Raw genomic sequence first — 135,053 nt, 5'->3', positions numbered from 1 at the left:
GAATTAACAAGCTAACTAGCTGAAAGTTGGCTAGTTAGCTAGCTTGCTAATTCCACCATGCTTTAATGCTACACTGGTTACACTTGTGGGCAGCACTGGGTCTAACGGTCCCTTCGCCACTCTTCCCACCAAGAACAAGCTACATAGCTAACTAGCCAGCCATCTGCTTCCCCGAAGCTGCATCTGCTTACTTTACAACACTTTACAGCCCCACTGACGTGTGTTGTTTTTGGGTTCCTCCACAAGGTCCATTTAGTAACTGTTCTGGAGCTTTTTTTTTCATTCACTCATAGTTAAGGGGCTTTCCACTGAGTTTGTATTTTGTGTATCCTGCAAATCACAGAATGCTTAATGTCTCAATTCACAGTATCGTGGCAGGATTATATAAATGTACATGTTGTAATGCTCGCTGCTGTTTCTTCTCTAAGAAAGCTGTATCTGTGCAATTTACAATAAAATATGATGAACAAACAAATGAATATAGTATGTTCAAAACAAGTATGTGAACAGCTGTGAACTGAGCTTTCATGTCATATGTCGTTCATCTCGTCTTCCTACTTAGACAGATGCTGGGAACTGCAACGAGATCCCATGTTGTCTTCCCGAGAGAAGAGAGACTTAGTGAGAGCTGGCTTATAAAACCTTCTGACAGTTTCTGTACGTTTAATATAAATTATAAATGCTGGTGGAGCTGGTGGTTTAGGATTAATCTGATTCCTTTTCTCATTATAGCCCCGAAAATGATCAAATAGAAAACACAGGTTTGAAATACTTGGAGTTTTATTTAAAGCCTTCCACGTGAGCATTTCAGGATCAAGTAATAAAGACAACGGACACGCGCACATACCGCTGTACGCCTTTTAAAAATTCACAAGCACAGAATATGATTTTAAAAAAAGCAACATGCAATTTCTAGTAAGTGTACATCATTCCAGTACCAACGATAAAACACATGTAAACACCACGTAGTAATGGAGTGAACTGTTTCTGACATGCTAGTTCATTATGAAAAACAAGGCTGTTGAGACAGGCAGAAAGGAAAGCATGACGCCGTCTTCTGAAGTGAAAGAGAGCAGAGAGAAACAGAGGATATCTCCAGCTGTCTAAAATGGCTTCCTTTCCTATTTTCTTCCTTTCTATTCATATAGGCGGCTTAGATAAAGACGTGCTGCTGGATGCAACAGATCAACAAATCACTATCAATTAAAGATATTGTTGCGACAGGAAGTCATTTGACTACCGATGTGATGCATTCCTGTTTATGAAGTCCGATGTGCTGCACCGTGACCAAGGCATAGAGGCAGCCATTCAACCTGATAACAGTGATAACATTGGTTTTGGCACTTAGGGATTGGAGGTAAGATAAATGAAGTTGCATTAAGAGATGCTGGACAGCCAAGGAGTCAGACTGGTAGAAAGAGCCTTTCGTTTTATTACTGGAAACGGGCACGGATTCTGTCCAGTGGATCAGTCTCCCACATCTTGGTATCCCAGGCCTGGAACCAGCCAGTGAAAGTTGGAGGCTCTGCTCCCTGTTTGATGGTGGTGATGGGCAGTCCTCTGCGACCAGACGGGTCTGAGTCCACATAGTCTTTTGCTGCATGATAAGAAGTAGACAGAGGGATTGATAGATGGAAATACAGTCTTAGTGACAGAAAGTGAGAATATGTAATAGTCTCACAGACAACAGACTTTGAAAACAGGAAATTATCCCAAAGATGCTAAAAAGCTCCCTAGAGCTGAGGGGAACTGCAGAGTCGGGTGATCATTTTCTGTGTCACCTCTCACATTACACATTGTTGATATAAAAATATTGATCAGTGCAGCTTTAAGATGTTGTAGCTGAATATTACATAGCAGGCAAAAATATAATCATGCATGTATGTACAATAGACCTTACAAGCTCAATATTATGCTTTTTTAAAATTGTCCTCATTAATACAATGTTATATATTGTCACGGTTTCATAACTTGTGGTGGACACCAAGAAAAATGTGCCCAGGAACACAAAAAAACAGGTCGCTAACTGCCCTGTAAGTCTCTGGGATTAGTGAACATATAACATGTTTTAATGAAGATGCCTACTATCCAGGTTTGACAGACATAATACAGTAGCACACTTTTTTGTGACACCCTGAAAGGATGATTTAAGAAGGGCATGGGAAATTTTCACAACAGACTTTAAAAATTCTTGAAATACTGTAACTAAATACTATGACTCTATAGTGCTTTCTAGCAACAAGTATCTGAAACGAGACAGTATGATCTGTGTGGACGATATGTTTCTTTCTTTAGGGTTCAAGCAACAAACCTATTTTGGGAGCTCCTGTCGTTTCTTCTGTATTAGCCTCTTTGCCAACCCACAGGAAGATCTGCAGGGAAAAGAAACACATTCAACCATTCAAATAGTGCCCAGCTATGCAGAGTTTTAAGAGTATCTATGCCTTTGTGGAGTCTGTGGAGTCTGAACTCCATAAAGGCATTCCACACATTAAACATGTTTCTGCAAGCTCTAATGATGAAGACAGAGGGCTCATGTTACCTGGTCCCAGGTATCCAGGAGCATGACATCATCAATGGCCAGATCTGACTGATTGAAGTCCCCTGGTACTTCTTCAACCTGATAGACGGAGCAGAAGAAAATTCAGTCTAAATGCGTTGATAGGCTAAACCAAAATAAAGTGTTCCACATCTGGAGCATACGAGCCTCGATAACAACAACAAATTGTGCTCGTCACTCGTTTCACTCACACTAAGTCTTCCAGTTTTGTTGGAGCAGCCAAACAGACGCGGGGCGTTCACCATGTTCTGCAGACTCTTGGAGGTCTGATAATCCTTCTTGCCGCCAAGAGCAGCCCAGAAATCACCTGAGAGAGAAGACAATACAACATTTGGTGCTTTTGTTTGTTTAATCAGGAAGTGAATAACGACCTCCTTCAAAGAGTGATGCTGCTGCTCTTTGGGCCAGTCAGCTCTCAAATGCATCATCAGACCAGGACAATCAGTGACGTTTGTTTTGCAACAAAACAGAGTTGAGCTACTTTTAATCTTCAAAGTTATGTCAAAATGTGTCCAAATACTTTGATAAAGTACAACTGATTTTGATATAACTTTTGGCTTTAGTACTGCACAGCCATTAGACTAATGAGTATGATGACGCATCCTCCCTCTTTAATCATCCCAGGGCAGACAAACAAAGCAAAACACATCCCTACTAATCGTTCCAGTTTATTTTCAGGGGAGGTAAATATTACTATTTTGCAACCGGGTGAGAATAGTCACACGGCATCTATTCGGCTATTTACACCCAGCCAAGTTGAATATGTAACTTAACTTAACTTAAGCATTAGTTAGCTAGCCTTTCGAAAGATTAGTAGAATTATTATTAGTAGTAACAGAAATATTAGTATAAACATTGACAAAGTATTCATAGGGAGTAGGTTGTGGTGGATGAATGGGTGAAAATCAGGAGTTTCATCCAGGAGACCTAAGTTCATGTCATTTGAGAAGTCTAGTTTTACATTTACTTATTATTTTCAGTTTTTTAAAATAATTATTATTTTCAGTTTTCAGTCGCAGTTTGGTTAAGTTTAGACAACAACGTTTTTTGGTTGGGTTCAGGAGAAATATGCCTACAATAGTCTATGTATACACATACAGTATCTAACGTGTGTGCTTGTCTCTGCCATGCTATATACACTCAGGTGATAATAGCCACATTGGCTGTTCCGCCTGGGTGCAAATAGAATTGTTGGCCTCTGACACCTGGGTGCTAATAGCATCAGCCGAAGTAAAAACCTATTATTACACACAATAGTCTATATTGGTCTTCAGAGGACACCCACCTGGCTCACTGCCCTCGGACACATGTTTGGGACTGCCACCCAGGAAGCCCTCCACATGCTTGGCAGCCGCCATCTCCTCATCACTGGCCCCCACTCCTTTCCACACATACAAGGCACTCGGGGACTTCAGCACAAACACATCGTTGGTGTTCAGGTTGGAAGCACAGACCTCGACCTGAGAGAACACATGGAGACAGGTAAGAGGTGGAAATCGAGGATGTGACAACACGAGTCTGTGTGCTGGCAGACGGCTCACCTCCACAGCCCGGGTAGCGCGGGAAGAGCTCTGGCGGATGTTGAAGAGGCGAGTGCTGTCGGATTGTGACTGTCCACCTTTGCGTGATGTTCCTCCCAAGTGGATGATCATGGGTTTGCCCTGGAACAGACTCATCAAGTGTGGAGGCTCCTGACCCTGGGTCACTCTCACCTATGATGGGGACATTTAAAAAAAACGTCACCATGAAGAATAGTGGCTCTCATGACTATTCTAGTTCAGCCTATAGGTGATAAAGTGAAGAAAACAAATATTGTATGTCAGCATATACAGTAATCTCAACAGTCTGAATGTCTAAAGGACAATGCCCATATATTTACAAAATTAATCATTGAAAGCATTCAATACATTTTTAGTTTCTTTAATGTATGTTGACATTCATTTCTGTATGATCTGAAAATCAATTATCAGATTTGAAATTCCCATCTGCATTACTTTTTGTTGATGTACATCACAGCAAGCTAATGCAGTTAAAGTAAATACTTATTTGGAAAGTCACAACAGACTTTATGTTTACTGTGATGGATTGCACAACTTTTCATACAGAGTAATACTTAAAGAAATGCAAAAATCAATGGATCCCTGGAGTGGAATCAGGGAATAAGTACATTCAAGTTTCTCAAACACAGCAGCATGGATTACAAACGCTACCTCAGATTAAACTACATTTACTTTGAAGTAAATGGGCTAAAACATACAAAAAAAACCTGTACACTGTTATAAGGGGTCATGGGGTATATGTCGTCATAGTTGGTGAGGGATTGCCTTTCAATAATCACAAGTTTTACCTGTGTTTTGATGCCTTTAACAATCAAATAAATGAAATTATTTTTGAAGTAACTGATCCAATTTGGAGTTTAACCTTCATATCTTAGTTGGTGATGAGGCATCACTTGTTATGGCAATGAAGATGTTGTAAATACTGAAAATATTATGTGGTTAAGTATGAGAGTGCAGTAGAGTGGTATCAAAATATGAACATTACAGTGACACTGCCCTCTGCTGGTTGTTTGACTGAGATTGTTTGTCTTGATCTGCTGTAATTAATCCTCTGTAATAATTTGGTTTAATAGATTTGAGAAGCTGAACCCTTATAATCACTAAAAGTCTGTTTTTCCACAGTGCTGCTATTGTGAGGTAGCCAGACATTATGCTCTTCTGTTATAACTCATCTTTTATAGCACCCAAGAAAACAACTAAAAACAAGTTCTGCCAAGTTCCTAATTAAAAATAATTGCATTATTTATATTATTCCTTTAATACCCTTAAGTCACAGCCAAGTCTGGTATCAAGTCTTTTGTCAATTACTGGGGGTTACCATGGGACTGTACAGAATCTGAACTTGTTTTTACATGTGATGTCAAGGTGAGCGGTGGATCAGCGCACAAGCTCTCACCTGAACTGGGGATCCTCCCATTGAGTCATCGAGCTTCACTGTGAGGAACGCCGAACCTGCCAGTTCATCCTGTGTGCACTTCAGCCCCTGCCTGACACAGTAACACACACACACACACACACACACACACACACACACACACACACACACACACACACAGTCTGAATGATTTTCCTAGAGTCAGGGCAGGTCTTAGACTAGGCGTGGTGGGGAACTGTGTGTACATGCTCAACAGCAGCCTGTAGTTCCCACTGTATTACACCACATACGTGTTTGTATGGATCTTTGTTTTTACCCACCAGGTGTAAATGATGTGTTGCTCGCGGCCACTCAGTCTGTAGCTGTAGAGGATGAGGTAACAGTCTCCACCATAGAAGTGACCGTAGGAGGAGGGATCCACAGGCACCTTTTCACCCTCAACACGCCAAATCTGAAAGCCAAACCACAACCATTTTTTTCCCTACCTCACCACGCCGTTTTATCTGGGTCTTTTTTTAAGCTTTCAAACCCATTCGTACCTGGACCTTGCCCTTTCCATCATCCACCATGCCGTGCTGGGCTGCCATGGCCTTGTTGGAGTGCAGGGAGGAGGCATCGAAGGGCACCTGGTCCACTTTGGCTATGCGTCCGATGGAGTAGGCCTTAGTGGGGCCCGTGGTCTCGTCTTTGTCCTTCCAGTCGCTGAAGAACTGCTTGAACAAAGTCGTCTCAGCTCCTGCAGGAAGTACCTGGATCTGTAAGGGAAAGAGGGATTTTTAATTACCTGCATCTTTGACATGGCATTAAAAGTGTGACATTTCTTTAATAATAGAAGTTCAAAACAGTCAAATTGAAATTTATTATGTGAAAACAAGACGCTGCTTTTCTGCAAGACACATGTCAGCTTTACCTGTGTCTTATTGGAGTATCCCTTGTCTTTGATGAACTGCTGCCCCGCGGACATGGCTGCTTTACGCTCTGCCATGTTGGCCTTGGGACCTGGTTGGAGATAGATAAGACATGACATAATGAGAAGGCCATCATTTGGAAAAACATTCAACTCTTATGCTACTTCGAGAGCCAATCATGAACTACCTAATGAGTATTATTTTTCAAGTAGCATGCTTAGAAATTCTGCAGAATAATGCTCAGTTATTGAGTCTGTAAAGCTGTATAGGCACCTTTCCAAACAAAGATGTTCTTGTCCACCCCGTTGTCCAGGATGTAGCACTCCTCAGGAGACAACATGGCCTGTTTGAAGGGACTGGACGGAGCCACGGCCGACACCTTCATCGACCCAGAGGCGTCAGAGATCTACGAAGCAGAGAGACAGTGTCAGCTACCAGCTCTGCTCTCAAAGTGTACCGATAAGTGAGGACGTGTTTCCTCAACAACAGCTTCAAAACATCTTCATTTGTTCCAATATTAAAACGTAATTTTGGGAAAAAGCATATTCTTTAGGTGTAATTTGTAATTATCGAATGTAGAAGTGTAGACTCTATCATATGAGCTACAAACATATTTATTTAAGATTTACTGTCTGATGTTCAGTAACTCAAAGATCCATGGATAAATAAAGTATGCGGGCATCTTTGTAATTCAATTGGACATAATATTCAAGTTTTGATTTTCAAATTCAAATCAGTAGCACAAGATTGCAGCACAATTATTAGGCTACATTTCAAATCCTACTTTAGTTAAAGATCCCTCCGTAGTGTGGGTTATGAAATCTTATTTCCCAACCAGAAATTAAAGTCACATATATATCGAACATACACATATATAACATATATATATACACAGTACAGGGAAAAAAAGGTTTAATAATGGGCTATCACTTACATCACTCACCATGTAGAGGGCAGCCTTCTTCCTGTTGGAGGTGTCCACCTTCTCGTCATCGGCAGTACCGGGTGCAATGGTGGGTTTGGGCCCCAGAGCCTACACAACCAGAGGGATTATTATTGTTCTCCTCTTGTTCTCATAAGTATCACTTGTGCCTCAAGTTACAATTGTGGTTTTTTTTACACAGATAAAGACACGATAACCTTGACAGTGACTTTTTACATAGACTACATTCTACAGCTTTTTATCAGATTAAAAACAATTTTGATGAATTTAAAAAATGTTAAACCACCCCCCTTCTCTCTCTTTTATTAGGCCTCTCTGGAGTTTACCCTCCTCACTTGTTGTAAAGGAAGTGTTTACAATACCGCCTTGGCACAGAGTTGGCACAAGAGCAGCACATTACAAAGGACAGCATTGTGTCCACTCGTTCCCACGGTGACTAATCACTGGCCGGCCGTGAAAGCATCAATAACACTAATAGCTTCTGCTCACAAGTAATCAGCTTTGGAGGGAAATCTTCAATGTGGGGCTGAGATATACCAGGAGAGGAGAGTGTGTGTGTGTGTGTGTGTGTGTGTGTGTGTGTGTGTGTGTGTGTGTGTGTGTGTGTGTGTGTGTGTCACCTCTATGATTGCTGCCGGCTCTTCCCCCTCCTCCACCATGTGCAGTTTGGCTCTGCCATTTCTCTCATTATCTCTGATGCCGATGCCGACCTCAGCGGCCTTCAGCCTCTCGAATCGGTTACAGTCACTGCCACACCACTGATAGATGTCCTGCAGGAGAGCGACAGACAGGAAATGGACATTAAAGTTAGGAACCTTATTACACTTAGATTTCAGTGCTGATTGATTTGGTGACAACCAGGGACACAATAAGTATTAGTAATATACACCGTATATAATGTTCACCCATATATACTTACATACATACACACTTACACACACACACACACACACATACACACACTAAAACAGATCAAACCCAGCTCACCTTGCCCAGGTCAACAATGAAGCAGTCTCCCTTGTTGAAGCTGGCCCAGGACATGTCCACCTCTGTTGCTCTGATGGCCCTCCGACCCTTGATATGCAGCAGGCGCTTCACGTTCGTATCGTTGGTCACCACGTGTTGAAAACCTGAGGCCACGCCCCCTCTCTGTGACAACAAATAATAATTTAAGTGAGGTTATGTAAAGGGGAAATTTTCCTTAAAAAAAAGCCGCTTCATTTGAAACATGTACATGAACACAGTTAAAGGAAGAAAACAGCACAAATCTTACATCATGTGCACAGTTTTTAAGTTTATAACCACCAGACAAACAGTCACAAATGCCCTATTGAGAGGTCCGAGGCAGGATGTATGGACACAGATGATTTCATGAGACACTGAGATTAACGTTGAGGGGGAAATTAGTTTAACACAACACAGTAAAAACTTCTAAAGACAAAAGGCTGTAAATGATGCTGCCAAATAATGAGATTAGCGTGTACTATGAATCAAAGCTAACAAAGCCAATAAGTCTTATCAAATGGCAAAAATGAAACTGACATGATGCCTGCTTTTGCAAAGGAGGACCATGTCTGTTCTGTGCAACAGTGGTGTACCTGAAAGGCAGGATTGTCTCGTAATGTGCCATCCTTAGTGAAGCCATTAAACAAAACAGGTATTTACAAGGGATGCAAATGATTCACTGCAGATGAGCAACAGAAACTACAACAGAAAAAGCAATGGGACTGCTTTGATACGCTACACTTTTATCATGTAACACTTTAGATCTACCATTGTCACTGAATGGGAACAGATACAAGGAGGGAAGTTCTTGTTTTTAAAATGTCTGTTGAGGGCTCAGCATTTACCCACAAAGGCACAGATTCTTGTTCGCATCTGAAAAACCACAGTCACGCTGTTCATCTTTCTCAAGAGAGACACAGTAAAAAAAATGTCCCTGGTAACAATGCAGTCTCTGTTTATTTTAATGACAGGATTGTTTCCTAACAGTGGAGTTACCAAAAAGCATGAAGAGATAATGAGGTTTCATTCTGTCTGTCGCTCTTTTTCTGAAGAACACTGTGTGTCTGAACTGTGTTTCTGTACATGTGCAGAGCAGAGTTTCCATCCTCCAACTTTGCAAAAGCAGTAAACAAGACTTTGGGCTAATTATATCCAACTAGAGCCAGAAGGAGGTTCGGATGGTTTTCATGGCAATGTGAAACAGATGGCTGGTTAATTAAAAAGTGGGCCGCTTGTGTTTTTCAAAATGTCCTCCTTTAAACAGGGTGGTTGCCTCCGTTACAGTCAGTCAGTTGGGCAGGCCCACCCTGGCAGTATAGCGAACGGGAAATGTTGTGTTCCCTCTGAACTTCAGACTCATCAGCTTCACTGTTTGGCAAAGTTCACGAAATGCCGACAATCATTAAGCCCTGTAGATATAATTAGTCCTGAGACAGATTGTTTTGTCATCATAACTTTCACTGTTCATGCTGTAAGAATCTTCATTGCTCACTTTATATTTTAATAGTGAAGTTTACTGCGGACGGACAACACAAAAGAAACATTGTTTTATAGTTGACTCATTTATGCAGTCGTTAACCTAGAGCAATGGCCCCAACCCTCTTTTCTTGTAAATCTTTAATACACAGCAATGTCTATTTGTGGCCACTCGTCACGTGGTGCATATGTATTAATTGTAAGCAGTTAATTTGAATTTTACCTTCTAAAACACTTTCATTTGAGTAATTTCTAGAGGCCTAAAGAGGTTAATATGTGCAGTATTTCAAAAGAAACAAGACTTGAGACGTGCTAGCAGCTCTGTGAGGCTAAACTCACAATGACAACTCTAACACACTGATGTTTAGCAGGCATAATGTTTACCCGACCCCCCAGGTCCTCGAGAGTATTTTCACTCAGATAGCGAAACCACCAGTCCAAAGTTGTCTTTGCTGAAGCTCACCTGGTACTTGATTCCTGACTTGAAGTATCCCAGAAAGGTGTTGGATTCAGAGTTCTGCAACTCCCTGTACTGCACCGGCCCACCACCCAGGAAGTCATCCAGCTGTGTGGAAAAGATGGCCACTGCTCCACTCTCATCCTGCGAGCACGAGTCCCCTGCAGGAAAGAGACATTTATAGTCAAATCGTCTTTTACCCAGCTATTTTCATTCTCTAATTGCATCACACGGATGCTCGAGAGTCGAGTTTGTCATAAGAGCATTCGGTAAATTTTACATTAGCAGAGCAAACTGCAGCCCATACGTTTCTGCAGTGACCTTATGGGACCTCTGAGTCAGGACTTGAGGCTTTGAATCAACCACATCTGCAGCAGAGCCACTTTGTATCCTGCTATTACTGACAGATGGCCCATAACACACCTATTCCATGACTCTTCATGACTAACATTGATCCCAGACAGAGGGATTAATTATGTTCTCATGTTATTTCTACTTCAACGTCTTGCAGGCAGTAGCAATGGCGGAAGAGAACTAAAAGAGCGGTCTGTGTGCTGGCACTGGAGGAGAATTGGCAGGAAACACTACAAACATGCAGGGGCCGGTCTCTTGTGGCATACAGGGTATTCCAGAAGTGAGCAGCGTCTTTATTGAAGTCCCTGTTATTGTTATTTAACTGAAAATGTACAGAGCATTAAAAGACTTTGCCTCCAATTTAGGATTTAACGTTGTTGGTGTCTTTGTTTGCTCTGTAAAGGCCTGAACTGAACCTTCAATGAGAGCAGACGGCACAGCGAGGGAGCTGTGTGGCAGGGTAGAATTTCTCAAACTGGTGTGACTTCGAGAGAAGAAATTTTCAGCGACTCATGCAGCAGAGGATGTTTCAGTGCTGAGGTCACATGACTATTATTTTCTATAACCACTTCAAAACCACAGCTATAGTGTTGCAAGGACATGAGGAACTATGTGCTATGTGCAGGCACTGTTCGTGTATCAGCTTTTCTTTTTAAATTGTTAATGTTTTACTTTAGTTTGTGACTGACTTCAACAAGGAAGTGGTTACAGTGCTGTACTTTTACCCACTTTAAGATTCAACACTGTATTGCCATTTAAACAATAGGATTTTGAGGAAACCCTCAGCACATCATATAACAGAGAAGTGATGAAACCATAAAATTACAATTATCAAAACATAACTGGGGAGGCCAAGCAATAGCATTTTGAGAACACATTGCAGTAAAATGAGTTCTGCTACCAAATGTGTTGGTGATTATTTCTCAAAAATGCAACGCAAGACTGTTTCCTGTTTTGAAAACAGCATGACAACACCATTTTTATAAAGCAAGATAAACAGAAAGATATTAATTTCTAGTGGTTAAAGATAGGAATTATTAACATGCTGCACCATAGTCTGGTGCACACTATGTGTCCACGTCTTACCCAGCCACATGTGTATGTTGTATGAAGGGGCTGAGGTGGTGAAGAGCAGCAGGTAGGCGTCCCCGGTGAAGAAGCTGCCATGCAGGGCCTTAGGCACCGGCTTCAGGTCCAAGTTCTCGATACGCCACACCTGCAGCCCCGGCTGCTTCCCTGCAGCCACAAACTCCTTATGGGAAACCATGATGGCTCTGAGAGAAAGGTGGACATGAAGAAAGAAGGAGGAAGAGAGTAAATATGGAGATGCAAGAGGCCAGAGGGTGACGGAGAAAGACGGTGAGAGATTTTAATATTTTTGCATTGCAAAACTTGTTGCAAATGGAATTTTGTAAATCCAGACCCAACCTAAGGACACAAAGGAAGACAGAGAGATGCAGCAAACAATGAAAAGAACATACCAACAAAATGTGTGGAAGTTATCATTTTGGCATCATTGTGTGTTTCAGGAACTATATGAATCTGTAAAGATGTGGAAAACAGCTGGGAGAGACAACCCTACAGTGGTTATAAATACATGTGTTATGTTGACAGTTCGGCCTCTCACTTTGTTTGGGCGTTTGAAGGTATAGACTAAACCAAACAAACTGGTTCTTAAACCGGTTTTTAGTCATGTATTGCTGCTGCTGTCACATCAGTTATGACAGCAGCAGTTACTCACGCATTTGACGCATTACTATTACTCTTCTTCTTTAGTTTGGACATAATTTGGAGGATTAAATTGCTTTTCTACGGGTTTGGAAAATTCTCCTACTAATTGTGTCAGTAAAACCCTTGAAGTATTTTTTTTAAATACATAGCCGCAAAACATATAACAAGGTTAATTTTCATTAAAAGTCTCGTGGATCCTGTTAATTTAAAAGTATCAGAGAGAGAAGTCATAATATCTTCAATTCTGAAAATAAAGCTTATTAACACCATCAACTTGTCTGAACTGTTTTCTTTAAATAATGGAAACCAGATTGATGCAGGGACTTTGAACCATCATTAATCTGTTAATCATACATCTCATATGAGAGAGATAACCACTGCACATATCTTGTGTGTTTATAGCGGAGTAACAACTAATTGGGTAACTGCATGACAGCAGACTGCTTCAATAAAGTAATCTTGTATCACTGAACCTGGCTTTTGGAGTCGATGGACGTTTTAATTTAGCAGACATAAACTTCAGATTATGATGAGAGTGAGAGATTAAGCAGATTTACGTTTTCCCCGATTACACAAGAGCTAGATTACAAATGGGGTTGGCAGCAGCAGGATTATCAACTGTAATGACAAAACACTTGCGTCGTCCACTTCTGTAAGACTCAGATCTTACACTCCATAGGCCGCTTCATCCTATGATCCACATACTGCACTGTAACGCTACACCTGCTCATTGTGCATGGTGGGTTATTTACAGATAGATATTAAAACATCAAACCAACCACAGATAATCCAAACAGCCACGCATCATCATTATCACCTAAAGGAGTAATATTACTGTTGAGTTTGTTCAGCTGTGTGTTTAATGAGCGGCTCAGGTTTCAGGGCAGAGAGAAAACACCCAGTGGACATCCTGGAAGAGGCTGATCAGTAAATGCTGCATCATGAACAGACCTTCAGATCACTTCCATGGATGTTTACTGATGCACCATTAATGACACTGCTGTAACTAATTACTAACAACTCATTTCTCTTATTTAGGTAGGAGAAGTGCATCTTTCAAAGAATAAAAAAAAAGAACAGAAGCAATGTTGCTTTAATTTGATGTAACATTTGCTATTCGCACAATTTCTTCTTTTTTTCCCTTCTTTTTTTGTATTACATAACATCCAAACAACTGCTTCCTGCACTCCTTTCGCATTTTTGCATAAAAAGCAGGAAATAACAGAGTATTTGCCCCATAATAAGCAATGCAATAACCAGCCTGTGTTTCCATAACATATGGAATCCTTCTGATTAATCTCCCGTTTTCGCGCAGCTTTCGCTGTCTGCTGTGACTCAGAGGGGAGAAACGAACGGAGACTTTCCACATCTGGAAAATCTCTTCTGAAAATCTGCACTGAACTTGACACACACACACGAGCAAAATAAACATCATCATTGAATCATTGAGCAACGCGAGCTGTGCCGCCTCGATCTGAGGAATTCTGCACGATTCAAAAGGCTTGTCACATAAATCAAAATCAAAGTCCACAAAGTCACAAAAAAGGTGCATTCTTACGCGAACTCACAGTTTGCAAGATGAATCGCAGAGGAGAGAGGAACAGAACCGCTGGAAGAGGCTGTAGATATGGGAGTGGGCTGAGAGTGGAGCGTCTTTATGTTTTAATGGCTAGTAGAGTAGGAGGAGGAGGAGGAGGAGGAGGAGGAGGAGGAGGGAGTGCTCAGTTTGTTCATGGGTCTGTCTGGAGAGAGAACACTGATTGGTCGACAGGAGCAGCAATGATAGAGATGCTAGTGTGCACTTTCCCCCTGAAAAGTGGTATAAATTGTGTTGGCATAATCCAGGAGCACACTTAGCTTTTTTAATTTTTAGTGTTTGTGTGAACTTGGCTCTGCGCGCATTGTTGTATTTACTGTGCCGATTGTAAAGTGTTCCGATTAGGAGGGACAAAGTCCATGAAGTCATATTTCTTCATGAAACAGCAGTTGAATCAACAGTGTGTCTGTTTGTCTTCAGCTCAAAGGAAAGTGTGACTGAAACAATATTAAAAAAAACACTGCAGAAAAGGTGCCTCCCCTCATTGTCCTGGAATGCTGAAGCAACAGGATTTATATGGAAAAAATATTGGACACCACAAATACCACTAAGAGAGGACGCTAAATATTGACTCTGACGAGCAGTCCTATTGCACACAGACCAAACACGTATTTACTAGAGCTCAGCCACGTGACACCACTCTACACAGAACCTGCTGTGAAGCAAATCCCTGTTCAACCCTGAAGACACACTCACACCAGTCACACCCAGAATCCACCTACTGTAGTCTCCCTGCAGACGGTGTGTTTATTTGTACAGATTCCTTAGCTTGAGAGGTGGTGAGAAACATGGCTGTTTAAACATAAATATTATGTACAAGGATGACACACATCCTACAGAAACCAAACCATATACAGGCAGGAGCTTAATGCCACAACAGGTAATAACATGTCCAAACACAACAACTACGTTTTGTTAATGCTGATCAAAGTTTTAGTACATTTTGCAGAATTAAAAGGAAGTGGGTTTGGATAATGGACTGTTCCCACACACCATTTCAGTTTTGTGAAGCTGTAAAAAAAGATGTGACATTTCCTCATTTGTACAAAAACCATCAGGAAAGAGCTCAATGCCACAACTGTTAATAACATGTCCCAACGCAACAATTGTGGTTCAGCTATCAGCGAATTTTTCAACTAAACAGGGCAAGTTTTGTTCACAGTGGGGTAACAACGTTTGACTTGAATCCAACATGGATGAAGAACTGTTACCACACACCATTTCATCATGACAGTTTCGTGAAACTGTAAAAAAAAAAAAAGAATCTTTTCCTCATTCGTCCGATGTTTGTGTTGATGTGTGTGCGTCGCACAGCAACCAAAATATTCAAATAACATTTGGCTGAAGGAGCTGAATGGATCAGTGAAAAGAGGAACCATCTAGCTTTCTCGTTTCTATCTCGAAGCTCATTGTTGTCTTCAAACACAGAATTGTTTTAGACCGCTTCGTTTCCTCCAACCATTTCTGCATGTAAACAAGTTTATTTCTTATAAAACAGATCTTTGTTTCACAGAGGTATAGAAGCTACACCAACACTGTGAACTCATTTGGTTATCTGACAACACTGGTGCCAGACCGGGGTCGGGTGAGTCTCAACATCAAACAGGATGTGACATGTACTGTAGGCCCCGAGTGGCCGGGCTGCCGGAGCCCCATTGTGCCACACGCCGACAGCTGACTGATGCATATCCTCAGTGACAATACAAGCAAACCAAAACGGATTAGACTCTTATAGTCAGAGGCTTACGCTGCTAGAAGTGATGCTAGTTCACTGAAGCAGAAATGTTCTCCCACTTTTCCAGTGAATTATCGGGATACCAAGTTAAACTTAAATGACCAAACAATATGGTGTTGTTGTTTTCTGCTACACCCCAATGTGTTAGAATGTGTAAAACAAAGTTAAAGGAATAGCTCAACATTTTAGAAAAATAATCTTAGCCGACTGAATTTAGTCCCAATACTTTCATATTTGTCCGTTCCAAATGTCAGTTAGCTTATAGCTTAGCATTAACGCTGGACGCAGGGGGAAACGGCTAGCTTGTCTCAGTCCAAACTAAAGTGATGAAAAGACTCCAGGAGGTTACTGTGGCTGAAGCACTGAGTATTGAAAACAGTCAAGTACCAAAAAGCTTGCATCAAATATCTGGTACGATTTGTAATCTTGTTCTTATAGTTCTTGGTTTTAAATGAAATTAAAACTATTTCGTTAAGACAAAGTTCCTGAACGACTGCTTGGTGTTAGACTTTGAATTGGAGATTTTTGTTTATTTTGGAAAAGCATGTTGGAATTCCTCAAAGTTTTGTATCAGCACTGATACTCGGGGACGGACACCCGGCCTTAGCCTTTCTGTGGGACACAAATGTGATGTCCAGAGGTTTGTCCACACTTGCTGTTATCTTGCCACTTGTTACAGAAAGTGTGCCCAGTAAAGTACGTGATTAACTGTGTTGGACACAGAAGGTCAACAGAGTCACAAAAACGCAAATGTCTCTAACCTTGGGTTGTCGTAAAAAACGGTAACTAGGATACCCACTCCCACCCTTTCTGTATACAGGTTCAGTTTAATGAGGGAAAGGTTAAAGCCGGTGAGCTGCACCCTGGTGATTGTGGAGTGCTGTGAGAGGAGATAGCAGTGACCTTTCATCAATGTCAACCACTAATGGTTGTTTTCCACCGTGCTGATTTAAACTGCCAACCAACGCTGAACCTCAACTTCATCAAGTCCATGAAAACTCTACTGAAAGAGAGTTTGACTGATTTGTGCTATTATGGATCTCTGTTTCTCCTCTGGATTGTGGAGCATCATGAAATCATCCTACTGTACGGTACTGTAAAAGACAAGCAAGGACTTAGCAATCTTTGACTGGGAAGTCCATCTCCACGTTATCATGATTCATGAATCTTCCTGGGTGAGTACGCAGGCAGATAAGGACTGCACAGCTCCTTGGTGACTATAAAGGCATTTGAACGCTAAGATGGAAGCTCTCAGGGGCATAAACACAGATAACCTGTATTGTCCACCAGTCTGACCCTCAGGATGACGACATCCGAGACGGTTAAACATTCATTTTAAACCAAAATAGATGATATTTTGTTGGAATTACTGGAGTATATGGGGCACGATGAGTTAGGTCGTTCAGCACCAAGGCACAGAATAAACAGGGAATCAAACTCTATTGTGCCTGAATGTGTTTCTGCTCTGTTGAATTAACTCGGCGAGGCAGCATAACCCACTGTGCCAACATCCTGATGTTACCAAACAGCAAACAAGGATGTTGTTGCTTTGATTGTACCGCTATTGCTTTATTGGACAGTACATCGCCCATGGGCAATAAACACTCCCGCCCATGCATTGACAGCTGTGGTTAACTCGAGTGCCAGATAACCCTTTACACCCCACACCCCCACAGCTCTGGTGTGTGTGTGCACCAGTGTGGTTAACATTTATCTGAAATAACCCTGGCACACACGCCTGGCTCTAGCTTCTAGAACAGCAACTAGTGTGCTGTTTTTTTGCAAGCCATGCAATTAACCTCTACGCTCAAACTCACTCAAGTGAAAGTTATTGTAAATCAACTGACAGTCTTTAGTGTTGGAAGATGTATTCAGATTCTTCTCTTAAGAAAAAGTAGTATTATCACACAATGGGGAAAAGCATTCTATTAGAAAAGTCCCGCAGTACAATCGTTTTATTTAAGGAATATCTCTGGTGGAAAGATGAGAAGATTGAGATCACTCTTTAATGAGACAACAACCAGCAGCTGTTTTGCTTAGCTTAGCACAAAGACTGGAGACAGGGGGGAGTAATTAAAAGTAATTAAATCATCCCACCACCACCTCTAAAGCTAATAAACAATGACTTTATATTACTTTTGTTTAATCTGTTGTGCAAAGTGTAAAACACATCGCGTGTTCTTGGCCGGGAGCAGTGACTTCCTGGTGTCGCTGTCATCCATATTTTTACAATAATATATCAAATGACAATGTGAAAACACTGTGAAAGGAGTTGCTAGTAGCAATGAACCGCAGAGTGTTTGCCTCTCAACTGAATCTGCAGCTCCACTCGAGTTCCAGATGGTTGTTCAGCTGTCTGGCCCACAACGTCACCATTTCGGTTCACTCTCACCGCTCTCATACTGTCGTTTTCGGCTGCAGCAGACTTCTGTTTTCAGTGGAAAAGTTCTAAAAACCCACTGCACGCTACCTGCTCAGCAGCAAATAGCAGTCAGACACAGTTAGCGACCAGCAAGTGGAGCATTTAGCAGCTGAAGAGCTAGAATTTTCCCTCAGGAGATGGTGGAAATCAAAAGAAGAGAGGAGGAGAGGAGATAAAAGAACATTTATTAGAAATATTGTTGATAATGTTACCACAGTGAGCGCAGGGTACATTGAGGTATGACACAGAGGCAGGTCAGGTAACGAGAAGTGACACAGAGACTCACATTATCATCAATGCAGCATTGGCTGTTTCTGGATGGAGACCGACACCGAGTGTCTTATTGGAAACTAGCTCAGCTTTCTAAGATGCATCATTTAATTGATTCTTAGAAACCTGTGACTTCACAGTGTGCATGTGTTTGCACCTGGACTGAAGCTCGACCAGTTAATGTACAGATAAATTATATTATTTTCATTGGAATATTTATACAAACATTAGAATATAAGTCTCCTAAATGTGAATGTGGGCTTTTTGTTTTATTAGAAAAAAGCCAATTCAGTTATTTTTTCACTCTTTTTCTACATTTACTTTTGCACTTTGCTGAGTCTATATTATTTTGAACACTGCTAAGTCTATGTATCTGTTGTACTCTTATTCTAAAGTTATCTGTGCATTATCTTGTATAGAGTATAGGGTGCATCTTCCACTGTTTTAAGATTGTATCCACAAAAACACAAAGCCAGACGGGGAAGTCTGTTGAACACAGTCATGATTTGTGTGAAACATCATCAGCTGCTTCGGCACAAACGTGAGAACTGACATTTTGTCTTGCGCAAAAAAACATGTCGACATTGTGCAGCTACGGCTGTGTAGCTGCACAATGTCAGTGTACTTAAGGAAGTTCCATAGAGGAACTAGAGCTCAGCTACTTGGCATGCGATATACCACAAAGACAACCACATCCCCTCAAGTAAAATGGTTGACACATAAAAAGTCAGCTGAAGAGAAGGAAAGCAGAAAGACAGAGAGGCTCCAAAATGGAAAAGGTCTAAAAACTAAAATGACCAGTCACAGCAGCTTGGGGGGGGGGGATCTGTTAATGCATGTAAGATGTCGTTTTAGAGACCCCACCCCCACTACATTAGAGGACAGGCAGGTTGGTCTGACAGAAATAAATTGCCGTCTTTGTCTCCAGTGGCAATACACACACACACACACACACACACACACACACAGTCATAAACCTTCTATCTCAGACAAATACAGAAAAAAAACCTCCGATAGCTGCTGAAGCTTCTGGTGAGGAAATGTAAATATGAACAGCAGCCCTCGTATGTAGGCAGGAAATCACCGAGTCATTTATAGCATTAAAGAAACCTGCAGGTCCGCATGCCAAACCAAACACTACATTATGATCTGCAGCAAGCGATTAAAGCTCAGGGCTCGACTGGTGACTGGCATATGTAACCATTATTTTGGTTATTTTGCTATTGTCCTGTGTGATCTCTCAGTAGTCTTGAGAGACTCATTGTAAGACAAGGTGTGTCTGGGCAAAGATACAGAAAAGCCCTCACCCCTCCTATTTGGCAGCAAGGATGGAGGATGACTCCCAGCACCTCTAGCTCTCTAATTAACACATTATATCTCGTTTATTTAATCTGCACATAAACAAAAAAACATCAATTTATGGTACTACTGTTTGTTTCCCCCACTTCCTGTAGTCATGTCTCCTTGCTGCAGCAGTTATTAAACCAATAGAACAGTCTCATGATCAACTCTTGGCAAGAAAGCAGAACACACAAAAGCACATTTCCCAAAATGTCAAACTGTTCCCTTTAGAAAGGACCCAGATATAGATCAGGTGCAACAAACACGATCGGAACATCCCTGCTTTTGACTGAAGTGGACGTTGGAACGTGGTTGTCAGAATCAGAATTAGCAATAGAAAGCGATGGTTTACTTTCTTGTTCTGTAATAACATACAGTGTCCCGCTTTTTAAATAAAACTATTTTGATTCCGTACATCTTTAAAGCTTTGTTAACTCGTACAAATAGTCTTACCGGGAGATAATCTGATGGCTAAAGCCTAAAAGGAGTAAAACTCATTCTAAAACTCTCCAGAGCCCAAACATGTCTGATGTCGTTCTTATATAAACTACACGAGAGTGCCAAATCCACCATTGCCAGCTTGAGTCTTTATTAGATTCTGCAAGACTGAGCCACAAATTCTTCTCCTGGACAGGAAGCTGGCAGTTGTTCTGGTAACACGACCCCACAGTCAGCAGCAGCATGGGAACATCCAAACAGATGTTAGTGAACGCAGGGCTTCACGGTTCTCTGGAGAATAACTAACAAACACAGTGGCAGACAAGAATACTTCTATAAAAACATCTTTTATTCACTTAACTTATTTAAAATGGTGCAGAATATATATATATATAAATATTAGGTTAGGGCAAGATTCAACATGAAATGTTACATTTCTACAGCATGAAACAACATCACCGTCGATGACTTACAGAGTAGTGGTGATCTAAACTCATCATTTATCTTTTCCCCTGACACACAGTATTGCAGCTTGATTTCAATAATACACACCAACGGGACAGACTGAATGACGAGATGTTAAGGAATGCATATTGCATGAACCCTGACAAACGCATGACACCAATGTAAACAGCTCCTCTCTTCTCCGACGCCTCCTTGGCCACACAGCTTCATGTCTCCTTCACGTCCCTCTGAAAAGTGAAAAGGAAACATTCTTCACTGACACGCCAACGCTATGATCTATGGAAGCTGTAAATATCTGTTCCATGCTGATTTCAAGATTAAGGAACATGAAATCTGTTTTCTCGATCTGCGGTGAGTACTTCCCCTTTTCTTGTTGCTTATTCTTCAGTGTGCAAAGACCTTTAAACTCTTAACAAATAACAACTAAGTATGTTATTTTCTGATTAACTACTAATGCAGTGGCATCTAGTAAATGATTAGCGACTGTTGTCCTGAGCCAATACTAAGGATCAGTATCGGGGCCGATCAGGGCATTTAATGGATCTGTATTGGCTAAAATAAAGCGGATTAAAATGTGATCTTTTCTTTTCTGTACTCTGCTGTGTTTTGTCAGCATCGGTCTGATATTGCTGCAGCGCTCTTCTTCTGTATCACAGCTGTTCTCTACACTGCAAACATTTCACTGCTTATGCGAGTAAAAAATTATAAAATTGATGAAGTCAATTATTCTCTTGATTCATCGTTTAGTCTCAGATAAAAGTGATAAATACCCATAATAAAGTCCCAGAGCACAGGGTGTCATTGACTTTGAGACGAGGGAACCGAAGGGGGTAAAAATGCTGACTCATTTACAGGTTTTAAGACTCATTCCTGCAGCACTCTTTTGATTAATGGACTAATCATTGTACCTCAGACAGGTGCGGGGTTGTTACCTGGAGTGTGAGCATGCGTCCGGTCTGTGACAGCCCTGTGGAGCTCCATAAAGAAGGATCCTCCTGCATGGCTAACGTCTGGTTAACAAACCTCAGCATCCCCGTGAGTGAACTCATGTCCTCGTCCTCCTCCTCCTCCTCCTCCTCCTCCTGACCCACCAGAGTGCACACAGACTCCCTCCTCGACTCGCTCGTCTGCTCATCGTCTCTCTCCTGCATGGAGGTGGCTTCCGTGTTGAGGTTTACGCCATCCCGCCTGTCCACCATGTATGTGAGGGGGTTGAAGGAGAGGTCAGAGGTCACCGTGGCATCCGTGTCGCTGAGGCCCTGCCAGCTGTGGTCCGCTGTGTCCGGGAAGGAGGTGACGGAGGGGGAGGTGGACTCCCACGGATGCTTGCCCAAAGCCTCCCTGAGCGTGGCCTTCAGACTCAGAGGGAGATCCAGAGAGGAGTCGATGCTGCTTCTCTGCAGCCAGTCACATGTTTGGTGGCTCTCAGCTTGGCTGGACCGATGAGGGGAAGAGACGGGCTGAAGGTATGTGTGAGCAGGGGGCGATGAGCCAGTTCGTGCGTGTGTTGGGGAGAGGAGGCGACTCGACTGAGCGTGTTGAGAAGAAGGGAGAGTCGTTTGAAGCTTTTGTGGGGAGGCGGGAGGGAAGTGGGCAGAGGAGGAGTTCTCTGGGGGGTGTGTGAGTGCGTGCAGAGCGGGCAGGGAGACTGTGTCATGGTACAGATGCGTACGGTCAGCAGCTCGCTCCAGACAGGAGATCCTGGCTTGGAGACGGGTCGATTCAGAATCCTGAAGAAGGACAAAGAAAATGTAAAGATACACTTCCACAATGCAACTTTCAACTCACACGTCTAAGAACTCTACCTTGATGAGCAGGGACTCGTTGGACGTCTCCATGGACTTCTTGGAGGCCTTCTGGAGCTGACCGACCTGGACTTTGGCTTGATTTAACTGGGTGCTGAGCTGCTCCAGCTGGGCGTGGAGGTGACTATTCTGGGTTCTGGTCTGCTCATACAGAATCCTGCTTTGCTCCAGCTGGGTTTTACTCTGAAGGAGCTGCGTCTGAGTCTGGTCTCTCTGTGTTTGAAAGTGACCGACTTGGTTGCGGGTGCGATCCAACTGCGTCTTGGTTTGCTCCAGTTCGGTTTTGGCTTCCTCCAGTTGGTTCTGGCTCTGCTGAAGTTTAGCTGCCAGCTGCTCCTGGGAGGAGAGCATGGTGCAGGAGATTTGCTCGGAGACTTTGAGGAGCTGGCCGCGAGTCTGCTGCAGGGAATCCAGCTGGAGGGAAGCAGACAAGACGAGACGGGTTTGGTTTTAATGATGTGCAGCTTGATATGCTGCTCCGATAAAAATATGATCCACCACCTTTTTAAGTAACCAGGTCAAGTAATCCCAGAGGTTATTACAGAACAAGAAAGTAAACAATTAGCAGGAATTAAGATGTTATCAGCTGTGTCATGTGTGGGAGAAATTAGGTCATAAGAAGAGAAACTGAAGATGGAAAAAAATAAGGAACTCACACGGTGGGGTTGACGTTTCTAAAGAAAGAAAGAGGAACGCAAAATAGACAAGAAAAGACAGTGACGACCAGAGAGACCGCTATCACGTAGATGGAAGGACACAAATAGAAAGCCTGCTGAGAGACGACGCACTGTCAGCGATGCTTCTGACCGAGTGAAGTCAGGTTCTTGTGATAGCAGGATCATTTTTACAATGTCAAACCACAAGCTTATCACAAATTATTATCATTAATTGGATCTAATGCTCAGCCAAGACCCAAGTCTTGCAGAACTGCACTACAGCGTCAAGGTTTCCCTCTCACCAGTCGCTTTACATTTTCTATCCCAAAATAGAACTTCTCAACTGAACCTTGACTTGTCTAGTTGTCTCCATTTTAATAGACTGATTTGATGCATTACGTGGAGGAAGACAACACCAGGCTTGAAGCCTCAGTAGGTACTGTACCTCCTTGCCGTGCTGCTCCCTCTCCAAGTCCAGCTCCAGCTCTAAAGAGCTGACCATGCTCTGCAGCTCGGCCTCCAACTGCAGCCAGCGGGCCTCCTTCAGAGCCAGCTCCTCCTCCACAGCGCCCAGCCTGACCTCCTGCAAACACACACACACACACACACAGACCACTGGTAGTAGAAGCACAGCCCATGAAGGGAGGAGAACAGTCTGTCTCAAAAACTCATTCCTTCTTTTATTTGAACTTGAACACCAAAGAATGAATAACAATTGATTGTGCTCTACCTTCTCTTTGGTCTGCAGCTTGGTGGCGTCCAACTCTCTGGTCAAAGCCTCACAGTGACGTTGACTTTCCTCAAGTTCCTGCAGTAAAGTGTGAAGTTTTTGCTGACAAACACGCAGCTCCTGGGCCTCCTAACACACACACACACACACACACACACAAACACAAACATTATAACACACCTAATTTTAAGTAAGTGTCTGACTTCATTTATTAATTCACTTTTTGCGGCGCTGGTTCTGAAAGAGAATTTTTAAAACTGCTTATAGAAGTAAGAAAATAGGTTCAGACTATTTTGTCACAAAAAGTAAATTATTTGAAGTTTTATGAAGTTAAAACACACAATAAATACAACAAAAATGTGTACAGTCTTTGTATAATCAGGGATCAGTGTTTCATTATCAATTTCATATTGTACGCTGCTCAGAGCTCATATTACAGCTGATGGTAACCAGAGGCCATATTCATTTCTCATTTTTGGGATCTTTAAATTAAGTTTATTTCTTGGCCAATCGGTGGATTACCTGTAAAGTATGCGCTACATTTAGAATTACTCCCATCAAAGGATAAAGACATGTCAATATTTGTCTTTGTTTCATATATGAAATGTGAGACACAATGTGAAGGAGATCCATCGGTTTAATTTTTCCATAATAATTTGAATTCATCATGAAATTAAAATCTATTTTTATTTTATTTTATCTATTTCAGTGAAATTCAATTTCAATTTAAAATTAGACTGTTAATTTAATTCACTTATTTACATTTTGAATTAATTAAATCAAAATTATACTTAAATTAAACAAGTAATATAATCAAATAAATTATTTTATTTAATTACATTTAGGTTTTAGGGTAATCCGATTTATTTTGTTAATCTAATGGGTTTGTTAATAAACATGTTTTACTTTCTATTTATAAAAATATATATATATTTTGTTTATCATCCATTTACTTAACACAAATCATTATAATCCATTTTGCAGCACAACACCTGGTGCGATTCAAATGGTGTGAACGTTTATGATGGAACTTTGTCTTTGTGTCGTTTTCTCAGTGTTTCCTCTTAATGTTTCGTTTATAGCTTCACACACACTGACTGCACTGTTGATGTGAACCAAAGGTCACATATCACAAACCAAGTACAGCACAGATAACACACTTGCTGCTGGCCGTCCATCAACCGATGGAGATCTCTCGTCCTCCTCTCCTCTAAAGACATCGAGTTATGCTTCTGCTCTAAACATTCAGTTCGTCAAAACGTTTCTCTCCAAATGTCTTTGAAGGCCGAGTTGGTTTAACATTTCCTGTTACTCCGTGTGTGCTCCTGACCTTCATGTTTCTGTCCGTGAGCTCCCTCTGTGCGTCGCTCAGCTCTCTCTCTCTGGCCTGCAGGCTCTGCTGCAAAGACTCCACCTTCCTCTCCATCTCCTGCTTGTGCTCTCTGATGACCACTTCCAGCTGAGCCAGCTGACGATGACGGAATAAAAATAAAACAAAACACACACAAAATAAAACACACGAGTAGAGAGATGGCAGCAAAACATATCCTGCAAATAAAATGAAATAAACTGAAAAAGGTGTGTGCGTGTGTTGTACCAGCTGTGCTCTCTGTTGGAGCTCCCCCTGTCTCTCCTTCAGTGCATTGTCCATGTCTAAGACCTCGTGAGTTCTGTCCTCCAACTCCCTCTGGGTATCACTGTGAAGCCACACAGCCACACCCACACACACACACACATTCAATAGTTTATCAGAAACTAACACACATTTCCAAAAAAAACAGTAACTGAGTAACTGGGCGTGTCCTCTGAAAGTCAGATAAAACCGGATGTGATTGTTGCAGGGCCAAATGGAGGGAACATGATTTGAGGACTTTCTATTGTTTATTGTTGAATATTTTTAGGTTGACCTTTGGTTCGAGTACTTACAATGTGACTGAAGGTTGACTTGAAGCCATTTAGTGCCTCTTTGTGTGACTGTAATCTTGATCATGACAACAGTTATGATCTTCTTTAAAGGGCTGTTTCTGCATCAAGCATCTTCATGCGTCTGCTAACAAAACGATTCAATCGTTCATGAGTGAGCATCTGAGTGCTTGATGTACAATAGCTGCACACAGTGTGTTACACAGCCTATGACACAAACCAGAGCATATGTGTAAATCCATCACAGCAAATGACGCATTGTACAAGTTCAACCGAGAGTAACTTCAAAATAATAATCAGAAATTTCATATTGTTAAACAGCAAAGGATTTCCTCAGTAAACACAAAGCCATGACATTGTTCAGAAGACATACGATCAAAGTGTGAGACTGTAAATGGGACACTGGGACAATAAGCTCCATGCCTGTGTGCGTCTGTCGGTGAGCTTGTGATACACATGTGGATATTGTTTCAAACACAGACGAGCCGGACCCAGTGGAGGATCTTATCTGAGCAACAGCACATGGACGTCATCTCCATCCGAGGCTTGTCCCCTCGTCCCTGTGTGCAGGATATTTCACATGAGGGCGTAACCTCACCTAAGTCGGACAGTCAGTTTTTCCACCGAGGCTTGCCGCTCATCTGCGACGGTTTGGGTTCTTTGTAGAACATCTCTGAGTTCCCGTAGTTGCTCCAGAGTCTCGGCCAACTCTCCCTGCACCGCCTGAAGCTGCCCCTCCAGGATCTGGGCCCGCTGGACACAGTTGAGCCTGTCGGCCTCACGGCGATGTAGCTTCTCCTCCAGATCCATCACTGGGAGGGAAAAGAAGGAAAAGACAGAAATGTTAAGAGACAGAGATTCAGATTTTGAAACTGGAGCAGCTCTGGCTTCAATTGTCTCTTCTCTGCAAAATCTAGTCAAATAAAAAAAGGGACCGAAATCTCCTGCACTGCACTGAAACTGTGCAACATACCCGTGTCACTCTTGCAGTCGAGCTGCCTCTTCATGTGCTGCAGGCTTTCGTCCATTCGGCTGATCTGAGAAATCTTGTCGTTGACATCTTTCCTCAACCGCTGCAGCTCCGAATCTCTAGACACCAGCTCCCCTCGACACTTTGTCATCTCTGATGTCAGGTGGCTGCAGGAAGAACAAAGAGAAAAACACATGAAACAATAATCACTACATTCGCAAAGTGATTAAAAGTCTTACATGAAACAAATACGCTTTCAGAAAAGGCGTTGCAATAAAGGGAAGGCATGCGACAGAAAGAAATACACATAAAGCTTTAAGCAGAATACACATTGCATTGTTGTTGCAGCATCACGTCCATTTCCTCACCTCAATGTTAGCACGGCTCCCATCGTAGAGTTAGAGAGAAGGAAACCCCTCCAGAACTGTTAGAGTAGCTTAACTGAGCTGAGTAAACATGCCTTATGAGGGCACCTATCAACAAGCTTTTAAAATGGCCCAAAAATGAAACTAACCAGCAGCACTGCAGAATGCAGAATCAGGCTTATATCAACAAGTAAGATCCCCATTCATATACACACATGTATGGGTTGTAGGGGGGAGGAGGGGAGGGCTGCTTCATGCCTACAGACAAATAGGATGTGGTGTAATCATAAGGCTGTCTCACAGACCGAGGCGTTTGATGCAGGTCAAGAAGAACAGCATGCTTATAAAAATGTTATGTTAGAAATTAGACTCTAACAAAAGCCCCATACAAAGTACAAGTGTGGGGGAAATATTGAAGTACAAATAAACAAAAAACTACTGAAGTGTGAACCAAAGTAATCTCAACATATTTGGCATTGACTGTAATATTCTAAATCATTCTTTTACAGCACTGGTGACATAGTTTATGTCTTTAAAATAGTGATAAGTCAACAATAATGGTCCTTATACGTAAACACTTCCATTAACTCCGATTAAAAAGACTCCAGTTTCCTGAGAGTGGACCGTCAGAGTCCCCGTGTGTACAGGTTTTCTTACCTGACAGACTCAGACAGATGGTTCATCTCCTGCAGGTCCTTGTCTTTCTCCTGGTTGTCCCGCTCTCTGTTCCTCACCTCAGCCTGCAGAGCGGCCCGAGCTCGTTCCAGCTGCTGCTCCAGACTGGACACCTGCGGACACACACACACACACACACACACACACACACACACACACACACACACAACATGAGCGTCCATCATTGTTTTCCTACAAACAGAACATCCAGTTCATGCACATTTTTCTGGACACTGGAAAGATCACAGAGACTGAAATTTAGGAAGACACTAAAGAAACTCTGGTCCCAGAAATTCTAACTTTTTGGAGAGCAACATTGTTTTGTAGTGCAGACCTGACCTGCTACTCAAAACAAAAACAAGTACAAGTACACAGACGTCTCTGCAGGCAAACAGATTTCTTGTAATTTGCTCAGATCAGAACTTTGTGTACAGAGAGGCGCCATGTTACTGTCCCTGTACAGCTCTGCTCGCTGAATGGAGACCATTGTCTGAGACTAATTTTGGGAGAATAAAATGGTTTAAGAGAAGATGGACTGTGACCTCTACAAAGAAATTAAAATCCTTGTGCTCCGGTTCTCCCGTCACCCTCTAAAGAGGCCTTACTGGAAGCCGTGGACACGTCACAAAAATATGTTAGATGTGGGCTCCGACTGCAAACCAAAATAAAACTAAATAGTGGTGTGTATTATCCGTCTGGTCAGAATCAAGCAATTCTAAAAACAAAACGTAAAGTTTCTATTGCTCACTAATACATAAGCAATTAACTGAAAGTGGGATAAACAGTCATCAACAGTGGCCCACGGTCCTTGAGTCCTTGAAAGAAAACGTTGTACTTCCCAAACACTTCCGCCACTAGCGTCTCACGCACGGACTCACGGTGCACATGAGCAAGCACGAGGCGACGGTGGAGGAAGTGTTTTAAATAGTAAAGTTTCAGCGAAAATGTGTTTGGTAAATACTGAGCGTACGACTGGATGAATGAGACTTGGATTATAGAGTTGTGCGAGAGGTTGCAAAGCTGTTTTGATAAAGTTTTTCTGTTGTTGAACCTGGCCTCCATTTACTTTAATTCAACAAGGATTTACGAATGGAGCTCATTTGAATTGAGTTGGTGCAAGGTCAATGTCTTGATTTGTTTTCGTGCACTAAAATAGCTCAGCCTGTGAAGTTTTTAATGACATTAGAAGTGAAATACAAACACAACATTCCTGTCTCCAACTTACCTGTTTCTGCAGCTGGCTCTGACTTTCCTCCAGTTCAGAGATGTGAGCAGTGCTCTCGGTCAGCATGGTCTGCTGCTGCTGGAGAGAAAGCTGCAGCTGCAGGTTCTGCTCATTGGAGCTCTGACAAACCAGAGTGGCCCCGTGGAGCTTCTCCTGCAGAGAGGACACCTGAGGAGGGAGGAAGAGGATAAGCCGGATGGGGGGGGGGGGAGGAGAGGTAAGATCAAAGGTATGAGTGTGTGCAAATCCTCTTGCAAACAGACGATCTCCAAGCTTGAATGACTGTCTCATTGAATGCAACACTTGTACCCTGTGTTTGTTCTTCTGCAGCTCACTCTCATAGCTCTTCTTCATCTCGTCCATCTGCTGCAGGTACAAGTTCAGCTCCTCTCTACACGCCGACAGAGACGACTGTAGTTCGCACACCTGATGCACAAACAGAGGTCATGGATGGTGCTTGGTTATGGTGGAATTCTGCCAGATGTTTTCACACAGTTCAATGGACGTAATTTGTGTTTTATCTACGGTAACCAAACATGTGTACAGACCTTGGTAGCAGACTGAGCCGCCTGCTCTGTGAAACTCTGCAGCAACTCCTCGTTGAGTCTTACTTCAACCTGCCGCTGCTGAAATTAAATCAAAATACAAACAAAGCATGCACATGGGTTGAATTATAGTTGTTGTGCCTTTAACTTAAGTCTGAAAATCCTGTTCCTGTGCTTTAACCAGTGAAGGTAGTAGCATGCACTGATAGGATCCTACATACTGGTAGAAGTGTCCCGACCTGTGTGAGTTGGTCCACGGAGCTCTGCAGCAGAAGACCTGCGTCCTGAGCATCGTCCCGCTGCCTCTGGAGCGAGCTCAGCTCCTGCTCCATCACCAACATCCGGGAATGAGCCTCCTCCACAGACTGCTGCAACTGCAGAAGAGAGAATATACTCTTACTTACTTACTCCAGGTAATGGTCACAGCCAGTGTTTCTCGGTGCAAATTAACTCAAATAATACCTTAACGTGCATTCATTTGTAGCTAATGAAATTAAGTTTGGTTGAACTGAATTGAAATGAACTAAAGAGCAACAGAGGGAGCTGGAGGTTCAGTTGAGGGAAAGTGAGCGAGACAAAGATGTAGCTGTAGATCACCAGTTCTATTCTGTGCTGTTGCTCCGTGAGTTGTTGAGATTGTGATTTCTGACACTTGTCCAAAGACTGCTGGTACTCTCTTTGCTTTTTGGTCATCAGTGACTGGTAATGCTGAACGGTGCTGGTTCTCTCCTGTTAAAGAGTATAAACGGTGGATTTAGAGAACACACTCACATTATAACACATGACTCACGTCACAAATGGTTGTGAATCAGGACTAAAACCCGTAGCCTTATGCAGATGTTCAGTTATGTTCAAAGGCAGCCTGACGGTGGCTTAATGATGTTATCAGGGAATAAAAACACAAGACGGCAAAAACATGAAAGAAAAAACAATGTTTGGGTGTGTGGGAAGGAGTGTAGCGATATACCCGTGTTAAAATAACATGATATTAAAAAAATGAAATACTGATATCAAGTTCAGAATACTCATATGATAATATTGTGTAAACAATCCAGTGCCTCTTCAATTTCTCTCCGTTCTCGCTTTGTCTCCCCCGTTTCCGTAAAAAAGGGTGTTGGGTGTTATTAGACAGCCGAGTCTGCAGGATGCCGACTGTTCTTTTTGTGCGTTTTGAACAGTTATAGTTACAGACTCTCTCTCCCTACACTCGTATTTTGAGTGCAATTTATTTGCCAGGAAAGAGACAAAACACACTCTTTTGGCCACGATAATCATGTAGCGAAAACCTAATACAATGATAGCTCAAGTGTGGGTGTTGTACCAGTAGCTGATTCTCCAGCTCAGTGTTGGTCAGTGCAGCTTGACTGTAGGCCGAGGTTTTCTCCTGTAACTGTTTCTCCAGCGAAGCCACGCGAGCACTTTTTCTTTTCAACTGAAGTGAAACAGAGACAAACAAACAACAATCTGTAAGAACCAATAATTAGCTCTCAAGCTCAGTAAAATTGTAAAGAATATTTATAAAAATGATAATAAATACATTATATGATAAATACATTATATATTGTCACTTTTATTGGCTGAGAAGGTTTTTGTAAAAAAACTTGAAAATGAAAAATTATAATTTCTCTGAAAAAAACAGTAATACAGTCGAGCACATAGAAGGAATGTTAATCTACTTCAAGCAGGAAATCAGGTTGTGCTTAAGTAAAAAAAAAAAAGATAGATGAGATTATGAAAGGGGGTGAAACATCACCTCTTTCTCTGTGTCAGTGGCCTGGCTGACTTTGTCCAGCAGCTCCGTGTGGAGGCTCTGGTAGTGGGAGGCTCTCTGGCTCATGGAGCTCTGCAGCGAGGAGATCTCCTCCTGGGTTCTGCTCAAACGCTCCTGAAGCCGCTCCACCAGGCTGCTCTGTTTGGTCCGCTCAGCCTCCATCGACTGCAGCACTCGCAGCAGCTGCTGGTAGCCTTCACCTGCATGGATGGAGCGACGTGGAAAGAAAGGACAGGAATGCTTCGATTATTTACATCATAGATTAGTGAAAAGTATACAGTATGTGGTACCTGCATTCAAACACAATTTTCTACTTGTGTGTAAATAAATAAATCACCATGTTGCATAAAGTTTCTTTTAAGATATAAGATTTCTGGTATTTTTTTTTTATTAAAGTGATTATTGATGTGTATATGTGATAAACATTTAATTAATTATTCAAGTACCAGAAAGGGGTGGAACCATACAAGTGTACTTCTGTCTACTCCTTTCCAAACATGGAATATTTATTTAGTGAATTGAGAATTTGCTGTATATGTTTCTGTTTATTTTATTGGTTATTCTTGTTTTGTTTTGTTATTATCTATCTATCTACCTATTATCTAATCCATTAATCCATCTATAAATTATTTTGTTTACCTAAAGCACAAAACAGGATGAGTCTCTCATTTTAACTATATTACATTCTAATAATCCAAAAATTATTTCACTCTAAGAACAAAAGAAAGATGTGCAGAAAACTGGTGTATACAATATAATCAAAAAAAGAACTCCATGAGGGGTAGAATTGTATATAGGTATAGATAACACAGAACGCAATCAAGTACACAAGAGGTCTGTCAGCATACCTGGCTTTAGCTTCAGTAGGTGTGCTGTTCCTAAATAGTTCACTGGGGGAAACATGCAGGGCCTGACGCACAGTGTCTCCACAGCACCCTGAAATAAAAAACAACAATAATCATATCATCGCCTGTGCAAGATCAGTGATATATTATGGAAACTTGTTTTGGACAGTTCCTGCTACGACACCAAAAACAGGTTTGGGCAAATGAAAAAACTGATGACGTAACAATCCCTTAGGTCAAACATTACGGGAGAATTAACACACATCTTGTGACACGAGACCACAAACAACAATGCGAGTGTGTGTTCATATTCCTCTCCACCTCTCGTAGATGCAGCAGGGACAGTATGGCCTCCAGGCCGGCCAGCTCCGCCTGGCTCTGCTGAGCCTCTCTGTGGCTCTGGGCATCCCTCTGCTCCTGGCTCTGGGTCAGAGTGCGCAGCTTCTCCAGCTCCTTTCGCAGAGAGGCCAGCTCCCTGAACTCTGCGCCCCGCTCTATAAGCTGTCGTTCAAGATGTAGGACCTTTTGTCCGGCTTCCTCCAGTTGAGTCTGGAGGCCAGCAGCCGCAGACTTGACCTGCCTCCCCTCCTCCTTCAGCTGGCTGGAAGGCAGACGTGGGGGAAGATCAGTGATAAAAAAAGAAAAGGTGTTACCCAGCAAATCAAAGCTATTTCTTCTGAAAAAATGTGATTGATAATGAGAAACATCAGAAATCCTCCAATTTACAAACAAAGAAAACAATGTACACCACAAACAATGAAGTGAACAATAATCTCACATACCTAATTGTTTGGCTCTGTTCTACCTTTCTTTTCTCCAACACTGTGCACTTCATTTCGAATTCCTCTTTTTCTCTGTCACACTCAACAAGACTCTCCTTTAGTTTGCTCTCACTCTCCATCACCTTAAAAAAAACATTCAAAAACACTTTTATGGCATCAAAGTGCAACACAAAAGGAGTTATTATAAAATGTATATACCTAAATAATGAACTCCTTCAAATAAATCAAATATACCCTCTTAAGTTTAATAGAAATGGAAGCCTTATAGTCTTTGAAGGCTTCTTTGAGTTTCTCTGCATTTTGAAGTGCTTGGTTCCTTTGTTGCTCAGCCCTGTAAGGGATGAGGTAGAAATTAAGTACTAAAGCAATATTAATAATTAGACATAAAAGATCTGATTATGTTTTTCAACGCGAGGTCAGAGTCGATCACTTCATATAGTTAAATAAAAATATGGATGTACAGGTACCAAATGCAATTATGAGACAAAAGACATTGTAGCAGATCAATTTCATATGATAGACATGCTGTTTCCAAAAATGTTAGAACTGCAATCTGTAGTCTAATGAAATGAAATTGTGTGCAGAAGCCAAGCCCAGATAAAAGCATCACCGTTTGCCCAGCGCTGCGTTGTTCTCCAGCTCTTCTCTGAGCGCGCTCAGCTCGTCAGTGAGAGTCGCCACCAAAATGTCCCCGTGAGCTGCTGCTTCCTGGCTACAGTCTGCCCTCAGCTCTGCAGCCCTGGGAAACAAAGACGAGGACAGTTAGTCAGGGTATTAATGCTCGGTTCAATCACAGGTTAACAGTTTCAAGAAAAAGAAGAAAAAATAAAAATCATTAGAAGCAATAATCACGCATGCTCCAGTATTAACAGGAATAGTGTCAAAGGTCTAAAGACAATTCTAGTATTCTGAACGACTGACTATGCCTCATAGCACATTACATAACCTTAACACCAATTCAGTATCCAGTGTATATAAATAGGCACGCAATTGCCACATTAAAATGACATGAATGAATGAACTAAATCTAGAGTAGTCTATGCTGGTTACTTTAGTTCTGTGGCTTGAGTCTCCAGCTTTGCTTCAAGACAACGAATCTGCTCACTCATGACTGCCACACCGTTTTTAACCCCTATCCTGGGGCCTCTGAGGCGGACCTAAGAAACAAAACACATACAGCATATTTATCCACAACAGCTTCTGTTTATTAATATCACAGATGTCTTTTGCCAATGTCTCAACAAAACACTGAAAAATAATAACTGACTTCACGCTACTTGCAGCACACAAGATGAAACACAAGATACACTGGTTAAAGATTACACCTTTATCCACCCAAATCATCTGCGTAGGGATGATCGTCGTACCTGAGACTTGGAGGTGGCCAATTCATACTGCATAGCATCGAGGTCACTGATGAGCTGCTCATCCTGCATGGTCAGACAGGCGTTCTCCTGACGCACACAGCCCCCTTTCTTCCTCGAAGAATAAGACTCCATCCCTAATGACCTGGCCTTGAATGAGGCAGGCTGAATAGGGAGGGAGAACACGGATGTGGATGAGAGGTGTGTGAGTTTATGGCAAGGGGTGTGAAGTGGTTTGTTTATTTATGTTTTGGTTATGAGATACAGTTTTTACAGATAACCTACATACATACCCAATGTAAATACACAACAACCTGCAGATGTGGTTTAAGTTATCTACCCTCCAATGTTTTCTGTCGCGGGAACAATTACCAGTTTTAAACTATTGCACACATACAGTATGTAACACGAGACAATGTGATAGGTGATGTAAAGTACATCTGGATGGTTGTTTCTTATTATTTAACTCACAAATATCCTCTTTCTCACCTTAGAGTTAGAGAAGGGTGGGCTGAGACTACCAGTGATGGAGGAACATCAGGTGTCTGCAGGTCTTGTACGCTCAGGCAATCAGGACTCTTCTGCTCACCCTCACCTCTGTAATCACGTCCAACTGCCTGACAATAGATTGTGTTCATAGACAAATCAGTGAAGAAGGAATCGAGAGAGGACGATAAAGGGTCAAATACAGCATCATGCAAACTCTTTGTAATGTCCTTAACTGATGTCTGTAGGTTTACTCTGTGGAACAAGAAGTGGTGTTGTAACTGTTGGCTACCAACAGCTGGTTCACTGTGTGAATGTGAGTTATAATGGCATGCAGTTAACGTTAGCTCACCTCAATTTCTGTCCCCCACTTTGCAGACTGAGCTCCGTCAGTCGAAGCAGATTCCTCAAACATTAGCGTAATGAGTACATGTTGACCTCAGTTTATCAACAACTTGTCTTGGCTTGTTGAGGTTAGCTTCCAGTTGTTCAATCAACACGTCCAACGTGTGTGTATGTTGGGGAAAGAGCAGCTAGCCTAGCTATGCTAAACGTAAACAAAGATGCTCTATATCAACAAGTGGGTAGCTAGTTCACATTATCGTTCTAATAAAAGCCAAATAAGCTACCAAACCACCGGACAGACAACGTTTACGTTAGGAAGAAGTATTAACATGTTGTCGTCGTGGTTCTATGAAAGCATATAATTATGTATTTGAAACTTAAAGTTGAACAAAACTTTCGCGGAGACCCGTGTTGGAAGGCAAAGTCCTCGGAACGTTTGTATTTTTAGTCCCCGCCCTACATCCCAACATCGCGTTTCGTGATTGGATAAACTGACGCTGTGTGTTATACGATTGGTGGACAAGGTTGTCAATGACAGAGGCCGCGAACACTGGCGCGTGCACTAACTGTCACATTTACAACGGTAGCTTTGGCTGAGGAGACTCTTGTGTTAAAACATCAACTACAGGCAGCAATTAAACATCTAATAAGCAACACAACAGTCCAAAATATCGGCTTTTATTCATCCTTTAACTAAACAGGTTCAGAAGTATCACGTCAACCTACATAACGATGTATAAAAACGTAATCGGAATCTCAAAAGACAAAGCAGACGTAACATGTATGTTCTTTGGCTACAGAAGCCTGCTGGTAGCCAGTGGTAACAACATGGAGGCTGACTGGCTGAACAGAGGAGACGAGCTTCACATACACCGACTACATCCGTACAATGAAGAGGTATCAATGTCAAAAAGCTCTGTCCATTTAAACAAAAAATAGAAAACATCTGTAAAAAGAGACAGCCGAACTAGATGAATATTTACCTCATGCAACGACATACAGCATATTCGTTTTCCAGTGACTTGTTCTGACTCAGATTAAACCAGCAAGTGTAGCTGTAGAAAAAAAACCTTACATACATATGGTCCAAAGTAAAATGGAGGACCGAATATAAAAATACTGACCATTAAACACTGAGTGAATAACTTGTATCTAAACCTGCCAAGCTGCAAATGCAGGCCTATGCAATACAGTGAAGTTTTTGGATATATCCTGAGTGTGTACACTACAAGGTGAACTCGACTGGAAAAGTAAAGATTGAAATGCATTTTTGCACCGGTCACACAAACAATTTAAAGTCAAATGGTCATAATGCTGAAGCGCCCCTTTATCAAGCCGCATATGGTCCTTAATCTGACTGAACACGATTATCAAGGACCAACTTGCATAGGCAGCAAAAGAAAACAAAAAACTTCTGAACTCTAAGTATGGAAACTGGGTAAACAACATTCATCTTATGCAGCACTTTATTTTTTCATAACTATCAGCCAAAGTAAAAACAAAATAGGTCCTTAAAGACTTCAGTCAACAGTTAAGTCATTTTAATTGATATCAAATAAAAATGTTTTCAGAGGATAATAAATTTTGACGATGGCAGTTGATACTCGAAACAAATCTTTACTATGAAAACAAAATGTATGTATTTCTTTTTAGAATGGACACAATTTACTGTAAGTCCTTCTGAACATTTAAACACATCATTTGGAGGTTATTTTTCAGAATCTCGCATTTAAAACATAGAAAGGGGCTTAAAGAACATTACCATGAAAATGCTGCTGGAGCTAAAAAGCTCGAATTATCTGATCAAAAGGGTATAATTTGATACGTGCAAGAGATAATAAAAAAAGAAAAAATGCTGAAGAGAAAAAAAGACTTATGAGAAAGGACTAGTGGAAAAGGTAATAATAAGATGTAGTATAATTCTATGTAAAACTAAATATTTGCAGCAGCACATCTCTTCTGTTTTGAGTTGAAGGATATCTCTGCCCAAGGCAACAAGATGGACTCGTAGCTGGGACTGGAGGAGGGGACACTGTTGTAAATAAAGACATATTTAAGAAGAAAATAAATCATAAACAAAACATAACTATGTAATTGTCTTTGCAGTAGTGAAATTAATGAATTTCTTTTGAATGGGTCTCTCTTATCCTCCAAGATTTACCATTTAATGCCCGACCAATCACATTCTGTCAAAGAACACGTACAGTTTCATACTTAACTGGTCTGGGAATAAAAAGCATATAACTGGATTAAAAATGAAGTACAATAATGAGTCACTGCAAGCCTACAGATGCAGTGCACGGATCAATTATGTGCCTCTAAATAAACAGGGCTGCTGTAAACATTCAAAGCAAATAATGAAAGTTAAAAGCAGAAAGAACAACACAAATATGTTGTGGTATAATGACAATGCCTTGATCAAAGAACTGTAATCTTTGTAACACATGAGGAACAGACATGTTTAAATGTGCACTGAACCAGTAGACTTCACAGTAACAGGAAAACCTCGCTCCTGTCTAAACTAAACAAAAGGCATATATCAATTAATGATCTGAATACAGGCTGTGAACACGTCCTTAGCATAGACCTCTTGCAGGCGCTGGTTCAAAGTTAGAAGTGACGACGACAGTGACAAGTCTAGGAGGGAGTGTCTAGGAGGCAGTGACTCCCTCCCACTCCACCAGGTACTGCACCTTGCCGTCGAGGGTGACACGTCGTGCCAGGACTTTGTACTTTTCCCCGCAAGCCAGTCGCCCTGCTGCTCCGAAATAGCTGCTGATGGAGCTCTTGAGGTGGGAGAGTTGGCTGTTGGGGTCCATGCCGTGAACTATATCTGTGGAGTGGAGCCCTGGCAGCGGGCTTATCATCTCCGTAGCTGAGGGGTTTGGGTCTGCATGGCTAGGAGGGGGGATCTCTGGGTTGGGGGGCTGCAGGGCCCGTCGTGGCCGGCCACGTTTCCTCTTTAAGGGTGGAGCGGAAACGGGCACGATGCAGGCCGTCGTTCGCATCTTGCTGGAACTACAGCTAGAGTGGGTTTGATAGGAAAAGAGGAAGTCAAAAAAACGGAGGGCAATAACAAAAACAAGACTAAGAGAGACTACAACGTCTGTACTAGAGCACAGAAGTGCTTTGTGATAAACCAACGTTTACATACTCACAGAGACAATAGCAACATCCTGATGTCAAGCAGGTAATGTTCACCATGTTAGCATGCACAACACTAAACACAAACTGCAGCTGAGGCTGATGGGAAAATAGCTCTGAAGGTATGTAGTCGTAAATTCTTGGACAAATTGAAATCATGACTTGATGGTGGTGGAACAGAAACTTCTACCAAAGTTTATGTTAATTTCTCCAATATTTTTTGACATTTCACTCTAAACCACAAATGTCAACATAGTGGTGCTAGAGTAAAAGTCAGGTAATCCATAAAGTCATTAGGGTTCTTCATCTGGAGACCATGAATGTCTGTACAAAATGTCAGCCATTTATCCGCAAATAGCTGTTGAGATTTCAGTCTGGACCAAAGTGGCAGATCAACCGACAGGCAAACAAACCAACAGAGCCCTCCATAGCGCCATCGAGGTCAAAGTGAGGTGCGAGTGTTGAATGTTGCCGTTGACTAGCAGGCATACCTGGACTGTCTTGAAATGCTAGTTGAGGTAGTTTCTGTGGTGCTCGGGGCTCCAATGGATTCCACATCTGAAGACAGCAGAGACCTCTCAGTCCTGGTGTTATGGGGACGGATAAAGAACAAATATTATACAAAGAAATGCTGCTGAAAGTTACTTACAGCTAGTTAGTTAATCAGTCATTCAAGGAAAAATCTTCAATGTGAGGATTTGATTCTTTTCTCTTCATTACATCAAAGTAGATTAAACAACCAGCACTTTGAAGACGTCACCATGGACTCGTGGGGGGAATCGTAAATGAAAACAGTTGGTTGCAGCTCTCAGAGTACTGTAGCTTCACCACGACACAAGTGAACCGTCATAATTGTTTAGGAATACAAGTTCTACACTACAATTGCTCACTTACTTGATGGAGGTCAAGTGATCCAATGTGTTGGGCTCTAGTGGCAGAGGCTTTCTTATATCCTGTCAAAGACAAGAAAACTATTGTTATCATCTCTCACTGGGTTTCCTAATAACCTTACCTTTACAGAGCAATGCAAAAAACACCCACACCCAGCTTGCGCCCTCTAAGACAATGCACGCACACACACACACACACACACACACACACACACACACACACACACACACACACACACCTGGGATAAGAGTTCACTGCGTTGTGGTTTAGCCAGAGTCTCCAGAGAACGGGCTCCTTGCTTCCTCTTCCTCTTCTTCTCTGTGCCATTGGTTAAAGTCCTGCAAGCACCAGAGCAACAACATTTCACAACAGTAATGACAGGTGTGCATTAATAACACTATAACTGTTAAGGGGTAGTAACACATTGTGAAACAAATTACAAGGTGCATCAAAACACTGCTTTTTTGCATGCTGTATAACTGTTTCTCATTTTGTGCCATCAGTCCGCCATGAGCAATTCAAATTCAAGAGCTTACAATGAACGAGGGAGATGTCATACCCAACAAATGTAAAAACATTTGACTGCAGAACTTGAGATGTATGTTTCACATCTTACCTCATGCCAGATAGGGTCTTGGTGGTCTTGCATCCCTTGATGGTGATCTCATGTGAAGCCGTCTCCATCCCTCTGCCGGTTTGCTCATCAGAGTTGGGGGGAGACGGAGGGAAACGGATCCTCAGCCCAAACAAGTGCTTCTTTTTCTTAACCTCCTTCCCCGACTTGAAACTGGAAGGAGCATATGAAAAGGTTTTTTAAAAAGTTCTTGCAGGCTATCAACTCAAAGGATAATCCAGTAAAGGAATAGCTTACATGCTACTGTTGTTGTTTAATGCCTCCAGAACATGTCCATATCGCTTTGATCTGGGAGTTTTGGCGAGCTGCAGACGCGGAGGAGGGGAGATCGCCAAACAGGAAATACAGGGTGAAAGACAAAAAGGTTAGGATTCAAAAAATAAATCAACACCATATGGTTTCAAACCCTAATTTGGCACTTTAACTTGAGCTGTATCGACACATTAAGCAGCTTCATAGTATGAAAACCGCTAATGCGTAACAGGTTGCCAAATCATAAACATACACTCTTTGATATTAAATACTAAGCTACACAAATGGGTCTTTATGTTCAGTAGAAAACTCAAAAAGAAACTTTCCATAAAACATTAAAACGTGTGTGGGTCCTGAATTAGCCTTTGTTGCAAATGAAAGTTAGTGAATAGCCACACGTAGCTTGATAAGTTGTGTCCATACCATCCCCAGCTGCAGCAGCTCCCAGTTATCACTGATGTAAGACATCAGGTGCATCTCTGAATCAAAGTACGTCTTCTTGTGAATCACACTCAAGTTGTACAGGCTCAGGTGTGTGACATTCTCCCTGAAACATTTTAGTAACAGTTGTGTGTTATTCACTTAGTCTGGTTCCAAAAGAACCATCGTGAAAAGAGAAATGAGGCACAGTAGCAAAGCTGAAGAGCAAAAACAAGATGCATGCAGTAGGAACTTACTTATACATCTAGAATTTAATGTAAGCACTACTTTGGGAAGACGGCAATCACATCCTTTGTGTATTTTATCAAATAATATACCGTTTTTAAAGAAGACTATCTGAGTCAAAGCTGAACATACATCTTGAGCTTCACTTACCATGTGAGAGGCAGTCGGCTGACGTACTCTGGTCCACCATTGCAAACGGAACAAATAAACAGATAAAACCTAAAGTTACACAAACACAAAAATGCGTCAGCTTATTACACTGCAAAAATGATTTGGTGACCACAGGACAGTCTCATGGCCTGGTGCTTTATGGTTTGCTAAAGGAAATGTGAGGAAATGAAAGGAAATGTTACACAATCAATAATACAAGATAATGTGTCCTGATATATAAAAAGTGGCAGTGAAGAACACAACAACAAGGGTAGTGTGATTTCCAATTAATTCATTTCTTTAGGTAGGACAGCTCAGCGTGAATACAGATATATTTTATTAAGGTTGTTCAGAGTCATTTTAACTTTAATAAGGTTCGTTTCACCAGTAAGAACTGGTAGCATGAAGTATGAAACATAAACATAGTGCTATTTGCACCTGTCTCCGTAGAGCATGGGCATCTGTAAGCAATGGAGACACGTCTCATGGAACCACTGCAGACACCCGTTACACTGCAGCATCTTCAGGTACCAACTTCAAGGACAGAGAAAAGAGAGAGAGTCGTTAGCTGTACCGGGAGAGAGGGAACGAGAGATATGGATAGATAGTTATATAAAAACATGGGCGCGTAGGAAGTTGTTTATCCTGATTCTGTAGCGTGTTCTAACGTATGCAGGGTGTGACTCACTCTCCTGGACCTCCACAGTAGCAGTAGCGGTGCTGCATGTTAGTCTTGTGGCCCTGGTCCCAAACCAGCTCGTCCAGAGCGTATTGGAGAGACAGGTGCTGCCCCGTAACGTCCTCCTCCTCCTCCTCCTGCTTCAGAAAGCCCTGAGCAGACACTCCCCTCATGTGTGCAGTCTCCCTCTGTACACCACAGATAAACAGCATGTTTACCCCAACATACAACTATGTATACACACAAATATATACAGCATTTACTCCATAGATTAAGTTTGCACTCTATAGAGTCTCAGATTTCAATTGTGCTGCAAATAATGCGCCTCACAAAATAGATGTCATGTAAATACATGCTCATTTAATCAAACAACTCACATTCAACTAAAGGCTTAATTTACTCTAAACAAAAGCTGTACCTTCGGTACAGAAGTGAGCTCACAGTCTGAGCAGAGCCACTTGTCATCCGAGTCAATGACAGAGGCGTCGATGATGGGCGAGTGGCACAGCTGATGGTAGCCTAAAACATATTGAACACATTTACTGGATCGCTCTTTGAAAAAGTACAAAATGTGCTTGATGACCACAGATTAGAGTTCAATAGGTAGATGAACAAAGAATGGATAAGTTAGAAAACTTGACAAAAACAACAAACTGCATGCACTGCTTTGTTCAATATAAGAGCTGTAGCGACAATGGACGGTACCTTGTCCACACTTGTCACAAATGACTATTTCATTGGGTTCATCTGACGTTTCATCCTGGCATATAGAGCACACAATGTCGTCGTCCTCATCATCCTCATCATCATCTTCATCCCCTGAAATGGACAAAAGGCTGGTTGTGACAGAGTAAAGGCAACGAGCACCTCGTGGTGTTTTAAGTCTATAGGGACTTCTTGTTTGATTGGAAGTAGGTCCAACTGTAATTTATCCTGATTGATCAGGACACCGTTTCTTTGGAGACGCATTCATTTACATTTTTTAATGGAATTTAAACGCAACCCATTAACCTCCATAGTATTGGGGGTTAATGGGAGACGAAGGTCTCAGAAGAAACCTAATACCGTGCTGTTGTTCTGTCGCCTCTGTAACTACAACCAACAGTGATGTGAGGGCGTAGTGATACACTACAAGTACGTCTCTACATCACTGCAGCAATGTGAGCACCGTAACCACTGGAGGTCAGCAGAAAACAAGGCTTTTAGTTTTAATCAGCACTACTACACAGAGCGCATACAGCTGTGCAGAAACATGGGAATCAGCTCAATTTGGAATTAGTCAAAATAAATAATATACATTCAAATGGTGGATATTTGTCAAAATATGATTTTTTTTTTATCCATCACAAATCATGTTACACTATTATAAAATAATCTCTGTGCCATATTTGCACTTTGACTGACGATGGACTGACTGATGGAGGACAGAGCCCAGTTCTTTACATGTGGGCAAAGAACTCGTGCTGTACTGATGCCAGACACTGGACAGTTAACTGCCAGCCACAAGAGAAGGGAGATAAGTAAGGCAGTAGACGTTCAGACGAGGGTGGGGACAGCACAATACTCATCCAAGAATCTGAGCAAAATCCCGATGAAAACTGTACGGAATATAAAGTGCAGATGCTGCCAGGCAATAAAATGGTATACATGTCTTTTAGATTACCTGGAAATGATAAAGGATCCAAAGATCGAAATATAAATCCATGCAACATGTAAATCTTGAAGTTGAATAATTTACCTGTCTGGATATCCTTCCACAGAACCCAAGACTTTGACCGATCCTCAAAAACCACAAAGCATCGCTGCTTTTCCCGATTTATCTGGAGGAGGAAAAAAAAAAAAAATATATATATATATATATATATATATAGATGTCTTCCTAAACGTTATTAAAACCAAAATATTCTACCCAGGCTCATATGAGATCAAATGTTTTGTGTCACATACGCCTAATTTGGATGATTTTACCAGGTACTTGTGACCAAAACTGATAATTAAAACATACGATTGGAGGTTTGTTAACCTCAGATGTGAATATTTTTTCCATTTAACGGCTGATGTTTTGTAAAATGAGTTGAAATAAAAACAGGCCAAAATGTTTTAAAACTGTTAATACTGGAGTATGTGGTGGTGCTGTGATATAAAAACAATTTCAGTACCAAAAAGGTGTGTTTCCCTCACGCTAACCTTGGTGATTGTCCCCAAGTAGAACAAGCCATCTGACCACCGGGCCAAGACATCCTGTCCTTCTGTGAACCTGTCAGACATGTCGTCCTCTCCATACTCTCCCCGAGCAGAGAGGCTGGTGGGGGACAAGGACACAGCCTGCTGCTGCCTCTGGGGGAGAGCTCTGTGATGGACAGACAGGTGATCTACAACCCCGGAGTCTCTGGAAGAGGAGGGGGGAGATTAACATAAAATGTCAATCTCTGCATATTCATCAGCATGGCTTAATAATACTACAATCAACACTTAGAATCTACTGAAGTACTGCCCTGTATGTGTAATTGTTATGGAGAATACAAGGAGATAAGCCTGAAAATTAAACGCATGGCATTCCCCCTCCAATGGATGCAAACAGGTGATTATACTCTTAATTAGTGCTAATTGGTAATTAACCCAAACCACATGCAGTCAGTAATATGGCTACAGGGCAATGCTGAGTAATTATTTAACCTGTCCAACGTTGAAAACTTAAGTAAACGCAAAGGTTTATTATTTTTAACACGCAAACGTTACATAAAAACACACAATTGAATATTAGTCAAATTTGACAGTTGTATTTGTACAATTAAATACTCGATATCGTTACCGTCTGCTGCAAAACATGATTCATTAATTAAAGTTAACGTTAGAGATTTTGTATTTAATTTTTTCCATTTCCCTTTAGCCACTGTCCAGGATTCCCTTTGTTCGGGTACTGAGTGAACATGATCCACATGAGCCACTAGAGACGACAAAGGACCAGTTTGAGAAACCGTTGCATACTAAATGTCTTGTAATATTAAATAGCTAGCGCCCAGGCTCCATTGTTAGCATGAACAACCCACATGCAAAGCTTCGACTCCGGAGAGGTCGCTGACCGTCGGACCCAGCCCCCCACAGGAAGAAAACATAATGACAACAATACCTCATTGGGTCCCCTCAGCTTCTACAACGACTCGAACAACTACAAAAATAAATATAAAACACCGCTGTTATCACGCTTCTTCTGTTGTTTTGACTTGTTTTAAAAGTGTGTGGCGGAAACTTCTGGGGCTACTGCTTCGTCAGAAAATAACAAACGGTACATTTTCCCCCAGCACGTTCGCCATTTTGGTTTCCCGCTGATGCTCGGGGAGTGCATTGTGGGAAGCGTTCAAACGGCTGCTGCTTGTTACTGGAGGCTGCCGCTGCTACGTTCACCTTTCTTTTTTTTCAAATATTTGAAAATGTAGGCAGGGCATGTAGTAAACAGAGCATATCCGCCCCTTAAAGAAGTATAGTAAAAATATATACTTGTTAGGGGTCGAACACTGCATATTTTCTGCGGAATTTCTTCTGTAGGTTTGGATTAAAATACAAACTAGCACCATATGCATTAATTATAAACGGCCAGACATTTTCACATAAACATAAGTTATTTAAAACGTCCAGTTGGGCATTGTTTGAAAAGCATGTGCCAATTACGGATCATGTGGTATTGACGAGTCATTTATTTTATTTTGGTTATGACCGGAAGTGAGGTTGCTATTTAAGAACGGGCTGTAATTGTGAAATACGTAGCGGAAGTAAAAACAATGATCATGCTTGCTAGCTTGACCCGGTCATATCTCCAGAGTTAAGCAACATAACCGATCCTCATAATGACTCAATTTTAGCGCATCGGTGAATCCATGCTAAAGCATATTTCGCCAATTTGGTTGCCAACCTGAAAAATTAAAATAATAAAACGTTTTGTAGACGAACAGGTTGCGCGTGCGCCGTTGATCCTACGTTTTTTTTGTTTTTTTCCCAAGGCCAGCTTGAGGTATGTTGCTTTGCCTGGAAATCAGCAGCTGCTGCAAAGAGCAGAGGCGCAGGCAAAGTGCAACATCAGAGCGACTCACCAGGACGAGACAACCCGACGGTCCAAGGGCCGTGGATCACAGTGGGGCTCAAATCTGATACAAAATGCGTTAATTTCCGCCTCTTCTGTGAACGAAGTCGTGTTATGTGGAAGACGCTCTCCGCTGTGTTTCGGATGATCTCCCACAGCCGGGTCCACGTATTGAGATGATCTATTTCTGTGATGGCGAAGGGTCTGTTTCCACGGGCCTGGGTGAAAAAGTCTTTCTACTTCCAGGTAATATCACTGTTAATTGTCCTGTTAATCGGATTGTCGTGGTGCACTGCGGGATGTGTTTGATTTGGACCGATGACCCTAGTGTGTGTCGTGGTCGCCGTGGTGACACATCAGACTGACAGCTGGCAGCAGCCCCCGGGCTCTTCTGATGGATATTATGGGCTGTTTCCATCTACCTGAGGAATGAGTCTGCTGATGAAACATTAAGTTGATAGTCTTCTTTTTGCTGATCCAGAACCAGAGCAGAACAGAGCACAGGCTATCCACACTGAGAGTGTGGATAGCCTGTGAGGACTTTTTATTTTACCCAGTCCAGGGAGGGATCTCTGTTTGGATTTCATTTGACGTTTTCTTCTCCTCACATTTGACTGGAAAGATGCCTAGACTCACCTTTATTTCATCACCTCCGATAGTGCCAGAGCAGCAGTAAATCCCTTTGGTTGGATAATAAGGTTGAACCTTCTCATTTGGGTACCAGTGGCTTGTTGCCAGTAACTACTCCCAGCACTAAGGAGCTTACGAAAGAGGACCAGAATACAGGGAAGCTCTTGGGAAGAGTAAACATATTGCTTCATTACATACAGTACAGTCAGCTTAACTTTGGCCATGAGCTACAGTCCGGGGACTACAGTAGAGTTCAGGAGGTTCACATTTAATCTGGCTTCAGACAACACTAGCCAGTGTTTTCCTGCAGCCTCGTGCGCTGGTTAATTCAACCAGATCATCCTCAATTGGGCGACATTTCATCCTGTACTTGTTTGAATAGTTCGTCTGCCAAACACTGTGTGCAGAAAGGGTTTCTTTTGGTCCTGAGGTGATCTCTATACATAGAAAAAGAAAGTAAAGTATACCTACGTTTTTGGCCACACTGGTTGTGTGTTTCTATATTTTGTTCTGTAATTAGTTTGTATTTGTGTATTGTGTGGTTTTGGTGCAGAGTTTGATTGTTCAACGATTGAAACAGTTTTGGTTCAGTACATTCAGTGTTGGTCTGATATTTGAGCAAATTTGTGCATTTTGTTGCCTATTTAGCTTACTTTTAAAAAAATGTACAAATTTGCCTTTGTATTTAGGTAAACACACCAACATAATGCAAACTCTGATACCAAATTTAAAAGGAGTCTTGTTAGAGGACTTGCTGGTTTATGGCGACACACCAACATGTGTTGGCAGAGGCAGGGTATCCAGGTCTGTTACGGGACATGGAGTCTGGTTTGTATCGAGGCTCCAATAAGCAAGTCTACAGGGTTATCTGGATCCCTTTGCAGAGTAAACCCAGAACAATGTTGTTTTTCTTCATCAGTCCATGTTTCAGATTTGAAGGGGTTCTAGGTTTTAGTTGTACTAAAGTTATCTAGTTAACTCAGTAAACCATTTCCCCGACATGTATCACACAACTGCTGTACTGGACTAAACAGTGCAGCCTCATAACCTCTGAACATCGACCATTCAAGTACGACAAATGGCTTTTGAATTTCAAAGCTTTGTCAAAGTACCCGAGTTCAGTTTCGGATGTGAATTTCTTTCTTTCCTGCTGAGTCTCTTTGATACTAACATTGCAGACCTCAAGTGCTGTGAGCTTTGCCCTGTTTTTGGGACTTCATCTGTAAAGGTATTTTTTCATTCTTGGATGGCATCAACCATCTTCTATGCAGTCGTTCTGCTGGGGCAGCGACGCCTCGACTGCAGACAGGAAAAGCTCAGTCCTGAGGAGTTCTGTGGACTCCATAGAGGACGATGGACAATACCTCCCAATCCCTACATGAAACCCTGAGACCAGCTCCAGGCTGCTCCATCCACAGTATATGAAGATGTGACATACTGCAGGTCTTATGTCCCTGCTGTAGTCACGCGACTGTAAGGAGTCAATATTTCATGAGGGTTAACGTGCGGTAACTGAATCTAACTGCTGACAGCTGATCACCCCGACAGTTTTCCATACGGGCTTTGTACTATGGACTTTGCTCATTTCACTGCAACAGTCTTCTTGCCTGCACTACTCATAACCAGCTCTGATTGTCATCAGTATTAACATCAGTATCTTGCATCTGCTGCCACCTTAACTGTGGTACATTTTAAAGATATTTTCCTTTTCATTTAGGAAGAATCTGTTTTTATATTTTACTTTATTCCACTCTTCAAGTGTAATATTTGTATTCCTTTTTGTTATTTACTCAACTTATCTTACTCAGTTCAAACTCTGTCAGTTTACATTTGCAGTTTTACAGTACACTTAGCATACATTTACTACAGAGTATATACTGTATATAGTACCGCTATATTATGCTTTGTACAACACGTAGAATTCAACTGCTTTTTTGACACTTCAGTCCCCTGTGTGGGATCAACTAAGTTTATCTAATGGTGTCTTAGCTCAGACAAACGCCACATATTAGGTTCCAAGGACAAGGAGACGGTGTAAGGACCCAAAGGGAGTAAGTGAAGGATAAAGCTCTTTGTCGCTCGGGTTTCACTTCTTTAACTCGGAGGCTTCAATCATGTGTCTGCACAGACTGAGACACACCGCCACACAGACGACGTGCACACATGGTTTTTTATCCCCCCGTCATATTGTCTGTGTTTCATGCACAAAGATGTTCTACGTACAGGCGTAAGCAAAGGAGTCGGTTCAGATAGTGCTGTGTAGTCGATTTGTACTCCCCAGATAACTCCAGTTCCCTCCCCGGAGGCCCGCTATCTGTTTGTTCATCTCCTCAGGACACCGAGTGTTTAAAAAACTACGCAGCTGGGCAGAGGAGGCTACAGCTCGAATCACAAACTGCTGTTAAAGCTCTAACGGCCTGCTGCTGCCGTTGGGACAATTTGGTGAAATGCACCAAAGGAAATGCGAAGCAGGAATTCTTTTGGTTTTCCTGGAACCCTCCCTGTGCTTTTCTTTGAAGTCTGTAGCTCAATGTGGGGAAGTGCTGCATATTTTGTGCGAACAGATTTCATGAAAACCTCATTTGTGGTTTTTATCAGGTTCGTATTTTTGGGGGGATTTTGAAACTGTTGCGGAGCTGAATTGAGAGGAAAAACAAACATACACAACACAAAGCTGTCCCCACCATGTGATCTGAGTGAGAATCAAAATCTCTTTATCCTCCCAAGTGCAGTTTCAGTCCTCGGAAGAAAAACGCTCTGCAGTTTTGTTTTAGTAGAAGTCTCCTGCTGTGGCTTCCAACCACTGTTCCGGATTTGTTTTACTTGCTCACATTGCAGTAGTCACCTACTGCTCAAATATTGATTTTGATTTGTCAATCGACGTGATATAATATTGATTTTTAAACATAATTGGAAGACTGAGATGTTCAAATATAGCACTTTTACATTGGGCTGGCATTACTTTCGATAGGAATTAGTTTTTTGGACGTTTTTGGACTGTAAACGCCTGTGAAGTTGATTTAAAACACTGAAATAAATCACTGAATGACATGCAGCTCTCATTGATGTACATCCTCTTCTCTTGTCTTTAGACCTTGTTCTGTAAATCTTAGGTTTTTTATTGTCGCCTATACATTTTTTTTCTTTTAGGAGTGAAGAATTCTGTGCTGATATCGTGTAAAAAATAAGTCCCTGACTGCATTAACCTGCACCGTGTCACAGAAACAGAAGCAGCTCTGTCCACACAGACACGGTGGGACATGTGATGTGTGCATCATGTGACACAGGCAGTCATTTTAATTATTTTCATGCCAGAATAGCATGTGACACTGAACCATTTTGATCTGCAGCTCCAAACCAATTTACAGCTTAATTAGCTATTGTTGCACATGGCGACGAATCAGCCACTTCTTTGTTTTTGGGCCACCCCCCATGCTGTCACCATGGTGACATATTATGTGATCAGGTTTGATTAGGGAGTACACGTCTGGCTGGAATCAGCATACTGTGCCTGTATAATGTGGTTATACAGGCAGTACATCGACTTGAACATTTTAACAATGTGTGTGTAAGTTGGACTTTACTTACTTGTTCTTAACTGTGAGCCTGGTATATTTTCAGGCTCTGGATCTATTCATAAGAGTTTCTGTTTCTGCTCGCCCTCCACAGGCTCGGATCTCCTTTGTACGGGTGAAGTACCTGTTCCTTACATGGCTGACTGTGCTGGTGGGGAGCTGGGTGCTCTATGTGCAATACTCCGCCTACACAGAGCTGTGCAGAGGACACGAGTGCAAGAACGCCATTGTGAGTAATGGCTCGGTTTGTTTTGACCCTGTTGTTTTTAATGATTTTTTTTTTGTCATGGTCTTTTATTTTGCAACTACCACGGCATGAGGAACACCGAGCCTAAGGTTGCGTCAACCTCAGTTATTTAGAAGTGGTTGCTGTTCGAAAATTGCACAAGTAAACCTCAAGATATAATCTGATTTCTGTGTGGCGACTAAAACGTGTCGTAAATACCTCTTGTGCTCTTTGTTTAAGATCTAGAATAGTAATATTCCCTCAGATTATCAAACACACAGGGTCTAATATAATGGATGAATATAACTAAAGAGTTCTAAAATTAAATCGCACTTCTCTACATGTTCTGTCTTTCTCCAAGTGTGATGAATACAGGAAGGGAATCATCGATGGTTCAGCCTGCAGCAGTCTGTGTGACAAAGACACGCTCTACATGAGCAGGTGTCTGTCAACGCTGCCAAACAACCAAGTAGGAAACACACTTTTACTTTTGGTTAAAGTTGTGATTCTACCACTGGCTGTTTTCAGCATGTTTGCTGTTTGGCGTTCTGTTCGGCAGGTGTACACGGGAAGCTGGGGAGACCACGATGGGATCATCCGCTGTAAGCTGGGGGAGGTCGTGCACTACGAGCTGGGTGGGGAGCCGGAGCCACGGAGAGAAGCCCCCGTGTTCGACAAGCCCACCAGAGGCACATCGGTGGAGAAGTTCAGAGAGATGGTCTTTAATCACCTCAAGGTAAAGGACTCGGAGAGGTTCATACAGAACCACATATTTTAGTCTGTGGCATGATGGACTAAAGCCTGGAACAGCCCTCTTCAAGTCTCTGTCCCTCTCTCTTTATCCATCAGTCCAAGCTCGGAGAGCAGGCCAATCTCGCCAGCCTCGTCAGCCAGATCCTCTCTGTCGCTGATGGAAACAAAGATGGGCGGGTGTCGCTGCCAGAAGCCCGTTCTACATGGGCCCTACTGCAGATGGATGAGGTATATTAACAAGCCGCTGTTATCTGTGGCACAAAATATGTTGTTTTTGTGTAAGATGTCTCTGTGAAAAAGTGTCAGCAAACATGAAATCACTCGAGCTGTTTGGGGAGACTAAATTGTGCTTTTTTTCTTTTCTTTTGGAGGTGCTGCTGGGCCTGCTGCTCCAGGACCGTGGACACACCCCTCGCCTGCTGGGCTACTGCGGGGACCTGTACATGACGGAGCGAGTCCCCTACGGGCCCCTGTATGGTTTGTCTCTGCCCTGGCCGCTGGTGTCCTGGGTGCCCGGCAGTGTGCAGCGCACTATAGACCAGTGGTTCACCCCCTCGTGGCCTCGCAAAGCAAAGATCTCCATGGGCCTCCTGGAGCTGGTGGAGGACATCTTCCACGGCACCTACGGCAGCTTCCTGATCTGCGACGTCGCCGCGGCGCATTTCGGTTACACCGACCGCCACGAGCTCCGCCTGACCAACACCCAAGCGGTGGTTCCCGAGGACGAGTTCAGACGCACCATGCGGGTGCTGAAGTGCGAGACTGATGCCGACTGCGTGTACGGGGTCGACTGCCAGACGTCGTGTGACACGTCGGAAAAGCGGTGCAGGGAGGAGCCGGTTCAGCCAAACCTGGCAAAGGCGTGCGGCACGCTGAAGGACTACCTCCTGCGTGGGGCGCCGTCAGGGCTGAGAGAGGAGCTCGAGAGGCAGCTGTACGCCTGCATGGCTCTTAAGGGAAATGCTGGACAGATGAACATGGAGCACTCGCTCATTCTCAACAACCTGAAAGCTCTGCTGTGGAAACAGATCTCACACACCAAAGACTCGTGACGAGGAAGTCCTTCGGAAATCTCGGTTTCCACACGTGAAGCTGAGTATTAAAGATGCTGTGATTTTAGGAATTGCAAATTTAATGAAGTAGTTTCTATCCGTTCTTAACACTTATGAATGATCAAGCTGATGGAGACTCTACATCCTCTGTCCCAGTGTCGGAGGTTAAATAAACTGAATGATTGCATGTTCAGAAGAGTTTATGCAGCCACATTTAGTCCTGTATTAGTCACAGTAGTGGGATGTTTTCGTGGGGCACTGCTGATAACAGACTGGTCAACAGATTTACTGTTACTCTCAAGAGCTGAGAGACCACGTTGCTGTTTTTTTTGCCACAAAATCATTCAGATATTTTGGAGATTGAAAAAGCAGAGTTGTACAAAGCTCCAGTTGGCATTATTTTAAGATGGGCCCATATATTTTGTTGTGTTACGGTTGCTCCTGAGCATCATGGCGTAATAAGGGAGTGTACCTTTTAAATGATTCGGCAGTTGATATTCTTGTATTTTTTGTGTCCAGCAAATTCAGTCAAAAGACCAAAACCAGCAGTGCATTATTTTTTTTTTTAAGTGAAGTTTAAGCTGTAGTTTTTAGCAAAAGTTACTCAAACAGGAGTGAATAGTGTAAACGATTCCGCTGCAGATTAGTGCACCAAATGTGAATTAGATTGTTTACAGCAGCAGGAAACTGTTTGTGGCATCGACTCAAAAATAAACTACAGTGCGTGTGTTCATCATAATAAAGGAACATGTCACGCTGTGCAACAATGTGACAAACTATTTTGGGCTTCGGCTACACAGGCTGTACAAAACTAATACATTTTTGATTTGCTCCTTTTTAGGGGTATATATCACCAAACTACACTTTGAACAGGTGACAAATCAAAAGGAAAAAAGGCGTTCCCTTTGATTGTCACTCATCTGCATAATAAAGTGAGGCAGTTCATCAGCTTCAAAGTAGACACCGTGATCATCCTGTATCAGTGTACTTCACTCCGCTGTAACACTAGTGACATCGTCAATGCTGTATCAACGACACAAAGAATATCGATGTATTTAATTTGTGAATGTTATCTTGTATATTTCTCACTGAAAAGAGCATTTGTGGTAATGTGCTGTATCACATTTTTTGGATTTTGTCTCAGTGCCATAGAGATCCAGCTGAAGTCATTTCTGAATGTTCACCACAGTCGACGGTGGAGATTGTGATCGACTCCCGTGGTCACACTCGAATGCTGTATAAAGAGTATTTTCCATGATTCATTCCAGACATTGCCTGTTGTGAAGTTGCTTTGACCGAGTTGACAACCTGACTTGATTTACCACTTTAAATGCATTTCAGAACAGACGTGACCTGTAAAGCATGTCGAGCTCGTGGTCAATGCTGCTGCGTTTGTTTTTACTTTGAAAATGTAAAAAAAAAAGTTTACTTATTGAGGAGACCAGCATGATTTTGCACAATTAAACATCACCAACTCATTAACTCTGCTCAGGTCTGATTTATAATACACCACACTGGGAGCTTTTATCACAGTCATTTAGGTTGAAGATTACTGTAAATATTAGTCATGGCTGAAATATAAACAAAAGCAAATATGCAGATAATGTTCTTTAAATAAGTACATGCAACCACTCAACACACAACTATTGACAGAGACAAAAACTTGAGTTTGAAATAAATTTATTCGTCTGATGCGTGCGTTGTCGCAGCAGAGCGCCTAACCGTCCTCTGCCTCTTGTTCTTGCGCTCGTAAGAAGCTGGCCTTCTTCTGGGCGACGCGGTCCTTCCTCTGTGCCAGAGATAACTTGGCACGATTCCACCTGCCCGGAAAGAAACACAACAGCAGCTCCATTAACATTCAGCACAGAAGGAGAGGTTTGTCCACTCAGCACACTGGGAGCTTCCCAGTGCCGATATTCAATACTTGGACTTTAAACCGTTATTTTCCCAGGGTATCTATAATGTGCAATCAAGGAAATAAGAACCCACCTCTTCTTCTTGACGTCTTTTGTGGGTTTCTGTACGTGGGTGGGGTTCGCTCTAATGCTGGAGTGTGCTTTTTTGTACATTTCTTCAACCTGACAAAGACAAAAACAGCCCACATGTTAATGCACCACGCCTACGGCAGTTCACTGTGCCCAATGGTTCGTCTCGCTTCTCTCAGCCCCGTCTTGAAAGGACAGTAAGCATCAGCTAATGCAAATGAAGGACCAACTACATTTTGCTCAGCGGGATTTGTATCATCATCAAGAAGCAGAGAACCGGCAAACACAGTCGTCAAATATTTGAGAAACAAATCCAGTAACAATTGTGATCAAGATATGTCCGGCAACATTCTACAGTATTAAAACACTTATTACTGCTCTCTGGTGGACAAACTATGTAATGATGCAGTGTTTCTACTCAACTTCAAACATATTGCAAGACTCTCTACTGCAATGTATTACTTATTGGCAAACTATACACCAATAGATACATCTTCAATAAATTAATATCAGTCAGCCCTAAAGGTATTAGCTGGGCTCTAACAATAACTGACATCAAATCAACATATTTTTAATTTAATCAATTACTTCAGGAGCAGTGATGTGCATCAATTGCACTTTTCTTTTAAACACTCGCCCACTTGTAGGCTAATTTATGAAGCTAGAAAATGGGAGGAGTCTCACATGATGGACAAACTTCAGTGCAGCAACTTCATTTATGATATTGGCCCCGACATAAATTAAGAGAATTTCATATTAAGCAAATCTGGCCGACTAGGTTGCACCTGTGAAACTGTGACTAGAGATGCTTCACTGCGTCTATATTGTGAGAGAGGAGCCTTCATCTTACTGCGTCTGGCGTGACTCCGTTCTTGATGAAGCGAGAGAACTGTTTCTTGTAGGCATCCTCGTCCTCCTCCATCAGGTACGACATGTAGTCGGCCACGTTCATGCCCATGATGTGCTTCCGGTGCACGTCTGCGTTGAATTCTTTACTCTCCGGGTCGTAGCCGGGGAAACGTTTTATACTAGAAACAAGGCAGAGCAGAGATACCATCAGGTTTGGTGACAGAGAATTCAGCTTTCTTGTATTAATGTAACCATTTCTTATGAATGTTTCTTTCTTCTAATCATGTTCCTCCTCATACAAAACGATCACACTGTGATACAATGAGGCGCTTGCTTCGGTTCGTCTCGCTTCTCTCAGCCCCGTCTTGAAAGGACAGTAAGCATCAGCTAATGCAAATGAAGGACCAACTACATTTTGCTCAGCGGGATTTGTATCATCATCAAGAAGCAGAGAAGAACCAATAAACCACGACTGGTCATCGACCAACCGCGCAAAAGCTATGATTGGCTTTACGGAAAAAGAAAACTTGCGTCCTCTTTCTCGAAGTGAAACCACATCACTAGTGGAGAGGTGGAGTTGCAAAAGATGTACAATATAACCTAAGATAAACTGGTGCTGTTCACGTTCTCATGCTGACCTGTGGGGAATGGCCAGCCCTCCGTCTACGGCCCCCTTCATCGCTCCGAACACTTTGTTCCCTGTAGTGGTTCTGGCGAGGCCTGCGTCCAAGTAACAGGTGAAGGCGCCCGGCTGTCCGTCAACGCTCTCCACGTTGAACTCATCTCCCGTCACCTCCACCTGGCCCTCGTACACCTGGTCCATGCCAAACTTGTGCAGCAGCTAAGAAGAGGAGAGGAAGAGGATAAGAGAAAACGGTTTAAAAAAAAACATGATCACACTTTCAAAATATGACACAATGAATCTGAACTTTGAAATTGCTGTGTGAGCACAAATCTCACTTTCCTATTCATGTGCTGACATCAGCAGCTTTCTCTGTGTGTGTGTGTGTGTGTGTACACTCTTACCCGGCGAGCCAGCAGCAGCCCGGTGCAGTAGGCCGCAGCGTAGTTAGTAAGGCCCACTGTGATGCCGTATTTGGCCAGCTCGTGAGAGTACGCAGCGCACACAATCTGGTCTCCTTCAATCTTTGCATAGGCAATCTGCACGAGAAGACACATTGTGTTAGTCAGGTCATGTTTAATACGAGACCACGTGAGTTTCAGCCACCGTCTCTAAGTCACTGACCTGGCAGCAGATGTTCCTGTTGGATAACCGGACGATCATTCGGTACTTGGGCGTGTTGTACTTGTTTTTGTCCTGCACAACCAGGCGCTTCCGGGCAAAGAAGTCAGTCTTCCCCTCTGTAGAATTACAATGAGTCAATGATTTACGTTTAGATTGATTTAAACACGAGCATGGCTTCATGGTGCATGGTCACAATCGGTGTGAAGATAATATAGTCTCACCTCTTCTTCTCCTGAATTTGACTTGATATCTCCTGAAGTAGGACTTGTTCTTCACCACTTTGACGAAACCCTGCGAGGAAAAGTAGAAAGATGGTACCGTGCAAATGATAATCTAAAAAAAAGCATCATGCGAACGAAAACAATGTTAACACTTTTAAGCGTCACTGTGTCGTTATAATAGTATTTATCTCGAGCTTGGTGCGAGTGCTCTGCATTGTAAGTCTGAGGTTTCGTCAGCCATGGAGGCGCCACGCTGGAGCATTGATGCTCACCGGTCGAGTTCGACAAAACAGCCGCAAACATCCACAAACATCTGCCCCCTCAGACCACTAAAAACACTTTTCTACCATCCAACACATCTCTACACACCATGACCGCCTACACTGGATGTATATTAAACATTTCAACTCACCATTTTTGAGCAGATTTTGCTGCTCTTCCTCCTTGATTCAGATGGGTCTGATAAGTAGCGGAAGGTTGACTTGGCAACGTAACTTCAGTAGGATGTCTCGTGAGCACACAGCGCCCCCTGCTGCCCCGGAAGACCACACGCAGGAACCGACAGGGGGCAGCAGCGACACACACACACACAGGGTTCACTCACAGTGATTTAGTGATTATCAAGTTATGATAATATAATACAATATAATGCACATTGTTGTATAACTTCTTGAAATGCTCATCGTAAAAAAAAAGATTCAGAAATCTACCAAATAGAGAAAAATGTGCGTTGGCCTTTGGAGTTGTGTATTTCTAGAGCTGAAGTCAGGCTATTACGTTGAGTCAGGTATTTCCAGTTAAGTAATGATAGCAATGCTAATAAACTTATATATAGCACATTTTACACAAGAAATGCCAAGGAAAGTGTTTTACAAAACAGATAAGAGCGGACAATTTAAGTTTTTATTTAAATAAATTATGAACCGTTGAAATAAAGTAACTTCCATGAGCATCGTCTCAACCAGTTTGGGGCGAGTTCATGATGCATGAATAATGAATGAATAATTAAAATGAATTAATGTGAAAGCTAATGCAGGGACTTTAAATCAGATTAAATTAGATTAGAATAAATGGTTTGATGAAAAATGTCCAATTCCAAACATGTCACCTGATCGCACTCAGCGATGATGAGGCCAATTTGCTTTCAGACAACTTGACACTGTGCAGGACAGATCTGCTGATGTATCATCCATCCGTGTTGTGAAATCAAGCTATTCAAAAAAAACGGATGATGATTTGGGCCGGAAAGTGTCTAAATGATGAAATCGCTGAAGCTTGGGTGGATTTTAAATGCAGAGAGAGGTCACAATATTTGACTCTTGAATCAGAATCTGAGGCAGATTTTTGTCTGAGCTATAGCCACCCACCTACGCAAGATGTTATCTCCATATCTATAAAATCACTCAGGATATTTACAGCTCATTTATTGAAACCATGTATGTACGTTTGTAAAATGTACAGATTTACAGTCCAACAGAGTTTATAAAACTCCCTCCAGATTAAAAAAAATTGACTCAAGCTCCTCTGAACTTTGCTGGCACAGTAAAGTCCTCCTGGATGTGAGTGCTTGATTCAGTATCAGTACTTATGAATATTATTCTCTCACTTTGTCCTGATGTTGTATTTGTTGGATTGGAGGTAGACCTACTATACGCCTCATTGTCGTTTAACGGACACTTGACTTCCAAAACCTTGTAGATATGGACGGAAATCTACTAATAAAGGTCCTGATAATTTGGGATCCATTAGAGAATTGCCTTTCAGTATGACAAATTAGATACGACCATTACGTTTCTTCTTCTTCTTCTAAAATGTTTCAGCTATTATTTCAACACGCGGTCAGACATCAATACTTCTATATTACCTTAGCACAACCTGGACAACTGCCATGATATCACACCAGTGTGACTTATCCACTGACGGCACATCCCAACTGAGCTGACATTCAGCAGCAGTTAGTAAGAGTGACACGAGTAATAAAAACAGTAAAGGTAACATGTGTCTCGCACTGCTGGTCCACCTATTTCCAAACACCAGACTGGGGTTGCTGCTGATTCACCCATTGAACTCTGCTGTGATTAATATGAGCGATGAGCATCATGCTGTTGGTGTCATTCAAAGGGCTCAGCATTGCTCCACAGGTCCCTCTGTTCATGGACATGGAATGTACAGATACCAGGAACAGACTCAACACCGGACACCAGGAGCAACATGAAACAAAATAAAAGCATCTGGATTTTCTGCCTTGTTCATTTCTGCTGTAGAGAAAAATGATTAGGCTGCATCTCCGTTATTTTCTGGTCTTGCTGTGTCATTATCTGAGCATGTTTTGTTTTACTTACATTGTAAAACACCCTGTAACTTTGTTCAGAGAAGTACTACATGAATAAAGTTAATAAGATACTCTTTGTTAATACAGTAGTGAATAGCTTGGTGTTATTTTCATTTAAACAGTGGTGGGAAAGTATTGAGATCCTTTAGGCCTACTAAGAGCAATAGTTTGACATTTTGACAAATATGCTTTTTTTGTTGTTCAAGAGTTAGATGAGAAGACTGATACGACTCTTCTGCACTATAAAACTGTGGAACCGGGGAAAACAGATACTCTAAAGCTCACTTATTAATGTTTGTTTAATTTGTACTAAAACCCAAGTTGGATTAAGTGCTGGACAATGTCTTAGCCGAGCACTGTGGCTAAGCTAAGCTAACCGGCTGCTAGCTTCATATTTACCTCACAAACATGAGACTGCTATCAATCTTTCAGCTTAATCTTGGCAAGAAAGGAAATAAGAGTGTTTCTCAAAATGTTCTTTTGAAATAGTGGAGAAGCGGAGCTTTGGACACGTTTGGACAGATTCAGGCTAACTGTCCCCAACTGTTTCAAATCTTTATGCTAAGCTAGGCTAACTGGCTGCTGGATGTAGCTTCCTATTTAACAGACATTGTAGTGCATCAATCTTTTCATCTAACTCTCATTAGAAAAGCAAATAAGTGTATTTTAAAGTAGAAGAAATATGAATTACTCAAGTAAAGAGCAAGGAGGTAAAAATAAAAAGTGCTTGAGTCGAATAAATGTAGGCTTCTTAGCTCATTTTTTCAGGATGACTGGGTTGTAGTGTGTTTTCTTTGTGTAGGACCAACTGAGCAGTAGGTTGAATTTCATTGACACATTACAATTCACTGTCTTAAGTCATATAAAACGGTCAACTGTCCATTTGACCCGTTTGGCCCGTTCACAGGAACAATTACTGTTAAATGATGAACCAGCGTGAGTCTATCTGTTCACTCTATCGACAACTACTGAAAAAAAGGAACCAGAATCTTCTGCTTTTCCGTTCGAGCAGAGCTAGATAATATCCCACACCGTCACTCTCGGTGCAGATGTTCTCAGTGTTAGATAAGAAATGTCAAAGTCACTCTTGTGGACAGCTTTCTTGTAGCCGCTCAAGCTCTGTTTCTGCAGAACTGATTTCACAATGAAGAGAAGAAACTGTCCAGTCATCCGTCTGCAGCAGCGAACAGCGGTTAATAACAAAGATTCACACTGAGGGCAGAGGGTGTGGTGGGCGTACATAAGTGTAATGCTGGTTGTACATTTGTCCACTTTGAATGGTCATTCCACCGATCTCAATTTGATTTTCTCATCCTACATTTTAACATCTTGCTTTCTGCCTCTCGTACTGATGTAATATCAACAAGGGGGATCCATCAGTCCTTGTTTTGTGTGCTGCCGACACAGTGTTATCATCCTAATAAGACACAAAATAATAGAATGACTTGGGCGTTACAGTGGACTAGAAATGACTTGCAGAAAGTCACACGTCAATAAATGTGTTAACAGGCACCCCACCGATAAGAAGACTGCACTTGACAGTTGACAAGCGACACGCTGTTGTCTTTCCTGCCTCTTTCTCACAGCTGATTGCATTTATTTTCATGTGCATGTTGAGACATTGTAAAGATCAGCAGCCATTTTGCCCGAAGTCCATAACAGTAAAGACAAACAGGTGTAATTACATCTGCAGCATGCAGATACCTCATTAACCTGCCCCATGGTTTTCAGCGTTTGAATGATAAGGATAGACAACACTGTTAAAGTTCTTTGTCCTGGATCACATACTGTGGCACACACTGCACACACAGCAAAAACCAAATCAGTTCTGCTTAAATTAAAATTAGTTCTGCTAACTTAAGTTAATAGAATATCTCAGGAACAGCAGAGATGGTGCAAGATGTAGATTCCGTGTAAAGGCCAAGACTTTTTTCTCCACCCACCATGTGACCAGTGTTTTGCACGACATGCAAAAAATAGATAAGAGCAGTGTTTTCTGTGTGAAAATACATCCAAGACAGAGACCACAGACTTAAGAGAATCAGCTAAACGAAATTAACACTTGTAATAGTGCAGAAATGGTGAAGAAATTCGGTTCAAGGTGGGAATATTAAAGCAAAACCTTTATTTAATAGCCAAGATTATACATATCCCCAGTTGAAACTATAACAAGTTATTAAAACATCCAACACAGCACAACAACACATAAATGCTCAGACACACAGATGAACTGGCTGTTGAACTCTGACCTTTCAAACGGCTGCTTCACTCCCCCCCCCCCACAGAGACACAATGACCAGGAAGCACCAAGCAGGTTTCTTCACATCCACACACCAACGTCCCCCGATGAGGTTCTTATTATTTGAGAGGGAAATTTACAACCAGAAACGGGCTGGTTGCAAACAAGGGGAGCTGCTGATCACAGTGATGGATGAGGAAGGTGATTTGTGGAGTGTTTACAGCATAAATCCAAGCATCTGTTTTGAGTAACGTGAGAGTTTCTTTTCACTGCTTCTTCCGGGTGTTTTTTTTTTCACACTTTCAAGATTTTTTTTCTTATATATTGTAGCCATGCTGAACTTTGGGTAAGGTTTAAGGATATTTAATAAGGTATATGATCATACACAGTTAAACCAGAATAATAATCCCAACAAGTAAACTATTAACATAAATCAAATAAAAGTAACACAGACGCAAGTTCCCCGACTGCTGCAGGACAAAAAGATTTGAAGTGAGAGTAGGCGAGAAAAGACATTTGTGGACCTCCTGTGTGAAAGAAGAACTGTCTTGCGGTCAGTAGCGTCCAGTAAATCATTCATTGTGTTCACACTCGGTCCCTATCTGACGGCTGCAGTTGTGGCCAGCTGAGAGCTCATGAGGTTCGGACTGGGCTTGCATGCAGTTGAATCTGAGGAAAAAGGAGTAAAGTCAGATTGTTGCTGGAGGAAAAGGGATGGAGATAGTTGAAAAGAGAGAGGGAGGGGGTTGTTACACTGTGGTTAGAGTTTTGGAGCCAAAGGAACCTGTGAGGGGATGAGATAGCATGATGTGGTTTTCATTGAGGTGCCACAGCAGAGTGGAGGTGCAGAGGTGAACGCTCAGACTGAGAGCCTGCGACTAAACAGAGACATAAACCAGGGAAAGTCAGTTTAGCCACAATAAGATATCACGGCATGCAGTATACTGAGTAAAATCTACTTTTTGTTGTTATGTACGATACAAAAGATCACTGGTTTAAATTATTCTCTTAAGTCTTAATTCGTATATAAAACTGCAGAAAAGTCGACTGAATGTCTTTTTACACACATTTCTATTTTTATCTACAAGAACAAAGTCTGTTTTAGTTTCACTTGTCAACAGTCTGACTTTAAGTGAGACTATGTAACTTTTGAAGGAAGAAATAACTCTTTATGTCTCCTATAAATTAAAAGTTGAATCCATGAGAGTTAAAATACACTTTTGCTCAATTCAACACACTCAGAAGTTTTGTTGCTACAGCGTAACTTTGTCTGGTAGGACCAGTTGCTTACGGAGGCCAACCTTTAACTTGGTATTGTTGTGTAACTGTCACAGTAGCACAAGCAAAGAAAAAGATCAAGTCAGTGAATTTGCTTTTCTTGTGCTACTGTTGGCATCATTATCCTTTAATTGTCACATGTAGCAGCAGCTGTTTAGCAGATATTCTCGCTTTAAACTGGATTGCATTGAGTCAAAATCAAGACAACATTTTGACAAGCTGCTGTGCACTCTGCTCCTCTTGTCAACATTCACATGCATGTGGTATAAAAGCTGCAGCCTCAGGTATATTTAAAACTGCGAGGAGTCCCATCAGTCGATCCTCGCGAGGGCCAAAAGGGGCCAAAGGTTGAGCTTCAGAAAATAACCTAATGTCTCTACAGCCATTCTCAAAAGTCTTTCTTTAACCGCACCTTTGACAAGGTCGACAAGTGCAGCGAAAAGCAAAGCAAAAACACAAGAAACCTCCTCCTCCGCTCCCCTGGTTGTGATCACTGCGATTGGGCTTCTATTTCAATCACATACTTGCTGTAAGACTACAAGAGCGAGAATCAAGGCCTGGGGGAAGAGGTGATTGGGTGAGGGGGGGTTAGAGACCAGAGGCTGTGGCAACAGCGATAGCGTCTTCGCGACTCTGCATTTGGTTTCCTGTTCTGACTCAGTGTGTAACTCTGAGTTTGAACATACTGTCTCTGTGTCTCTCTCACTCATTGTCAATTTCAAACAGGGCTTGTTTATAATATTTGAAGTGACAGCACATACTTGAATATGGTTGAATGTAGTTCATGAGATGTGGCTGAGCAACCATAAGCTATAGGAAAAGTTTTGTATTTGTTATCTGTCCAAAGGCTTGATCAATGTTGCGTTGATGTGCTGTAGAAATGATTTAGGCAAGTCTAAAATCCTGTAAATTCTAAAGGGAAAACTGAGAATTAAAAGTTTAGTTTTGTCTTTGAATTATTTGTTGTCTGCTCATTTGTGGGAGGAGAAGTGAGAATCAGATCTTAAATATTCCAGTGTAGTCCAATGATCTCTCTTTTCGACCATTTTCAGCAATGAAACATTTACAAATCAGACTTTCTAATGCAAGTTAAGTGCTGGCATGATAGGAGTTATCAGAAAAATGCCAATCACAGACATGAAATGTAATCTAAAGTTAAATGAACACAGAAATGTAACATTTTGTATTGATAATTCTACAAAGGAATAGTCATCTTTAAAAAAAAACTGGCTTGTAATAACGAAAGTATATCAATTCTAAAAATCAATTTAACTGATTTATTTTTGTACAATGCAAATATCCAAAGTATAGTTATGAATCAGTGTTTTTGTTTGAATTTCATGGCTGATTAACATGCAAATTATTTTCTAAGGGAGGAAAGGGGAAGAAAGAGAATGCGTGTGTGTCTTCCTATGCGGAGCTGAAGGTTTTGTGGTGCGTCTCTCTGCAGCTTGTGACTGATATTTTAACATTCAGACCAAATGCGGAAAGAGTGCGGGACCGTGTGCGTGTCCTCACAGCTGGATGTACCTGCAGTGTCAGTGCTGTGTGAGTATGCGACATGTGTTTCAGCTTTATGCCTCGGCTATCTGCTTTGCTTGCAGGTCACTAACTTGTTGCAGCTGCATCAAACAAACTCCGTTCCCACATCGGAGAAAAAAATCGATACCGCTTTGCTTTGGTCCAACCTTGAACGGAGCGCAAATCTTCGCTATGATTTGAGCCTGTCAGATTGAAAACCTTTCCCTGTATGTTGGTTCAATTTGTATTATTTTCAATATTCCACTTGGCACTTATGTCTCCTGTATTTCTTTTAGTGGACAGCTTAATTGGGACTGCGTATTGGCCGGGAGGGGGTTTTAATGATGTAAAACAATAAGGCTGGAGTCAGTGCGGGTAAACTGAAGCAGTGTAACTGTAAAGGGATACGGCGGCTCCCCACCAGCAGGCTGTTGTGCAGAGCGGCCGTGCGCGTCTCATTAACAGGATCACATTACAACCAAACAAACAGGTCATTATCCATCACAGCCTGCATGGACCCAAACACACGTTTCTATGTCTGATCACATTCAAATGATATTGTTACCGGTCTGTTTAATCATCTGGCTTCATGAGACCTCAATTTACCAGTTTTTATATTATTTAAAATTAATTTCGAGTTTAGGCATTTATTAAAAATGCAAACCATTGTAACAGACTAGTAAACGCACAAATCCAATCTATGACCTATTTAGGTTATAAAACATCCATGTGAACTTCCTCTTATTCAGCCTCCGTCACATGTAACTATACCATTAAAGACATACGACCTCTACTATCCCATATCTACTGGGATCCTTGGGGAGGGGCGGGGGTAGTCCCGCTGCCCAGTGACACCTGGTAAACGATACGGCCTCTCTGCGCATGCGTAATGGCCTGCCAAAAATCCCAACACCGTCTCGACTGTCAGCCAATAGAGTTCCAATCTGTCCAGAGATAAAGTCAGAGCAGCGTGGAGCGGAGAGAAGTGAGGTGGAGGATTTCAGACTTAAGCAGCACCGAAGCACCAGACAGACATGCCGAGGTCTTTCCTAGTGAAGAGCAAAAGGGCCCACAGCTACCACCAGCCCCGGTACCTGGACGATGGCTACAGCAGACTGGACACTATTCTGGCTAACGTGTGCGCAGGTAGGTTTTCTTGTGCGTAATTACGCACGACAATTGTTAGATAACTCCAGTAAGAGCGTGAATCCTATCCTACCCCATCCTATTTTCCACATCAAAATTGAATTATTGTCCCTCTATCTACAAATAGACACCAGTTGCACATTCGGTCAGTTTAATTGCTGTGTTCTGCTGTCATTAGAGACAAAATCTCAGGCGGAGTTTGAGTCCAACTCGGAGCCGCAGGAGGATGTGAGCGCCGGCGCTGACAGACTGTCCCCCGGTTCCAGGCTGCTGTCCCCGGGGTCGCTCTCCTCCAGCCCCCCGCTGAGCTGCACAGGCAGCGTGTGTGACCGATCCTCCGACTGTGATTTCTGGCGTCCCCCGTCTCCCTCCTCCTCACCAGGTCTTTTTTCATTTATGTTTTTAAAAAGTGTCAGAGCAGTTTTATAAGATACAGCAACACTTAGTATGTTGTGCGTTAGGCCTATTTAAATTATGAAGGCGGTATTAATAAACCAGTGACCTTATACATTTGCATGTTTAGTTTTCAACAGTTGCTATAGATTCATATCAGCTTTGAGTGGGTAAAATATTTGAAACATTCTCAGAGCTGTTACGACCTATATCCTGATGTTAGTTTTGATTATAAGGAAGAAGAACAAAGATGGAGCACATTAATAGTCTCTATTAATAAGGGGTCAAAATAGTGACATCCAGGAATAGGAAATAATCTTCATTGATATGCCTACTTTATGATATTTTGAGTTAATAATTGATTTAATTGAAATCAATTGTAATTGCGGGGACTTGAGGGTTTTAATGGTTTTCTTCTTGTCTAAACTTATTACGCATGTCGCGTATCCATTTACGGCTATTTCAAAACGATCACATTTTAAAACACGCTAAGAGCTGCAGATCGCACATCAATAAGAACATCCACTCACCCTGAATCCAAATCAACTTCCAGATTCAGAGAATTGCTCCACTCCCTCAGCGGAGGACGGCCACTTCAACATCCCGATCTTTCCTTACTCCTGGACGGCGTACTCCGGCTCTGAGCTGAGGCATCTGGTTCAGGGGCCATATCACCGCCACCTCCAGGGCCACAGGGAGCCGCACTCACCCGTCAGCGTATACGCTGCAGAGGACAGTGGCGCCGAGCCGCAATACGCACAGCGGGGCCCGGTGGCCGGATGCTACCAGGACTTTTCTTCAACGGCCCACCAAATCTGCAGGATGCGGGATGTAGACAAGCTGTATGTGGATGTAAATCAGAAGTCCCGCGCTGGGGAGATCAAGTCTGAAAATGATTTGATTTGCTCTAACATCGAGTCAAGTGGATCCTATAAGTGCATTACATGTTGCAAGGTACGTTTACCAATGTTTACTTAAGCGTGACATGGTCGAAACCATGATAGTCATATTGTTCTGATTTAGTTTGAGTTTACTGAGATGTTACAAATGATCGTAATGTGTTTTGGTGATCAGGGTATATATGACATTATGTCCAATGAGCTAAAATTCACTTCAAACATAAACTGTGTGAACAGCAATGAGACCAGTAGGCCTCTACATTTTCCCATTTTAGTTTGACATCGAGGTACAAATGTGTTTTTCCATAGGCGTTCTCCACACCTCATGGTTTGGAGGTTCACGTGCGGCGGTCGCACAGCGGGACGCGGCCGTTTGAGTGTGGGATTTGTGGGAAAACCTTCGGACACGCAGTGAGCCTGGATCAGCACAGAGCGGTTCACTCGCAGGTAGGCCTCTCACTGGAAATAGACAATTCCAACAGTTATTAGGCCCACATCCGCAAAGGCCCCGGTTCGCAGATAGGCTATATTTGCCACCACAACGTCCCAACCCAGTTACTGTTTTCCTGCACTTAAATCTAATGTTAAGGCCTTCCACGCTGACATTTTACATGCTTTACAGGAAAGGAGCTTCAGCTGTAAAATCTGCGGCAAAACCTTCAAGCGCTCCTCCACGCTGTCCACGCACCTGCTCATCCACTCGGACACGCGCCCTTATCCGTGCCAGTACTGCGGGAAGAGGTTCCACCAAAAGTCAGACATGAAAAAACACACTTTCATTCACACAGGTGAGACACTGCGCGAACTAAAAAGTCATCGATAAATGCAAAACAACACGAGCCATTGCTAAATGCCTCACCGTGCGTAATGCGTAAAAATGGCTCTGACATATTGTGTGATCTCGTTACCGCTGCAGGTGAGAAGCCGCACAAGTGTCAGGTGTGCGGGAAGGCCTTCAGTCAGAGCTCCAACCTCATCACGCACAGCAGGAAACACACAGGCTTCAAGCCTTTCGGCTGCGACCTCTGCGGGAAAGGTTTCCAGAGGAAAGTGGACCTGAGGAGACACAAGGAGACGCAGCACGGACTCAAATGAGCAGACTTCGATGCTTTAGCATGAAATCGTGCACTTTTATTGTACTCTGATACTCATATGCTCGTGTTTTATTTTAATTTTATTGTTTGTTGTATTGGCCTACTCTTCCCCTTATTGTTGAATGTTAATTATCTAGCCTGAGATATTTTGGGTGATTTTATGGAAATAAAAGTTTATTTATCAATTGTGTTTTTACATTTTTATTAAAATATAAACGCAAAGCCTTCAGACTGTAAACATTGATTTCAGAAATGAAATGTTTATTAATAATTTGTAAAATGAATTATCAATTTTAAATGACCAAATTCAAGAAATGCTCCCACTCCTTTAAATTTCGTGAATTATATATATTCAGGGATTACACATTAACTTTTGGAGCCCAGTTGTTTTCAGTTAGGAATTGACAAGCCTTCAATTTCAGTCTCTCCACATTTAATTATTTATTTTCTATATTATAACAAAACATTTCTCACAATTTACAATATCTTTTTAGGTTTTAATCCACAATAATACATTCAAAAACATTTAAAAAAATCATTCTCTGCCTCAGTCCACTGATTGTAGTTACGTTGTGAGAAAAGAGAAGCTGTGTTCAGCCGTGCAGGCCATCAATCACGTCCCCAATCTGCATGTCAAAGTTATATCTCCAATATTAAATAGAAAAACGTTTTGCTGCGTGCGCCACCTGGTCAAAACCAAATATTTTCAGACACACGCATTGTTAACATACCCATATAACAAATTACCTTATGGTGCCATAAACCGCCATGTCAAGGACGTCTGCAGAAATAGCATCACTTTTATTACAGCAGCTCCTCCAGAACAGCAATAACAGCGTGTCCACATGGCGTTTTCACTGGGAAAAGCTGGGTGTGATTTATTTAGAGGGTAAACATCCACTGCTCTAAAACTTCAAGGATCTGATTTGCACACATCTCACCACAGATTGTGTACATATACTGTGTAGCCTACAGTAATGCTGCTACACAATAGCGACAGTAAAACAGCCTGCAGACCAGCGGCGGAGGAAGAAGTAGTCCGATTCTTTACTCAAGTAAAAGTATTAATCAAGAAAAAAGGTACTCAATGTAAAAAATGTCCCGTTATATATTATGTCATTAGATTATTACTCATGCACTCATATAAAAGCAGGATTTTATTGTTGTCCAAACCTCAACATTATAACGAGTGAATAAAAACAATTAAAAGGAAACGCAACAAATTGAAACTGTCAAATGATTGTAGTGAAGTAAAGAGTGCAATGTTTCCCTCTGGATTGTTGTGAAGTAGAAAAAGGTATGAGACTCATATTTGTACTTAAGTACAGTACTCGAGTAAAGTACTTTGTTACACTCCCCTACTGCTGCAGACTCCACTCCTCTCTCCTAGATTAGGAGTAAACACATACGATAATAAGACCAGAGCTTTCGTTTCAAAAGTTATTACAACCAACTTTATTTGTGGAAAAACAAACATTATAGAAAATGTCGGATACCCACATATTTATTTCATTCAGTCAGTGATCTTGAGCGTGTATTTATTATTCATATGTCCATGTGTGTGTGTGTGTATGTGTCAGTATGCCGGGGTTCTAAACAGCTGGACTACGTTCGGAAGGTCCTGCTCCTGCAGACCGAGCTCCTCCATCAGTGTGTTCAAATACTCCGCTGATGTTGGCGTCTCCAAAGCTCCTCGTAGCGCCGGAGACACCTCCGACAACCTGAAACACAAAACACACACAATCACACGCTGACCGCAGCCTTTTGTTTTAAAGTTTCAGTTTTACAGATCGACAAAATCACATGAGTGTTAATCAACTACGGATTTCTTTGGTCCAGGACAGCCCCACTTGTGAGTAAAACACAGTTCACATGTTTTATAAATTAGGCCATGCACTAGATTTAAGGGGGTTCTAGCTTTAACTCAGCAAAGAATCTCTGCTCACTGCTAACATCAGTGTGTTTACATGCACATGAGCATCCTGGTTTTGAATCTTCTTCAGGATATGACGTTGTTTACATGGAACATGAGAAACCTGGCTATCGCCCTGCACACGTGATCAGGTGAACAGTATCCAGCTTTCTGATCGTCTGTGTGCAGTTGTGTCTTGATTCCTGAAAATCTGGGCCAATTATTTCTCTCTGCACAGAGAGCAGTGCAAGGTGTTTACAGTATCCTGGTAGTGGCGCACTCCAGCTGTCATATCCAGGTTTCTAGAAACCAGGATCTGAAGTTTACATGAGCAACTCATGACAGATACTCTAAAAACCTGATCAAAACCAGGATACTTGTCACTCCATGATGACCCGACTCTTCCAGTAATGTATAAGTAAACTCATGTACAAACCTGACAGACTTCAGATGAAAGACATTTCAAACTAGGCTAGGTGTACCCAATAAACTGGCATCTGAGTGTCATTATTCCTGCCATAACAAGACATTTCACATGTACAGAAACTGTGCCATCATCTATCAAATCAGCACAGACCAGCAGCCCTACGTAAAGACTTTACCTCCACTGTTTGCAACCTTCCACCTGATCTCCATCACCTCTCTAACCCCCGTCCGTCCCTCCCCCCTCTACCTGTCCTGTCTACCTGTGTGGAGGTGCACTGCTGGTTAATCTCCGGTTCACCCCAGGGTCTAGTGTTGCAGGGGGGGGGCATCCATTATTCAGCCGGCCTGAACAATAGCAGCCAGACCAGCTCCGCAGCTGCCACGCAGCAGACAGATAAGGCAGCACAAGAAATTATTCATGATGGAGGAATGGAAGGAACGGAGAAGCTTGAAGTTAAGTTGGAACTAATGAAATCATAGAGTAGCAGTGGGACATGATGTGACTAAATGTTTCTGGGAGGGTTAGCTCGTCAAAGATGGATAAAATAAAAGTCAACTCAAGAGATGATGAGGCATCTTGTGGCTTGACCAGAAACCATTCACGCTATCTAAACAAGTATTAAACAGGTTATTAAGTGGTTCATCAGTGGTTTTAAACATTTCAAAATCAACATCACACAATTTATCACAACCCCAAAAGATTCCTGAGCATTTGTAAAGGATATTTAGGTTCATTCTAACCAGTGCTATTCCATATAACTAAACTTTTTTTTACAGATTTTTAAAGACAACATAATTCATCTAGAAAACTCCAGTTTGTCCACAGATCCACTCCTAGTGTCTCAGCGTTGCAACTTAATCATTTCTATGTGATGCGTTTCAGGAAAGAGTTTGCAGTCACGAGGCTCCCTTGAGTTAGAGTGATAGATTTTGTGTTACCTCCTGCCCGTCAAGCTGCACAACACTTTTCTTTTGTTACGTTCCAGAGAGCTCACAATGCAAGTATTGTGGTCTTGACTGACCTTATGGCCACTGAGGGAGTCATAAATCAGAGTCAGCCCAGCGTCAGGTGAAAGTTTTCCCAGCCGGGGCAATTTAAAAAGTGCTCATTTTGCTTGGATGTATACAGAGGAACCGTGTGTGTGTGTGTGTGTGTGTGTGTGTGTGTGTGTGTGTGTGTGTGTGTGTGTGTGTTTAACTTGTACAGGGCTGCTTGTGTGTGCCTTCTATCCTGGATCACGGATCTGGAGAGGGGCAATCAGGAGGAGATAAGGCCATGAGGCGTCCGTGTGTGCTTAGGCGGGAGCAGCACGGAACTGTCCCTGAACTGCCAGCAACACATACACACACACACACACACACGTGCACACACACCATATGGCATGGGATAAAACAATGCCACACCATATATTGTCAAAAGCACCATGAAGCTTTGAACCATAAAGTGAAGTCACAGTTTACTTATTTTCTCCTTTGAATGAAGAACAGAAGCAGAACTTGTTGCTTTGATTTGAGCATCAAACTGTTAATGCAAAGGTACATTTTAGCACGACACTAATGTCAGCTTTAGTTCCAATATGTGGATTGTCTTGCTTCTTTAAAAGTTAAAAGAAAATACATATTGCGTAGATATTTGACTGCTGTTCATGTCAGCTTTGATTATATCACTTAGCTCGTTCGTTTATTTCTGTAAAAACACACACTTTGTTCATACACTCACACACAAACAGATGCACGCACACAGGCAGTGAAGAACAGAGGTTTTGGAGTTTGCTGACTGGGTGTATTTTCTGGGAGGCCCTTGATTTCCTCGTCATATATTTTATTGTCTCTCACGTCTCTCCCTCACAACTAACCAGCAGACTGCCCAGCTGTCACGGTGCATCCTCTTCAGATTAAAGTAACACTTTCACACACAGACACACACGCTGTGAACTTACAGATGGAGAAGCACGACTGTTAAGAGGGTCCACTCTGGAGTTCTGTGGATGATGTTTGTGTTGGTGAACCTGTGGTGTTAAGAAAAAAAACACAACAGGTCAGTCACAACAAGGATTATGTCACGTAAGGGCATTTGTCTATGTGTTGCAGATCTATCTAAACACAGAACATACACATAACTCTGTTGGAGCAACCTACTCCAAAGGCAGGTGTCAGAAATCACAAGATTCTGATGATAAGTAAACTAGAGAAACCGAACGTGCACGAGGCCGGAGCGACCACCACAAACACTGCCTGCAATAGAGCGCTGATGTATGTTTCTGTGACAGCGCTGCGTGTATTCTTTGGCTTCAGCCTCTTGTCAGCGGGGCCTCCGACTGCAGAAAAGAGAATTCCTGGAAGCAGGACTCTGGAGGTGTTGCTCACTACACAGTGATTTAATAGACCTCCTGTTGACAACATTCTCACCAGCCAATAGGAACCCAGAGCACTTCTATGGCAGGAAATGTTCAATTCTGGTTCAAGTTTTAAAGATTTCTTAATAAACCGCTATACTGACTACTACTGGGCAAGTCAAAATACTTATTAGATTTCTATTATGTAACGAATGCAATTACGAAAGGCAGCAATCCATCTCAGGACCTTGAAGGCGTGTACAGACTGTGCTGATCTCCCTGTTTGAGTGGGACAACTATTCTTAAAGGCACTTTTCATTGAAGACATTTGAACGTGTACAGGTGTAAATAATAAAATGAATTTAATTTAGCTGCTTCAGTTTCAGCGCCCTGGTATTGTGCATGCTGGTTCACTGTCACGGCGTATTTAAATAGCCTCGTTAACATTATAATTATTACCAGCTGTGCTTTACCTGCTGTGGAAAAAGCACTATTATTGTTTTGTGAAGTTTAGTGATCTCATGTAATTCCTGCATTGCTCCACCGATCTTTAACCAGAGCTCATTTCTAAACAGCCTGAAGGCAGCAACACTTGTGTACTTCACCTTAAACACATGTAATACTGTTTGTAGTCAATGCAACAACAGATTAACACAGAGTGTGTTTTCTACCTGCATCTGCATCCATCTATAACAGTCTCAAGCAGATTGTGTTTTTTTAAACTCTTGACAGGCCAAAAAATGTCACGATGACACTGGAAAATAGTTCCTCAAAACGCTACATGTACAATACACCATTAAATAAACACACATGTGTGAATGTGTGTAGTAAATGTGGTGCAACAATAAGCCTCTTTCACAGCAGACATTTTGACTTCATCATAACAATGAAAATCCTAAATGCTATTAATCACACTAACTATTGACTATGTTACATTTAAATATCCACCGCATGCACAATATGAAGGTACTGGAACAAAAGCCCCTAAACACAATATAGACATAATTCATGTTAATAACTTCAGCTGAGCTTGTTCTGCTGTAACATGTCAAGATGTCTGCTGTGAAAAGAAGTCCATAGACAGCTGATGAAACTCTTGTTGTCATGTTCCATGTCTTCCAGTAGGGGGAAGCAGAGTTCTTCATCAAATCTAACGAGAACGTTGTGGATTTTAAAGAGACAGTTACAGTGAAGAAGAAAAATATGTATTTTTGATTTTGGGGTGAACTGTCCCCTTCAATGAAATCAATGTGTTAACTACAAGTTCTAGTTTCTCTAATTAGTTTACATTACAGATCTCAGGAAGATGAGAGATCGATGTTTTTGTTGCTGGTAGCAGAGAGTTTACTCACTCTAGAGAAATAAACATATCTCAATGAGTTTAAGTAGGCAAAAGGTTGCAATAACTTTATCATTATAACCATTTAAAAACAGAATAAAGCCTACATATGAAATATATTAGAGTATGACAGACAGAAGAACACTCACTGTGAGGATTGTGGGTCACAATCCTCACAGTGAGTGTTCTTCTGTCTTCTCAAGACATTCAAAATTACAGCCAATTTTGTGACACATTTTAGGCTTCTCAGTGTGCTAAAATGATTTGACCAAAAAGAAAGTGTGTGTGTGTGTGTTTTTAACGGTGTGGCCTTATGCAGGCAGACCTGCAGAGCGCGGAGTGTGTATTTGTGTGTGCAGCACTGACCTGAATGTCCTGACCAGGTTGTTCAGGTCGGTGGAGAAGTCACTGATGGTGAGACCCAGAGGACCGACAATGTTTCTGAGACTGCAGCACAACACAGAGACAAAAAGATGAGCGACAAAGAGACACAAATACAACAGAAATGTAACATTTTAACTGTCAGTAAACTTGAGCTTGTAAGGGGAGCCAGAAGGCTTTCATCAGATACAATCAACACTGAATCAGTCAAACTCATCTTCAACTTTGTTTACTGGGAGTTCTCTCTTTTTGGCAAATTAATGTGTATATAATAATAAACACACCAGCTGGTGAGCTTCTCCACTGTGATTCGTTTCTGGATGAGGTGCTGCGAAAGAGAGTCAACAAGCGGCAGAGCCGGGTCCTTTGTGTTCTGGTCCTGGACTGTCACCTGGTGAGGGAACAAACAAGATGTATTTGCCCTCAGTGCGCACGCATGCACGCACGCACGCACGCACGCACGCACGCACGCACGCACGCACACACGCACACGCACACGCACTACTGTTTTACTGATTCTTACAACGAGGCCCTTCATCGACACCCATCCTCTTTTCCCTTCACTCACCTTGCTTCCATGCGGCTCCTCCTCCTCAGGTAGAATCCAGGTCCCCTTATAAAACTCCGTGACTCGTAGCTCCAGCTGCTGGGTCTCTTGCTGCAGCACACGGTAGTCTGGAGCTGCTGCAGACGGTCTCTTCTGCTCCCCGGCACCAACCCCCTCTGCATCCTCATCGGTCACCTCATCCTTGAGGTCGTCTTCATCCAGCTCCTCCTCTTCCTCCCTCACCTCTTCTTCTTCTTCTTCTTTAACATCCGCAAAAGGCGAGCACAGCAAATGCTCAGCCCCGTACAGGAACTTCAGGGTCTCGTCTGTGCTCCAGTCCTTCAACGTTCTTCTCAGGCACTCGAGGCGATTCAGCCGGATGGAGTCGGGTTCGGCTGCAGCAGTGTGGTTCTTGAGGAGTTCTTGTAGCCCTGCTGCCCCCCTCCTGCTCATACCCACCTGGGTGATGTTGAGGCCCGGCTGGCTGGTCAATGCCGCGTCGTGGCCGTCTTGATTCGTGTTGATCAGAGTTGAAGAAGGGAGAGTTTTGCTTTCGGTTAAGCTGTTTGGGTCGTCACCCGGTGGAGAAGTGAGTAGATTTGTGTGTTCTGTTTGTTTGGCTGTTAAGTCAACAGGCGGGGGAGCAGTGTGAGTGACCGTCTCAGATAAATTGTACAAATTCATCTTAGCTGTAGCCTCTTCCACACCGAGTTCGTCAGGCAGGCCTCTCTCCTCTGGCACCTGCTCTCCATTAGGTTTCTCAGCATCAGTTCCAACTTCTGTTTTACAAGAAAATGACTCCTGTCGATCCTCATCTTCTCTCTTTTTTCCCTCCCTGTCTGTTCCCCGACTTCGACGACCCTCAATCTCCTTCTCATCCCTCCTCTGTTTCTTTCGCCTCTCCGTCTTCCCGTGATCAGTTTCCTTGTCTTCATCTGTACGTTTAGGCAGGTTGCCCCAGTGCACCCTGGGTCCCTGCCGCGAGGAAACCACGCTGGAGACAAAGTCCTGCTCCTGTTCAATGTCGCTGCTTTCACTGTGGCCGTGGCCGTCTGCAGCAGAACCCAGCTGAGAGCTGTGAGGGTCGACGGGTTGAGGGTTCTCCACGTCCTCCTCTTGGAGACCCCTCTCCAACAGCATCACAACCTCACCAGAACTCCCGCTGGACACACACATGGATTACACTGGGTTACATTTAGAACATCAAACATTGTAAGATGTATCCATTAGTTAGTTGAATCAGCTCTGATATGTTCGTATTTAAAATATTCACATACAAACACTTAGGCGAATACATACCCATCTCCTTTCTTCATCAATATAATTTCTGGAGGACTGTCAGTGAGACAGAAGGTAAACATGCAGTTTTAATATGCAGAAGATTATAATATTTAATGATCAGTTCATAGTACAGCACACATACCTCTCATGCAGCCTGAGCCAAAGAGGTGTAGTCGAGATTTGGAGCTCAAACTCTTTGGAGGCTTTGTAGCAGAAGTTACTACAAAAACACTTATCACAAGAGAGAGATGCAAACATGCGACTGTTTAATCTAATATAAACGCATGTACTATTTATTGTTTTAAGTCCACACGGTGCACTACTTACCTTGCGCTCTGTGATGTCGTACACCTTGTTGGTCTTAGTAGAAATGTTATATTTTTGAGTTGTGATCTGTAAAATGAACCGCAGCACTGAGTCAGATTAGAAGCATTAGACACAATGACATGTGTTACTTGAATAGCACTGATGTAAAAGGCGCTTACCTTGCCCAGTTTATTCGAACATAAGGGATAACCACACAGTTTAGCAATGGATCTCTCCTCGATAGTATCTTTGTAATTAGCAGGAGTGATGAACCATGCCTGTGAAGAAAGGAGACAATAAGATTCTTAGCTTATCCGTTTCCATGTTATTCGAAAACTTAGTCAATTAAAACAAAGCCAATGTGATAAAGTACTGCTTCCCCCATGTCAAAACAAATGCAAGCCTGGCACTGGGTGCTTAATTGTTAACATCTGATCTGAAAAAAGACGTGATACAATAAATAACACGGGACAAGGTAGGCCTTACTCTAGAGAGATTTTGTGCCACGTTTAGCAGATGTCTCACTCATCATATATGAGCTGAGGCTTCTGTTGTTCTACAAACGTGACCTCAGGTGATACATACACAGTCAACCAGGAAGTCTTCAGCCACCTGGTCCTCCAGGAGACGCTCCACTACCTTCATGGCTCTTCTCTCCAGATCAAACTTCTCCCCTAACGTCTCCCTCACGACCTCCCTCCTGACACGAAGATACATACACACGCACGCACGCGCACACACACGCACATTAAAGGAAGTGTTGGTGTTGTTATTGTTAAACATGCATTATCATCATTTCTATTCAAGTCGAGTAAGCAGAATATTCTAGAACCAAACTACAATCTTTGGTATGATGAAATGATTTCACACCTTCTTGCTTCTTCTTCTTCAGCGGTCTTTGATTGGACGCGTTTCCCACCTGTCACACAAACAACATAATTAAATATACAAATAGGACTGTTAACTGCTTCTCATATAAGATTCAGTACGTCCCTGTACTGTGGAAACCAGTAAACCAACTTCACAATATACCCGTGAATACCACTGAAACGCGTTTTAACTATTTACGGAAGTCAGTTCGGCTGTAAACATTTCCAGAAAGCCTGATATCGATAAGAGAGAACATGTATTTATTATAAACTGACCTCTATTAGAGGTTTTACCGGAGCCTCCGCTCCTTCTTCTCTCCTCGTTCTCCATGTTGTTTCTGTTTGCAGCAGTTTCAACTTTAACCTATGACGTATATCCCTCAACGGCAAGTCCAAAGGGACAATCCAGCCGTTAGCAGCGCTCTGAGTTAGCGTGGTATTTTTCGCCGGGTTGTTTTGGGACATGTAGTACACCTGAGGTGGGTATTTATTTACCTTATTATTGACCTGTTGATCACCTGTATTCAACAACAGTATATACTGTCTGTGACTGTGTTTGAATAGCTAGCATATCACAATAACGAGTTGGTTTTTATCTACTAACGGCTAAGCTAATTCAGAAATATAATCAGTATTCATTGTACTCCGTTTATAGCAGACTGTCCACACAGAGCTTATCTGACCTTAACTTTAACACAACCAAGATGCACGAACACATGAGTAATGAATAAACCATCTGATTATCAAGTAATCTGATGTGCATTATTTTGACATGTGTCCTGTTTATTTTGGAGGACTTCAGTGTGAAGATAAACCCCAACCTGACAAACAGCAGAGATGTCTCTGGAGCAGCTCAGTGATGTGGTCCAGAGATGTGTGAGTCTCTTAAGAACGACTACTCAATCAACTTGCTGCAGTAAAAATGTTTTCTCTCCCTTTTAAATCCCCCTTTGTCCCTCTTCACACAGCAAGCCCTCTCTGATGACAGCTACACCACCGAGGACCATGACGTATTCTCCATATCTGGGCGGACCTGCATTGAGGAGGGAAACAGTGTACAGGTCCTCAGTATTGTCCTGGATGAAAAGAATCAGGTACTCACAGCTGACCATTGCTTCACCACGTAGACTGGGAAGTGTTTTGCACATTGCGCCGCATAAACACGCCTCCATCCCTCTTTCTGCAGGACATTGTGAGATGTATGGGCTGGAATCTGCTGCCTCCCCTGATCCAGGTTCTGCTGAAGAAACAAAATGAGAAGCTTTCTCCATGCCTTGCCATTTTCAAGCACCTGCTACAGGTTTCTTCTTCTGCTCAACAGTTAATATATAGATATAACATGAGTTATGATCCACTGACCTAGCAGTTTGTAGACACTTAGAGTCTTGTTTGTTGGGATGAAATGGTTCTTTTAAGGGTGAGTTGTGGTTCTCCAGACCTGCAGACCCAAAGAGCTGCTGATTGGCTTGTTGGAGCAGCTGGAGCAGGACGACCCTGACACCATAGCAGAGAGCCTCCACCTGCTGTTGAACCCTCTACAGAAAGGTAAAGAACATATCTCTGAATATGTAGTCCAATATAGTTCCATCACGTGTCGACTCAAGTGGAGCCATTTTTCCGTTTCACCTGTGCCTTCCTCTCAGTGTTGCTGTGCCTGGGCAGCCGTAAGGCGTCGTCTTTGGGCATGACCCTGTCGTCTGTGCTGGACCAGGTGGCCAAACTTCCTCTACCTCACACCAAGGAGCAAGAGGAGGATGACGTCTTCTCGCTTTGTCGCTGCTGCACCGATCTGACAGACTTTGTCAAGCCTTTTGTCCACGAGGCCAAGCGTCACCTCCTGAACCGCGAGGCACAAAGTGAGAACACGAAGAAGATGGCGGGTGAGCAGGGCAGGCATGAAGAGGACGAGCTGCGGACAGAACTGCTGAAGTTGTGAGTGAGAAATTGGATATTCACAACTGAGACTTGCATATATAACCCCAAGCACTGATGCCACGGTTGACTCTCTGTGTGTTTATGTTCTGCAGCTCTATGAAGACTCTGAGTCACCCTCTGCTGGAGTTACAACTCAAGGATCCGGACACTCTGGCCGTGTCTCCCCTCAGGAATTTTGCCACAGAGATTTTGGTACGGTAAAATCCATTCTTCATAATATTCTGGGAAGAGCTGGTGCTTCCCTGTAACTTTAGATGTTGTGACCCTGTCAGATATGATATTAATAAGTGAGTGTGTGTGTGTGTTTTGTACAGAACACCCTCAGTGCTATCGGAGAGTCCGTCCCCAGTCTTGTGTTCCAGCCTCTGTTGAAGAGAAAACAGGTTCCGGGCTTTCTAGAGGAGGAGGTGCGATATCCTAAAGAGTCTCTGGCAAGCCTGGCTCACCTGGTGTTTGTCCATCACCTGGCCGCAGATACATTCCCCAGTGTTTTCAGGTAAGATAGACAAAATTCAAACGTTGCTAGATATTAACATCGGACAATACTGATGATGATTCATACTGTTTGAACACTTGTTTCAATATTATTCAGAATGGAAAGTCATCGTTGACGCTCTCTGTGTTTACAGTTCTGTGTTCAGTCTTCGGTGTAATATGGAGCACATTTGCCTCCTCTTGTCCAGGTGAATACACAACAATGTTTTATCTGTTCTGTCTGCAGTGTTGATGTCAGTTGACTTTAATATAACACCTATAATGGCACACATGTTAGTTTGGCAGTTCATCAGTCAAACAGAGCAGCCGCTGATATCTGTAGATGGAGCGTATGTCACTGATGTTGGATGAAACTTCTAAAAACAAACTTTTTTTTACATTTAAAGTTTACATGACATATTGGCAATTGAAACTTTGTATAATTTATTTTAAAAAAAAACCTCACTGACATGAATTGGGGACGAAAGCATTTTTTTCTTACTTCATGAAAAATCAAATTAAGTTTGTTTATGTAGCCACTGCTCACACACCATCTACTCACACATATACACAACTGCCCTACTGAATAAATGCAGACTTGGATCTACCGGTTTGCACGTGTTGTGTATTTGAGCTGAACCCCTCACAACTTACTTTAAAGTATATTTTATTGACAGAACGGAGGAGTCCAGGATTCAGAAAGGACTGGTGAGTCAACCTGAAACATTTAAATAAAGAGTTGCAACATGCTGTAGATTCGTAGTGTGGTTTCCAAATATTCCTCAGGGGATATAAGTGTAAAAAGCACAAATAATAATTTCTTGTAACCTACAAGACTTTTACCTGTTTATTTTAGAGCTTCTGATGTACAGTGTGTGTGTGTGTGTGTGTGTGTTTACCGTAACACAGGAGCTGTATGAGAAGAGTCTGGTGCGCTTGGAGGACGGCAGTCTGTCTGCTGATCTGCTGGAGATCAAAACCTTCCTCACAGTCCCTCAGGTGAGCACAGTGAACCATACGTAGCTCAGCTCTTACTCTGTTGGGATTCTCACAGTGTGGCGCTCTTCTGATGCCAAGTTATTGATTTCACCGTTTTGTTTTTCAGAACTTGGTGAAGGTCATGACGATGTGTCCGCGGCACGATTTGGTAAGTGCTCACATTAGTAGGTAGTTTTTGCACTTAGTAGAAGGTGCAAAAAGTACCATTAGCTTCTACTTTTGTGTTGAAATGAAGTCACATTTTATTAGCATCTAATAATCTCTAAATGACAGCTTTCTGAAAGTAGATACATTAACATATTTGCGTCTTCGTCAACAGAGAACCAGAGGTCTAAAGGTGTTGCAGCTGAGCATCGATAAGTTTGACACTGAAGCAAAGTACAATTTTTTCCAGTGAGTTCCACCTTTCCTCCAGAAAATGTCTCTTTCTCTTCCACCCTCCAGCGTATTGACTTTTACCGGCCGTCTTGTTTCAGGTACATGCTGAACACCAGTCATCACTCAGGAGTTGAAGGCTACGTCATCAAAAACATCAAGATCCAGATAGATAGTGCCCTGCAGGTGAGATGCCTTTTTAAACTTCTTGGGGGCCGTTTGCTCTGTTCGTTTTTTTTATCAGTTTTGATTCATTAATTAAGAGCTTAATGAGTGTCTTGTACAGTAAAGGTCTGCCTGTCTGTCCTCAGCCAGGTAACAGTAACGCCTGGTTTGAGGGATCTCAACTGCTGTCTTTGCTGCGTAAAGTTCTCAGTCTGCCAGACGGCCCAGAGACTGACCTCCTGCAGTACCTGGACCGGTCAGTACACACGTAACACCCCATCCATCGATTTTCTGTTCCCCTTATCTAGCTCACTGGCACCTATCCCAGCATGCATTAGGACAAGCGGCAGGGTGCATGTTACCAGTCTGTCAGTGTACTGACACCTAACACACCAAAGTGAACTTCCTTCTCTTGACAGCATGAACTGGAGTTAATGTGCATTGCTTAAAGGTGCAGTGTGTAGAAAAACACAACTGGCCCTTTTGTGTAGCCAGTGTTTAGTTTGTCCTTTCTGGATGCTGTAGGAACATGGTGGCCTGCTCCATGAAGAGGAGCCGCTTCATGTAGATGTAAACGGTTCATTTTAGGGTAATGGAAACAGGATTCTTATTTTCAGGTGATTTTAAACTAACTAAAGAAAACGTACTTAATATTTTATTCCATTTCTGCCAATCGATCCCCCTAAATGCTTCACACTGTACCTTTAATTAATCACCAAAGTGTGAACTAGTGTAGGCTTAATTAGATAAATAAGCTCAAATATTAACAAAATGGTCGTGTTATGAAGCATTGCTGTGCCTTATTATGAAAACGTGATGAAACTAATAGTAGTTAACTATTAAACTTTACAGGATGAAACTAGTTTTTCATCACATAAATTATTATAAATAACTTTTTCTGTGTTTGACTTAATGAGCCCAACTCAAGGTGCACGTACTATCTTTTTCTGGAGCCTTCAACTGTATTACAAGATCTTATTCAGCAAATGTGAGCAAGTGAACCTTGAGTCAGGACTGTTTAGTCAAAGTACTGTTTTGTGTTGTTTAAAACAGAGTCATGGAGTCTCTGAACCTGCTGCGTTACCTCGTCATCAGAGACAAAGTGACGGAGAACCAGGTGAGTGATCCAGTAAAAGACTAAAATCAGCCACAGTAAAAGATGGTTTAATTCATTTACCTGCCGTTATTTTAAGGGGTCAGAAGGACAACTAAACATCCACCCACGTGTTTCTGATTCCCATAGCGGTCATTTAACTGCACTCATCAGGGGTCTCTGCTGCTGTTTTGATCTTGCAGACGGGGATCTGGACAGAACTGTACAAAATAGAAGACACGTTCCTGAAGCCGCTACGTGTCGGAGTGAACATGTCGAGAGCTCACTACGAGAGGGAGCTCCACGACACCATGCAGACCAAGAGGGGCAAAGTCAAAGGTCAGACCGACACTTGTGTCTATTTCAGTTCCACCTTCATCAAAGGACTCGCATACTCTGGGAATAAAAGCTTTACTACCAAAGCCTGTGAAGAGTCCATGAAAGTTTAAGAATAATACATGAATGTGTGTTTTCAGCAGAGGAGTCTGTGCTGTCTGTGTCTGTTGGCAACGAGAAGCTGCCGAACATGACGTCAGAGTCCCAGATTCAGGTCAGTGACCGTTCTGGTTCACATAACGGTCTCGATTGTGTGTTCGTGCAGCGCTGACCTGATTGATTTTGAATGTGTCCATTCAGGCTCTGCACTCAGCCCTGCACACCTTCGACATGATCGAGAGTGTGTTGGTGCGAATAGAGGAACTCACCGAGGTGAAGGAGAATCTGTAGACCGAGCCCACAACAGTTACTACCGGAGGTCTTCTTCTTCTTCTTCTTCTTCTTCTTCTTCTCAGGGCAGAGCAAACAAAAAAGCCTTCAACTGTTCTGTTGATGTATTTTGTAAAAAACAAAACAAAAAAAAAAAACAGGAAAACATTGAGTCCTGAATATATTATTTTAAACAGTTAAATCATACAGTGCTGGTGTGTTTTTTACTTTTCAAGTTGTTTAGTTTGCTGGTTCGTTTAAAATGTTTCAGTATCTATAAAACATCCAAATAATGGCTGCAAAGTTTGTATTGCTTCTGTAATAAACTTTCAAACTCTTGTACACACGAGTTAAATAAGGTGCTGTTCTATTAAGTGATATCTTCTGTGGTAAAAACAATGAATTTGTGGTCAAGTTAATTATGGATATTGCCTCCGAGGTGCCTGCAGAATAGTTGGACTTAAAATCAGTCTATGAAGCAATTTATGAAATTCACACCTACCTAATAATTACAAAGCTATTAGCAAGAAAAAAAAAGTAATAAGTCAGAACTTAATGCTCCATAAATGTAAGATGTTACATACTGATAATAGCAGCCATGTGCTGTTTTTTCCTCCCCTTTATTAAAACATCCAAACGAGAGAGCGGCAGACTTTACATTTACCATGTTATAAATTATAACTGCTAAAACAGACACTCGTACAGTAGCATTCATACTATTAAAATGCACTTTTAAATCAAAAGCCCGTTCAAACTTCAGAAATAGTCGCTTCATACAGCGGTGATATGGTGTTAAGGCAGCGTTGACAATAGTGAACAACATACGTACTTTCCCCTCTTAACAAGACCCTGTCCAGAACATAAAAAGGCCAAACTTGACCCGCGGCATCACACTAGCCCACAGTAATAACACGTCCATCCTCAAAGTACTCTGCACCATAGCTGCCATGAACTGCTGACGTGTGAACCAGCAAGTCAAACCCGTCTTGAATGAATATTTATATTAAAATCTATAAAGCATTTAATGGGTGGACGAGAGAGAAAATGGTGAACTCTTTCTCGCAAGACCAAAATCTCTCAGAACTCTATTCTCTCACACACTCACACACACACACACACACACTTTCTCTCCACTTTGCAGCATTATTTCTCTTTAGTGGGCAGACTTAGTACTCAGACTTAGTACGTGAACCAGAGACTAGGACGCTGGCAGTTCTGTTCTGTTGATGTGAGACTCCTGGTCCCGTTTCACAGGTCTTTGAACAGCGGGTGCTGCAGGGCCTGAGCAGCTGTGATCCTGGTGGCAGGATTCAGGTCCAGCAGCCGGTCCAGCAGATTGTAGGCCTCATCGGGGACTCTGTCCCAGTCCTGCTCGTCCTCCTTCACCTTGCAGTCTGTCTCCGAGCTCTGCTTAAGGCGAGTGGTTTCCGTGTTCCCCGAGTGTTCCCTCTCAGCACTTTCACCTGCTCCACCTTTGTGCTGCTTTAATGTTCCTTCGGTGGGACGGTGTGTGGGCGTATCCTCTTGGACCCGGTGGTGACGGGTGACAGTGGAGTCTTCGTTGGCTTCGGGAAGCGGTGTGACTTCATCATCCGGTGACGGCCTCCGTCCTCTCAGCGTCTCACACAGCGTTCTGAGGTCCTGCCGAGGCAGCACCCGGCTGCACGCCACTGCTTTACCTGAATGGAGATCAGCCCCAAAAAAACGGGTTCATTATCTACAGAGCCTTCTGTGCATCACAGGGAGGTTGAGTTCAGTTCATTGTTACGCCGACTGTCTGGTGATACACTGTGTTGCTGGATTCATCATAATACAGCAGCAGAGGGGTCAGTTTAAAATGCGAATACACACCAAAGGCCTTGGCAGCCTGGATGGTCTCTCTGGAGCCTCGTATGCTCATGATCTGAGTCAGGGCGATCAGGTCGTCGCTGGCTTTGAAGAACGGGTAGCGGCCACTGAGCAGCGAGAGCAGGATCACACCAGCCGACCACACGTCTATGGCTGCAGCACAGGAGGAGAAGACAGGAAGAGGTGCAACATTAGTAACAACTACAACATGCATTCCCTGCATCGTTTCAATTGTTTGTTTGAACAAAGTCAAAGGACAACATTTAGCATTTGTGATGGTTTACACTGATTTCAGGAGGGTTCAAACTATTTTTCGGGAATGTGGTGAAAGAAGTTATTCTGGTGCCTTGCGGTCAATAATAGTTCTTAGAAAGAATCGACAGGTCAGACCTGAATCAACATTGGCTAATGGGTGCATCGCTGTGAAAAAGACACTCGCAGTTAAAAACAGTGAGGATGAAGTTAACAATGACTGAGAACTGGCAGCCTCCACTTTTGTGTTTTTGCTCAAGACTTTCGGAGGTGAAACAACATTACAGAGGATGAGAGAGAGTGAAGCACTCTTTGTGCTTTGAAGCAGAACATTTCCAAACTGTAAGTCCTTTATCTTAAATGGGCACTTCGTCTGAAATAAGACATCATCATCTATGTTTTAATGTATTCATTGTGTTTGAGAAGTTGTTGAAGTTAGAGTCCAAAACACACGGACGAATTGAAAGTTGAAGAATAAAGATTTGGATCATAATATTGTGAATGTTGAATCAGCATTCACACAATTAGAGGAGAGTCCATGTTTGAGTTTAACAGCAAGCTTTTGCACAGCGGTCATTGCATTTGTGTGATCATTATTCATAATAGTGGTGGTTTGAGGTACACACCTGTTCCTTGGTTGGGACACTTTGTGAGGACTTCTGGAGCTCTGAAGCCCGGGGTTCCAGCTCTGGGAGCCACCTGCGGCTTCCTTTATTAACACAAACAACACAAAGCAGAGGTTTGAACACAGTTCAGTGAGAGAACAGCAAAAACAAAGAAAGTAAATAAGTTGGGTTCACATTTGTGATGAAGAAATATGTTACATATGAGTGGTTTCTCCCTCTTTCTTCCCCTGTTACCTGGCCATGCAGATGTTGCAGACTCGGTCAGTCAGGTAGCAGTTACAGGTGAGGCCCTGCTGTACCGTCCTCTGGGACCTCTGACCGCTGCTCTGGGTCCTCGCAGGCAGCGGGAACCGGCTGACGGAAGAGCACTTTCGACTGGCTGGCTCCTCTGTTTTGCTGGGTTTTACCAACTGAATCAAAAAAAGTACTTCATGACAATGACCTAACTGAGATATAAACACATAATAACATTCAAAAGGGTCTCTCTTTCAAGCAAATGTTTATTCGTCATTTCAATGGTTTTGAGAAACCTTTTATTCTTCCAAAAATGGGCCGTGCCTACCTCTGTCTTTACGGCAGCTTGCTTGGTGGTGGATGGAGCGCGAGTGCAGCTGTTCAGGTTCCTCTCTCCAAACACAGGACGGGGCACTTTGCGGAGTCCTGTCAAATCCTAGAGAAAACAAAAAACATGGAAGGCAAAATTTAGCTAAAGCCAACAGAGTATTTGAGTGAGAAGATAAACACATAGTTTAAAATACCCAAACAGGAGTTATACCCAAATACACTGGAATTACACTAATTTACAATTCAGCTAAAGAAAAGCCCCAGAAACACCAATAAGGGTGAAATGTGATCAGACACCTTGGTGTGCTTTGTGCGAGAGGCGGTGACGGTGGGGGTGACAGAGCGAGCTTTTTTAACCAGTGCTTTCTGAGAGGCTGAGGGGGAGGTGGCGGTGGAGGAAGAAGAGCAGGAAGCTGGTAAGTTCGTGGACTGCTGTGCAGGCAGAGGCAGTGAGGGTGAGGCTGTGGTGGTGGTTCTGGGAAGGAGTCTTGGTGGTGCTTTGCTCCGCTGTGTAGTGTCTGGTTTCCCCGTGGACCCTCCACCTTTTTGCGATGCCCTCTGCCTCACTACCTTCAGCAGCTCAATGTGGGTGTCCGCTGTACCCTGAGCCAGGCCGAAGTCCACCAGCGCGTACCTACACACACATTTAAATAAATTAAGAAATACTTTACACTTTATTCTGGCCCCAGACACCACATCCGCACCCAAACTACACAGCGAGGTGATAAAAGAAAAGGAGGAATGGGACTACTCACGTTGTGCTGTTCCTGTTGTAGAGGAAATTGTTTGGTTTGATGTCTCTGTGAATGATGCCAAACTGGTGGATGTGTCTCAGGGCCGTCAACAGGTGAAAGATGTACAGACGGACTTCTTCAAAGCTTAATGAGCCAATAATGTCCTGATGAATGCATTTTGATTGGATCAGAAGATTTAAATTACATGTCAGCGAACAATAACCACATGAAGAAAGCTACTAAATGATTTACGTTTTGGGGGATTGCATTACAGATTGTATCGCTGCAGAAATCTGTTTTAGCGGGAGCCATATGCTTGAAAGAAACTAATTGTACTTACAACAATAGCTTGATGCTCCATATAGGGCATGACGATCACTACGTGGTCGTCCTTCCTGAAGCAATACGTCACGCCTATCACGTTCTCTCTGCCTCTGAAAAGTGAGAGAAGAAAAGAAAAAAGGACGCAGTGAGAAACTTTAAATGCGTTGAATGTGTGACTCCTCTGTGACGATGTCAATCTTGGTCGGTCACTTCCGACAATCATATTAAAAACACTGATCAAACATAAATGCACATTCATATAATCAAACGAATGTCTTGCCAAACCAGCCATCAATGTATTGAGGTGCGTAGGTTCAGCTGAATCACACAACAAGGAGCCCACACTAATTTACTACAGCATAAAAATAACCTTTAACAAAATAGATTAAACAGTTATGGTGCAACAGTTCTTTGATTCGTTACTTTAGAATTTGTGAGAACACAACTCTCACATATACGATGAGTCAACACTGTAAGAAGTCAATAACAACAGCGTAAACAATGCATGAAGCAAAGTATATATAAACGTAATTAAAGAGTTTGAATTAGCTGTTCAGCTCTTTAAAAAGGGAGTCTGACAGTCTGGGGGTTTTGAATCGCTTCATAAACACACAGCAGTGTTGGACTCACCCAGCAACAGTGAGACACTGAAGCTCAGCAGCGATGCGTGTGGGATGGCTGGTTGGGATGAGGTGCTTCAGGGCGAACATCTCTCTCCTCCCATCCAGCATCTGAGCCTCACCCAGATACACCGAGCTGAACGTACCTTGTTCACAGATACACGTCATGAACACTTCAAGTCGAGTCCCTAGTGTATTCATCTTAAACAAAAAATGTATCTGAAGCATGTACTTGCAAACTCCAAAAGGGTGTGTACAAAGTCAGGCAGAGCAAGTACCTTCTCCAATTTTGTCTGTTATGCGGAAAACCTTGGCCAGCTGAGGGACCGCTTTGGAGAGGATCTCAATGTCTATTTCCACATCCCCTGGAACAAAACAGGAACATAAATATATATATATAAGTCATAGTTAAACAACACACTTTTTGAATCCAGTACCATACTTTCTCACTTTGTGTGTTTCAGGTTGTTGAGCAACAAAAGGTGAAATAATGACAAACCTTTACAGGCATGTTACTATGTGAAGTCATTAAGATGATTACTTTCTTTAGGTCCAACTTACTTGAGACTTTGCTTTTCCTCTGACCTCTGTCTGATTTAATGACACATCCGTCTGTGCTGACGCCTTCAGTGCAGACAGGAAACAGCTCCATCTAAGACCGACACAGACATTGATACAGAGAGTTATGAGAGTGGCAACTTAACTGAAACATGTTAACTGTAAATGTCATTAACTTAGGGAAGTGGCGTTAAGTTGGATACTGTATTGAGAGTCGTATTCACTTGATAAAGTGACTGGTTATTGACAGATATATAAGAAATGTTGTCGTTTGTCATCCACATAACAACAAAACTAGCTGTTCGCTGCTGTCTGTCCAGCTAACGTCAGAACAAAAAGACCCAAAACAAAGAGAAACTCACCGCGTTAGTTGCTGCTGTAAAGTGCAACAGTTTCTTCAAACGACAATTTCATGAGCACAGCATACAGTCCTGAGATAATGTGACATCGACGAAAACTAATATATGTAAATATAACTCGGGCTGCGGCTAAATATAAGAGTTTATTGAGCTTTTTAGACTTTTCCGCCAACAAACTGCGCGCTAAAAGTGACGTCCCTGAAATCTCGCGTTACATCAGCACAAGTCACGCGAGATCAAAGTCTTCAGGAATAAGTGTTCTTCTTCTTCTTCTTCTTTTCAGTTTGTTGGCGGACTACAAACCAACGGTTAAGGCATGCCGCTACCTACTGTACCGGAGTGTGTAACATCATGACTTTATGACATTTAACCACAGTAATATTATTATTATAAATTTAAAAAATATAATAAAATAAAATAAAGTGAGATTCTGGATATTAAACCCGTTCCATTCAAACATTTTAATAAAGTGTGTTGATGAATGAAAGTGATAATCAAGGTGATAATTAAACCAAACTCTGAGACCTTGTCAGGTTTAGTAACAACAGTGTAAAGACTGTCATCCAAACCTGCTTAAAATATACAAAAAACTGCCACATTTGTTTGACAGATCACTAAATGCACATTAAATAATCACCAAAGGAAATAAATAAAGCTGATTTCATGGTCAACAAACTACTTATAAAATATGTGCTAAATGTTGAACTTCCCCATCAAAGGATGAAGATTTGTTCACTCATCAATTTACACACATAAAATACTTCACAAAGCTATATCTCATTAAACTACAAGCTGATACTTCTCCCCAAAGACCGCACTGAAGCATTCAATAAACACAGACTTTATTAAATAAATAAATACATAAATTACATTAGTAACAATTAGAACTAACATTAGAAATCATCTGTTTCATTTACAATATGAACGTATAATAACATGACTTTAAAACAGTCTACAACTCTTCATGTAAAGCTCACTGGTTAACAAAATATGAACAATGACATAAAACACTTTATGTTAATGACATATTCATAGACAAGCAGTACTTCTAAAATATACCATCAAATATCCCAAGGAAAGCTTCCTCTTCTTTGCATTTAGTGCTGCTACAGTGTGTAAAAAAGAGGGAAAGGGTTAATCAGGAGAAAGCATGTAGTTTAAAGTATATTCAATATATATATGATTATTTGCACTACGTACTTAAGGAAATAATATGGTAATGAGTCAAAAACGAAAGCATTGCCATTATAATTGTTTCTACCTTCTGTTGACAGATGAGCTGGTGTTGGATGGGACGCTCATTGTTGAGAAGAAATCAAACCTTCTGGTGAGGGGGGCCACGTGGGTCTCCGTCTGCTTTTGGAGGCATTCTGGTGTTTTGACTGTGAGTTCCTCTCTGAAAGTGCTTGAACTCTGCAAGAGGAAGAAGGGAAGCAGATGTCAGATAAGCCAAGTTAAGTTGTTTAAAAGCACCTTTGATTTAGCTTAACCTGGGAGTCACTAACCATTTTGATATTAATACATTAACAGAATATTCCTTGCTGCTGCCATGTTTTTATCGACATCTAAATGACTCTCTGGAGATGAAAGATGCATTTTAAACTCAATAGGCCCTTTTCACAGCAGCCATTTTAAAATGTCATTGCAAGGTAATCACCGGTGTAACTAAATTAATAACATTAATTACAGCCCTGTTTCATTTAGGTTGGCCACGGCCCTGGCATCATGCATGCTGGCATTTGAAAACAATGAAAAGAGTAAGATGTTCAAAATGGCAGAGCTAAAGAAGTTTACATGGCAACTATGTAAACAATATATTCTCTTTGTATGTGAATGTAGCCACTAACACACACACACACACACACACACACACACACACACACACACACACACCTTGTTATTCCAGTCGAGTGTGACTCTGTTCAGTGGTCTGACTGTAACCAGTGAGGGTCCTTGTTTTCTGATTCCAGGTAAAATCGACCTAAAAACAAATATATGACGAATGTTTTTACTGTCTTAACTACAATATCAAATATTTTTTGAGAGGAGATTTTAAATATTTCACGCATTACTTGATTTCTGTCCTTACCTCAGTGGTGTTCTGGCTGTGGTTACACATGGTTGGACTTGTGAGTGACTGTGGAGCACTGGTGCAGATGTAGCAGCAAAGCCTACACATAAAACAAAGGTAAGAGAATCAAAATCATAACAATGATTGAGGCATAATCCCTCATAATCATGCCTGAAGTAGAGAATATATGACTTCCCTCCTCTGAATTAAAAGTAAGTGAGACTTCACTCGACCTGGCATGTTGTAGTCGACACGCTGCTGGACTTCAGGTTTAGCACCGGTTAGATGCGAGGCCAATGACGTCTCGCTGGCATGCACCAAGTTCTCGTCATCAAAGTCGTCCCACTCGTTTCCGAGGTCGAAGCTGACCGTCGGTATTTGTGATGACGAAGCATTTACGCAGTGAGCGCTCTGGTTTGACACGACAGCCGAGCCGGTTCTTCTGATCTGGTTTAGAAGCGGTTTATGGTTCTGACTCGCACCAACACTGATTCCTGAGTTCATCCACACTGAGGAACCTAAACACAAATGAGTTAAAGAAAAATAATGAATACACCATCAAGTGGTGCTGCACTTTGGTCATTCCTGGTTTTGATTTGAAAACAATATCTCAATAAGAAGTTTTTAAAGACCATAATTGTTGGCTTTGCATGTTTTCTACCTTTCACTACAAACTTGAGCAGACAAGTGCTTCAAAGCAGATGGTACAGATGACCATTTGGCCAAAGGATATTAATATATGATATGATTTAGTGATTGCTGAAATTACATAAACAAACATAAATTATTCTGTCTCTGCCAAGTTCATTTTGCTTAATCTGCCTTCTGCCATAAATAAAGTTGCATTTTCCATCCATCCATTTACTATTTGCTTATCCGGGGCCGGGTCACTGAGGCAGCAGATCCTTGAAATCCTCTATTCAGTTTTGTCACGTTAAATATTGTCTACTTAATCATGTCTTAAAAAAGTGCCTCTTAAATTTGGTGCATTAAATTATTTATAATCTTATCTTTACTTTTTCTTTCAGGATTATGGTCAAAGAATAACCTTTTTCATAAACCAAGTCAACATTATCCTCATAAAGCTGCTTATGAATGCAATGCACTGTGCTGTCAATGAAAACTCTAAGATGATTTACTCACGTGAACTGACGACAATGGCGAAGACATTGAAACCGATATAATATGCACTGAACAATAACTTATTAATATGAGATTTCTAGTTAATGTGCTAAAACCACTAATGAGGTGCGTCTCGTAATGAGTTTGCGCTACGTTTTTTAACGATACTTTGATGTTGAGCACGAGATGCAGCAGGTGTCTGGATGGGCTCCTTCATCATCATGTGCATGTCCTCCACGTAGTCTTCATAATCTGAGGATGAGATACCGAAACATACAGTCACAGATCCTGTGATCGTTGAATCCTACTGCGTTGGGGAATGTGTTCAGTTCAGAGTCTTTAATCTCTTTACTTCTGTCAACATCGCTCAGATGAACTATGTGTGGCAGTTGGAGGCCGTCTTCTCCGGTCAGATCCACAGTCTCAGCGTGTGGTCTGACTGAAGCGTCACAGTGACTTCCTCCGTACCTTCATCAAATACATGAATACAATCCAGTGTCAGCACTTATAATTTCATTGACACTAAACGTATTTTGCTGTCACACGTTTTCAGAAGCTAATATGCAGCAGTTGTTAAGAGACTTATTCTAATATTTACACGTATGATCAAAGTCTAAGATGTCAGTGTAACTGTGAATACCAGGAAACAGTAGGTAGCCTCTCTTTGGGTTTGTAAGCAAACTCCTGCATGTTGACAGACTCCTCGCTCATTTTAATCTGAGGAAATAAAACACCAAACACAGATTTATTCAGTTTAGTAACACAGAGAAATAGACTTTTAATGGATTTATAAACAAATAAGAAAGACACTTTTATGTTGTTGTCAGCATAGTTATTATTAATTGTATTTACTCTGCATGGTCTACACCTTTAAACAAAATATTTAATTTCTAAAGTGCAAGTCTACATGCCTAGACTTTTGGTTATGCATATAGATTTTAATAGTGTTCTCATATCTTAATATACATTGTAATAGCTGTTCATGTATAACAATTATGTTACATGTTGCATATATTGTGGTGTTCCAGTGTGGCTGGTATATCCGTTATTTTTCTTTGCAAAAAATCAACTTCCTCTCTGGTATCATTGATATTTTTTTCAATCTTATCTTCACCAGTGGTGACTTGGCAGAGGCTCATCAGCGTCTTCTGCAGACAAGTCAACATGAAGTGTATCTTGCATCAGTGCACTTTGCATTCTATCCTGGATTAGGTTTGGTACAGCACAGTCTTACAATAATCACAGACTACACATTAAATCGTGTTTATTTGTTTCAATTCAACAACTGTTGTTTGTGTGCGTTTGTGTTCTTCCGCACCTTAAGTCGTTTGACGGGAGTCTGTGGAAGTGTGTCACACCTGCTCCTCAGGTCTTTCAAATAGGAAGAGAAACTGTGCTCTTGATTCGCTGACCTCTTCCGTGCCACGGCTACTCCTACTTTACCTTGAGGGCGGAGAGAAGACTTCTGTACTCTTGACAGCAGCACAAAGTAAAGCACAGGTGCACATAAGTGCACAAAAAGAGACGTACACAGTGAAAGACGAGTGATTGTACTCACAGCAGTCGTGGCCACACAGATCCTTATTCTTGCAGAAGTGGTTGCATTGTCTTTTATTGCCTAAATCTGATTAGAGAAAATAAAACACATCTCAAATCACCACCTGCCTCTGAAAACATACTAAATCGATATACACCATTTCATATTTCAGCATCAACAGAATCATCAGTTTAACAGTGCAGTGCCTTGGTCTGTAGCAGATGTGGCATTTTCCCTCTGAGCTGCAGCCTGGTCTGTCGACTGTGGTTTCAGTGCAGAGTGCTGTGGTCTCTGTCCAGTCGGATCAAACGGTGTGTTGTAAAGATTATCATTTCCAAACCTCCGGGCTCCAGAGTAGTAGACGTTGAACTTGCGTTGGATGTCCAGGCCCACTATGGGAGAGGAAAAGGCCAAAAACATTCAGTAAGTACACTTCCTACATAGCATTGATAGGCAGTCTGAAGCCAGCATGTGCAAAAACAAGATGTGCATTATATATGGAATCTATGGTTTGATTTGATGAATTTGACAAACAAATGACAAATGCCTGAAAATAGACATTATTTTTCATCCACTTTAAATTTATAGCAATATTCAGCTTTCTACAAATACAATAATACAATAATTGCCTTATTTGACACACTTCTTTCTCAGTGATACACAAGTAACAATAACAGTGAAACTGTTGTGCAAAGGGCATGGTGAATTGTTCAATATATAAATAAAGAACCGTGTAACTGAACAACCCAACATACCTTTATTCCCTTCTATGATATAGGTGATACATATTGTGGATACATTCCCATGTTCAATATTAAGGTGTTTTCATGGTGTACCATATTGTGAGCTGATGAGGTTGACACTGATCTCCTCTCCTCTCGAGGCCTTTGCCACCTCAATCTTCTTCGACCAGCTCCCAGACTTCAGCAGGACCACGTCTCTGGAAACAAACAACAGGTTGCCTGCTGAGAATCAATATGCTGTATATTGTCAAACCAGGTTCTGTCTTCTTGTACATAATGGTGACAGAGCTATACAGAAAGAGAGGGCGAGTGAGAGAAGGACAACAATAAATTGGTGAGGCCTGGGGACTGTTCCCTCACGTGAGTTTCTGTAGGAAGACCACAGCGTTGTCAGAGTTTCCGATAATCAGAGAGATGTAGTGGTGGTCTGGAGCTGTTCTCCTGGACAGCAGCTGTGCTTGGTTTTTAAGGTTCACCTTCACCACAATCTCTGCCGCAGCACAGCTGTACCTCGGAAGCTGCGAAATACAAAGACAACTTTAAAGAAAAGCTATTAAGAATAACAGAGCTATCAGATGCAACCTGGCAATAATAGCTCAGAAGTCTGACCAACGAAAAGTGAAAAGCTCAATAATATGACGTAATATGAACGTTCTTGTCCCTTTGATAATAAAACTCTGCTACATCTTTTACCTGCTCCAAAGTAACTTCATACTTCGGGAGATTCATGACAGATTCTTTGATTTGGTTCCCAAATGGTGGATGTCTGTTGAGAATCTGAATAAAATGAAGTTAGAAATCATATCCAAGTACTTTATACAAGACTTATTTGAAAATATGTATAACATTTAAGGTATAAACAAGATTTTGCTCAACATAAGCTGAGCCATATTGTGATCACAGTCTACATTCAGCTCAAACAGTGGTTAATCAAATGATTTGGGTTATTAAAAAGTGCTTTCATATCTTAAATATGACACAGACTGACCAGCTCAAGCTCTCTGGGGTTGGTTTGCTCTATTTTGCTGAAAGTGGTGAGTCCAGCGTTCACCATGGCAGTTGACAGAGTCTGGCCTGAAAAACACAGTGTATTATTATAATGATATTTAGCTTGAGACTGCATGTACATCTGGAGATTTGTCATTTTAATACTGTATTTAGACTGCGTGGATAAAAGATGCCACGCTATGGTGATGTTTATCTACCTATCTTTTCCAGCTGTTTGGAAACATAGAAGGAGTTTTCCCAAAGCTTGGCTCTGAAGCACTTAGCCAGCATCAGGGAGTTCAGCAGAGCGGAGAAACCAATCTTAGATCGGTGAGTCAGAAACTCTGACAAGCCTAATTGGGATCAAAAAACAATTTAAAGTTTAAAAAAATGTCTAAATAGAACAGAGAGCACTTTGTTTATTTGTTGTTCCGGATTTACCCAACGTACATTTGCTGATGCGCATCCCATTCCTGAAGATCCTTGCTGTGTCCTGTGTAAGTCCAAACTCTTGAATTGAGATGGATCCCAACTGAGCCTGAATCAAGCTACAGACAAGGTAACAAACACATAATATCTATAGTGCACTGTCCATAAGAACTCCATAATATGTATTTTACAATATAAATAATAAACACAGAGAAAGCCCTGAATGAATAAACCTACCAGTTCACTTTCATCTGACTGGTTTTGATCTTTCCTCCGATGGGAAACCTGGGAAAATACAGAAACATCTTATTCACAATGGCTTGTGTCTACGTCGACCATTATGCATTTAAAAACAGGGGTTATGATCCTGTATATGCTGTACATGTACATGTCAATCCTATAAATGTGTGTGACCTGATGGTGAGCCTGTTCTTGTCCTTGTTGAGGGTGTTCAGGGACCTCTTCTCATTCATTCTCAACTGAATGTCGCTGAACTCGCTGCTCTTCGACACGAGCTCAATCTGTACATACAGACACTTTTCATCTGAATAATGCCTTATCATAATAATAATAAAAATAAGTTCAGTTTGAAGCAAACCAGCCTGACAATACAAAATGTCACTATATTGGCATTGCTGTGCAGTTTTATGAGGAAACCTACCAGGTCAGACAGGCTCTCAGTGCCGGCCACGTTGCTGAACTGTTTCATGGTGTCAAAGGCAACATAGTACCTGGCCATCAATCGGCCTCCCTCTGCAGGGAACAAACACAAACTATTCAACAGTTTGAAGGCTCAGTTAAAAAGGAAGAGTGTAGATAAAGGTGCAGATGTCATCCACTCCACTGAACATAAGTTAAGAAAGTAAACTAAAGAGGATCATTTTGCAAATCATTCAATGTAGTTTTATAAACTTTGTTCAGGAACAGGGCCACGCCCAGAACACAGCTCATTTCCTCTGCACAGAGTATTTAAGCAGCCGCCGGACATCAACGGTCCCTCTTCGATCACCTAACCTCCTTCCTACAAACCCTCCTCGTTTCTTCCCTCTACCTCGACCCCTACCCCTCATCCCTTCATCTCTTCATCCCTACCCCACATCCCATCATCCCTCTACCCTACTCCCCTTCATCCCTTGACCCCTTCCGCTTCTTGAATCTAACAATCATTCCACTCTGCAATAAACCTCTCGAAACTCATACTGTTATTGGTGTGGTCCTTGTTAGTGAATTCTAATTCCTCCTCTCTACCTGTTGGTTTGATGTTGATGTCCTCATCCATGTCGATCAGACCAATGGAGGACAGAGAGTTGAGGTTCTTCAGACACAGTTCTATGAGAGGAAAAATAGAAATGACTTCAAATCGGGCGCCAATCTCCGGGTCTGAAAAGTGAAGGCAATGTGTAAGTGCCTTAAACTTAAATTCTTTCTATTGAACATCAGGGGGCGACTCCTCTGGTTGCAAAAAGAAGCCTGATTGTGGTCTATGTGAAGTCTATGAGGAAATGACCCTACTTTCCTTATGTATTTTGTCAGTATATATTCTTAACATGAGTTTATGGTCTCAATCGCTTCAAAACAGCATGATGTTGAAGGTCCCATTTAGAGTAAAATAGACAATAGAACAGGGTATGCATTAGGGCGGGGCTACCTTGTGATTGACAGGTCGCTTTGTGTTTTCAGGTCATGAAAGTTAATGTAACCTTTTGGCCTAAAAATGTCCTATTCAGCTTTCGGTTGTACTTTCCTCCACTCGATCGTGTCACTTATGGTTGCAAAAAACCAAGCAGACTACGACTTCTTATATACTGTCTATGCTTCAAATAGAGTCAAAACAGTTGTGGCCCACCTTGCAATTTAGCTTCGATTCCAAATCTGTCCAAGTTGGCGGAGAAACCTGAAGTTGGAGTCGAGGCACATTGCGATGACGGGTTCTTACATACAGTCATAAAAAGAAGCTGGACACTAATTGTGAAACAGATGATCTTCTGTGTGTTTGGAGCTCTGACCATAGTGTGTGGGGTTCTTGAGGGCTCGGATGTAGAGGAAGGTGGAGCGTATCCAGTCCAAAGCCATGTTGACATCACTGATGGTTTGGAGAACAATCTCAGCATTCAGGTGCTCCACCAGGTGACTGTGTAAGCTGGGCGACAGAAGTATACTGTTACCTCATGCACTACGGTAATAACGTCTATGAGAGAGCTCAGAGTCACAGAAAGACAAGCTGAGGGAGAGAAGAAGAAGATGAATGTCAAGTGACTGAGTAGTCACACCTGCTCTCAATGATTTCCACCCCATTCATAAGATTCATGTACTTGTCTTTGGTTTGGATCTTGGTCATGATCACTGCAGTCGCTGATGTGTCAAACTAGAGGAAGAAAAAACTGAAGTTGGTATTTAGTTTGTGCATCACACTAGAACTAGTAGTTGCTATCTTTCTTACTCAATTTACTGTATTTAAAAAGATTATTTTTCCATAACAGATACCTTCAGATTCCTGCAAGTTGAAGGGCAATGTACCTTGTGTTAAAATGGTACAGCGCCAGCAAAATGTGATGGTGCACCAACCCCATACCTCCTTGTGCTAAGGCCGGTAAGAAAAATAATAAAGTATTTCATTGTTATTCTGTCATTACTTGTGGTCTTCCAGCTCGGCCTATCATCTGTAGCAAGTCGGCCTCGCTGTACTCCTCACAGGAGCCTGCCACATACTGCATGGTCGACTTGATCACCACCAGATGAGCTGGCAGGTTCACCCCCATGGCCAGAGTCCTGGTGGTAACTAGGGAATTCAAAATCAGACCACAAGCACAAATTCAGTGCCCATGACATGCGGTAAAAACTAACTTTCTCACTGTACCAGCTAGCGGTAAAAGTTTGTGATTGTTTCGCACAAGAGTGTGGTAAATGTTCTGGTTTACTTTAAATTAGAGATGGACCAATAAGTCGGCAAAAAATCAGTGTTAGTGGATGTCAGCTTTATAAAGTAATATTATTGTCAGTCTAATATGCTGTTTTGTGATCTTATTTTAATTATTCCAACAGAATGAAGGTTTCAGCTTATTAGTTACTTTTTTGCAATCAGACTTTTACAACTGGTGCACATCAGTCAATATGAGTAGGACAATCATGTACATTGCTACTGGCATAAGAACATACCAGAATAAGTCATTTGAAGTCGTACTCTGGAATCTGTATTTCCATTGAACAGGCATTTCTCTGCATTTTTTTCACAGCGTAGTTCCAAAGCTCGGGCTGAGGTCTTGCCATGTTTCAACATGATACGTGTGATACTGAACGGCTCGCTTGATGTAACCTGCGATACTTGTCTTTCCTGTTTTACGTCGTTACGAAAACAATACGGAATTGTGTTGCACACTTTCATAGTCACATTTATAGCACAGGATACAACTGTACTAGTGACAAAGTCTCACAGAGGACAGGAAGGTCTCCCACAGTGAAGGCCTCTTCTATCAACTTCCTATCAGACAAGTCAACTCCTGCATGGTGGTAACCAACTCCTAACATCACCAGATCTAGACCACAAACACAACACCAAATAATGTTAATACAGTCGATAATCAAATGAACATGTACTTTCTTACTGGGGCTGGAACTCTGGACTGAAACAGGTTTCAAATCTGTATCTGGTGGGTCTTGACATTTAGGTTTCAAAAGGGGACTCACCTCTCAGTTTTGAATCCAGAATAGAGTTTGCATATTTCGTCAGCCTTAAAAATATTACAAGTAACAAAAAGTCAAGATCAAGCTTTCAATGAAATTAGCTACGCTAAAGAACAACACCATGTTTTGATGCACAGTTGCACATGTGACATCATGTTATGGATGAGTAAGAAACATACCTTTGCTTGTGCTCCATGCTCATAATGAACCGAGCATCCTTGGCCAGAACTGCAGCTGACTGCTGGACTCCTTTCCTTGTAGAGCAGAACTACAGAATAACATAATTATTATTCCTGAACATATACAGCAAATTACAAATAATCAAAGTAAATAACACAAGTTCGTAAAGGAGTAAAGGTCCTACTCCTTTCTATAACTTAAATAATAAACTTAATGTTTATCACATATCCTGTACATGTAAAAAAGCATCTTAATACATAAAACAAACATACCATCCTCATTAACTTTTAATAAGTTTACAATTTTGTTAAATGACATGAGAAAATCAAGCCGGAAAGCAGAAAAAAAAAGCAAAGTCTGCTCAATTTCCCACCCACCACTAGTGCAGGCTTCTGGTCAGAGTACGTTTGTATGATGTTGGCCATCTTGTAGTTGAGCGAAAGGTCAAACTTGAACTCTGTTTGGTTCGGGCTGCGGGGGAATCCCAGCACCACCTTCCTCAGTTTCACGGGTCGGTGGCTCTCGTCCATGTCCAGATATGTGGCAGGACCACTCTCATCAGACAGCCAGTCTGCTATCTAACAGCAGAGCAGATAAAACAATGATACTCATTTACACAAGAGAGATACGGTACAAACAGAATTGTGTCTGTGCATTACAGGGCAGTGCCTCCGTGAAGTGCCTTTCTGAATTTGTTGCTATTTTTATGTTTTTTCCTACTTAATCACATAACAGAGGACTCCAATTAACCAATTTATCTATGAATTATATCATTCAGAGAGATTTGCCCACGCTACATTTTGAATTATTTTCACAAACAAATTCCTGCTGTGCTCTTTCTCAGCCTCGTACATCAGAGGTGTTGGGTATGGTGGCTGATACAGCCACAAACCTCATGGAGAGGCCTGCTTCTGGATTCTGTGCCGTTCTGTAGGCGTGTACGGCCTTCATTCTGCTCACAACAACCTCCAGCGTGGCACCGCGGGTCTTATCCTTCACCACATGCACCTGGAACAACAAAATGTGCCATGTTACAGATCGCTTTATAAACATATTTAAGGCCAAAGAGATGTTGATATGTAGGTTAGATTTAATTTATGTGAGGAGGTGCATCTCAGTCTGGAAGAACTACAGAGACTAGTTGTGTGTGTGGGCCACATGATGTAATGGCTAACCTCAAGTGAAAAAAGGCTAATTGTGCCATCAGCCAGCATGGCATAATGAAGTTTACTGTAGACAGAACATCTACTGGCACATGAGTGCACAGTGAGCATCCACCCCTGTGAAGGCAGGTTATGAGACACTATAAATACTTATAAAAGGGTCTCTGAACAAAATATCTGACCTCATCGATAAGGAAGAGTCTGACTAGCTGCAACAGACAATTGTCCTTCCACTTTCTTGTCATGCTGTCCCATTTTTCCTGTCAAAAAATGAATACATTCGGATCACAATTTTTTTTTTTGGATTCTTATCTTTCCTCTTCCTTAATTTTTGCTGCATTTGTTTAATTAAGATGCAGTATATTGTCACACACAGGCGTGGTCAGGATGATGTGGGAGTCCTGAATCTCAAAGAAGTCGTCGATCTCTGTGTCGCCCGTCAGCTCCTTACAGGTCAGCCCCAGAGGACCAAACTTCTTCTTCCAGCTCTCGAAGCACTGACTGCAGAGAGCTTTAATAGGGGCCACTGGCAAGAGCAGACAGTGATAGGGTCAGACATCTATAATGTCATCAAAAATCTGATCTGGAAACGATACACTTGGCAAGTCAGAAGAAACACTTTCAAAGCCCCAGTGCATGATTAGCTTTATCTGTGCATTAATAGGGTCTGCATATTATTATGCTCACTATAGACAGCTTTGACATCTCTCCAGGGCTCTGAGGTCTCCATTAACAGACGAATGATGGCCAGCTCAAACAGCACTGTTTTACCAGATCCAGTAGGAGCACAAGCCACAAAGTTCTTATCCGTGTAGAGAACCTGTGAATAAACCAAACATGAATACAGTCACTGTTAACAGGTTATAACAAGGCAATGAAAACGATCATGTTAGTCATAATCCTCTGCGTGTCTGTTTATAAAGGCTTTCAAATAATGCTTACATCATCGAGTGCTTTGGACTGAACGTAGTTGAAAAAGGGGAACTCGTTGAAGACGGATCTGAACTTGGCTGCTGTGAAAGTGTGGATCAGGAACTCAAACCACATTACTTGTGAAATTGCATTCCAGGCACTCTACAGTTCAAACATTGTCTAAAATGGTCACATTGTGTTGACTTATGCAACAGCAAAAAGGATACGGATTTCAGAAACTGGTCTCAAAACTCCAGATGCAGAGGACCCTAAAATATGCACAATCAAAACATAGAGTCACACTCTCACTGATTCCACCTTGAGGATTACATGAAATGTTTGACATTTTTGTAGGGTATAAAATCAAGGGATAATATTTCATAGTGAATGTTAACTAAACGTCAGAAATGACGTTAGACCACATGTGGTTACAAGGGTTTCTACTGTTCCTGCACCGCCTGTACTGTTTTACAATCCACCACCTAGTGACCGGCATGCTGCATTGCAATGGAAACGGTCAACGAGGAGAGCTCACCTCATTTCACCTCATCACCCAAACACAATGTGGCAGCTGCTGCCATGGCTAGACACGGGCATGCTCATTAGCCGCACCGCTTTACAGAAGCTACACGAGTGTTATTTGGGAAACCAGTCAAAGGCTGCGAGCGCAGCGCCTGTCTGTGACTGTGTCAGTGCAGTGCAGCACCTTGTATGCAGAGAGGCTGAGGCGTCATGGGCGGAACGAAGGCTCTCTTTGTGCCCTTGTCCTGCATCTCAGCGCGTGCCGCCTTCTGCGGGGGTCGGCCGCTCGCTGCAGATGAGCCCAGAGGAGGAGGGGGTGGGGAGGGGGGCTCGGGGGAGCGAGGAGAAGCTGCCTGGCTAACTGTCGCCCGTGGCGGCTGAAGAGGAGGAGGCACTGTCACCATGGCAACCGCACTGAGAAAAGTTTGAGGTCTGGATGCTGTCTGGCTTCTGCTGCTGCTGCTGCTTCTGAGGTCATCTATGTTTGACGAGTCACCTCCACTGTTCGACACCTGAACCTTGAACAAGCTGTTGAGGGAGGGGAGGATACAGAGGGAATAAGGAGTTGAGATTAGGTAGAAGGAGGTAGAATGATGTAGAAGGAGGTAGAATGAGGCACAGTGAGGTAGAATGAGGTAGAATGAGAGGGGAAAAACACAATGTTTTTGGCGTTTTTGTAGAACCAGCCTATGGGGGATGGTTTAGCATATTTTTATGTTATTCTTATGAACCGTCCACATGTGTAAAAACCAAGCCTCTTCATGATATACTGCAGTTCCATCTTAACTACGCATGTAATGGATTCCAACAATTTGAGTGACATTGCTAGACAGCCAACAACTGGAAACATGGTTTTTATACTGAGAATAACATTAATCCTGCAAATTTAAGCACTTTCAAAATGATGTATCTGCCTCCAAGGAGAGAAAGACCATTGTTGGCCTACTATTTACAGCCTCAAGGCCACATATTAATCTTTGGCTTTTGTAAATAAGAAACCTGTAACTGCCAACAAGTGGATATTTGTTCTCATTATTCAAAATATATACTACAGTGAGACTATCTTAAAACAATGTGCACACACTTTTCACAATCATATATATATGTCGTCTTGACAAATAACGGACACTTGCCTTCTCCGTAGAGGTGGGCTTCTGCTTTGCTCCAGAGACAAACACCTCCGGTTGATGGGGGCATGACCAGAGTGCTGAGGGGTTGTATCTCCACTTCTGTCACTCTGACAGGAACCCTGAGAGTAATCCCTAAACCCGTCACCTCCCCAAAGGCTGGTGCTGGTGCTATTGCTGTCATCCTGAGTTTGCTCGATCTCTTTCTCATCGTTGTTATGAGTATAAGGACTGTTGATTTTTGATGGTAAAACCTTAAGGCCAGCTGATCCTTTTGAAGGAGGCAGGAATGTATTGAGTCTCTGTGAGAAACCTGGGAGCAATAATAAAGAGGGGCAGAGAGTTTCATCAAACAAAGTTGTTGATAGCTGTAATTTCGTGCCTTTTACGGGTGTGACTTTCCAAACTAAGGTTGACTATTCTGCTATTTTGCTTGCTCGTGAAAATTATATACAGCAGGGAATCTACCATTCCAGTTATATTAATGATTATTAGGCTATATTATAAGACCAAGATCCTGGTGTGTTTACGCAAGCCAAGGAAAATTGGGAAAGCTTTCAAGCCTGTTCATGCTAGCGTGTCAGTGAGTCACACAGTTAAATTTAGTAGTTCTTCAATAGGCCAGATACTGAGCAGTTTACTCAAATCAAGTGAAAAGGAATTCACCCTAATCCAGAGCACAACATACTGTATCGGGCAGGGAAAGACTCTGCCTCCTTCTGCACATCCTGAGTGGCTGGAACCTGAGAAAGGGATGGAGGCACTTCCAGCTGCCATGGGCTGACCTCCTGGTGCAGTGGCTTTCTGCCAAATACAATCCACAGGAAAAAAACATTAATTCAGCTGTGAGCGGGAAGAAGAGAGAGGGATGATGTGGGTCATCTCTTGTACTCACACTTTGTGGACAATGGGTTTCTCAAAAAACAGATTGTCCAGGGACAAGGTGCAGTCATCGGTGTCCAACATCTCATCAGGTCACGTAGGCGCTCGTACATTTGAATGCAAAGTGGGTAAATGTCAATCAATCACTATGGAAATCTGGCTTGAAGAAGAAAACAAACCAGAGATACTTAATGAGTTAAATGAGAGGGAAAAGCTATTGTTGCTGCAAGCTTAGAGGCTTTTCTTTCAAGGTTTGTTTTGGTCTGCTGCAACAAAAGATAGTTTATCATCTTTTTCTCTCATGACAAATGCTAGGATGCAAAAAATCAAGTCTCCAAATGATTTGTCAGTTACATTATAATTAGCATTAATTAGGTAGTGTGTGGATTCAAACTATTTAAGAAATGAAATCATCACTAAATTACATTTTTGGACACACAAAAATGTAAACGTACATGTGGCTTTCATATAACCATAATTAGCAATATTCCTGCTGATTTAACTTAATGGTACTTTAAGCATTTAATATAGCTAACGTTACTTGTAATTACAATAGAGCTGAATGCTCTAGTTACACGAAAAATGTACTTTGCGTCATGAGTGATGTAGGTTACTAACATTATCTCACAGTAAAATACTTATTTATCCAACTACATTTCTGAAACAGTGGAGGAAACTAGCTTTGCTAGCTTAAGCTAGTGAACAGCTAGTTAACGTTAGCAACATTGAAATATGAAGACATTTTAACTAACAGTTAGCTCCATAGTTTAACCAAGACCTGCATTTAAGTTATCTGTTCTGTTTCCTCCCGGTGTACCTAACTTACCTGTTGTAATGAATAAATTGACATAAATATTAAAACTCTGTAGCTTAACCCTTGACCCCACTAGCTACAGTTGACATTTCAGTAAGTACCTCTTTGTCATGTTTGCGCGAGATTGAACTACTCATTAGTAACAACTTTATTTATCAGCATATTTAAAGTAACAGTAACAGTACGGCAGCTATACTTTTTTATTAAAAATAGTGTTTGTAGCTAAATGTTTGCATCAAAATATAAGCAGGCCAACTATGACAGACGTTTACTGTGAATTATTTGTATTATTCGTTGAGTGTTTTGTGTTTGAAACACAGGAGGATGTGAGTAAGTGAGCTACTGACGGAACAACAAAGACCTGTGACAAGACTGTCAACTGTCATGGGGGCATAGTGGTAACATCTCTGCTGTGTTGGCATACAATTCATCTCTGCGCGTCAATGACAGGTTTACATAGTAAAAACTAAATATTTTCTATACAACACAAATAGTAACTGAAGTTTCAATTTATCTGTATCAATTAAAACGGCGATTAACCGCCATCAACCTAAAACAAATCTGCTACTCAAAGGAGATGGTCATTAACTCAGTTTTTTTATGCCTCCTATCTGGAATGAACCATTTCAAATCTTCCGGGGGGGACATGGCGCCGACTCGTAACATTACGCGACGATATCATACGAGTCAGTAATATGCGTAACCTTTTAACTATATATTTTATAAAAACCTTTCACAATCAAACGCAATCATTGGGGGAAGTCTTTGTTTTGTTACGGTAGAGCCAGTTGTATGTACGGTTACCCTTACAAAATAAATGATCTGTCCCACACCAGACCACCACGGAAAATGGCGACTGTGAAATAGATGGAAGACGAAAGTAAGAAATTATTCAATGCAGCGTTTAAATTGTGCCCTGTCTCCATCCGCACCGCTCAGAGGTAACGTTTGTTGGTTTTTCATCATTGTATTGATGTCTGTGTAGTGAGTAGCGAGGGACGATTGTCATGAGCTATAGTTTAGCCTCACGAATAGGTTTTGCTATGGAACAGTCTTATGGAATGGTCTGCAGCTCCAGCAAGCAGCATCCAACAACACAGCGTGACATAAACCCCGAAGATATGCAATGATACCGTTACAGGACATGGTATAAATGATCGAATATGCTCTGTATGTAGGCACGTTTTGAAACGCATCCCAACTGCTGTGGGTTGGTATATAACTGAACTACTGTGTTGAAAGTTGTAACTCTGTACAAAATCCACCACCGCTCATCAAAAGCCATTGACGAGGTCCATCTCTTTGCAGTTTTTGTTGCTGCTGTGTAAATGTTATAAACACCTCTCACTGCCACGGGAGCATTCACTTGGTATGACACTTTTATTGTCCTTCAAATCCCAGACCTCTCACACTTGCGACCTTGTAGCATTGTAAATGGCCACAATTAATTATCTTAGCAAAGTGTCAAGTGTGTATTATATTTAGCCATATTTATTTTGTATTCAATGAATGCTGTATGAGTCCGGAAGATAACTCTGGAGACATTGCAAGTAACTATAGACAATTTAGTTTTACATCATAAAAGCACATTATAATAACTAAGAACTACCTATCGGGAACTGTAGCTCGTAGGTAACATTCTATATTGGACTTGTGAAAGCCCAAATATAACTGGTATGCCTGTGACATATGCTAAAGCGTGCTAAAAGTTTTAATTATAATCTAATCTGATGGTTGATGGTTGATTAATATGCCAATTGTTTTGTTATAAAATGTCAGAGAACAGTGAAATATACCCCTTGTAATTTCCTTGAATGTGCTAAATTTCAAATTAGGAGCATATCTATGATTGAGGGATTGCCTCCACACAGCTCTCAACATGGTGGCAGCTGAGCCAGCGCTAGCAGCTAACAGTGCTAACCGCCCAAACACTCTAAGCAACAGCAACAGTGCTGACAGAGCTAGCAGTCGCCCCTTTCAGACTGAGATTCTGCAACACTGCTGTAAAGAACGTCCGCCGTTAATCCGGGTTTGCTTTTTCACATTGGACCAAACAACGGCGGCACAATGCCACCTCAGTGGGTGATGCACCCTGGCATCGCGGGAGCAAAAGAGGCACGACGTTTAACACAACAGTGTCGGTGCTCCGCCGCACCTGCTGTCCCTTTTCACACAGATGTCGGCTCAGCTCTGTGACTACCCCCTGCTGCTGGCTCATCGGCAGAACAACTCCGTCCCCTCAATCCGCCTTCGTACCTTTCATACTGAACAGCGAGGCGGAATAACGGCGCAACTGTCCTGCCTTGTACAGGCTGTGTGTGAAAGGGGCTGGTGTTTACCTGGGGTGTAACAAAAGGGTGGGCGTTACGCTTCTGTGACGACGCCGTGGGTTGGGACTGCATTGTTTAGTGGTTGCCGCCGTATGAGCAGTGTGTAGAGCAGTCGGTTTTAGCTATCCAGTGGGGCACACACTCTAGGACTTACATGCACACACATGGCCTGACCAAGCCCCCAGGAAGAGCGCCAGGCTTTGAAGCTAATTTCGCATGGTGGACAAACGTTAAAATTACAATTTCCAGGTCCAACAACAAAGAAAAAGCCACGGCAATGTACCCATTAGATTATAAGATATCGTGTGTCCAAAGTTGACATTTCCGGGTGGCGATATCGGGTCATGGAGTGTCAAAAATGTAGAGATTTTCTTAAAGGCCCCATTGAGATCGACTTGAGTGCCAATTCATTCATTTGAATGGAGCCAGTCCGTTGACATAGAGGGCTCCAGCAAAACAATGCAGGGTTATGCAACAAGGAGCTGTGGTAACCAATGAAATACATGCAAGTACACATTCCTGCTAGATTACTTTGTAACACGAACACCGTCTCCTACTGTTTATCTCACAATCATTTGTGCCTTCGTGACACATTTTTTTGAGTTGTACAACCCTGAAACTATCAAGGCAAAATTCCAAAGGCACAACAATAATACAAAGGCGGTAATTAGACTTTTATAATTTGAACATGGAAAAGCAACAACCTTACCCAGATCAGTTATCTGTTATTGCGCAGAGATCGCCTATCTCTGATCAGCTATGCCTTAAATTATAAAGGTTTACATTTAACTCTTGGGATACAGTGATACAGTGATAACTGTTGGTTTTGTAGTCAAACACGTTTTGGTTAGGGATTATCTAAGAAAGATCTACTTTTCTTTTTCAGGTCATGGCAGCTGAAATGTCATGTCTGACAGGTGTTGATGAAGACGACAAAGATGCAGATCCTGAGATCAATGCCCTCACACTCCTGCAAGAGCCAGTGAGAATGGCACAAGATTCAGCCTGTTGCACCAATTCTTTCGGCAAACCTCTGAAACAAAACAGTGTTCTAGATGTTCTGTCAAACACAGATATGTTGTCCCCGGTTGGCCTGGGAAATGGACCGTCTTCGCATCAGGCTACACAAGCCCATGAACTCAACAACATATCCACAGAGAAAGAGGAGGCAAAGAGCATCACCCCACTAAAAACTGTGCAGGAAATTGATACTGCAGGAATTTGGGGTTTTGATGTAGACTCACCTGAGAACTCATTGGATAATTTTAGCAGCACCAGTGACCTTCATTGGGACCCTCACAGAGAGTTTATGCAGTTTCTGTGGGAGAACCATGGCGATTCACCTGGTGAGGAGCCTAAAGATGAAGTCTCTTCTGCCAACAGCCAAAGGAGAAGGAAGCGGAAAATGGACATGGTTGTCATGGTGGATCCCTCAGAAGACCTTTATCCTGAACTGAGCCACAAGTCATCTGAGGAATTGTCTGATGCTGAAGACCAAGTAGACTCCATTCCTGTCAGGAAAGTCATAAATTCAAGAAATTTCTCCCAGTCACAGTCGTCACCAACAGGGAAAGTTTCCACGTATCCCAATGGAACTGTAAAGGCCATCAAGGAAATTCTTTACAATGCACCTGCAAGAAATTCTCATGAGAACAGTATAGGTCATGGGCTTTCACCACTGAAGGGGAGGCTCACTATAAACTCTCATTCAGAGGAGAAGCCATCATGTTATCCTTGCTCAAAATGTAAGCTCATTTTCAAGAAAGAGCATCATTTGCATCGTCATATGAAGTCTCATGTTGACTCTCCAAATATCTCGCCAAAGCCTTTTATATGCCGAGAATGTGGACAGTCCTTCAGACAAAGTGTTTCACTTATCGAGCACATGTCCATCCACAAAGACAAAACGGCAAGACTTACTGAGATCAGAGGCGGGAATGAAAAGAAGAAAGAGGAAAAAAAGAAGCTCTTCTGCCCTCAGTGCACGTTTGTTACAAACTGCCCAAACACATTTGTACAACATGCGAAAACACACGAGAAGGACAAGAGAAAGTTTAGATGTGACAAATGTAGCTTCAGGACACTGAGTGAGACGGATCTTAGGAGACATAACATTATGGAGCATACTGTTATTACTGTTAGAAAGCAAATCCAGAAGGATGATGATGGCTCTGAAATCTTCTCCTGTAACATTTGTTCTTATAGAGCTTTTAGCAAAAGTGTTTTTCAGAATCACCTTCTGCGCCGCCATCAACAAACTTTAGAGGAAAACGAAGCCGAACAGCATAGTGAGAAAAACGCACAACCATCTAAGGAGCAACACGTGCCTACTACTAAAACTTCTGTAGAAGATGCAGAGATTACATCTAAAATCTCTATAAAAAACCAGATCCCCTCCAAAAGAGCTTGTTCACCAAGCGACTCCAATGACATTTCAGACTTGTTCAAAAATAGCAAGATTAAGAGAGGTCTCAAGTCTCAACTGACAGAGTCAAAGCTGGACAAATCCATAAATGTTCTCCTATCCCGACAAAGACATGGAAAGAAAACTCCAGAACAGAGGAAGGAAAGCAATAATCTCAGAACATCTGTTCAGGATTCCAAAGGTGACAACGATGACTCTGATCAGCTGCCAGGAACATTGACTATTAAGGTTGAAGATTCAGCTTCATCTCCAAATGGCCATAGGATGGCATCCAATGCTGCCGAAATAGATCAGTCAACAGTCAGAAAGTCACCGTCTAAAAGGAAGATGTCCATCCCATATCGCAACACCTCTGACCAAGCTTCATGCTTCATCTTACCAAAACATCTGCCAAGTCCCAATAAAATGAACCAAGAAGAGGAAGAAGAGGAGGAAGAAGAAGAAGAGGAAGAAGAAGAAGAAGAAGAAGAAGAAGAATTGTCCGACTATCAAGACAAAGACATTTTCCAGTTTAACGATACAGATACAGATGCGGACACTGACCTTTTTGACGGTATCAAGAAAGAAAAACAAAACATAATTTATACCTATAGCAGAAGAATGTCCATGAGGGGTGCCCTGCAGGCGTCTAAAAGGCTATTTGAGAAAATAAAGACTGAAGAGCAAGACCAAACCGACCCTGAAATCAAAGAAGAATGCATAGAAACGGAAGTCTTCCAAGAAACCATTGACTCCCACGAAATACCACTGAGTGAAGACTTCACAGAGGATTTTGATTTGGAGTTGGAACCAGGCAGCAAGAACTGTCCATACTGTCCTGCAGTCTTTGAATCGGGTGTTGGATTGTCCAATCATGTCCGTGGGCATCTTCATAGGGTCGGACTGAGCTACAATGCACGCCATGTAGTGTCTCCTGAGCAGGTGGCATCTCAAGACAGAAGGCCACGAATTCGACGAAAGATTTCAGCGTTCCGGAGATTGAAAAAAGGTAATTGCGTACTTATTGCATGTTCTTCTATTAAAGGGAATCTATGCTTTATTACAACTTGGCTTTTATTTTTATGACTCTGGCCATCCGTGCCATATGTTATTTTTGAGCAATAAACTTAACAAGTAAGTCCTCAGATTTTCGAACGTGGCATCAGCTCTAAAAATAGGTCCACTAGGGCAACAAACAACAAGGGGTGAGACAATCATACAGGTTGTAAACAAACCCCAGATTAGTCAGTTCTTTGATAAAAAGATAAGAGCTAACAGTAAAATGAGTTTACAGACTGACATCTTAAGTCAACTATTACCCAAGGTACTGAACATAGTCGTGCACACTTTGTTTTTTCTATGAAATGAAAGATTATTGGAGACATTCTTGGTGTGCTAACTTTCGGTTCTACCTCCCAAATGAAATTGTAACTATTCTGGACAAACTCGGCTTGTTATAAACCTACATGATTGTATGTTGCCCCATTGAACCTCTTTTTAGCCATCTATTCATAATCATTTGGGGAGTTCAATGTTCTAACTACCAATTCCACCAATGGACAAGGCAGCGAAAATAAAACCCAAGCTTTGAACTGTAGTTTTCTGTAATATGTACTTAAAAAAAGTTAAGATGTGTTTAAGATTGTACTTGTATTGTTAGCTTAACTGCCGAGCGTAAACAGTGCTGAACAGCTGTTTACGTACGTTTACGTTTTCTTTGTTTTTTTTCAGCGTTACAGCTGGAGTCAGAATCTGAGACTGTTAAGACCATTCACTCCTGTCCGTTATGTGGGGACTCATTTGATAACAGGACTGGACAGTCCAACCACATACGAGGCCACCTCAAAAAGCTTGGTAGAAGTTTTGCAACAAAAAACAAATCCCCATTATTTTTACTCCGGGAGTTGATGCGCGACAAGAAGGAGTTCCAGCGGGCAATTCAAATCCTGGGAAAGAGACGGAACCATTTCCAATATGGTGCTTCACCGAAGGTGTCCAATGTTGATCGTTTCATGCCGTCGCCCATTGGAATCCCAAAAAGTAATTATTTTCCAAGCGTTTGCGCTGATGCCAGAGCAGTGATGCCCACATTTTCTTTAGTGGAAATGGAATCTGAAAAAAAGCAACTAGACACTAAGTTGGATGTTAAAAATTCACTCTCAGGGACGACTGCCTTGATAGGAATTCTGAAGAAGAGGAAGTGTCAGGAAGACGGCAGAATAAAGGGGTCTTCTCACATGTCAAGAAACATGTTGGCGGTTTCTTCAAACAATGAGCACAGTTCAGGATCAAGACTTGCATCTTCACTGCCAAACTTGCTATGCGGTAAGTTAACTTCCTCAGTAGTAACCAGAAGGTAAGACTAGAAGTGGAATTCTCCACTTAGACACTTGATTAATTTCGTACAGTCTATAAGAATCCTGTAATCCTCTTCATATTATTTATTGTCAAAAACTGTGTTGAATATCTCTAATATGATAATAGTCAATCTAATAGCAACTTATTACACAAACGTGTATTTAACTTGAAACAAGAAAACTTACATGATACATAAAGAATGCAGTTAATAAGAAGTGTTTTTTAATTTTTGTGTACTTCAATTTTTGTAATATTGGCTTGACAAGGGTCTGGCTCTATTTTCATGTTTGTGTATAGACTAGGTTATAAAAAGTTAAAAATAAAGATAAGACGAGTACATAAAAAAGCCAACCATCTACTACGAATATCCTGCATCAGCTTTTAAAGGCTCGGGGGAGGTAATTAAAACGTTTACTCTAAAACTCACACTGAGACATTAACATCTGCAGCAGTTGTTTTTAGCAAATATCTGAGTACTGATCATCAGATCTTATGTGTTGTTAAAGTAAGGTGTCATCAGCATAAAGGCAGAGAATGACATTATCAAAATACCTTCTGATTATGTGGTCTAAACTGATGAACATGTTGCACTAACCTTAATAGCGGAATAGCAGCAATTATACATCCATAGTTTGTTATATGGAACAAAGATATTTTTTTTATCTTACACTGTGGGACTTTTATGAATTATAAACTTGCCAAACAAAGGGAACAAATAAGCACGATGTTATTTAGGATTTCACTTATTTGTTTTTCTTTGTATTTTGTGTCTTTTTACAGAGAAAGGTGAATTCAACAGGAAGGTTTGCGTCCACTGCAATGCAACTTTCCACAGTGGAGTTAGCTTGTCGAATCACCTCCGGGCATACACAAAACGAAAAAGGAATGCCTTACTTGACGGAAACAGTAAGTGTCATCAGCAACAGTTTAAGTTGAAGACAATGAAAACATCCACTTTAAGAGCGTAGTAGCAATCTGTGGCATAATTATCCACAAGCAGTGTTTTGATAAATACATTGGTTGTAGTGAGTTAAATCACATTCATTTATAAAATGGTATGTGCCATTTCTCAGCAAATCAAAACTTTGGTCTTGTGCAGAAGTAAATGTTCCCTCCGTCTTCGATCCTGAGGATCCAATCCTGATAGTGGTGTCTATGGGTTGGTTATGTGTTCCAATTAACACAATTGTTAATGTTTGGAAGGTGGGGAAACCAGTGAAGGCTCTCATCCTTGCACCAGCGACTCATACCAATTAAAACTTCTATTAAGGAACTTGAACACTCTAGCAATAGAGTTTTCAGAACAGACAGAACGTACCGGAGTTCTTCAAAATCTCAGACTGGGAAATTTGTCAAAACTGGCCCAAAATTTCACACACACATGGACCAACCTTTAGGCACAGAAATAAATTATATGAGTTGATATCAACTTACCTAAAGGATACCCTGTGATGTTTTTATGTAAACAACCACAGTTGTGTTTACATTCACAGTTTCTCATTCCTTGAGGCCTAAATAGAATAGATTTCCTTACTCATAAATCAGTATTTTTTTAATATGTCAAAACCTGCGTTGTTTCTATTCATCCTGTCTCGCTAGCAGTCTTCTTCCTCCACCACCACTTACTGTCAATCAGTGGATGAGCATGAAACCATTGGCAGGAATATGATGTGCCACATCACTTGTGTGCTCGGGATACAAACAAAACATTGCTCAACAACGTTACTAGTGGTCAAAACCTCCACAGGGTACCTTTAACTCAGGATATCGATTTTTGTTTTTGTTTTTAAAGAGACAGGAATACTTGGCATTGTGTCATTGATCCAAGAACAAATAAACACATTCCATGAGAGTCGTCCAACAGCAGTATTTAAATTATTACTGTAGCAAAGGCACATTCACATATGAAGAGTCAGTTCATCCTACTGCTAGTTTAACTTGTATGTCCTGCTCAAAGCATTAAACAATTATATTTATTTATAGGAAAAGGTAAACAGCAGTGTGTCTTTACAGAAATAATGTCCCAGTTACTCAGGACAGTTTTCAGAACGCTTCATCGCTGTTCATTACAATCTCAAGAAACAGAGAAGACTTTTCAGCCATTACTTCCTTCACTCGATCTTCTGACCAAAAAACTGTTGATCTGATCAGACATGCTGGAGATAAATTCTGCCTACCCAGTTGTACCTGAGTAACCTGATCACTGTTTTGGTTTTTGACAAATGAAATCCATTCATCTCCACTGTGTGGGTATGTCAGCAGAAATCTCAGACTGATACCTCAAGAAAGCTTTAGCCAAAGCTGTCTGTGGGGCCAGATACCACAAGATGTTGTGATGTCCAAATTATAGTTATAATTAGTGTACCAGGGGTTATTTGTGTCCTCCCCAAGGTAAGGATCCAGAAGGGCGTCAGCAATTAAGATATTGCAGAGATTTTAATTGTGGAGCTTGGTGGGTGCATCTGTGGGAGGAGCGACCTCTTCATGGCAGAAAGCTTTCAGGGCCTACTTTTCCTTCGGTCACCGATCATCACACTTATATCTGGGGCCTTGTGTCATAGCTACTCTTGATTGGGCCAATACAGAAGAGACACCTCAGCCAGACCATTCACCTCACTGTCACGAGGCGAAAACATGAGTATGACTAAAGTGAAGGCTGCTAAGGTCCAGTCATCCAAACTAGTCACTGACTGTGACAATTTTCACTGAACAACATCCTAACTTTTTTGTGGTTATCATGCACTTTGTGTCCATTTTTTAAATGTTAAATTGGCAAGGCTGTGCTGTGATCTCAAAGGTAGGGCTGTAAAGTAATACAGTTAATTCTGTCTTTCAGCATTCGACTGTAAAGCAAGGAGGCAACGCTCAAGGCCTGGCTCAAAGAAGAAGACACTGCCCTTACCACAAACTCCAGAGGAAATGTACAGGCTCACCTGCAGGTAGTGCTTGTATTTTGTTTATAATACTCATAGTCTTTTTAAATGGCGGATAATATTGCATCTGCAGTCTAACAGACTTCAACAGTGATTGTTGCCCTGGGTAATTGTTGTGGTCTATTTGCTTCTGTTGCCAATCCACTTTATTTGTAAAACTAAAACTGCCTAGATGACTGAGAGGCCTATTGTCATGGATGTAGCCCAAAAATGGTGAAACTGAGAGTGAAATTATATGTCGCAAACAATCATTGTGATGATCATGCATTGTAAAATAACAGCTGAACCAAAACTGGAACAACTAAATCTAAACAAAGGCAGCAAAACAGCAGAGGCCCGGTAAAAACAAATTGGTTGCACAGACTTTTATAGTAAATTGACAATAAACACCAAATTTTGCACAATGAACATGACAGTAGTAGTAGTTGTCTTAAAAATGAGTTTAATTTGTTTTATACAGTTTGTCTAAAAAATAAATTGAATCTAAACCTAAGCAATGTATTAAGTGAAGTTCTGATTTTGGCTGGCCTCTCCTGTTCATGCGCACCAATGGAAGCATTGGAATCATAACAATATGCAGGTATTTGATCATAAACCAAATTATTATTAAAAATGTAATTTAGACCTCTTGGTGGCACCAGATGAAACATTAATTGATCACCAAAGTTATTGCAATTCATCCTGAGGGGGACATGACTGTCAGTACAGCTTTTCATGGCTTCCAATAACTTTAGTCCGGATCAAAGCGGTGCCACCAGCCTCAGACCGGTGCTCCTATCCCTAGACATGCTGCTAAGCGTGGCTCAAAACCACTGCGTGTTGATCCGTTATGTTCAATCTCTTCTTCTCTTGACAGGTTCTGTGACCTCGTCTTCCAGGGTCCCTTGTCGGTCCAGGAGGACTGGATCAAACATTTACAGAGACACATTATGAACACTAGTGTCCCTCACACTGGGCTAAGCATGGTAGAGGTCGCCTTGCTGCCCGCGGACTCCCCGACCCTCAAGACTGACCAAGACAGCTCTCTGACAGCCACACATGCTGCTTCATGAAGCCAACGGGGACCTTTTTAGAGTTCACTGACCTGTATGTGTATGTACATTGGATGTTCTTTCACTCTCTTTTTTCAATCGCTGACCCAAAAGTACAATATTGCTCAATGATGGAGATATTGTGCATGTTTGGACAGATGAAAAAAGTTAATTATTTTGGACATTATTCCTTTTTTCTGTTTTTACATGGTCCATTTAGTTGGAAATACAATTCCAAATGGACGGACTGTTTTCTTGTTTTATGCAGTAATGTAGTGTGGAATCCATTTCTAATGAAGACAACCTTTACCTCAGATTTCTCATGGTTTGAGTCCGTTTTTGTCAACATTTGGGAGCACCTCTCTTCTGTATCACTATTCACATTTTAAAGATACATAGAATCATTTTTCTTTTGTATTGCAACCACGTTTAAATCCAAGCCCACAGCCTCTGTTTTCAGGCCACAGAGTTGGTGAGATAAATTCGACTGAAAATGACGGCACCTGAAAGCTCACAATTAACAGTTACAGGAATCGTGAGTGGAAAGGTGAGCTACTGTACAAGAAAACTGTCTGAAAACTTGTTATGCATAGAAAGTGTTTTATAGTATTTCAATAACTGCATTGTTTCTAATACAAAAACAAAATGAAAACTGATGGTGGTTAAGAAAAAGACACTCAGCACAGCCAGTGCTGACGAAGCCCTTCATACATGTCACCTATATTTAATGTTTAAATATACTGTTTTCAAATTATTTTATTTTAAATGTACTATATCACAAAGATACAATGCTTAAAACATTTGTGTTCTAAATAAAAACAAAAAGAAACAAGTTGACTTTTTTTCAATCATTTCTTTTCCACACAAATTATAAAAACATTGAATCTGTACATTTAGAAAATGACACACTGACCAAATGGTGATGATCTGGGAGTACTAGACTGTGTACAAAGATGCAAGAAAATCCATATTGTGAAAACAATATGCCTCCATTTTATTTGGACAAATCCTGAATGACACAATCAACGTACTTTCTTAGCAATCTACTGTACATTAGTGGTGCTGCAGCATTTATGTGTGGCTGTGACTGATGTTTGAATCAGTGTAAACAGTATTTTGGAGTCTTCCAATGATTTCCATCATTCAAATGGGCTGCCACCCTGAAAGAAAAGAAAACGTTAAGGAATCTGATCGCTGCATCTGAGGAGTGTGATGTAGTCCAAATGCACTCCATTTTAATAATAAACACTAGTAGCCTTGGTGGGTACTATTTGCTAGTGCTACTAATCATATGAAGTGTACTAAATACAAAATAAAACTGAATTTTATCCAAGCAGTCCCTAGTTAAAGTGCCATGTACACACATGTAATGAAAGTGATAATGCTGCTATTTACTTCAGGAAATTAATCAAGTAATACATTAAATATTAAAGAGAATGATCTACTAAATTAAATACGTATCCTGCGTGTTTAAATTCTGAATTTAAGGAAATATTTACCAAGAGAGTTCCTCCCTGTTTTTCTAGGCTCTGTTCTTTCTGTTCATTTTTCCATGACGCCATTAGTTGTACTGCGTTTTGCTAAATACCTTCAGGAAGTGTTCAAACTGAGGTTTCAGCTCCTTCATCATGGTTTCTGCTTTGTCGAGGCAAGAACGTCTCTGCTGCACTTGAAACTCCTTCAGGAAATCAATCGGCATCATGATCATCATCTCTTCAACGCGTCCCTTCTCGGGCCAATGTTTAATAAACAAATAATGAAAAAAGAATGATGTATTATGCTCCTTTACAGCAGTGTTACCTTTATGTTGGTGAGGTGTTCCTGAGAGGCAATGTGGGTGTGCACTGAGGATGCAGACGTGGATACGAAGGCACTGCAAGCTGCACAGTGGAACATTTCAATCTTTGTCATGTGGTCATTTTCCTCCAGAGCTGACAAAACAAAAGTTCAGGCTGTATTCAGGCTTTGCTTGTCTCAAATAGAAAATACTGTAACAAAACAAGTGAGCATCTCTCCCAGTTTTTAAAAGATATTTACCTTGAAGAGAACCATCCTCTATGGCTCGGCTGCACTGATGGCTTTTATACTGCATGACTTCCTATATAAACATAAAAAAAGAGTTCCATCACCAACCAAGGAGCACCAATGCACCGACATTTGTTCATGTTTCTATGTTATATATTTATATATAAAAACCATTTGGAAGAAGTAGGACAATACTGCACAGATTGGGGATTCAACCCAGGAATCGTCAACAGGATGTTCAGTATTTAACCACATTATGTATCATCTTACCTGCAGGAAGGCTATAACCAGATCATCATAATTATTCTGCTGCTGGATGTGCTCCAGGGTGTCCCAGTGACTCTTGCTCTCCAAGTGATCCTCCAGCTCCCCACCATTGGCTAACTCAACTTCACAAAGGTCACAAGAGATGGGTCTCCTTAAAGAAAAACATGAAGTGTTGCAGAACAATAAAAAGGTCCCATATTGTCTTCTTGATTATAAAGCAGGTCTAGGTGCTATATAAATACTGTGAATGTCAGAAAAATGCTCAATGCACACAGCCCATACTCAGAAACTGTGCCTTTAAACGAGCAGTCAGGACTTCCATACGGTTGTGATGTCTATGCTATATAAGTGCTGCTAAACTCACTAGTGAGTCTCTGGCTGCAGTGACGCTGTGAAGACGGCGACAGCACAGATGCAGAAGATTAGTAAACACTGACCAATCAGAGCAAACTGGGCTTTTTCATGTAAACATGTTCAAGAAGAAACCCCAAATTACAAGTATGAACCTAAAAATAATCATGATAGATCTCCTTAAACTATTCAACAACCAGAAAGTAGACTTTTAAACGGCCTGAAGTCACCACACAAGTCTAAAGTGACAGTTTGTAAGATTCCTAAATGAGTTAAGTTAAAACATCCATATCAGGTTATAAAGCTGTATTTAAACAAACTCACATTGACCAAACAGGAATTGATCAGAAGTGACGCTTAGCTGCAGAGTAAGTTGAAGCTTTGCAACTACAGTGGCTAACAAAGGCTAGCAGAGGTGTAAAGATATTGGTATGACATTCTATTAGTTTGCACGATGCTGACTATGTTCTCTCTCTCTCCCCTTGGTCTTTACACTGTACCACAAGGTGTTCTTAAGTGCTGTGACTGACATATTTGATTTACAACTAGTTCATTCAATCTGGCAACACGATTAACATTTTAGCTGATGACATCTAACAACTAGCCCAGCATAGGAACACAGCTGTGTGGATTCCTTCTTCTTGACAACATACTCGTGATAAATCCTGATAATCTCAGGACTGCAACCACAGCGACAGCTGATGCTGCACACCAAGCTACTGGGACTGACTTTGGCTTCTGTGCAAACAGGCAGTGAAGTGCGTCGTCCATCTATATTGGTTGAGGCTCTACGTTTGTGCCACAAGTTAGTCCTGCACGATTGTAGCCCGACTGTATCAGAGGACAAAATGAAACATGATGAAAATGTGAACATGGTTGTCCTTGTTGTCTCTATGGCCGGTGAGCGTGATGTGAATACTCTACACGTAACATCTTTAAACAATCACGCGTCTTTGGTTCTTACTTGTCCATTATTATATTCATGTTCCCGTTTCTTGGATCCTCTGTGGAAGGTGAGACTTGGTCCTGTCCTGTAGAACAATATTATACACAGAATTATTATTAGTCTCACAGAGGAAATACACTACATGTACACATGACAAATATGAAGAACTGTTTCTCCTATATTTATATTAACTTCTCCTATATTTAATTTGAAACGGTGAGACATAACACCAATTTACCTGTTCCCAAGTATTTCAACTGTTGATAGTCCTGCTGTAACCTGGGAGGGGATAATCTAACAGCAGTGTTCATCTACAAAGGAGAGAACAGGCTCTAATTAGCATTAGTTCAAATTAATAACAGAGTACAACAAACGGAGCCAGTATGCTGTATTAGTCTACATCTCAAAATTGAATATAACCACAGAACGCAAACTGTATAAATATGTTAATTCAGAAAACAAACATGACAACTGTGGTATTTTCAGTCTTATTGGTGATACCTCTCTTTCGTATTCTGGGATTATTATCCTCTCCTCCCCGTCGATCCTCTCTCCTCCATAACATGCAGGAAACTGTTGGGCGGAGGAGGCGTGAATAAGCCTGTCGGGGCTGCACACCCTGTGGTCCAGAGGGCTGCTTATGGAGTCATAACCCGTTTGATCAAGAGATTCCGTGTTGAGGCTATAAGCCTGTTGTTCAGGCAGTCTATGACCTGGACTCAGACCTTCACTCTGGGTGGGTCTGGTTTCAGGGCTAAAGTCACATCTGTCGAGGGGGTGGCTCACTGACTCAGAGTAGCATGACCCCCAGCGGCGCTTTTTACGGTTGCCACTACTGGGAGACGAACACTGGCGTCCCAGGTCGCAATCCTCATCATGAGGGGATTTGTTGTCGTTTTGTAGCATCTCGTGCTCAGAGTCTGACGAGAGAGGGTCGTAAGGATCATACATTTCAACCCTGAGGGAGACAAATGAGGGATTAGTGTGTGTATGTGTGTGTGTGTGTGTTATGCAATTTACTATTACATAGATCATTTATAAACGGGGATGATACCAATAACCACTTAATGCTTACACACACTAACAATATGCCAACAAACTACATGAACTGTTGGGGAACGGGGAGAAAAATCTTTTTCTGGAATAAGACATAACTCATAAGAGGCTGTGCACATTTAGTGTCAATCTTTTTAAGCTCACACTGATCCACTGCCACTTGCACTTTGACCTCAAGGTGCCACCTGGAATAATACATAACGCGGTCACCTTCAGACAGCCCATATTTCAGCGCAAGTCACTACAAGACAAAGTTAAAGGGTCAAATGTGGGACGTCCTGGATTGTGCAGACAGGAGACGTTAGTCTCTACCTGACACTTTAGGCCTTTCTCATTTCCCAGTTTGTACATCTTGGATTCCTTTCCTTGCCTCCTCTCCTGCCGTCCTAGTACTTCCCATGCATGGGAGATGCGAGCTGAGGAGGCGGGGAAGAGACGCACGGCAAGAGGAGTTGAGGCAACAGGCATTTTTAAAAAATGAGACATCCATGACTCTGCGACATCCATGATTCTTTATTTTTGTTATAGCACTATATGCTACGGTCTGTACAGATGAGCATAAGTGTTCATGACAATATTTACCATAAATTAAATTCAAAAAGTTGCAGAATGTATGTTTGTCATTTACAACAATTAAGAGTGACATATGATTGAGTGATATATATGATATACACACAAACACAGTCCTGTCTATCTATATGACAATATTAAATAGAGCAAATTAGTGCTGAATGCAAGAGAATGTTGTTATTGATATAGTAATTTGAGTCCCGCCATGGTTTGAGATCATTCCAGCTGTGCGTCATGCCTCTTTCATTCGCCACGAGTGCCAAAAAGACTTCTGCAAAGGTGTTTCCTCGCTTATGGCTCTTCAGACATGCCTCCTCGCTCCTCAAGAGGTATTTTAGGAATTGGGACATCCTTCAAGATGTAGCACCGAGATTGATTTCCAGGTCACAAACCGAAGGATCGAGGAACGAGGCGGCACGTAATCGAGAAATGAGAAAGGCCCCATGTCAGTATACTGTAGACATCACGGACTGGCTTACCTTTGTGGACTGTCAGTGTTTTTGTCCAGAGAGTCATCTTGTTGTCCTAATGGTTTGAATGAAGACCTCCATTTATCCTCAGAACATGTCACTGTAAATAACAATGGAGACAACAAAATATATGTTGACAGCCTGGTCAAATCAGAAGGATTACAGTTAGCCATACGTACAGCTAAACAACAATGAACTAAAGCTAGCTGTGTTTGGTTCATTTCCAATGACTTTTATTAGTTACTGGGACACGAATTAACACAACAATCCCAAATGATGACTTGGAAAGGGAATCTAAAGACATCTTTTCTGACAGTTTCAGGCAGAGATTGGTTTCTATGGGTTTCTGTATGGAATCAAAATCGATCAGCAGATATGAAAATATGAACAAAAGATCAATTCATTGTGATAAATTACTGTCTGTGTAAGAATTTTTACATCATACAGAAATGAATCAAATCAGGTAATAACAGTAAACAACACAGCAGCATGATTCGTTAAATTGTTAGTTGTACTGATAAATCCAAGTAATTTGAAGTGAATGAGATTAGACATGCTAAACCACTGGTATGGCCTCATACGGTGTTAATCCCGAGAGCCTGTTTCTAGGTGTGCCTCAATGTCCACTGGGGTTACCTGCACGTTTCTGGGCTGGTTGTGTCTTAGCAGCCATGTCAGACAGACTGTTGTGTGTGTGGTTTGCTAGCTTCACTGGGATGTGTAGCATTGCTTCTTTGAAGTCCCGGGGTATTCTGTTCATCACAGAAAAAAAACAGCTGAAACCATTGAACTGAACATGAATGCTAACATCAAGAAACCAGGCGAGCAAAGTTAGCTCGTTTAGCATGTTGTGCTGTTAGCTTTAGCTACATATAACGTTAGCTAACTAGTAGCCTCACACAGAACAGTTTATTGAAAATAACGTGAGGCAGTTAGTTTCGTGATAAACAAAAACACATTGTCAGACTCTGACACTAACACCACAGGCGCTTTTGCTCGACGTTTATAATGTGAAACTTTCTCAAATAAATGAACGTTACCTTCCGAGCGGCTGTTGTGTGTATACTGGAGCTCCTCCTTTAAGTATTGCTAAAGGGTTTAACGTAAAGTTATTCTGAAGATTCATTATTTGGTTGCTTTATAGGAGCAGATATAACATGCAAGATGTGAGGCTCGTTCACCTACAAACTGCTGGTTAACAAACAAATGGCATCTCCCGACAGATGGCAGCACACTGCAATACATGACGGACCTGCCTCTGTACTTTTTTAACTGATCCGGACACACACGAACACCTGTATGTAAGTGTCCTGAACAGCTCAATTAGCTGCAGGGCCGCTATTGAACCAGATTTAAATGAGTCTTTCTGCATTAGGTACTGTTTTTCTGTACGAAAGGCCTACATATACGCACACAATAATTAAAATAGCACAAACCAGTTGACAAGTTGGAGGCCTCTCAGGTTCCTGAAGGAGGCCTCAAAGGCCCCAGAGTGTACGTGTTGGTTAAATTTTTTAATTGTATGTGTTTGAAAATATGTACCACTAAAATACAATATCATATGACATGATCACAGCTTTAAAGTGGCCCTGCATTAGTCTGTATTGTCTACCTGTGTCATAATTTGCATCCTGTATATCCCTAAATATATTTGTGGTTAACTAATGTACCACAAATAAAGGCTCAGTAGTGGCTCGCATCTCATTTCTGAACCCCCAGTGGATTAATCTGGTCATGGATTACATACAAATTATGATTTTTCCTGACACTGACACAATTTTGGAAACCATTGCAAATAATGTTAGTATGATACATGCTCGTTATTACATTACATTACATTACAGTCATTTAGCAGACGCTTTTATCCAAAGCGACTTACAATAAGTGTATTCAACATAGGTATTCAAGAGTACTACAAGTCACCAGAAGTCATAAGTGCATCTCCTTTTTTAAACAAGCATCTAAGAGCATAAACCAGAGCAAAAGTACAGTGCAGAAACAAACTAATATGAATACAATAAGTGCAACAAACTAATATGCATACAATAAGTGCTAAGTGGAAGGCTCAGGGTAGTACTTCTTGAAGAGGTGGGTTTTCAGCCTGCACCGAAAGATTGGCAGCAACTCTGCTGTCCTGACGTCAGTGGGGAGTTCATTCCACCACTGTTGTGGTTATACTATGCTACAGTGTTTATAGTGACTTCACAATGGAGAAAGAATGCACCCTTATTTTGAAATCTGTGACAGACTTCTAAAGGTATATTGTAATACAGAACATGATCTGCAGAGGAGAGCAGCATTTGTTCACAGGTTATTTACTCTCAACAAAGTGAATGAGCGCAACAGTATGAGCAGCAGTATGTGCTGACGCCTTTAAAAGCCAGGGTAGGGTATCTCAAGGACAGTTACATCATGATGTAATTTCTCAGACAAGTTCCCTTACTCGGAGGGTTACTGCAAGGCCATCAATTAGACTGTTGAACAGAAGGCTACATACATGCATAACATGCAATAACTCTATGACCTTGACCAGATGAACACAGAAACAGTGAAACTATTGTTTCCTCGTCACCAGGACTCACTCACTCACTCAAACATTATTACTGGTTAGCAGAGAATCACCAGGTTCCCAGTAAAAGCCAACCCATGTACAGGAGAACGGACTGGTCTGATGGGAATTATACTTTTGACATATCTTCTGTAGGATCATATGGGTGGATGAACACAAGACATCTCTCTTCATCATATTAACATTATACACCAGGTGAAAAAGATTATGGATTACGTGGGTTAAGCCTAATAAACCAGAAGATATGTCAAGACAAAGACTACAGCTTCTTTACCATCAGTGAACTGGAAACACATCATGTGGACTCATTTGCTTGAGTTTATAGAGCTTTTAGGTGTCTCACTGTAGAATTAGCAGGTTGGGATCATCGTCTTCCCTGAGTCACTGAGGTCAGTGTAACCTGGTCCACGATCTGTCTCTTGATGACATGGACAAATGGTCCATGGCTCAGGGGCCTTTGTATGCCTTGTAGGCGGACATGAGCAAAGACTCTTATTTTGTAAGAGTGAAACGTGTATACCGTTCCCACATTTTGAATTATCAAACACAGGTGTGACTAATAAGCTGATTAATTGCTGCATTGCAATAATTTCTGAGACAGAGGCATTGGTAATGTTATTAGATCCACATGTGTATTTCCTGCTATTATGAGTCAAATAATTAAATGAATCTGATTCATTCACTTCGCTTTCTCATTGCAGCATACTGTGTGCTCCAATAACCACACTACCATCCTATTTAGTATGCCAGAAAATACTTTGTATGTCCCAATACATAGTATTTCAAATGCAGTATTCCAAAAATAACAGGATTTCCTTCTGCATCCAGTCACATTTTGCAGTGTTGCAAGCCAGCATGCAGCTGATAAATGAGCAAGAGGGTGAAAGGGTGCCATGTTATAATGAAGTAGAATGTCCCAATTGAATGCATACTACATGCAACCGTGCGTACTGTGTAAGGGCATCTGCAGTATGTACTGAAGTAAAGTATGCGATTCTAAACGCAGCTCAAGTGTTTTGTGGAGTGCGTCTGAAGTACACGAATAATGATTAGACATTCATCTAAAATCGTGTTTTATTGTGCCATAAAGCTGTGAACTTTGAGCATAGGATCACAAAGGTGGTACAGCAGCTCTGAAGAACACAAACTGTATATATAGGCCTACATAGAAATACATTGAGAAGAATGAAGGCAGATGTGTCGTCATTGTTCAGTTCTGACATGTTAAGTAATCAGTCCTACCGGTTTTATTACACATTTCAAACTTCAAAGCATGATTAAAAAGAGTTCCCTTTTATCAGCTCACGTTGGTCTGGGGACATGTTATCACAAAGGACATTCACCGTTCTTTAAATCAATATGTTTTCAATGTGCAAATGAATTACTAAAGGCCTTAGTATACAATCTCTACAACAGGAAGGTAAAGGTTAATTTCTGGTGCTTCGTCTCCACCTGAGTTTTCAACTCTAAACTCATTCCTTTGGCTACAAGACATTGAGAAAAATAAAGGTTAACGATTGAAATAAAAGTTAAAGCTACTGAGAAAGAAGTGTTGCATTGTGTCCTCTTCTATAACACGTAGACATTGCTCTGTGGATAGTGTATGTATGAAAAACTGACAAGAAAACATTAACAATTCATTTTTGGCCTTGTGTTTGTGAAAGCCCTCACTGTAAAACAAAAAAAAAGAAGAAAAAAAAAAGCAGCAGTTAAGGCAAAAAAGATTGTTCCCCATGGTTACAATTATACCTGAGTACAAACAATAATGGAAAATCTACATACTGTGTCATTGGAGCAAACAGTTTTGGTCTATAGAGTATTACATAGAGAAGCTAGATTTCTAATGTTTTATTACTCAAAGCTATGAAAAGCCTAAATGCCAAAGAGTTGCTGAATTACATATTCAGCAACAAGTAAAACTATCTGTACCATTTTTAATACACAAGCAACTTAGACAACTCATTAAAATAATCAAGAAAATGCATTCATTTTTATGGATATTATAATAATAAAGAGTCTCCTCTTACATCCGTTATGCAGGCTTGTCATGACCTCGTGAACCATGAGTCGTGCTTTTTGTGCTATAAGCCACTCGTAAAGGACGCGTTGGTCTCTCGGCTGAAGTTCTCCTTCACTTCCACAGGCAGTGCGTCAAAGAGATGGTCCTCCACAACCAGGCCGCTTTTGCGCAGCAGGCGGCAGTTTCCCAGCTGGACGGGCAGTCTGTCCAGACAGTTTCCTCTCAGCTCCAGCTGAGTGAGCTGGACCAGTTGACCCACAGTCTCCGGCAGAACGGTGAGCGCATTGTTCCCCAGACACAGCGCCTTGAGCTTTGTGCATCTGAACAGAGGCTTGGGCAGCGCCTCCAGCTTGTTGGAGTTGATGGCAAAGTGCTGCAGATTGTAGAGGAGACCCACATCTGGAGGGAGCACTGAGATGGAGTTGTGGCCCACGTCCAAGTACCGCAGTTTAGGGAGAGTGAACAGGGCCGGAGGCAGGGTCTCCAGTTTATTGTGAGAGAGGTGGAGAGACTCCAGAGACTTGACCTGGCCAATGGAGGATGGGATGGTGATAATTTTGTTGTGCCACAGTTTAAGACACGTCAGCCTCTTGAGATGCTGGAAGCTGATGATCTCCTCGATAGTTCGGATGTTGTTCGATTTCAGGTCGAGTTCCTGCAAGTTGGTCAAGCTGAAAATAGCGTGGGGAATCCTCTCCAGTTCGCAGGTGTGCAGCTCCAGTTCAATTAGATTTGTCATTTTTTTCAGACTATTTAGTACCACCAGCTTTGTACCATCATTGTGCACTATGAGCTTAATCAGATGTGGCGACAGCTCTGTGATGTTTGTAGGCATTTTTGTGAGGTTGCTCTTCAAGCACAATGTCTTTAAATGCCTCAAATCTCGCATGGACTCCAGACCAATCATTTTGTTATTTTCTGAGCTCAAGTTGCCGATTAGGTTAAGTTCCCTTAAACTCCTCAGCAAGTACACCCATCCCGGGATCTCAGCAACGTCAGTGAACTTGACATGAAGGCAGCGAAGATGGTCACGGAGGAAAGCAAACCCTGTTTGCTCTACTTTGGCCGGACAGTGGCAGAGATGCAGCTCCAGCAGGCTGGTCATTTGGGAGACCTTTGCCGAAAACCTCACCTCAGGAATCAGCTCCAGTTTCAGCACTTCCAAGTCCGTGAGGTCAAACACTGCATTCGGAAGTCCAGAGAGCATGAAGAGGTGCAGCTCCTGCTGGTCCAGTGCGTTACGGGTCAGAAGCTGCCTGAGTTTTTCAAAGGTCCACTCGTGATTGAGGCTGATCTCCCTAAGCTTGTTTTCACTGACCTCAGACAAGAAGACACCAAAGCGTTTGGAGTAGAGTTGGTCATACTGGTCAACCATGTGTAAGAGGAATGCAAAGTCATTTTTGACATCAGGAATGTCACTAAAGCTGCTCTCCTCCCGGACTTTCTCGAATGAGTACTCTTTCAGAGGCCGTCGAAACACCCAAAAGAGAGAGTACAAGCAAGCCATCCCGTAGATCAAAATCAAAGCCATGTAGCTAATAAGCAGCTTGTTCAGCATGAAAGCCATGTTGTGCGTACAGAAGAACTTTGAGTACCCCGTTAGCTGTTTGATATCGGGTTCACAATCATGCTTGAAATTTATTTTAGCCAAAAAGGTTGAAGTGTAGGATAATATCAAAATAAACTTGACGGTTTTGACAACGGTCTGTGCTACATAAAGCTTGTAGATGAAATCACTGTCCTCCACATGAGCTCGGAATTTTCTTACTTTCTCAAACAAGGCTTTGGCCTGCTCCCCGTCTTTCTTGTCCAGGATTGTCATACTACTTGGTACCTCTGCGATGGGCTTATCTGCAGAGAACTTCACCCCGAGCATGGGTGTGGACGAGTTGACATTTGTGCCGTCGTCCTTCCCCTCTAAAGATACCTGCTTAGGTGCACTGGAGGTGCCGGTCAACCGTTGTTTGTTCTCCTCAGAGTCCTCACAAGCCGTTTCAGACAAAGCCTTCGTGGTCCAGGGAGACTCAAAGCATCTACCTAGAATCGAAACAAAATGCTCAATCTTTGAGCTCGTTTTGGGGTATTTGAACCAGAAATTGCTACTGACCATGAGAACAATGGTGTGGATGAGTGTGAGGTAAGGAAAGTACTTGGAATACCAGGGCAAGGCAACATGGTAACATATTTGGTTGATGAAGATATATTGTTGATAGTCCAGGTTGGTCCTGACCCCTGTCGGTTGAGGTTGATTGGCATAACTCTCTGCGAACACAGCAGTGTGTTGGTGTGTGACGTGGATTTCATGGGCAATTTCGTCTGGTAAGTCCTTAGTGACGAGGGGGAGGGGGGTTGCCACGGTGGTTGCTGTTGAGGCTGCTTTCTGTGCGCTCTGCTGCGTGAAGGAGTTAGGCTTAGCTCCCGAGGGGTCCTCCGGGTCCTCCAGACACGGAAGGCAGGCCACCTGGTCCTTGGTGATCTGCATGGTCATGGCGAATATGGCCAGCATGAGCATGACCAGCCCCAGGTAGTCCATGAAGACGTCCCACCATGGCTTCAGGATGCGGTACGTCGGCTGGATGTCATTCAAGGATGCAACCTCAGTGAGTGTGAACATCACTGCAACGAATAGAGGAGAGTCTGTTAATATACTCTGCTTGTTTAAATGTTAGCATGTAAGAAAACGTCCACCAAATTAGAGATGAAACCAATATTTGATTAATCAATAAGTTGATCAACAGAAAATGAAGTGGCGACTATTTTGAAATTCCAAAAATGCTCTTGTCCCAGTTTCTGCAATGTGAGGTGAAATTGCGGCTTTTCTATCATTGTAAACCGAAATTGCAGCCCTACACCCTCTGATTACAAAGTCTGAACATAAACATTCCCTTAAACACTGAGACCCTTTACTTACATTCATCTTCTCGGAAACAAAACCGAAAAATTCAGAAATAACACGAGTTTCTAGAGCTCAAACCAACACAGGAAGTTGAAGCTTTCTGGGTCAAATCCACAGCAGGTTGTCAAAAGTGGAAAGCTAGAAACACATTTAACCCCCCAGCTGTACAAGGTGTGAATGTGTAACTGTGACTGCACCGCTGAGTGCTTGTGTTCTCCATCATTTCATCTTGGTGTGCTACATTCAGCTCTCACGTGGCAGGGAAGTTTCATTCAGTAATGTTTTCATGATGTTTAAGCACGGAGTCCAGATTGTGCTCAATTCAGACTTATTTTAACATGCTGTTACTGGAACAGTGCAGAGCCCTTTATTGTCTACCAACTGTTTTGACTCACGAATACATTGGGCACTCATGGGTCACTGTGTTTTCCAATTTAGTGGACGTGGCGTTTGCTTGTATCATCTTTCATCCATTTACTGCTTCTAATCCACACAAACACAATCAAAATGATTCATGTGATTCTAGGAATAAGTACATTATCTGTCCATCATGATAGTTTGCTGTTTCTTTAAACCCCGGGACCTGCACAGAAGAGCAATAGTTCTGCAACACATGTTCAATATTTCATACTGCACTATGCGCTGAGGCAGATGACCCATTGAACTGCACTCCAAAAAGGAGGTAGTTCTGAACGTTGCTTGCAAGAAAATCTACATTTAACTTTATATAAATGTTTAGTTTTTTCAAACAAGATAATACTTCAAACTCCATCTTTCTTTTAATAGAATATTTTTGAGGCTTCAACTGTAGTGTAAACATAGTGTGTTTTGATAAAACAAAAATACACAAAGTCACAATATACAATGCAGAAATGAGTTTCTACTTTGAGGGTGACACCCTTACATGTTATGTGACGGGCTAACAGTTGTTGACTCCCAGTGGCGTTATCTTTAAAAGCCAGCAGTAAGAGATTAAAAAAGTATGGCTGATACGTTTCCTGTGTATTAATCATAATATGTTAATATCTTGAAATTCTTTCTCACAGCTAAAAAATAATTTTATTTCAGATCAGTTAAGTGGGCAACTGTGGCTAAGTGGGTAGCAGGGCCGTCTTTCAATCAGAGGGTTGGTGGTTCGATCCCCGGCTCTGGCTCTGCTCAAGGACACATCGACGCATGTCGATGTGTCCTTGAGCAAGACACTTAACCCCAAAATTGCTTCCGTAGCTGTGCCTACGGTGTAGAAATGTGATAGAACCTGAATTGTAAGTCGCTTTGGATAAAAGCGTCTGCTAAATGACTGTAATGTTAAGTTTCAGTTGATCACTGAGATCCATCAGCCTCCAAACAAGCATTTAATATGCAGCATATGGCTCCTGCATATTAATCATGGATGTCTCAAGCATGAATGAAAGGTCACAAAGGTTCATTCTGCAAATGAAGAATTTAAGAATATTTTTTTTCTACTTTGTTCACAAAGTCAAAGCAGCTTTGCTATTGGTTGACAGTAGTGGTGTGGTGCAATGTGTTCCAGTGGGTCTTCACTACAGCCTGACTGATAAATCAGCAGGCTGATATTTACAGCTGATATAAATTTATTACATATATTTTGTATCAGCAGATATGTAAGAAATCGCAGTACCAAAAAAACAAAGATGTCTGATGTCATTTAAAAGCACTGAGAACTAAATTGTTCATTGTTTTTGACCAAATTTACCAGATCCTGATAAAAAAAAAAATGTATGTATTTAAAAAGAATATATATATATATGATTTATTAATTCTCAAATATCAGCATAAGCCTAAAAAAATAAAGTGTCTGTCAGGGTATAGTCTTCACATTTATTGTCCCATCTTATTACTGCTGGGCTACACCCAGTTAGTTAACTTCTTGTTTTGGGGAACTTAAAAGTTATATCTTCTCTCACTGTGACGTGAAAAGCAATCTGTTATGGTCACACCTATACAGCAGCACACATGGTTGTCACTGTAAAGATGGGGTTATGTTGGTGTTTTCTTTTAGTGCTCTGATATTCAATAATAGGCTTTTTCACGGAAGGCATCTTGACATGTCAGGGGAGTAAATAATTAAATGAATGATGGCTGAATGATATTTTACACGCTTAATGATCTATCTGGAGAATGCAGCAGCACAGGTGATGTTTGTGTATCGCAACAGTGACAAAGTTGATAGAGGCTCCACAGTGGTTTATAATGGTCAACCCTCCCCCAGTCTCTTCTCACTTAGCAGAGGCAACGCATCTAAACATGAAAAAAGCTGAAAAAAGGGCTTAGTGTGTGGGGGGGCCCCCCCAGGGGCAGAACAGTCCCCCTGCTCTGACAATGCTGCCCTGTACAGACTGCATACAACTGACCTCACCATGTGATAGTAGCCACTGTACTGCCTGTTAAGTGTTATTTCATTACGATAGATTATGGGGAGGGCTGGGCGGTATACCGGTTCAACCGGTATTTTAACACTAATAATTGTACATTTACAAAATTTCCCCGCCGAACTGCATGATGGGTACAGCTCGCTAACAACAGTCTGCTAACAGCTGGGAGAGACTCTGTCACTCCAGTAATGTTACATTAAAGAACAGAAAAGAGCGATGCAGGATGAACAAAGACTGAACAACAAAAGGTATTTTGGTTACACATATGCAGCGCTGATTAGCGTAATATGTGTGGTATTTGTTATAAATGTACGTTGGTACATAGAGTTCTGATAAGAAACTGTACTTGGAAGGGCTTAGGACCCAGGGGAATGTAGGTGAAGGAAACAGGAAGTAACGGAACGGAAGACACGCCACACAAACAGCTGTTCACAGCTCGCTGGCCGGCTGGTTCTGAAAAAAGAAATACCGTGAAACCGCCAGAATCTTACAAAATACCGTGATATGCATTTTTGGTCATACCGCCCAGCCCTAATTATGAGTTTAAGGATGGCAACAATTTAGTGTAAACTAAGTCAAAGCCAAGTTTGGGCTCCAGACAGCAAGGAAATTGGTCACATGTGGCCATGTGGGAAATATCGCTTATTGTTATGCATTCACTGTGGGGTAGACTATTCCCCCACAAGAGGCAGTGCTCGAGGTAGTCCGGCACTTCAACATTTTACTCTTTGGCGCACAGTGACTTTTTCTTGTGCACCGCCATTTATCTCAAGCTGCCGGTCCTGTTTTCTGCCCTCTTCATATCAGGTTCTCTGGGTAAAATACAACGTGTGCTGTAATTTATTGATACAATGTTCACGTGATGTTTTCGTCATAACTTTGTTTATAATTTGTGAACAAATATAATTATATTATAAGTTTTCTGGAACTGTTCTTTCGATTTACATGATCTAGTTTTACAGGGCAAATATTTCCAGAAAAATTAAATGTTAAATGTTCAGACAAAGACGGTGATATGTGTAAATAATAACAACACTATTTAACTTTTTGTTTGCTTTTGGATTGTTATATATGGTAATGATACTGGTTCAAAATTATGTACAATTGCATTGTTTTAAGTCAAAAACCTTCAAATCTTCTTGGGGGAGGACCCCCAAAAACAATATCTAGTGTCTTTTATTTACTATAGAAATTCAGAATATATCTCTTTATCCTGCTGCATCATATGTGCGATCATCCTGAATTGAACCTGCTCCTAAAACTCAGCTGTGCATGCATACCTGTCTGTCTGGCAGGCTGAAGTTGATTCCAGGCTGTATACGCATCCTATAATATATCATAGAGCGATACTACAGGATACAAATAACACAGGGAAGCACTTTATAACGTTTCAACTGGATTATTATAAGAGTATTATAGACCGACCATAAAAGATGCAAAGCCCAAGTATAATAATAACCATAAAATCACAACTAATTATGTAAGTAGCAAGAGACTGCTGATGCTGACATGTGAATAAGGGAAGTACTGGCCCTTGTGTTTTCCACTTCAAGCACAGACAAGAGGAAATAAGACATGTCTGTTTGGGTAATGAAACGCTCACGTGAGGAGTTCTCGGGCAGTAAGTTCGCGGGTGTAGCAGGTCAGGTGACTTGTTGAAACATGTGAAATTGAGAATAATCATGTCTCCGCAGGCGTTAAACATTCACACCAGGTAACCAGTTTCTTATCTGGAAACCATTATCTACTCGGCCACGCGGGGAGAAACAGTATCAGTCAGGTTATTGATTATTAATTCAAAAAAAAGAGGAAATGCGTTGGTTTAAAGTAAACATTCACAACATAGTTACGGTAACTATACTTACTGCCTGTGCGGCGTTATCTCAATCCAATTATTTCTTCCTCAGCCTGCATGCCACTTTTCGCTCCGGTCGTCAGGTGCGCCTCTAACCTAATTTCTCAGCCCAGTTATAAACTGTGGGAATGACGCCGGTGCGTAAAACAAAGCACTGGAGAACATTTGTCCGTGACAGCTCCTATTGTCGTCAACATCCCTCATACCTGAGCCCCCGGGAAGCAGAGCCGGCTGCCTGGCTTGTATATTTGACAATATGCGCAGAAAGACCTCCAGCGCAATGTATTTCTAAGAAAAGGCAGATCCAATATGGAGCCGCACGGACCGCCGCTGTGGGTGTTATGGGTGCTTCTCATTGGTGGACGACGTTACGGCAACTTCTCGAGAACACGGCCTGCTGGCTTATCTGATGTTGCATTCAAGCCGTATGGGAAAACGTGATAAAGACGGAGCGACACAGCCAACCTGCTGAGCTAAAAAAAGAAAATGAGCTGAAAGTGCGCATTTTACCGACATTATGAGCCCCACTGTGACCCCCTGCACTCCGTGGGACTACGTCCGGTCACATACGCACTTACGCAAACCATAGAGCAAAAATCGATTCGTTGATCTTTTTTTTTCTTCTTGCCAGCAGAAAGTAAACATATACGAGACCACTAAAATGGTCTCGCCGCGTATATGCTCATAATTTCAGTAAATTAAGTATTCAGCAAGAGGAACAAATGAGATGTAATTCAGAATAAAAACCTGAGGGGAATGCTATTAAAAATGAGCTTTGCAGGAATACCAACTGAAAGCTGAGCTCTATTGTCTCAGTTCTTCCCAGCGTTACGTGAACGCAGCACAGGCTTCTTCTTTGTTTCAGAGTAGCAGACACCACATGCATCATGGTGTTGAAATAACTTTACTCACTAATTAAGAATGATCATATTTGCCTTTTGTGCACATGCCACGTATTTAACACGATGCCTTGTGTTTGTTAGAGTTAAGCTAAACTGTTATTAAGATGTGCATCATTGTTAATATTATCTATCTATCTATCTATCTATCTATCTATCTATCTGTCTGTCTGTCTGTCTGTCTGTCTGTCTGTCTGTCTATCTATCTATCTATCTATCTATCTATCTATCTATCTATCTATCTATCTATCTATCTATCTATCTATCTATCTATCTATCTGTCTATCTGTATTATTGGTATTGAGAAACTCAACAGTCAATAGGACCCTGTGTGCTGAAGCCATGCATCGTTTCCAGCTCTTTCTGGATTTGGTTGATGATGCACTGGGTGGAGGAAGTGTCTCCTCAGTTGCAACCGATACAGGTTTCAACCGGTCCTGGGCTGCTGGCTGCAAGCACTCTGTTCTTACTCACGCTACCCTTGTACTTTGAGAGAAGGAGGGGGAAAAAAAGAAAGAGAAGCAGGTAGTGAGAGCGTGTAGTGCGTTAGTCTGGCAGGTTACAAGATCAGATGTGGAGTTGGCATGTGACCATACATAAACACAAGCAGAACTAGTACACGGATGATTTTATCCGTGTTCTTTACAGGCTCTGCAATAGTGTTTTTGGAATAGAGCCAAATATTTGCTAAGAGTTGAGTAGGGCAGTCTTTTGATAGCTGAGTTTATAGTGGCTCCCTTTAAGAATCCCAAACAAAGACAGGGTAGACAAAGTGAAGGAGGAAAGTAGTGGAGTAGTGGATGTGAACCCACTTAACTTGACTGGAGCCTCATGAATTGTTTTCAAGCAGTTCCCAGTACCTCCCTCCACAACTTGTTGCCACAACATTGTATGCAGTAAAGTTTGTATGACATAAATGCTGATGTGAATTTGGTCAATGACTTTATAGCATTAGTAATACTGCTAATGACACTGATTCGGATTACGATAACCTACAGATGTTTATCTGACTGCGGCGAGACGTATGGTTGGTGTGGTGAGGTTACAGGAAAAAGCTATAAAGATTTAATGGTTTGGTTTGTTGTCATACTGGGCAGTAAGAACAGTGGTTGGACAGTATGGGGTTTCCTGGGGGTGATGGGGTCAACAGCTGGGGACCACAGACACCCCTGGCAACCAGCTCAGTGCGTTGAGAATTGCCTCAATGAGATATAAATAATTCAGCATGGACCTCCCTCTCTGATTTGTAAAGAATATGCTGGGTAGTATCACGCCAACAAACATTAGCTGGTGGTTTAAATGCACACCAGACAGACACATGTGAGATCTGTGTGTGGAAGTAGCAAAAAAATGCACCATTATTCAATTTTAGACCAAAGCCACAAACCAACAACAAACTCAAACAAACGTGTTTCTATGGTAA

General features: G+C 41.8%; 13 protein-coding genes across 30 annotated transcripts; 4 read left to right on the top strand and 9 right to left on the bottom strand.

The window, feature by feature from the left end:
- Nucleotides 1-762: 762 nt before the first annotated feature.
- scinlb (scinderin like b) lies at nt 763-14,046 on the bottom strand. Of its 3 annotated transcripts, none has more exons than XM_076098087.1 (17): nt 13,937-14,046; nt 11,724-11,911; nt 10,290-10,444; nt 8,333-8,494; nt 7,966-8,115; nt 7,337-7,435; nt 6,676-6,808; nt 6,405-6,493; nt 6,034-6,249; nt 5,815-5,945; nt 5,516-5,606; nt 4,102-4,272; nt 3,846-4,020; nt 2,752-2,867; nt 2,543-2,620; nt 2,312-2,372; nt 763-1,597 (listed from the first exon to the last, which is right to left on the bottom strand). In XM_076098087.1, exons 2-17 carry the CDS (start codon nt 11,902-11,904, stop codon nt 1,434-1,436), a joined length of 2,172 nt encoding a protein of 723 aa, XP_075954202.1. In that variant the 5' UTR covers nt 11,905-11,911; nt 13,937-14,046; the 3' UTR covers nt 763-1,433. The 3 variants fall into 3 exon arrangements, with proteins under 3 accessions (XP_075954202.1, XP_075954204.1, XP_075954203.1); XM_076098089.1 differs by having other exon boundaries at nt 7,346-7,435; XM_076098088.1 differs by having other exon boundaries at nt 13,927-14,014.
- A 6,453-nt stretch (nt 14,047-20,499) lies between these two features.
- On the bottom strand, nt 20,500-35,577 carry ccdc18 (coiled-coil domain containing 18). 4 transcript variants are annotated; one of them, XM_076098610.1, is made up of 26 exons: nt 35,131-35,577; nt 34,782-34,909; nt 34,296-34,457; nt 33,979-34,085; nt 33,539-33,667; nt 33,163-33,259; nt 32,929-33,050; nt 32,468-32,747; nt 32,150-32,237; nt 31,284-31,501; nt 30,852-30,962; nt 30,128-30,259; nt 29,752-29,904; nt 29,534-29,611; nt 29,295-29,411; nt 28,986-29,153; nt 27,743-27,873; nt 26,724-26,887; nt 26,349-26,562; nt 25,425-25,524; nt 25,158-25,295; nt 23,828-23,956; nt 23,543-23,680; nt 22,442-22,855; nt 21,569-22,366; nt 20,500-20,863 (listed from the first exon to the last, which is right to left on the bottom strand). In XM_076098610.1, the coding sequence occupies exons 3-26, from the start codon at nt 34,425-34,427 to the stop codon at nt 20,843-20,845; spliced, it is 4,179 nt and encodes a 1,392-aa protein (XP_075954725.1). In that variant the 5' UTR covers nt 34,428-34,457; nt 34,782-34,909; nt 35,131-35,577; the 3' UTR covers nt 20,500-20,842. The 4 variants fall into 4 exon arrangements, with proteins under 4 accessions (XP_075954725.1, XP_075954728.1, XP_075954726.1 ...); XM_076098613.1 differs by having other exon boundaries at nt 29,534-29,608; nt 29,770-29,904; XM_076098611.1 differs by having other exon boundaries at nt 34,782-34,905.
- Nucleotides 35,578-35,785: 208 nt separating this feature from the next.
- Nucleotides 35,786-44,895, bottom strand: mtf2 (metal response element binding transcription factor 2). Of its 2 annotated transcripts, none has more exons than XM_076098614.1 (15): nt 44,670-44,895; nt 43,727-43,928; nt 43,278-43,359; nt 42,245-42,358; nt 41,958-42,058; nt 41,549-41,727; nt 41,299-41,394; nt 40,861-40,929; nt 40,468-40,591; nt 40,030-40,097; nt 39,775-39,945; nt 39,397-39,496; nt 39,162-39,220; nt 38,759-38,851; nt 35,786-38,147 (listed from the first exon to the last, which is right to left on the bottom strand). In XM_076098614.1, the coding sequence occupies exons 1-15, from the start codon at nt 44,672-44,674 to the stop codon at nt 37,775-37,777; spliced, it is 1,836 nt and encodes a 611-aa protein (XP_075954729.1). In that variant the 5' UTR covers nt 44,675-44,895; the 3' UTR covers nt 35,786-37,774. The 2 variants fall into 2 exon arrangements, with proteins under 2 accessions (XP_075954729.1, XP_075954730.1); XM_076098615.1 differs by lacking the exon at nt 44,670-44,895 and adding an exon at nt 44,590-44,630.
- Nucleotides 44,896-45,345: 450 nt separating this feature from the next.
- Nucleotides 45,346-53,335, top strand: dipk1aa (divergent protein kinase domain 1Aa). The gene is made up of 6 exons (XM_076098616.1): nt 45,346-45,863; nt 49,917-50,051; nt 50,410-50,517; nt 50,608-50,784; nt 50,898-51,029; nt 51,173-53,335. The coding sequence occupies exons 1-6, from the start codon at nt 45,810-45,812 to the stop codon at nt 51,851-51,853; spliced, it is 1,287 nt and encodes a 428-aa protein (XP_075954731.1). The 5' UTR covers nt 45,346-45,809; the 3' UTR covers nt 51,854-53,335.
- Nucleotides 53,336-53,516: 181 nt separating this feature from the next.
- On the bottom strand, nt 53,517-56,693 carry rpl5a (ribosomal protein L5a). Its single transcript, XM_076098618.1, has 8 exons — nt 56,567-56,693; nt 56,155-56,224; nt 55,934-56,049; nt 55,714-55,848; nt 55,326-55,528; nt 54,689-54,866; nt 53,843-53,931; nt 53,517-53,673 (listed from the first exon to the last, which is right to left on the bottom strand). The coding sequence occupies exons 1-8, from the start codon at nt 56,567-56,569 to the stop codon at nt 53,571-53,573; spliced, it is 897 nt and encodes a 298-aa protein (XP_075954733.1). The 5' UTR covers nt 56,570-56,693; the 3' UTR covers nt 53,517-53,570.
- A 3,964-nt stretch (nt 56,694-60,657) lies between these two features.
- On the top strand, nt 60,658-67,241 carry gfi1aa (growth factor independent 1A transcription repressor a). Its single transcript, XM_076098620.1, has 6 exons — nt 60,658-64,670; nt 64,849-65,052; nt 65,617-66,017; nt 66,272-66,409; nt 66,585-66,750; nt 66,879-67,241. The coding sequence occupies exons 1-6, from the start codon at nt 64,559-64,561 to the stop codon at nt 67,055-67,057; spliced, it is 1,200 nt and encodes a 399-aa protein (XP_075954735.1). The 5' UTR covers nt 60,658-64,558; the 3' UTR covers nt 67,058-67,241.
- Nucleotides 67,242-68,482: 1,241 nt separating this feature from the next.
- Nucleotides 68,483-76,811, bottom strand: rpap2 (RNA polymerase II associated protein 2). 4 transcript variants are annotated; one of them, XM_076097467.1, is made up of 13 exons: nt 76,739-76,811; nt 76,653-76,669; nt 76,455-76,503; nt 76,170-76,284; nt 75,764-75,862; nt 75,606-75,671; nt 75,421-75,509; nt 75,297-75,332; nt 74,019-75,159; nt 73,735-73,841; nt 73,436-73,516; nt 71,335-71,403; nt 68,483-68,777 (listed from the first exon to the last, which is right to left on the bottom strand). In XM_076097467.1, the coding sequence occupies exons 4-13, from the start codon at nt 76,227-76,229 to the stop codon at nt 68,633-68,635; spliced, it is 1,893 nt and encodes a 630-aa protein (XP_075953582.1). In that variant the 5' UTR covers nt 76,230-76,284; nt 76,455-76,503; nt 76,653-76,669; nt 76,739-76,811; the 3' UTR covers nt 68,483-68,632. The 4 variants fall into 4 exon arrangements, with proteins under 4 accessions (XP_075953582.1, XP_075953579.1, XP_075953578.1 ...); XM_076097464.1 differs by lacking the exon at nt 76,653-76,669 and having other exon boundaries at nt 76,748-76,798; XM_076097463.1 differs by lacking the exon at nt 76,653-76,669 and having other exon boundaries at nt 76,730-76,788.
- glmna (glomulin, FKBP associated protein a) lies at nt 76,811-82,548 on the top strand. Of its 3 annotated transcripts, none has more exons than XM_076097471.1 (19): nt 76,811-76,932; nt 77,248-77,329; nt 77,422-77,547; nt 77,640-77,753; nt 77,890-77,998; nt 78,097-78,385; nt 78,481-78,580; nt 78,703-78,884; nt 79,018-79,071; nt 79,540-79,570; nt 79,772-79,861; nt 79,968-80,009; nt 80,181-80,254; nt 80,338-80,422; nt 80,548-80,657; nt 81,455-81,518; nt 81,698-81,833; nt 81,974-82,044; nt 82,131-82,548. In XM_076097471.1, exons 2-19 carry the CDS (start codon nt 77,291-77,293, stop codon nt 82,218-82,220), a joined length of 1,806 nt encoding a protein of 601 aa, XP_075953586.1. In that variant the 5' UTR covers nt 76,811-76,932; nt 77,248-77,290; the 3' UTR covers nt 82,221-82,548. The 3 variants fall into 3 exon arrangements, with proteins under 3 accessions (XP_075953586.1, XP_075953584.1, XP_075953585.1); XM_076097469.1 differs by having other exon boundaries at nt 81,971-82,044; XM_076097470.1 differs by having other exon boundaries at nt 76,830-76,932; nt 77,256-77,329; nt 81,971-82,044.
- On the bottom strand, nt 82,335-88,315 carry cdc7 (cell division cycle 7 homolog (S. cerevisiae)). The gene is made up of 12 exons (XM_076097468.1): nt 88,088-88,315; nt 87,729-87,819; nt 87,446-87,532; nt 87,178-87,313; nt 86,564-86,657; nt 86,245-86,387; nt 85,787-86,123; nt 85,488-85,595; nt 85,160-85,335; nt 84,926-85,008; nt 84,051-84,200; nt 82,335-83,878 (listed from the first exon to the last, which is right to left on the bottom strand). The coding sequence occupies exons 2-12, from the start codon at nt 87,817-87,819 to the stop codon at nt 83,448-83,450; spliced, it is 1,836 nt and encodes a 611-aa protein (XP_075953583.1). The 5' UTR covers nt 88,088-88,315; the 3' UTR covers nt 82,335-83,447.
- Nucleotides 88,316-88,924: 609 nt separating this feature from the next.
- Nucleotides 88,925-101,955, bottom strand: hfm1 (helicase for meiosis 1). The gene is made up of 36 exons (XM_076097462.1): nt 101,616-101,955; nt 101,137-101,178; nt 100,940-101,010; nt 100,685-100,817; nt 100,372-100,523; nt 100,180-100,257; nt 99,687-99,842; nt 99,212-99,412; nt 98,834-98,922; nt 98,658-98,701; nt 98,405-98,506; nt 97,607-97,752; nt 97,244-97,338; nt 96,980-97,113; nt 96,820-96,867; nt 96,222-96,302; nt 95,635-95,726; nt 95,388-95,494; nt 95,211-95,258; nt 94,995-95,092; nt 94,763-94,897; nt 94,546-94,631; nt 94,251-94,334; nt 93,918-94,075; nt 93,651-93,754; nt 93,021-93,206; nt 92,836-92,901; nt 92,596-92,720; nt 91,918-91,994; nt 91,630-91,745; nt 91,446-91,529; nt 90,389-90,673; nt 90,174-90,255; nt 89,978-90,065; nt 89,346-89,497; nt 88,925-89,190 (listed from the first exon to the last, which is right to left on the bottom strand). Exons 1-36 carry the CDS (start codon nt 101,833-101,835, stop codon nt 89,133-89,135), a joined length of 4,023 nt encoding a protein of 1,340 aa, XP_075953577.1. The 5' UTR covers nt 101,836-101,955; the 3' UTR covers nt 88,925-89,132.
- A 3,081-nt stretch (nt 101,956-105,036) lies between these two features.
- Nucleotides 105,037-116,142, top strand: znf644a (zinc finger protein 644a). Of its 3 annotated transcripts, XM_076097268.1 has the most exons (7): nt 105,062-105,195; nt 107,471-109,997; nt 110,720-111,028; nt 111,152-111,313; nt 112,127-112,252; nt 114,183-114,285; nt 115,136-116,142. In XM_076097268.1, the coding sequence occupies exons 2-7, from the start codon at nt 107,474-107,476 to the stop codon at nt 115,329-115,331; spliced, it is 3,420 nt and encodes a 1,139-aa protein (XP_075953383.1). In that variant the 5' UTR covers nt 105,062-105,195; nt 107,471-107,473; the 3' UTR covers nt 115,332-116,142. The 3 variants fall into 3 exon arrangements, with proteins under 3 accessions (XP_075953382.1, XP_075953383.1, XP_075953381.1); XM_076097267.1 differs by having other exon boundaries at nt 105,037-105,134; nt 110,720-111,313; XM_076097266.1 differs by having other exon boundaries at nt 110,720-111,313.
- Nucleotides 116,143-116,280: 138 nt separating this feature from the next.
- On the bottom strand, nt 116,281-125,731 carry LOC142955994 (uncharacterized). Of its 3 annotated transcripts, XM_076097273.1 has the most exons (11): nt 122,036-124,473; nt 121,632-121,747; nt 121,005-121,095; nt 119,401-119,857; nt 119,138-119,210; nt 118,918-118,984; nt 117,606-117,753; nt 117,348-117,408; nt 117,111-117,241; nt 116,899-116,988; nt 116,281-116,470 (listed from the first exon to the last, which is right to left on the bottom strand). In XM_076097273.1, exons 1-11 carry the CDS (start codon nt 122,119-122,121, stop codon nt 116,450-116,452), a joined length of 1,341 nt encoding a protein of 446 aa, XP_075953388.1. In that variant the 5' UTR covers nt 122,122-124,473; the 3' UTR covers nt 116,281-116,449. The 3 variants fall into 3 exon arrangements, with proteins under 3 accessions (XP_075953388.1, XP_075953389.1, XP_075953390.1); XM_076097274.1 differs by lacking the exons at nt 121,632-121,747; nt 122,036-124,473 and adding an exon at nt 125,592-125,731; XM_076097275.1 differs by lacking the exons at nt 121,005-121,095; nt 121,632-121,747; nt 122,036-124,473 and adding an exon at nt 120,100-120,196.
- lrrc8da (leucine rich repeat containing 8 VRAC subunit Da) lies at nt 124,621-133,051 on the bottom strand. Of its 3 annotated transcripts, XM_076097271.1 has the most exons (3): nt 132,742-133,051; nt 131,223-131,329; nt 124,621-128,200 (listed from the first exon to the last, which is right to left on the bottom strand). In XM_076097271.1, coding segments are annotated over exons 2-3 (2,556 nt in total). In that variant the 5' UTR covers nt 131,224-131,329; nt 132,742-133,051; the 3' UTR covers nt 124,621-125,645. The 3 variants fall into 3 exon arrangements, with proteins under 3 accessions (XP_075953386.1, XP_075953385.1, XP_075953387.1); XM_076097270.1 differs by lacking the exon at nt 131,223-131,329 and having other exon boundaries at nt 132,742-133,050; XM_076097272.1 differs by lacking the exons at nt 131,223-131,329; nt 132,742-133,051 and having other exon boundaries at nt 124,621-127,621; nt 127,692-127,900.
- Between the last annotated feature and the right edge of the window lie 2,002 nt (nt 133,052-135,053).

This window comes from Anarhichas minor, unplaced genomic scaffold (genome assembly GCF_050575085.1).
Source record: "Anarhichas minor isolate MPS153535 unplaced genomic scaffold, ASM5057508v1 ptg000024l, whole genome shotgun sequence".
NCBI classification, from domain to species: Eukaryota; Metazoa; Chordata; class Actinopteri; order Perciformes; family Anarhichadidae; genus Anarhichas; species Anarhichas minor.
Note: the sequence above shows the minus strand (reverse complement) of the source record. Positions and strands in the feature narration are given on the sequence as shown.

Coding starts and splice junctions, on each gene's coding strand:
- scinlb (XM_076098087.1), bottom strand. CDS start 11,904: ATGGTTTCCCATAAGGAGTTTGTGGCTGCAGGGAAGCAGCCGGGGCTG. Junction 6,809..7,336: donor CCCTCTACATGGTGAGTGAT/GTAAGTGATAGC, acceptor TCTGCTTCGTAG/ATCTCTGACGCCTCTGGGTC. Junction 4,273..5,515: donor TGGGAGGATCCCCAGTTCAG/GTGAGAGCTTGT, acceptor TCCCCATCATAG/GTGAGAGTGACCCAGGGTCA.
- ccdc18 (XM_076098610.1), bottom strand. CDS start 34,427: ATGGAGTCTTATTCTTCGAGGAAGAAAGGGGGCTGTGTGCGTCAGGAG. Junction 29,412..29,533: donor CGGCTCAGTCTGCTACCAAG/GTCTGTACACAT, acceptor TTTGTGCATCAG/GTGTGCGAACTACAGTCGTC. Junction 23,957..25,157: donor TCACGGACAGAAACATGAAG/GTCAGGAGCACA, acceptor TGTGTGTGTTAG/GAGGCCCAGGAGCTGCGTGT.
- mtf2 (XM_076098614.1), bottom strand. Junction 40,098..40,467: donor AGCTGCTGCAGCTGGGGATG/GTATGGACACAA, acceptor CCGCGTCTGCAG/CTCGCCAAAACTCCCAGATC. Junction 38,852..39,161: donor GATCACTTGACCTCCATCAA/GTAAGTGAGCAA, acceptor CCATAACACCAG/GACTGAGAGGTCTCTGCTGT.
- dipk1aa (XM_076098616.1), top strand. CDS start 45,810: ATGGCGAAGGGTCTGTTTCCACGGGCCTGGGTGAAAAAGTCTTTCTAC. Junction 50,052..50,409: donor ACGAGTGCAAGAACGCCATT/GTGAGTAATGGC, acceptor TCTTTCTCCAAG/TGTGATGAATACAGGAAGGG. Junction 50,518..50,607: donor CAACGCTGCCAAACAACCAA/GTAGGAAACACA, acceptor TCTGTTCGGCAG/GTGTACACGGGAAGCTGGGG.
- rpl5a (XM_076098618.1), bottom strand. Junction 56,050..56,154: donor CAAATTCAGGAGAAGAAGAG/GTGAGACTATAT, acceptor GTAATTCTACAG/AGGGGAAGACTGACTTCTTT. Junction 55,849..55,933: donor ACAGGAACATCTGCTGCCAG/GTCAGTGACTTA, acceptor CTTCTCGTGCAG/ATTGCCTATGCAAAGATTGA.
- gfi1aa (XM_076098620.1), top strand. CDS start 64,559: ATGCCGAGGTCTTTCCTAGTGAAGAGCAAAAGGGCCCACAGCTACCAC. Junction 65,053..65,616: donor GTCTCCCTCCTCCTCACCAG/GTCTTTTTTCAT, acceptor ATCAACTTCCAG/ATTCAGAGAATTGCTCCACT. Junction 66,018..66,271: donor AGTGCATTACATGTTGCAAG/GTACGTTTACCA, acceptor GTTTTTCCATAG/GCGTTCTCCACACCTCATGG.
- rpap2 (XM_076097463.1), bottom strand. CDS start 76,784: ATGGAGAACGAGGAGAGAAGAAGGAGCGGAGGCTCCGGTAAAACCTCT. Junction 76,285..76,454: donor GAAGAAGAAGAAGCAAGAAG/GTGTGAAATCAT, acceptor TCTTCGTGTCAG/GAGGGAGGTCGTGAGGGAGA. Junction 75,333..75,420: donor TGGCTCAGGCTGCATGAGAG/GTATGTGTGCTG, acceptor TCTCACTGACAG/TCCTCCAGAAATTATATTGA.
- glmna (XM_076097469.1), top strand. CDS start 77,291: ATGTCTCTGGAGCAGCTCAGTGATGTGGTCCAGAGATGT. Junction 78,581..78,702: donor ATTTTGCCACAGAGATTTTG/GTACGGTAAAAT, acceptor TGTTTTGTACAG/AACACCCTCAGTGCTATCGG. Junction 81,519..81,697: donor ACAAAGTGACGGAGAACCAG/GTGAGTGATCCA, acceptor TTGATCTTGCAG/ACGGGGATCTGGACAGAACT.
- cdc7 (XM_076097468.1), bottom strand. CDS start 87,819: ATGGAGCTGTTTCCTGTCTGCACTGAAGGCGTCAGCACAGACGGATGT. Junction 87,533..87,728: donor GAGGAAAAGCAAAGTCTCAA/GTAAGTTGGACC, acceptor GTTTTGTTCCAG/GGGATGTGGAAATAGACATT. Junction 85,596..85,786: donor CTCGCACAAAGCACACCAAG/GTGTCTGATCAC, acceptor TGTTTTCTCTAG/GATTTGACAGGACTCCGCAA.
- hfm1 (XM_076097462.1), bottom strand. CDS start 101,835: ATGGTGACAGTGCCTCCTCCTCTTCAGCCGCCACGGGCGACAGTTAGC. Junction 101,011..101,136: donor GAGACCAGTTTCTGAAATCC/GTATCCTTTTTG, acceptor ACACTTTCACAG/CAGCCAAGTTCAGATCCGTC. Junction 93,755..93,917: donor GTCTTCCTACAGAAACTCAC/GTGAGGGAACAG, acceptor GTTTGTTTCCAG/AGACGTGGTCCTGCTGAAGT.
- znf644a (XM_076097267.1), top strand. CDS start 107,474: ATGGCAGCTGAAATGTCATGTCTGACAGGTGTTGATGAAGACGACAAA. Junction 112,253..114,182: donor TGCCTTACTTGACGGAAACA/GTAAGTGTCATC, acceptor TCTGTCTTTCAG/CATTCGACTGTAAAGCAAGG. Junction 114,286..115,135: donor ATGTACAGGCTCACCTGCAG/GTAGTGCTTGTA, acceptor TTCTCTTGACAG/GTTCTGTGACCTCGTCTTCC.
- LOC142955994 (XM_076097273.1), bottom strand. CDS start 122,121: ATGAATCTTCAGAATAACTTTACGTTAAACCCTTTAGCAATACTTAAA. Junction 119,858..121,004: donor AACACTGACAGTCCACAAAG/GTAAGCCAGTCC, acceptor TGTCTCCCTCAG/GGTTGAAATGTATGATCCTT. Junction 117,242..117,347: donor AGAGGATGGTTCTCTTCAAG/GTAAATATCTTT, acceptor TTGTTTTGTCAG/CTCTGGAGGAAAATGACCAC.